General features: G+C 35.6%; 3 protein-coding genes across 4 annotated transcripts; 2 read left to right on the top strand and 1 right to left on the bottom strand.

Annotated features, from left to right (window-relative positions):
* The first annotated feature begins 12020 nt into the window (after positions 1–12020).
* LOC128983629 (BLOC-3 complex member HPS1) lies at positions 12021–86112 on the top strand. 2 transcript variants are annotated; one of them, XR_008489882.1, is made up of 13 exons: positions 12021–12222; positions 22681–22824; positions 33463–33575; positions 44073–44318; positions 50285–50460; positions 60873–60988; positions 64627–64859; positions 68560–68791; positions 73233–73376; positions 79936–80049; positions 82334–82419; positions 82895–83353; positions 83636–86112. XR_008489882.1 is itself a non-coding variant. In XM_054402992.1 (12 exons), the coding sequence occupies exons 1-12, from the start codon at positions 12100–12102 to the stop codon at positions 83067–83069; spliced, it is 1902 nt and encodes a 633-aa protein (XP_054258967.1). In that variant the 5' UTR covers positions 12021–12099; the 3' UTR covers positions 83070–86112. The 2 variants fall into 2 exon arrangements, 1 of the variants encoding a protein (XP_054258967.1); XM_054402992.1 differs by having other exon boundaries at positions 82895–86112.
* A 15724-nt stretch (positions 86113–101836) lies between these two features.
* LOC128982784 (BRCA1-A complex subunit Abraxas 1-like) lies at positions 101837–116064 on the bottom strand. Its single transcript, XM_054401783.1, has 6 exons — positions 115977–116064; positions 111370–111473; positions 110810–111009; positions 103637–103759; positions 102929–103077; positions 101837–102099 (listed from the first exon to the last, which is right to left on the bottom strand). Exons 1-6 carry the CDS (start codon positions 116005–116007, stop codon positions 102011–102013), a joined length of 696 nt encoding a protein of 231 aa, XP_054257758.1. The 5' UTR covers positions 116008–116064; the 3' UTR covers positions 101837–102010.
* An 11871-nt stretch (positions 116065–127935) lies between these two features.
* On the top strand, positions 127936–130500 carry LOC128998118 (uncharacterized). Its single transcript, XM_054424119.1, has one exon. It carries the CDS (start codon positions 127936–127938, stop codon positions 130498–130500), a length of 2565 nt encoding a protein of 854 aa, XP_054280094.1.
* The last annotated feature ends 331 nt before the right edge of the window (positions 130501–130831 follow it).

Raw genomic sequence — 130831 nt, 5'->3', positions numbered from 1 at the left:
CTGTGAAAATCTGCAAACTTAGTAATAAAACGACTGAATGTACAGCAGTAGACACTGCGTTCCTTACGGATCTACATACATACATTTCATACATAATGAAATTATCTTAGTGCATGATCATTATAAACTTGCTGTTGACCAAAATCAAAAAGTTAAATATTTTTCTATATATTACAAACTAAAGAAAGCCTACCGAGGAATCGAAGAAAGCCTGTAACGTAAACAAAATTTTGAAGGCATCCAACACCTGCAAGGCTGCGTGGGATGTTAATGAGCACAGGAGGTCCTGCCCTCTGGCCCTAAGATAACTACATCCCCTGATGTTTTTAATGACTACCATTTTATCAGGATAGCTGATGATATCATCAACTACCTTTCGTTGTTGCAGCATGAAGACCCGGTTGCTGCAGTCACTGATTATGCCACTAACCACACACTAACATGTTGGACTGGACTGAGGTGAGTGAACGATATATTATATAAGTTTAGCGAAGGGCTTAAAAAATTAGCTGACAGCGAAGATATAAATGGTATCTCCTTCTCAAATACTAAATACTGGTATTATAAATCAGATATGTACACCACTAACTAAGCTAATAAACTCCCTTTCCTGACGTCCTAAAAGTTGCTAAGACCATCCCCATTTTAAAAAAGGAGATCCCTCAGGTCCGTCTAACAACCACCCCATATCCATCTTGCATGTGTTTTCTAAGGTGCTCGAGACTATGATCATAGACAAATAGAATAAATTTATTTATATTTATATATATATAATTATAAATAAATATTTATTCTATTTGTCTATGCCATGATGAAGAGGCAGCTGATTGAATATTTTGAAGGAAACAATTAACTTGCTTTCGGATGACCAGCACGGCTTTCGAAGCGGGCGCAACAACTACACAACACCGGTATGGATCATAAACATAAACAAATGACGTTTTTGGCCCGAAAATAAACATAATTTAACTTTGCTTAAATGGAACTGCCAAATAGTATATTTCATTACTAGGACCGAAAGTGGCATTTTCCGTCGCGCGCCCAATTTTTTGTGTGAGGCGAAGCCGAACACAGGGAACCCCAATTTCACGTGCAAGGCGAAGCCGAGTATGTGAGAGCTATTTTCACGTACGAGGCGAAGCCGAGGACGGGAATAATGGAGCAAGTGCCGGATAATAACTTTCGGTACGAGTTGTGAACGATAATTTTCATCACGACGCAAAAATATACAAACACAGAATAGCAGACCTCAGTATATTAAAACAATTTTATTTCTCAATTAATTTGATTGAACATCAAAATAAAATAAAATCTTCTAAAAAGAAACCTACGTATATTTCTCAATAAATTTTGTGTAAACATCAAAATAAAAGAATAACACAACTTTTAAAAATACATACAGCTGATTAAAATCATTAAATTAAACCGTAACAAAACACTAGCGCGCGTAGTGAATAAATGGAGAACTAATTGAGAGCGAGGGAAAGTAAATTTAGAGCGAGGGAAAATCAGCTGATCGATTTTCCCTCGCCCTAAATTAGAGCTTGGGAAACGACTACTTTCATTGATGTCATCTGTTATCGAAAATGAAAATAGTTACTTTCGTTAAGGAGTGATGAAAACATATGTTCAATGCTATTATTATAGGATTCGGGCCAACAACGTCATTTGTTTATGTTTATGATCCATACCAGTATTTTTCTAGTATTCGTGCTACAGCCCTAATGGCACAATTTGTTTTTCAGGATTAATTTTGCCAACAGTGTCATTTAGAGGCTTCTGATTGACTATAACGAAGGTTTAGTAATTGAAAAATTATTTTTGTTCATAGAATAAAATTATAAAATGCCTCAAATTCAATTTTATATTTTTTATAATGAAATTAAACCGTCATAACCTAACCAAACCAACCAAATGTGCTGACAATGAAAAAATCTAATGAAGGTTTATTAATCGGTTTTATTTACAACAAAACTGTAGAGTTTTATTTAGTCAGTGACAGTGATAAGAGAGTGCTGGCCAGCCTTTACAGTTTTAACCAATTTTATCACTTTTTATTCAATTTTAATAATTTGATCAACATGACTAGTTTTTACTATTGTGAATCTGACAGTGTTTTAAAGAATCTTTTGACATACCACAATGTATTTATACATTGAAGATGTGGTTGCATACAATGACCTGACGATGTTCTAAGGAACGAAACTAGTTGTCATACTAGCAACTGAGGTTGGATAAGGTAATTCTTCCCTTTTATCAATTATATATTCCAACCAAGGGTCACAATGAATAACATAAAATTAAACTATCATAACCTAATTTAGGTTCCTAAACCAAACTAACCAGAATTGCTAATAATGAAAAATCAAATGAAGGTTTAACCGAAAAAAATATTTCTGTTCATAAAATAAAACTATAAATGGGTCAAATTCAATTTCATAATGTTTTAATTATAAAATTAAACCACCATAACCTAACCAAACCAACCAAACTTGTTGATAATGAAAAAAATCCAATACAAAAAAATAGTGGTATGGGTGAGATTCGAACCCGGGTCCTTCGGATCATCAGCCCAGCACTCTATCCACTAGAACACCGAGGCCGTTGACGTCAACCGTATCGTCGCGGTAATGATGTTCCCTCAGCCAATCAGAAGCCTCAAAATAATACTGTAGGCAACACTAATCCTGAAATAAAAATTCAGCGCCCTAATGAATCTGACTGACCTCATCACAGATGCCTTGAAGTTAAAATGACTCAGTCATGCTGAGGTTATGTGATCTGAGTAAGGAGTTTGATGTTGTTCCCCATAACATCTTTCTAGGGAAACTGAAAAAGTATGGTATTAATGGTCCAGTGGTGTGATCCCTGCAGAACTATTTGGAAAATCGTTGGCAAATTGTTTCAGTGAAGGAAATCTCCTCGAATGTCCAAGGTATCCCCCATAGCGTTCCTCAAGGTTCGGCGTTAGGTCCCCTATTATTTTGCATAATGACAAATGACCTTTGGATAAACGGCTGCAACCATCCTTTTTGCAGATAACACCACCTTTTTGGTGATTATAGGAAAGACACTACCCTGTTGAGAGAAACAGCTGACAAGCTACTTGTTGAGGCTAAGTCCTGGTTTGTTGCGAATCGCTTCAAAACAAACTATAAGAAAATACTCAATCATCGATGTGTACCCTCAAGTCGAGGGCTGATCAGGAGGAATAAGCCGTTTAAGCTGTTTGCGTGCTGGCTGGAGTGAGCATTTAAAAAGGTACATCTCCTGGTTTGAAAGTGTGGTGAGATATGGAATAGTACATTATGTGGGTACTTATCCTACCATATTACAACCTGTCATCATGAACCAAGACATGCACTGAGGAAAGTTTTTGGTTTTAAAAAATCTGATAGAGTATAAGCTATCTTTTTGAACAAGAAAAGCTTTAAACCTTCAATCAATTGCATGTACTTTTTGATTATGTTTGTTTTTAAATATCCATATATGTTTAATATGAAACCTATCAATAGAATACCTATCTCGATAAGCACAATTTTACTTGTTGGCAGAAAGCATTTTTAAAAAGGAAACTAGTAGAGGCATCAGTTTTGTTGTCTTGGTCCAAAACGTTTTGATGCGTTTGTAAAAATGTTCGGTAATGAAGTTTATAATGAAAAGGTCTGGGATAAAGTCATAAGCTTGTTGTTTTCTATCAATAATAATATAGCATAAATAATTTGTAACTTATTTTTGGCTTTGTTTTAAATAAATAACTATATTTATATTTGCATGTCTAATTATTTATTGTCTTTCTAAAAAAAGGATGAACGTTATCTCGTTTTTCTTATTATGATTCTAATTATTCTAATTTGTTTATTTATAACATAAGTATTATTTATATTGATTAAAACTGTTGCAATAGGAAATGTACTCACTGTTCTGTAAAAGTGATAAAGAGGGAAAAACGAACAGTTTGTTGCCAGAAACAAGAAAATGAAATGTATTAGTAAAAATATATGCTTTTCATCCCGCACGTGCTTTGCATAGCACATGGGACTTTATAATTGATTTAAGAATTGCATGAATAAAATTGTTTGAATTGAATTGAATTGAACACACGCACACAAACACACACACACACACACACACACACCTACCCCAACCTCAAGAATTGACAATTCCCTGGTCTTCCAGACTACGGAGAAGAGGAGGCTGTATGTATTTATGTATATATGCATGGCAAAAGTAATTTGTTTCAAAGCACCTAGATTAAAATTTTCCCATAAGGTCGACAGAACCGCGGCCACCTTTAACTCCCACATCACCGATAAATGTTCATAATAATTCAAATATAAATTATTTCTATTTTTCATACCTTGTACCGTACTTTTTGTGTGTCACTTAACCGGTACAAATTTAATCTTGGGAAATACGATTGAATAACATATCAAATGAATAATAAATTTATTGGAGTATCAAAACTACAGCTAAACATCCTGCAGAACAAGACTTTTCAATTTAATGTACCTTTTTACAATTTAAGAAAATATTTAATTAATTCTAACCCCATTGAATACTTGAAAATTAAGGATAGGATATTAAAAGGTATTTTTCGTCTTCATTACTCGGAAACATCAGCCCTAATAACAAAACATAGTCTTTGTTGTAGAGTTACATTTAAATTTACTTTATGTTTATAAAATTATACAATCGAATACCAAACAAAACTTACTATTGTTGTAAACAGATCCTGCAAATCAAATAAGAACATTTATGTAATTTTTATATATTAGGCAACTTTAACAAAATAGTACAGTACCTTCAAGTGAAGGGTGAATCGCTGACGAAGAGAGTAAAAGAACCGCTGACCGTATATACAGGGAGCCACCATAGGAATGGTCTCTGTCTCAGCAGTGGAAGGGTGTACCCCCACCACTTTACATTTTTGACTCATCACTCCTTACTTGTCCCTACAGGTTTCCTTCATACATGTAATCATAAATGTTATAATAAATGATTGGAAAATTATATAAAATGAATAATACAATATGGTACATTATTCCCCCCCCCACAAAATTGGACAATCATTTATGCATACTGGCATTTTAAAAGCTTCTAAAATTCCTTAAAACTACGAAATACAAGGTACAAATAGGTAAACTATAAACACTGAATTATATAAAAGTCATTCTGTAGCTTCAAAACACTTGGATGAGATAAAAAGTTCTTTTGCCAGGAACCAACTAAATATGCAGCGGGTAGTAGGCGGTTCACCAACACCGGCGATGACCTTGGCTCAGCTGGGCTGCGTCTTCTTCAAAGGGGATAAATTTCGGAATGGAAAAGGAAAAGGATATTTTTATTGCACCCCCCCACTAAATGAATCAGTTGTTCTACATTAAAAGAGCATTCTACTTTTTGTATTAGTCAATTTTTATTTAGTCTTGTTCTGAGTTTTAAATGGTAATCTAGTACGTAACTTTAATTTTATGAACTTGCTCTATTTACTTTTACCTTAGTTCAACTAACTTATTCAATCAACAGTTACAATCCAATATTGTTTTAAACCTATTTTATAATTAAATAATATAGTACCTTTGGTTATAAACAAAATTAAAGTTTTCCAGTGGATTTAGTGAACAGTGAAGTATACTGTGTGATCACACAACATACACGCAAACCTTATACTGGCCTTTTCTTTACAATGTTACCTTATAGATAGCTACAATATTATTAACTATAAAAAAAAGGAAGTCAAGTGGCACAATCAATAAAATAAACACTTCTCCTGACTAACTTAAATGTTCTACTTTACATAAACTCCTTATTTCTCCTTTATTATTTTATTTTTTTGACATAAATCTCTCTCCTCTATTTAATTTCACATTAGTGTTCTATGTAACTTCATGTTTACAACGCTACTTAACTGTCCTTTTGTTTCAGCATTCATGATCGGACTCATGATGTAATCTATATTAACACATGTTAATTAGCTCCAATTGGTGCTTTGTTGTCTTGTCCGGTATCTTTATTTGAACTAACATAAAGTTATTCAAGAACAATGTATTATAATTGCAATGTTTTCATTTACAATGAATATTACTTTTCGTTTTCTAGTTAACCTAAATATATACAAGAGTATCATTTTTGCCACATTTTCATATAAAATGAACATGCGTTTTCTCTTTTCTTAACCTAACTATTTACACATGATCGATTGCTTTTAATGTACAGAACGGCTTAAAATAACTATATTGCAGTTATTTACAATACTGGTCAATTTACCTACTACACCTTTCACAATCAGGTCTTATTATGTATTTTCAGTTGGCTAATGTGAGCGCGTCTTACAATTTCCGGATTTTCCTCTAATTGTATTATGACACTGACTGGAGACATGAAGTATATTATTTTATAAGGCCCTGTATATTTGAAATCCATCTTAGCTTGGTAATTATCTATCTTTTTACTTAGCATTTGATTTTCTAAATATACAGAACTCCCTATTTTAAATGGATGTTTTACCCTGTCATCTCGGTACCTTTGCCTATTTCTGTTGTGACCTACTGAACGTTTACAATTTCTAATTGCTTTAGAAAACTTATCTTTTATTTCATCCTGACTTAATGTTACATCTAACAATTCATTTAGTTTCCAAAGATTGCTTAAGCTATGATTTGGCTTGTGGTTAAACAAGAGTTCAAAAGCCGTGCATTTAGTAGTTTCACACAGTGAAGTATTTAAACTAATTTGAATATAGTTGAGCTCCACACACCAGCTGTTTTGAGTTTCGTGATGATAAGCTCTTATCTGTTGTTTAACATTCCTTAAGAACCTTTCTGAAATATTTGGGTTCGGTCTATAGGGTATTAACCTATGGTGTTCTATTGAATATTTAAACATAAGTTTTTTGAACAATAGACTTCGAAAACAAGAACCGTTGTCTGATACAAGTTTCTTACAAGAACTGAAATTATTAAATATTACATTTTCTAGCTTATTTGCAATGGTTTGCGCTGTAATGTCCCTTACTGGAATTAACCATACATACCTCGTGAAAGCATCTACAACAATTAATATATGTCGATTACCCAACTTACTTCTGACAAGGGGCCCAGCTGTGTCGATATACAAACAGTCAAGGGGTTGTTTGCTTAAACCTGACACTAATTCACCATTAAATCGTTGCTGAGGAGGTTTTGCCTTTATACAAATCTGACAATCTTTTACACGTTTCCGCATTTCAGAAACTAAATTTGGTCTGTAAAAGTACTCTAACACTTTATATACAGTGCGATTTTGACCTTGGTGACCCCCAAAATTTGACGTATGATAGTAATTGAATAACATATCTAACAAGCTATTTGGTACGTAAATCCTACCTGTCTTGTTACCGGGCTTACTATACATTAAAGTTCCATTCCTAATGTAAAAATTGTCCTTACATGTCTTATTTGTAACACTTTGTATAATTGCTGCACATTCTGGATCTAATCTTTGGTGTTCTGCAATGTTTACATAAGCTAATGGTATATTCGACATGCTGTTTATTACAGGTTTAATTTGCCTTTTGCTCACAGAACTGAATTTCTTTTTGTTTTTACATTTCACTAAACTTATTTGTCTAGGATCTGATTCTACTTCAATAACTTCAATTCCGCTCTCAGACATATTGAGACGTGACAAAGCGTCTGCCACAGGGTTTTCTTTACTTTTGACATGAAGAACTTTAAAAGGCAATGCGATAATTTGTTCTACCCACCTTGATAACTTTCCCAACTTGTTAAAATGTCCCAATACCCAGCTAAGAGCGCTATTGTCAGTTATTAAATAAAATGGCTGAATTTCTAAATACATGTAAAATTTCTTAATGGCTAGGAATACAGAGTAGGCCTCTTTTTCATACACAGACATATTCATTTCAGAAGGTGAGAATTTCTTACTATAGTACGCCACAGGTACCTTGTCACCATTGTCGTTACATTGCAATAATGTCGACCCTGCACCGTTTTGTGCAGCATCAGTAAACAGATAAAATTCCCGTTTAAAGTCCAGTATAGCAAGCACCGGAGGGTTTGTGATAGCTTCTTTTAATTTACAAAAACTTTCGTTACACTCTTTAGTCCATTCAAATTTTACTCTCTTTTTTCTAAGTTCGTTTAGTGGTGCTGCAATTTTACTGTAATCCTTTATATATTTTGAAAAGTAGTTAATCATACCAACAAAAGTTCCTACTTCTTTGCTATTTTTGGGAGTGTTGAATTTACGTACAGCATCTGTTCTACTTGGGTCTACTCTAATCTGATTTTTCGACACTAAGTTTCCTAAATAGCTTACTTCATTATAGAACAGTTTTACTTTCTTGGGGTTTACAGTTAGGTTGTGTCTACTTAACCTATCTAATACTTCAGTAACATGTTTCATGTGTTCCTCTTTGTTTTTTGAAAATACAAGTATGTCGTCTACAAAGTTAAGTACGTAATCAAACTTTACATCTCTAAAAACATTGTCTAAATAAGCACTAAGTAGCCCAGAGCCACAATGTAGTCCATAAGGGATTCTATTGAATTCAAAAAGGGACACTCCATTACTGAACGCAGTCAGATGCTTGGACTCTTCACTGAGGGGTATTTGCATAAAACTGTTGGACAAATCAATTACGGAAAATACATCGGCATTTTGTAAATATTGGTAAAATTCATCTAGGTTGCCTAATGGGTGATTTACTCGTACAATCTTTTCATTTAGTTTTGCATAGTTAATTACAAGTCTACTTGATTTATCTGGTTTTGCTACAAGGAATGAGGGACTACTGTAACTACTTATGCTAGGTCTTATAATTTTTTGCCTAAGTAGGTCGGATAGAATCTCCTTCATTTGGCCCATTTTTGTTGGATGAATCGGGTACGGACGCTGGTTGATAACCTCATTGTCCTTGAGTTGGATTTTAAATTCAAAATTCAATACCTTTCCTATGTCTGTAGTAAACACGTTAGAAAACCTCTCCTTTAAACTGTTTACAAAAGGTATCATGTCCTCACATCCTGTGTCTAACTGTTGCTCCTTGGACTCGTTATCACTTAACTTAGATAAGCACACAGACCTGCCTTCCTTACCATTTAGAAATACTTTAACATTTGGGTTAAATTTAAAATAACAACAATTTTTGCTTAAATCTAGTATCATTTCACTTTCTCTTAAAAAAGGACTACCTAAAATCATTTCACAACTCAGTTTCTTTATAACAGAGAACTTTACGTACCAGGCAAAGTTTATTATTTTAACTTTTACTACACATTCTCCCAAAATACTAATCGTACTGTTGTTTGCCGAAATACATGATTCTTCTTTATAATTCATACTGATAACTAACTTTTTTTTACATAAGCTATTGTACAAATTTTCACTTAATGCATTTAAACAGGCTCCAGAATCAATTAACGCGCTTACTTTTGGAACTTCATCAGACTTATATTTCCTTTCTAACTGGACGGCTATTGTAGGCAAATTAGACATTGTACATGATTTTGCTAAATTTATTTTATTCATAATTCTACGTTGAACCCTCTTAATTTTATACATTTCCTTCTTCGTAAATTTACTCAGATTATACTCATTATTTCCCTTAGCTTTATCTTTTACAGGGGAATGTTTTTGTTGCATAAAACTATTTACATGGCATGATCGTGGTTTATTTTGTACATGCACAAAACATCCCCTACTAACTAGTTTTTTTGATACTGATCCCTTCTAAAGCAATTTCTAGCTAAGTGTCCCTCACGGTTACACACATAACATTTTTTTGTGAATGGTACCTTCTGTTGAGTCGTTTGCTGACTTTCCCTTCTAACAGTTTCACTACGCTCTTCAGTAAGTCTTAAGTTATTTTTTACATCAATACTTAAACTATGTATACAAGCCTTTTCTAGGTCTGCAATGGTATTAAGATTTCTGACTAAAGACAGATTTACTCTACACCTTGGGTTTAAGCCAATTAGTATAAACTCTACCAGCTCAAATTCTGTATAAGAACAATTTAGTATTTTAGCATACTCTTTAACTCTATTTATGTACAATGGAAGGGGTTCATTGGTTTCCTGATGACGTGTGACATGTTGTTTGATTAGGTCCTCCCTAACGCTTATAGGTACAAACAATTTGACTATTTTCTCTTTAACAACCTCCAGACTATTTTCTAAGTTACTTAACATAACATCAAGAAGTGGAGATTGTGACTTAGCTACGAAAATTTCCAAAATCTGGGCATCTGACAACCTTGTTTCTTTTTGGACTTTGAATAAAATCTTAATGAACTCAATTAGCTCACTAGTCACTAATCCATTGCATGTTGTTATATCCTTTAGGTAAGTTTCTATTGGATTGGGTAACTTTCTATAAATTTGGGGATCAAAGGGTGCGGGGGTGGTTGAAGCACAGGCGTTCGAATCAAGGAGTGGAACTTTACACCTACTCAGTTCAGTTTTACGTTCCGGATGGGAAGGGGATGTGTCAGGATCATTTTCAAAAAATACATTTTCTAAATTCTCCTCCTCTACATTTGATTCACTTAGCTTACGGATCGACATTTCAACCGCGCTCTTATCGAATTCCAACGCTTCAAACTTATCTTTCATTACTTTACATTTTTCTAACAGTTCTTTACACTCACCCTTTTGTTTTTCTGTTAAACTACACAAACTTAACGCATTTAATCTATGCTTACAATGTTTGATTCGTGTATCTTGCCTTGCTAGCTCCATTGATCTACTGTCCTTAGTTAACTCTGCACATTTATTCTCTATTAAAACAATTTTCTCACTAATTAAATCTATTTCCTCATCCGGCACAATTTTTGTTTTAATTGAATCATAATTTACTTGGACCTTTTGAGATATAGCTTGTCTTAACATTTTTCTTAAGTCAACAACATTACTTGTTTCACTTAATTTTAAATTTCGTACTTCTAACTCAAAGATAAGTTCATCTTTTAACAATAAATCCACTTTAATCGTCATGTTTGCAAATTTGTATTAATTAACACAAGCTAAATACACAATTTAAAAGACAATTATTTTACACAAGATCCATGACTGATCCATAAAGCAGAGTTGCGCATTTTTTGTACCGTACTTTTTGTGTGTCACTTAACCGGTACAAATTTAATCTTGGGAAATACGATTGAATAACATATCAAATGAATAATAAATTTATTGGAGTATCAAAACTACAGCTAAACATCCTGCAGAACAAGACTTTTCAATTTAATGTACCTTTTTACAATTTAAGAAAATATTTAATTAATTCTAACCCCATTGAATAGGTACTTGAAAATTAAGGATAGGATATTAAAAGGTATTGTTCGTCTTCATTACTCGGAAACATCAGCCCTAATAACAAAACATAGTCTTTGTTGTAGAGTTACATTTAAATTTACTTTATGTTTATAAAATTATACAATCGAATACCAAACAAAACTTACTATTGTTGTAAACAGATCCTGCAAATCAAATAAGAACATTTATGTAATTTTTATATATTAGGCAACTTTAACAAAATAGTACAGTACCTTCAAGTGAAGGGTGAATCGCTGACGAAGAGAGTAAAAGAACCGCTGACCGTATAATACAGGGAGCCACCATAGGAATGGTCTCTGTCTCAGCAGTGGAAGGGTGTACCCCCACCACTTTACATTTTTGACTCATCACTCCTTACTTGTCCCTACAGGTTTCCTTCATACATGTAATCATAAATGTTATAATAAATGATTGGAAAATTATATAAAATGAATAATACAATATGGTACAACCTTTATTGATTTATTTTATTTGTGAGTTGCGAATGCAGGTAAAATACGAGCATTGACTGTAGAAACGTAACGTTTTCATATTCAATGATCTGAGACAAGAATAGTAATATTTTTCACTTCATTTCCATAGGCTATTTATTATATTGCTATGTTCAGAGAAAAGAAGAAAGGATGAACAAAAAGATTGTCTTTATCTAGAGCAGAAGCTTCCTCGAAGCTTGTCAACAAAGAACAAACTGGTAAATAAAAGCGCTCAAGAATCACGATAATTACGTATGGTTATGTAATTCAACTTCTAAATATCTACAATGCGGTGTATTTTAATCTTTTATAATCTTAATGATATCCTTTTCTCAAAATATGATAAGAAATTCTCTAAACATTTTCGAAAATTGGCCAAGAATCAAGGTTTGTTAGACGAGAATTCTAAGGTTAGTCGAATTTTTAATTTACTCCATTCAAACATAGTAGGCTATTTTGATTATAAGTTTAGTAACCAAACCTAACTAGGCTAAATGATTTTATTATGCCTGCTTTGTAGACTTTAATTATTTTGCACAGGTTCTAATTCCAAGGCTAAAATAGCCTAACTGAGATTCACTTAGCTTCTTCATTTGTATTAATGACCAGCTCTGAATTCTGAATAAATGCCATGTACAGTTCTACAGAGAACCTATGATATATTAATTAATTATACTTACACTTAGCAATATCATATTGTGGGAAAACTGTACTGCCTATTTTAATTGCAATACCGGTACCACAATGAATATCGAACCATTATTTACTCCGCTAATAACTTATGTATTAACTCATAAGGTTTTCTGCGTAACTGTAGTACCGGTCCTACCCAAAATGTCATCTAGGCCCTACTTGTATGCTAAAAGTGATAACTTACGCCTACTTTGTAAATGAAGCTAGGCCAATATGTGATAGTATCTCGTACAAAATTTATGTACTTGGCCTATTCTCCTTTATTTCCATCATTTTAGGCCAGACCTAGTGTTTTATCATTACTATTTTGTTGTTAGGAATAAATTGGGCCTGGTAATTATATTGATCACGGATGTCATGCTAAAATAATATTTTTTCACTAAGTTATTATTATGCAAAAAAATGCTGAACTAAAAAATGATTGTCATTTTTCCTGGAAAAGTCACATAAGTAAACACAGAAAGTCGGAAAATAACTGGATAACACTAATAACTGGATGCGAAGCAATTGTTGAAAATGTGAGGAACTGGGACTACTTCTCAATCTTATTCTATACGACAGTGCCGGGAATAATTACCTCAATTCCAGGGAATACTTCTGTTAACTGTCTGAGCCCGTTTACCTTTGGTAGGTTGTAGTTTTTCACAACTATTCAAATTTGTTTTCGAGGTTAATCAGAATAGTGTGAATTATATGTCTAGTTTGGTGATGAACGTAATCCCGTGAAAAGACTCAAATTGGCACAATCCCTCTCTAGCGGGCACTTTGACGTTTTAGAGCCACAGAAAACCCGTTTCTCATAATCGTCAGCCGATTCCGGAATTTTAACAAAATACGCGTAAACGGCGTAGCAGGTGCACAGACAAACAAAGGAAAAAGCAAGCAAAGAACGCAAGCAAAAGGTATAAACAAACTCATCCTGAAATACATTTGCCAAAGATTCAATGGATGGTGAAACATCTATCAACAATGACATATAATTCGAGAGTAGACTATGACCTATGACTATACCTTGGTGGCGAAAGATACCATGACGTTCAAATAATATAAGTACTGCGAAGCCTTAAAATGGAAAGAATAATCACCAGACATGTAATGCAATGGTGGTAAAGTGCAGCTACTACCTTTGCAGCACCTACCTAATCCTTTATGCGGTCTGGTCATGGGCAACCACTCTGAGCATAAACACTTTATGGACCCGGTGAGACATTATAATAGCTGCTTTAATATGACATCGATTGTAACGAAACAGGTTGTAGCTAAATTGTTGACTGAAGGCTGTAGGAAATTAAACAATAATTTATTAAAAATGTCAACCAATCTGAAAGTTCCCGTAGCGAAGCACGGGTATTCCGCTAGTCCATATATAACGCCCAAAGTACCCATGAACTTTTGAAAAAACTACAAGTCACCCCCCCATAAACCATATACTTAAAATGTTCGTCATGACAAGAAACCTTGTGCAAAACTATCCATTATTTCATAAATTGCCCTTTAAGGTCGTAATTCCTTTCTAAAGGCAACTATCCATATATCTTACCTTACCTTACCTCCTTGGCCATTCAAACCTAAGTTGGTTTTTGGCCTCGCCATCAAGTTGCCTCCAGTGTTTTCTGTCTGCTGCTTGGTCAAATTGATGTCCCCATGCGCTGAAGGTCTTTCCGCACCTGGTCTCCCCATCGTAGTTTGGGTCTTCCTAGTGGTCGGGTCCCTCGTGGTCGTCCATTTGTAGCTATCTTCAGGAGACTGTTTTCTTCTCTTCTCGCTATGTGTCCTGCCCACCTCAATCTTCGGCTCTTAACAATAGCTACTATATCTGGGTCTTCGTATAGTATAATTATATAGTATTTTTTATCCATATACCTAATGATAAAAATACCTCAGCTGTACTTATTTGTATGTTATTCTTTCAATTTATTACCTTATTAAAATCAGGTGTGATTATCTATATATTAATTACGTAAGCCAATTCTTTGTATCAAAATTTTGGGCGACTGGGAAGTTGCAGAACGACGGGAGAGGGCTCAAATTAAAGGTCTCGATCCCGTGACGGCGGGAAAAATAGTGAAATTCCCCAAATTTTAACACAAAATTAGATATAACGTAAAACGTTCTCCATAAGATTAGCATTGGAAGCCATTTACTGCTGATTTTTGTTTACTTCAATAGTTTAGTTAAATACAGCTGATCGTGATTTATCATTAGCCAGTAAGCAATCTTACATTTGGATTACTCATTTGCCAGTCCAATTCCGCAATGTACTGTATACTATATAAAACCAGGGATAACGTTACTTATAATAATTATGACTTTTAGTTATGTCCTACAAAGTTGAAATCAATTGTTTTACTGGGCATTTTTTTTATTTCAAAACATATGTTAAGGATTTATTCTAAAATTTTGTGTAAATCTACTAACATTTATATTTGAGATTAATTGTAATGTTTAATCAATATTTTAATTGGAGTGGAATAAAATCAACGGCCACTCTTAGAAAACAACCTGGGAATAAAGATGAAATAAGTTCGTACAAGTATTTGTGTTGATCAGAAACTAATCTAGGGATATGTTTGGTCAATAGGATGCCTTTACAATTCATGATGGTTTGCTGAATAAATGCTTCACTAAAATGCGTTATCGTTTTCTTAGCATAAACTAACATTTTGGAATTCAGACAGAAAAAGCAAAACTTATACAGTTAAGACATCAATTAAATTGAATACGCCTGTAATAAATAAGGTGCAACACCAACAATAGCTAATTTGTAAATTACAGTGATGTGTTGGTACGTAAAAATGATTCTTGCTGCTACCAACGGTTCAAAGGAAAAGAACCAGTACCAAAAACTAACGTTTACAGTTAAGAACTATAGTACATCCGACCAATTATATGCGTTAATCAAGGTTATTGATCTCTTGGTTTTGGATTTTCTCGTAAAAGTTATCGGCAATCAAAGTTATTTCCCATTAATTGCTTTATTTGTAAACAACTCTTAATGTAAACTTATCGGTGTCAGTTTGAAAAAAAAAAACATTAGAAGGAAATGTGACTAAAATCACACAACGTTGGGTTTTTGGACGTTTGTAATTTTTTTTATTAAGTAGGTAGGCCGTGTATTATAGGGAAAAGTACCAGTATCAAGGATCGTCGTCAACAAGGTTGTTATAAATAATTGGGTAGGCGTACGTACCCAAGAGATGGGCTATGGGCCTATTGGCTGTATGGTCCAGCGATTGCATCACACGGTGAGTAGGTGAGTAGATTGCATTGACTACATATAGTCAATGGAGGAACAGAAAGTGACACATTGGAAAATCAAGTTTAGCATCATCCGTAAACCTCTGTTACAATCACCCACTGCAGTTGTAATTTTTTACTTTACACTTTACAAAACAGCCATTGAAGCGCCGTCAATGAGTGGAACCTTGTTTCTAAGCTATTGGCGACAATCACTAATAAATTTAAGTTTCCCAGCCGTATACAACACTGATTCAATGTCTTCTTTCTGGTTATCAAAACTCCAGAACAATTTTATACACAAAGAATCTCTGGTTCCTGACCTGGATGATGCCTAGTTATTTAATTTAATTTACGGTTACACTATTTTATTCCACTTGCAATTAATTAAATCCTTTATGTAAGAAAAACGTTTTTAATCTCACTTGGATGGGATTTGCCTTCAAAACGTGATCGGAAATGGTTGTGGTATTTTTAAACAACATTTGTAAACATATCAGTGACAGCTAGAAAAAATAATCTTGATCCGAACAGCTGTTCGTTATTTCATAGATGATTATGTGATAAAAATTGGACGAAAACTTGACAAAAATCGCACAAAACTGCATTTTTGAACGCCCGTAATTTTATTTACAAAGTAGTGAGGCCATATTTTAATGGCTAAAGACACTCTCGCCAATCCAGTGAATACATTAAAATGACTCGGATCTTGATAGGTACTCTCGTCTTCCTGGAGAAGATTGCGTAAAATGCCATCTTGAGTGTTACAGACAGACAGAAAGACAGACAGAAATTTGGATGAGAATTGTTTCGGCTTCTTTAATGTATAAAACGTAAAAATAACCTAAAAATTTATGATTCTGAGCAATGTACAGACAAAACTCTAATTTTATTTATATAGATAAATAATTTTAATGACTACAGAGGTTTAACTCTGCTAGAGGCAGAAAACATGTTTGTGAATAAATATTGGTTTGCTAAGGTAGCTTTGGTCTTTTGGTTAGTGATAAAACTGCTTCCCTGATTGAAATATTGGAAATAGTCTTTGCTAAATTCAAATATGAAAAGACAAATAAAGGTGTGTTGAGATAAGCTTACAACCGCTAAATTAGCACCCTGACCTAGGTATTATTTCTAAGTTTATATTCCTTTTGTAAAGGGTTAACAAAATTATTGTAAAACAAAGGCATCCTATTGACCAAACATATCCCTAGATTAGTTTCTGATCAACACAAATACTTGTACGAACTTATTTCATCTTTATTCCCAGGTTGTTTTCTAAGAGTGGCCGTTGATTTTATTCCACTCCAATTAAAATATTGATTAAACATTACAATTAATCTCAAATATAAATGTTAGTAGATTTACACAAAATTTTAGAATAAATCTTTAACATATGTTTTGAAATAAAAAAAATGCCCAGTAAAACAATTGATTTCAACTTTGTAGGACATAACTAAAAGTCATAATTATTATAAGTAACGTTATCCCTGGTTTTATATAGTATACAGTACATTGCGGAATTGGACTGGCAAATGAGTAATCCAAATGTAAGATTGCTTACTGGCTAATGATAAATCACGATCAGCTGTATTTAACTAAACTATTGAAGTAAACAAAAATCAGCAGTAAATGGCTTCCAATGCTAATCTTATGGAGAACGTTTTACGTTATATCTAATTTTGTGTTAAAATTTGGGGAATTTCACTATTTTTCCCGCCGTCACGGGATCGAGACCTTTAATTTGAGCCCTCTCCCGTCGTTCTGCAACTTCCCAGTCGCCCAAAATTTTGATACAAAGAATTGGCTTACGTAATTAATATATAGATAATCACACCTGATTTTAATAAGGTAATAAATTGAAAGAATAACATACAAATAAGTACAGCTGAGGTATTTTTATCATTAGGTATATGGATAAAAAATACTATATAATTATACTATATGAAGACCCAGATATAGTAGCTATTGTTAAGAGCCGAAGATTGAGGTGGGCAGGACACATAGCGAGAAGAGAAGAAAACAGTCTCCTGAAGATAGCTACAAATGGACGACCACGAGGGACCCGACCACTAGGAAGACCCAAACTACGATGGGGAGACCAGGTGCGGAAAGACCTTCAGCGCATGGGGACATCAATTTGACCAAGCAGCAGACAGAAAACACTGGAGGCAACTTGATGGCGAGGCCAAAAACCAACTTAGGTTTGAATGGCCAAGGAGGTAAGGTAAGGTAAGATATATGGATAGTTGCCTTTAGAAAGGAATTACGACCTTAAAGGGCAATTTATGAAATAATGGATAGTTTTGCACAAGGTTTCTTGTCATGACGAACATTTTAAGTATATGGTTTATGGGGGGGTGACTTGTAGTTTTTTCAAAAGTTCATGGGTACTTTGGGCGTTATATATGGACTAGCGGAATACCCGTGCTTCGCTACGGGAACTTTCAGATTGGTTGACATTTTTAATAAATTATTGTTTAATTTCCTACAGCCTTCAGTCAACAATTTAGCTACAACCTGTTTCGTTACAATCGATGTCATATTAAAGCAGCTATTATAATGTCTCACCGGGTCCATAAAGTGTTTATGCTCAGAGTGGTTGCCCATGACCAGACCGCATAAAGGATTAGGTAGGTGCTGCAAAGGTAGTAGCTGCACTTTACCACCATTGCATTACATGTCTGGTGATTATTCTTTCCATTTTAAGGCTTCGCAGTACTTATATTATTTGAACGTCATGGTATCTTTCGCCACCAAGGTATAGTCATAGGTCATAGTCTACTCTCGAATTATATGTCATTGTTGATAGATGTTTCACCATCCATTGAATCTTTGGCAAATGTATTTCAGGATGAGTTTGTTTATACCTTTTGCTTGCGTTCTTTGCTTGCTTTTTCCTTTGTTTGTCTGTGCACCTGCTACGCCGTTTACGCGTATTTTGTTAAAATTCCGGAATCGGCTGACGATTATGAGAAACGGGTTTTCTGTGGCTCTAAAACGTCAAAGTGCCCGCTAGAGAGGGATTGTGCCAATTTGAGTCTTTTCACGGGATTACGTTCATCACCAAACTAGACATATAATTCACACTATTCTGATTAACCTCGAAAACAAATTTGAATAGTTGTGAAAAACTACAACCTACCAAAGGTAAACGGGCTCAGACAGTTAACAGAAGTATTCCCTGGAATTGAGGTAATTATTCCCGGCACTGTCGTATAGAATAAGATTGAGAAGTAGTCCCAGTTCCTCACATTTTCAACAATTGCTTCGCATCCAGTTATTAGTGTTATCCAGTTATTTTCCGACTTTCTGTGTTTACTTATGTGACTTTTCCAGGAAAAATGACAATCATTTTTTAGTTCAGCATTTTTTTGCATAATAATAACTTAGTGAAAAAATATTATTTTAGCATGACATCCGTGATCAATATAATTACCAGGCCCAATTTATTCCTAACAACAAAATAGTAATGATAAAACACTAGGTCTGGCCTAAAATTGGGTCTTCCTAGTGGTCGGGTCCCTCGTGGTCGTCCATTTGTAGCTATCTTCAGGAGACTGTTTTCTTCTCTTCTCGCTATGTGTCCTGCCCACCTCAATCTTCGGCTCTTAACAATAGCTACTATATCTGGGTCTTCATATAGTATAATTATATAGTATTTTTTATCCATATACCTAATGATAAAAATACCTCAGCTGTACTTATTTGTATGTTATTCTTTCAATTTATTACCTTATTAAAATCAGGTGTGATTATCTATATATTAATTACGTAAGCCAATTCTTTGTATCAAAATTTTGGGCGACTGGGAAGTTGCAGAACGACGGGAGAGGGCTCAAATTAAAGGTCTCGATCCCGTGACGGCGGGAAAAATAGTGAAATTCCCCAAATTTTAACACAAAATTAGATATAACGTAAAACGTTCTCCATAAGATTAGCATTGGAAGCCATTTACTGCTGATTTTTGTTTACTTCAATAGTTTAGTTAAATACAGCTGATCGTGATTTATCATTAGCCAGTAAGCAATCTTACATTTGGATTACTCATTTGCCAGTCCAATTCCGCAATGTACTGTATACTATATAAAACCAGGGATAACGTTACTTATAATAATTATGACTTTTAGTTATGTCCTACAAAGTTGAAATCAATTGTTTTACTGGGCATTTTTTTATTTCAAAACATATGTTAAAGATTTATTCTAAAATTTTGTGTAAATCTACTAACATTTATATTTGAGATTAATTGTAATGTTTAATCAATATTTTAATTGGAGTGGAATAAAATCAACGGCCACTCTTAGAAAACAACCTGGGAATAAAGATGAAATAAGTTCGTACAAGTATTTGTGTTGATCAGAAACTAATCTAGGGATATGTTTGGTCAATAGGATGCCTTTGTTTTACAATAATTTTGTTAACCCTTTACAAAAGGAATATAAACTTAGAAATAATACCTAGGTCAGGGTGCTAATTTAGCGGTTGTAAGCTTATCTCAACACACCTTTATTTGTCTTTTCATATTTGAATTTAGCAAAGACTATTTCCAATATTTCAATCAGGGAAGCAGTTTTATCACTAACCAAAAGACCAAAGCTACCTTAGCAAACCAATATTTATTCACAAACATGTTTTCTGCCTCTAGCAGAGTTAAACCTCTGTAGTCATTAAAATTATTTATCTATATAAATAAAATTAGAGTTTTGTCTGTACATTGCTCAGAATCATAAATTTTTAGGTTATTTTTACGTTTTACATTAAAGAAGCCGAAACAATTCTCATCCAAATTTCTGTCTGTCTTTCTGTCTGTCTGTAACACTCAAGATGGCATTTTACGCAATCTTCTCCAGGAAGACGAGAGTACCTATCAAGATCCGAGTCATTTTAATGTATTCACTGGATTGGCGAGAGTGTCTTTAGCCATTAAAATATGGCCTCACTACTTTGTGAATAAAATTACGGGCGTTCAAAAATGCAGTTTTGTGCGATTTTTGTCAAGTTTTCGTCCAATTTTTATCTCATAATCATCTATGAAATAACGAACAGCTGTTCGGATCAAGATTATTTTTTCTAGCTGTCACTGATATGTTTACAAATGTTGTTTAAAAATACCACAACCATTTCCGATCACGTTTTGAAGGCAAATCCCATCCAAGTGAGATTAAAAACGTTTTTCTTACATAAAGGATTTAATTAATTGCAAGTGGAATAAAATAGTGTAACCGTAAATTAAATTAAATAACTAGGCATCATCCAGGTCAGGAACCAGAGATTCTTTGTGTATAAAATTGTTCTGGAGTTTTGATAACCAGAAAGAAGACATTGAATCAGTGTTGTATACGGCTGGGAAACTTAAATTTATTAGTGATTGTCGCCAATAGCTTAGAAACAAGGTTCCACTCATTGACGGCGCTTCAATGGCTGTTTTGTAAAGTGTAAAGTAAAAAATTACAACTGCAGTGGGTGATTGTAACAGAGGTTTACGGATGATGCTAAACTTGATTTTCCAATGTGTCACTTTCTGTTCCTCCATTGACTATATGTAGTCAATGCAATCTACTCACCTACTCACCGTGTGATGCAATCGCTGGACCATACAGCCAATAGGCCCATAGCCCATCTCTTGGGTACGTACGCCTACCCAATTATTTATAACAACCTTGTTGACGACGATCCTTGATACTGGTACTTTTCCCTATAATACACGGCCTACCTACTTAATAAAAAAAATTACAAACGTCCAAAAACCCAACGTTGTGTGATTTTAGTCACATTTCCTTCTAATGTTTTTTTTTTTCAAACTGACACCGATAAGTTTACATTAAGAGTTGTTTACAAATAAAGCAATTAATGGGAAATAACTTTGATTGCCGATAACTTTTACGAGAAAATCCAAAACCAAGAGATCAATAACCTTGATTAACGCATATAATTGGTCGGATGTACTATAGTTCTTAACTGTAAACGTTAGTTTTTGGTACTGGTTCTTTTCCTTTGAACCGTTGGTAGCAGCAAGAATCATTTTTACGTACCAACACATCACTGTAATTTACAAATTAGCTATTGTTGGTGTTGCACCTTATTTATTACAGGCGTATTCAATTTAATTGATGTCTTAACTGTATAAGTTTTGCTTTTTCTGTCTGAATTCCAAAATGTTAGTTTATGCTAAGAAAACGATAACGCATTTTAGTGAAGCATTTATTCAGCAAACCATCATGAATTGTTCAAACACTTTAAACGTTGTTTATGTATCAATGGTTCGTGGCCTATTTTGGTAATTTTTATTATAAATTACCATTCTAAATCGTCTATAGTACTTCATTTCATATAGCAAGCTGATTCATTTAGCATTTCGAAAGAATTTCGGGTCATCTTATATCTATCTGAAAGTATGCAAACCAACTGCTGTGCTTAATACTGTATAAGGGTTTTAACTGACTACGATAAGATCCCCGTGCGTAGAACGGGCACACAGCTAGTTGTAAATAACATCAAGCAACAAAAGCAAACAAAGACAAACAACAAACTGTTTTTTACACAAAAGATATGGTGTACAGGGATATATATCCTGACACATAGATAATTTGATTCTAAGTTTGTTTAAATATTAGAATAATTTGTTTTACATTTGAGCTTTTTTTAGGGAATTATGTCCCTACAAGCCACTAGTTTGTTTGAATTACTGTATTCTGTTTTGTTTATCTCAGCTTAACTTAACCACTCAATCAATAGTTATGAAGTCAAACGAGGTGAAGCCCGTGGGTTACAACTAGTTTTTATAATAGGTGGTTTATCCAATCAAATCATTATCTTGCCAGGGGCTCGGATCCTGTTTTGGCGGGATATGACATATTTTACTGCAACAAGATTTAAGGGTTTGTAACCTTTTCCTACAAAAACACTGTCTTGATAGAAATGTCTATGTATTTCAGAATGAACAGAATGGTGTTAGTAACAACGTACTCATTCAGCTTTTTTCACCAATTGTTACTTCCCAGCAGATTATGACTTCTCAGTTTGGAAACTCCTACACTTCAATTCAGTGCTTCGATGGAACAAATATGGTTTTTGATGAAGTAAGTCCTGTCATGTATCATTATGCTTATTTATATTATATCATATATATAAAGGCCGAATTTCCTAGCTGCAGAAAAACGCTGCCGAATTTGGTTGCGGGGTTTTATATGTCTGGATACTCTTATCATATGTGTTTTTCGGGATGAGCATTTTCCTAGAACTGCAAAATTTAGTACGGAGTGGGGGGTGCGTCAGGGGTTTGGTGGTAGACAATATACCTGTACAAAGCAAATTTAAGAGAAGAAAGATTTGTGCCATCCTGTTATGTTCATTCATGGAAGACTTGAAACTTACTTTCTTATCTAAAAGCTAAATGTCCCACAGCCCGCTTGGACATAGAATTGATGCGTAATTTGGCAGCTAGGAAAACGACTGCACCCAATCCTGTGTATTCGAGTCAATGCCGAAAATTGCAGCATAAAATCATAGCCGTATTCGGTAGCTAGGAAATTGGGCATTTATGTACCTTAGCCATTATACCATTGTAAATCTGCATATAATAATTAAGGTCTATATATATTATAAATAATACCAGTCAATTGTAACATTAGGTTCAATCATTTTAGTTCAACTCTGTCCTTTGCTTTTCATAACTTACTGTAGTCTATCATTTAATAAGGCCTTGTCACACGTAGTCCTCGTCTTATCTCGACTTTCCTCGCCTCTACTAGAGTAGTACAATAATTATAGTAAGTTAACATGTTCAGTGTGGCATACCTTCAAACAGGCGCTCGCCAATGGCCTGAATCGGTGAACGCAATTGGCATTCAAATATTTCAGTCTGACGAATATAAAATAGAGCAGCGGTGGTTGTGCTGCGTTAGCCCGAGAGTGGACGTAGTTCACTGAAACACCCAAAGGTAGCAGCACTGCCTGGATCCGTAGCCAGTGTCTTTGTAAAGTGGCTCGAAAAGAGAAAATTGCCAGGACCGGGACAAAAGTATTGCCAGACAGGATTTTACGGGAAATTTTAGTACCAACGTACACCAGACTAAAGCTTATATTCTAAGCTACAGGCTGGCAACGATTAAAACGTTCCCCGGCAATGGCTGAGCTCACATTCAAGCAAGGTTGTTGGTATTGGAGAAGGATGACCTAGCACCAAACTTGTTAAATTGTATATATACATATATATATATATATTTATTTAATAGCCGAGTACTTACAGTTGATGTCCAAAATAGGAACGACTAAGTTTAACTATACCAATAAGTTGGCTAGACCAGAGCGGGTTTATTAGTTCAGAAGGGAGTAGAGAAGAGAGAGAAGTGACCAGCTACACGCCGGTCGATCGAATGAAGGTTGATCCTTGGTCTTGGAGATCTTTCGCTCTACCCCTCACTCATTATCTTAGTGTAGAATATATAACTGCAAACAATTATGACAACTTATTTATACATCAAGAGTTTATTTTTGATTATTTAATTATTGCTAAATAGAGAAGAGTAAATGCATGAAATAAGAAATTCTAAAATACTTTTAGTTTGTTCAAGTCAGAGAATACTTTGCCTACAAATAAATGTTATGTATGGTTAAATGTTTTGTTAAATTGATTGTCATTGAGTTTTGTTTCTATAGATTATTTATTTTCAAAAAACCTTAAATTGTTGGAATTATTATGCATTTGTTAGTGGAGCCGGGCAGGTGATTTGTTTTATTTTGCATAGGAATTAACTGTACTTTAATTTCAGTATGTATGTATGTGTAAATGTGTCTTCATTCAAAATTTAAATTCCGTCGATGAAATGGTTCATGAGCTAAATTCTTCTATAATAAATCTCTTTGACAAGCATTCAATTCAATTCAAATTCTCTTTATTTATTCACAGTAAAAATTTTTATACAATGAATAGCGTCAAATAAATATAAAGATGAATTATGCCTTAATTATCGCTAAAACAATCATTATCTTTACAAAACAAATGTTAAGCTTAAGAAGAATAATCAAAACAAAATTAAATGAAATCATCTTTCTAAACTATCATTTATGATTTCTCTTGAATTCCAAAATTCATCCAAAGAATACAAAAACAATTAAAGGAGATAATTTTTCAATCTTTTTTTAAAAACATCAAAGTTTTTTCCTCTATTATAATTTTAGGTAAATTAAATAAGAATTTTATGCCAATAAAACTACATTTCTTCTCAAAAAACTTTAATTTATGTCGTTCAACGTGCCTAGTATGCCTAATTTATCGTGTCAAATATTTGTACTATTAGTTTGGAGGTTCAATTTTTTTACATGTAATATAGTTTCATAAATGCAACATGCGTAACAATTTGGTTGAGCAGTATCAATATTTCAAATACAAAAACAATCACCTTCAAAACAAGCTTTAAACTTTTTTTCTAGCGTTTGCCGTTTTTGAGAAAAAGTTGATTTACAAATGTTACAACAAAAACATTTTGGGTAGAGTAAAAATTCTGAAACTACACAAATTAATTCATTATATATGTGTCCATATTGTATTAAAGTTTGATAAAGTTCTGCCGTTTAGTTTACATTGTGCGAATTTTCAAAGTCATAAGATGGTTTTTGGTACTCTAAAAACAGGGAGTTTTTACCTTCCGACTGTCATAAAAAATTTCCTAAACGAGCTAAAAATTTTTTGTTTTCACAGGAATACGTAGAATAAAACATCGAAAATTTATATATACTACGTGTTTTTCTAAGTTCGTTGGTTACGTTTCTGTAGAGCTCCAAACTCGAGTGTCTAAACTTTTTTCCCCGACAGTAGTATGTTCCATTTTGTTCAACTTTTTGTGACTTTCGTCTCTGTTTAAATTAAATTAAGGGTTTCCTTTCTATTATTTGTTTTTATATACGTTTTTGTCTCTTTTAGCGAATTTCCCATATAGGGCATAAAGCTATTACCGTAGTACTTATGGTAAGACCTGGATATTTTAATTTAGGTGTTCACGTAATAGGGCTGCTGATATTGAATTATTGTAGTAAATAAGTACAACTGAGCACCCTGAATATTATAATTTTTAATAGAAGTGACATGATTCAGACATAAGTCCATTTTCAAACTTCAAATACATTAAATACTTAACTGTCGTTTATATTTTTTGTTTGTATATATATATACTAGCAGAGTACCCGTCCTTCGTACGGGGTTGGCATATAAGTTTTAAATGCTTATTGCAGTTATACTAAACTTAAGCTTTGCTTTTGCAACGGGGGAGGAAAAATTTTGATGAAATTTGCTTCTTTAAATTGACGGTATACTATCGTATTACACATCTACCATAGCCATAATGTTCTACCACTTCACCTAAACAATAAAGAAAAATAAATTATTACAAATTAACAAAAAATTGCAAATTATTCATGACATTTAAAACATAAACATAACTGTGAACAATCCTACTTTGACAGTTCTAATTATTGCGTATCACAGTTTTTTGTTGCTGCTTAGTTCGAATTAGCTGTTTACAAAAATGCAAAAAAATAGTGCTGCACTCTGTTGGTAAATCTTATAACTTTTTAATGCTTTTGTATATCATAGAACCAACTTTTTTAGTTGAAACAGCTGACTAAATTCTTTAATCTATGTATTTAATACACTACATGAAACTTTGTGAACAATAAGGCTTTTTTGTTTTAAGATTTAACCCCACATATTATATACCAAAATGTTCGTTTAGGTGTGTAGATGTGCAAACTTGCTTTAGATTTTCAAAATATATCTTTTTAAGGGCGTGGGCTGCCCTCAAAGTTCCTTCCATAAGGATAACATTGTGATTGATTTGAATGTTATTATATTCTGAAACAGATGTAAATACATTAGTTAAAAAAACAAATTCCAGCTGTTTTGTTTGGTTTTGAAATGTAAACAGTTTTCATGTTTTGAAAAATAATTAGAAACCCGGCAAGGAAATGTTATCTATAGGACACGACAGGAGAAAAGTTTTACATTTTATTTTTGTTTAAACATGCAAAAGGACCTGACGACAAAGCTATTGCTGGTCCGAGCTATTGCGAGTCAACATACGGCAAGCAATGCAAAACGTAAGGAATCCAGACGAGGAGCTGGAACAGTTAGTGGCAACGTGTACTTACAAAATTACACTGAAAAATACAAGAACTCAGCAGCATTCACTTGGCGAGATGACATTCAAATGTGGTACGCTAAATTTTAAAGAAGAACAAAGAGGACGAGGCAAAGGATTTTCAGGAAAAGTGAATCTACCACCATACCGAGAGAGCTATTACATCCAGAGCCTACTAAATGGAGCAAATCATTTGAGCAGAAATTACAAAGAGAACATTAGATCGTACAACTCTGCGCTCGCAATGGTCAGCACTCGAGCTAAAATTGAAGAACATAACGGTGGAGGGCCTTTCATGTTTAAGGTCCACAACACAATTTATCACTCAATTGGCACCTTACAACCGTCAGAAGGGGAGCATCCCACATGTGCCCAAATTTATATCTACGACGTCGAAACCGCTGTTCAAGAAAGAATGCTAAACAAAGCTAATGGCTCTTGCAGCACTAAACTCATGCACATTTTGACTCAACATTTCGTTGATATTAATCCATACTCGCAAGTTTTCAGCATGATGAGCTCCGTTCTTCAAAATACTCCTACTGAACAGCAAAAAGAACTTAGAATGAATATAGCCAACAATTGAGCTCAAGACCAACGTCGATACAATGACGCAACTTCTAACGACGTTGCTATAATATCCAAATTTATTATTCGTGCGAATTCGCACCGGTTCACCTAGTTCCCTTTAAATGTGAATTATCATAAGGTTAACATGGGGAACTACAGAGCCACTGGGGCGGAGCCCGAAAGGATTTTTGAGATAAGAATATGCCTATATGTTAATCGGGAATGTGAGCTATCATCATGCCAAATTTCAGCCCAATCCGTCCAGTGGTTTATGCGTGATTGAACTTAAAACAAACAAACAAACACACAAACTTTCACATTTATATATACGAGGTGTTAGCCCGTCCTACGTACGGGACTTCAGTAGTCAGTTAAAACCGTGTATAATTCAGATCAGCTAGTTTACAATAAAACAGCAATTCTGCAATTTTTACGATGTGAAAAGCGTTGATCACGCATTAATTACTGGACGGATTGGGCTGAAATTTGGCATGATGATAGCTCACATTTCCGATTAACATATAGACATATTCTTATCTCAAATATCCTTTCGGGCTCCGCCCCAGTGGCTCTGAAGTTTCCCATTTAACCTTCTGAGTACTCATATTTTAATGGAATTAAGGAATTTAGTCAGCTGTTGCAACTAAAAAGGTTGGTTCTAAAAGCATTAAAAGTTATAAGATTTGCCAACAGGGTGCAGCACTTTTATTTTTGCTCATTTTTGAAAACAGCTAAAGCAGGAAACCGGTATAATACCGGTGCAAACTACGTATAATACTAGGGGTTTCGCCGCAATCAAATGCATAATACAGATTACCACTACAAAACCAATTCCAATTATAATGTTATAGGTCATTACAATATGATTATGTAACAGATTCTTATTAAATACAGTTATATGAAATAAAAAAATATAACTAGGCCTACAAAAGTAAAAAGCTTATAATAAAAAATACTGTAAATCCCTTCATTCTATCCATAACAATTAATTACACTGGTTGTTCATATTATTTGTTGAATTGAAATAGGTACCTAACTTTTGTAAGTTTGTGAAATTTTACTTTAAAATTGCCTAATCCACTAGTCACTAAAACAAACGTAAATAAAAACCAGCCACACACAATAAAAAAAAAAATATAAGCAACTTATAATAAAATGTATTGAAATTTAAAATATTTGAGTAACTATTAAAAGTTATAAAAGAAAGTTATTTGTATAAATAAAACACAATAAATGTCAGTAGGTAGTCTTAAACTATACAAAAATACTTTCACAACCCCGATATCACTGAGTTGGAAGGCAATGAACTTTGGGGGGATTAACAGTTTTGCTGATATCAGCAGCACTGCGCAGCAATTATGACGCAACCTATCGGACGAACCCCAAGGCGTTTGGAGGCGGTGTTTTACATTTTAAACCATATGTATTCGTAATAATATATTATTTCTTATAAGGAAATGCATCTAGTTAATATTTAGCCGAGTAATTAAGTAATTTACACAATTTTTTATCAACAACCCATATGATTTTTGAAGAAAATAGCTGTATAATGTAGATTTTGTTAAACTTATTATTGTTATAACTTTTGTATTAGTTAAGATACAACCTTTTACCCAATAACCTTTTCTATTGGCCATATCTTTTGGATTAAAACTATGTTTTAACCGATGTCCTATATCGTGCCGTTATCGAGCTACAGTCGTTGCAATGCATAGCGCGTTCCGCCATCTTTGCCCCCCTCCCCCCAAGTTCTCGACCACCTGAAAAGTGGGCGACATGCGTATTTTTTATCACCACTGTCCATATTACAACTATCAGCAAAGATATTTGATATTACTTCTTTGCGACACTCACAAATTAATTCTACTTTCGGTAAAAAAAACTACACGAAAAGTCCATTTTTACATATTTTATACAATAACTTGTTTATTTATAGAGATATGACCTCAGACTCAATAACCATTATTGTAGTCCACATTTTTAGAATTACAACGACGTTTTAACCGATGTTCTATCTTTTACCGTTTTCGAAATATCAGCGTTTTAACGCACAGCGCAAACCGCCATGTTTGCCCCCTCCCCCTCACCTTATCGACCACTTTTGAAATAGGCGACATACGTAATTTTGATCACCACAGTCCATATTACAATAATCAGCAATAACATTGCGTACTACTGGCATGCATGCTCAAACCCCCTCAGCTCCTGGACTAATAACATTTATGACGAACTCTGTTAGTATGAGAGATTACAATGGTCAAGGACCTTCCTAGGACCTTAATAATTCCGGTAACATTTACTGTACTACAGGGAAATTAGCAAAATAAACGTAAAGAAGAATACCCCCGTCGCAGCAAACCTGCTGACTAAGCAAATTTCTATTTACCTGAATTGATTTTCAAACAAGTGTATTTAATTAACATTAGGTTTTATGAGTACTTAGGATTGCTGCTACAGTGAGGGTAAAAAGTGTGGATTTAGTAAAGTATTAATAACGTAGTATAAAATAAAGAAATTTACCAAGTGTGATCAAAATACAGTAGAACGTCGATTATCCGAAGCTCGGTCATCCGAAACGTCGGTTAACCGAAAGGAAGACAGAAGCAAAAATCAATAAAATCGCGCGCCAATCACGACTGGCCGTAGCGCTACGCCACCGCACAGCTGCTAGGCGGGAGGCAGGGTGGGAGGCGGGGCGGGCCTACGTGACGAAATTGTCGTGCACTATGGCCGCGCGCGCCACTCCTACTGCCACTGACTCAGTATCCGTCTCAAGTCTCAGTCGCCTGTGAGCATTCGACAGCGACAGTTCGTACGGGTTTCTATTGTACTGTTTCATTCTACACTGACTATGTCGTCCAAACGTAAACGTGTAGTGCTTAGTGTTTCTGATAAACTTAAGATATTGGAGCAGTTAAAAAAAGGTGCTAGTGGATCGAGTTTAGCTCGGGAATATGGAGTTGGAAATGCGACGATATCTGACATTAAAAAGAAAAGTGAATCCATCACAAAATTTGCGTGTGTACTCGACAGTGAAGATGGGAGCCTACATAGAAAAACCATGAAAATGGCGGAAAACCAAGACTTGGACACCGCAGTGTACACTTGGTTTATGCAGGTACGTGGACAAGGACAACCAATAAGTGGCCCTTTGCTTTGTGAAAAAGCCCTAGAAATGAATGCGAAACTTGGCGGTAACGCTGACTTTAAGGCATCAACCGGCTGGTTGAAACGTTTTAAATCCAGGCATGGTATTAGGGAGTTGGATATTCAAGGGGAAAAGCTGTCTGCTGACACTGAAGCAGGAGAAAAATTCAAAGATTCGTTTGCAAGTTTGCTCAGTGAGGAAGGCTACGATGATAACAATGTCTATAATGCAGACGAAACAGGCCTATATTGGAAGAAAATGCCAACAAAGTCCTTAGTTTCTAAGAAAGAGATGTCAGCTCCTGGTTTTAAGGCAAGCAAGTCCCGCATCACTGCAATGGTGTGCGCTAATAAAACTGGAACTCATAGGCTACCTTTGCTTATCATTGGGAAATCTAGGAACCCGAGGTGCTTTAAGGGAATTGTAAAATTACCACTCACCTACAAAAGCCAAAAGAACTCGTGGATGGACACAAGCATTTTTGTCGAATGGTATGATACCGTATATATACCGGAAGTTAAAAAGCAACACATCGCAACTGGGAGCTCTGGAAATGTTTTGCTAATTATTGATAATGCTCCAAGTCATCCTTCCTCGATGGACCTCGACAGAGAAGATGGCAAGTTCAAGGTGGTTTTTTTGCCTCCAAATGTAACCTCAGTTCTCCAACCGATGGACCAAGGGGTAATTGAGAGCTTTAAACGTTATTACAGAAAAGCATTGTTACGGATGGTTCTGCTTGGGCAAGAAGAAGACAAACCCATTCTTCAGCTCTATAAAGCAATAAACATGAAGGATGCTGTTTATATGGCTGCAGAAGCTTGGGACTGCGTCAAGGAGACCACACTGAAGAAAGCTTGGAATAAGCTTTGCCCAACTGAGGCTGCTCCTACACCTGAAGAGCCCCCGACCCAATTTGTGTCAGAACTGGTTGGCCTTATAAACCAATCTCCAGAATTTGAAGATTGCGATCAAGACAATATTCAAGAGTGGCTTGAATGTGATGTAGATGACCCTGGATATGAAGTGATGACGGACGATGAAATCATAGCTCACGTCCAAGAGAACGGCGATGACGATGAAGAAGAGGATTATGACATCGACCTCCCTAATGAAAACGGCCCATCCCACGATGAAGCCTTTCACTGCCTAGAGACTGCAATGCTGTGGTTAGAGCAGCAAGAAGAATGTGGTTCTGTTCAATTGCTGTCTTTAAAACGACTGCGAGATTTAGCAGCAAAAAAACGAGTGTCTGGACTAAAGCAAAAATCTATTTTGGACTTTTTTTAAATTTCTTTCTGTACACATTCTGATTCTGTAGTCCAGTTCTAAGTACTGTTGTACATGTTTGTTGCTGTATCTGTATTGTAAAAATAAATCTGGATGTTAATTAATTAAATTTATATTATTGTACAGTATCCACAGACGTCACTGACGCAAAATCGGCAAATCGCCGCCGGCCGCTATCCCTTCCCGTTATTTCCCGTCAATGACCGATTATCCGAAAAATCAGTTATCCGAACACCCCCAATCCCCAATTAATTCGGATAATCGACGTTCTACTGTATATCCATCAGAAAGCAAACTTACAATATTTTATAATATTCTCCATAAGAATAACATGGTAATTTTAAAATAAAAATTCTTTGAATTTTCTCTGTAACCAATAGTTGTACAAAAACATCACACTCTTGTGATCACATGTTCTATATCCGTTCCACATATTGTGATCGCACTCAAAGCTATACAGTAAATCTAGGCCTGGTGCACGCAGAGTGGAGAAATGACGGATCCGACATCCGACAAGAATGCCCCAGAGAGCAATGTTGTCGTGACGTGCCGGATCGGAAGGTGTCGTGTCTGACTAGTGGGTTACAGTCCATTTAAAATGATGCAAAGTAATTTTGTCGGAAGGTGTCGGAGCCTTGACGGAAGGTGACGTGTCGGAGAGTGTCGGACCAGTGGGTTTCCTACTTAATTTGAATTAAGCAGCAACAAAAAACTGTGATACGCAATTAGAACCTGTTAACAGTTTAGTTTATGTTTTTAATTTCGTGAATAATTTGTGATATTTTGTGAATCTTTAATAATTTATTTTTTCTATTGTTTGGGTGAAGTGGTAGAACATTATGGCTATGGTAGATGTGTAAACTATAGTATACCGTAAATTTAAAGAAACAAATTGTATCATACTGTGTCCTCCCCATTGCAAACGCAAAGGTTGAGTATAACTGTACTAAGCATTTTATACTTATATGCAATTTCTTTTTAAACCGTTTTGTAAAGCTTAAAAAAAAAAAATAATTTAGTATATTGAAGCGCTGTTGTATGCCTAACGGTCACGGAGAAAATTCAAAAATAGTGTTATTTAAAATTCTAATATTATTCTTATGGATAAAATTTAAACTGTTGTAGTTTAATTGTTTATGGATGTATGTTGATAAAATTTAACAAATTTATTTTCCTATACTATTGACGTATTGTCAAAAAACACTTTTTACCTTCCCCGTAGCAGCAAACCTAAGCACTCGTTAAATCTAATGTTATTTAAATTGGGAATAAATATGTCATATTTATGGAAATATTTTAGTAATAATGTAATCTGACAAGTTGAAATTTGCTTAGTCTGCAGGTTTGCTGCGGCGGGGGTATTATAATTTTTAGTAGTTGCAGGTAATTGCATCGAACAAATTTTCAATACTTTGTTTCTAGCCTAACAATAATTTACAAGAACTCTTCCTCCGAACACAGATCGACAGTCTATCCGGGGGAATAATTCCATGTAATGTATTGTTCTATTGTACTGTTTAATTTTTGGAATAAAAGTATTGTGATTTGATTGATTTATTGTTGTTTTGTTACAGTATATGGGATTCCTGTTTGTACACATTGGGCTACAAGAGATAGCATGGATGAAGCGGATGTTAAGTGTATGCATTTGTCTGGCACAGCATCTATGTGGCCCAGATGTAACAGAGTGAGTATAGTGATTCACTGCTTGACAAGTTGCTAGCCCGAGTCCACCTACTGCAATACATGTTCTCTGTTCCTCACAGTTGAATATTTATCTCCCTAAATGTTTCTTCGCATATAAACTCAACTACCTATTAACTGGGATAAAGTAGGGTTGAGGCTTCCCAGATACGTAAAGTCACATATAATCCGCAAAATACTTGAATAGGAATGGGTATTAAAATACAAGACTGTATTAAATGATAATGATGGTAATTAACATATTTATATTGCATTAAAACATAACTGAATCTTGTATTTGAGAGGAATTACAATGAATAACCCAAATATGAACACAATGACACACATAAATACAAAGAAGATGTACGGTATTTAAGGTCAAATAAAATATTTACAAGACACAAACTATCAAGAATTCATTTATTTGAAAATAATCTAACATTTTTCTGTTCTTGAACAGAGAAATATCTCGTTTGAACTGTACCATCAATATACAAGATCTTTGTTTGTCATTAAGTAATACAAGTATTACAATAGACATCGTCAATGTATTCCTAAGTGGCATACATTTCATGTTTCGTAACAAAATTTTATCTGCAATTGGAGCATTGTATTCCAAACATGAGGTATAAGAGGGGAGGGTCTATGACCTTGAAAGGGCCTGGGGTGGCTGGAGACAGTGATTTATGGTTTGTTTACATCCTACTACCCTTCCTTCCTAGAAAAAGACCCTGCAGTTTAAAAAACATTGACTTGTGTTGTTAATTAAGGCCCTGTCTGCATTTAATTTTTCTTATTCTACCTGGAAAGTGTCCCAGTACCCCAATGTGTTAATCTAATTACGGTTAATCGGGAGTTGAGTGTAATAGCATTCCTAGAATCAAACCTTTTTTGCAAGCCAACAATTGAGAATGATCACTGTACTGTATTTAGTTGCTGGTATACATATATCATGTATCAAAGAAATGAATTATGATAGCCCACGGTCGACTAGTAGGCCAGCGAATGTCTTGCAGAAAGTCAACTGTGCCAAAAGTTCAAATAATTTATTCTTGTACCATTAGATCAAAAACAATATACTCTGCTGTAGCGTTAGGTCAACAGTACCATTTGGTCAACAAGTAAAGTCAGTACTAAAGTCAAAGTCAAAGTCATCTTTATTGTCACAAAACGTTTTTTTTTTATGCTCTGGCACAGCCAGACAAAACAGGTGACATTGTCAAACTATACTAAAATAAACTAGCTTATATTGGTAAAAATAAATACATAGTAGGTAACAAAACAAACAATTCACATTGATTTATCTTCAAGAAATTGACCAATACTATAATAATTCTTTTCCAATAAAAATTCAAAAATTTTTTCTTTAAAAGATACTAATCCTATTATAGATTTGTAGTACCCAGGCAAATTGTTAAAAAATCTTTTACCCATATAAGAAGGTGTCCTTTCCACAAGATTTAATCTGTGTATAGGATATTGAAAATCTGTATGAAATCTAGTGTTATAATTGTGCCGATTATTTTCACTGTGGAGTTTTTCAAAATTTGATTTCACATACAATAAACATTTAAGAATATACAAATTAGGGACGGTTAGAATCTTTAGTTCTTTAAAAAGTTGCTTGCAAGAATGTTTTACGGGTTTAAAAGTCATAATTCTAAGTATTCTTTTTTGAAGTTTAAAAAGTTGATACGTAAAGTTGGTACTAAAAACGTAGGCTGTGTATATGAGATGACTTAATGGGATTTTGACCTAGTGAACAGTTCCTACGAGAACAAATATTTGATCAAAAGATCTATTTCGTTGTTTAAATAGTACCGGTAGGTCTAAAAAATATTCTGTTCAAAACAACGATAGTCCTCTTGACGCATGTCATGAATAATTTTGTGTTTTGGCGTACTTAAAGTTGTGGTAAAATTTAAAAAAATTGCACATAGCTTCTTGGTTGGTACTCCTTGATAACTGTTTGGTTGTAATTTAAAAGTGTTTATTGACCTTATTAATAAAAATTTATATGTATGGTAAAAATCGTTTTAGATCGTAATTTGTAACATTACGATCTAACAAAAGTTAGCATGCAAGGATTTTTTTTATTTATTGGTTAGAGAGGTTTTGTCTGTGGCAAAGTTGTAACCAATAGTTTGATGTGTAAAATATATTGTTTTGAAATTTTTACAATCAGCAGCTCAGTAGATAACTTGGGTTGCAGAGGAAGGGAAATTTAGCATTTTGCAACACATGGAAACTATATCGTACGATGCGCCGGCCGAATGGGCTTATCTTTGCAGTTCTAAGGACAAGAAAAAGATGGATATACCATCACCAGTACATTCATATTATTTACTAGCTTTTGTACCCGTGCTTTGCAACGGGAAGAGGACACAAAATTGAAACATTTTAATCTTTACGTCTGTTGCATATAGTTACACATCCACCAACGCTTAAAAAAAAAAAATAAACTTTTATGGCCCTAATGGAAACGTTTAAGTTATGACTTTTAAATCTGTTAAGTAGTGGATATAACCATTTTGGTTTTGATTAATTTTAAATCTTGTGTACGCTGATATGAGAAAAACCAAATCTTCAAATAAAACTTTCACATACATGATTTACCTTCATCTCCCTTAATTACATATTTTTTTTCTTTATTTTTGGCATTTTCAATTTCAGTTTTGAAGTTGCAAAAATACTAATTATTAAATTTAAATGAACATTTTTAAAATTTCACTCTTCTTCATATTAAATCACAAATCCTTCCATCTTCAGTTTCTTCACTCATAATAAACCATTAGCAAAACTAAGTCAACTGTTATAAACTTTAGAAATATTGTTGTGCCTTATCAATAGTCTTTTGAAATATTAAAGAAACTATATCTATACTATAACAAAATTTTAACAAATAATTTAGCATTAAAGACAGCAGACAAAACCAATATAATTATCAAAGAATCAAGGACTAATAAATGTAATAGCAAATACAGTATCTATATATTTAATAAGCTAGGCATATTTTTGTCATAATTGTTTTGGAGCGGTGGTGCTACCGATCGCCATGTCCAAGGCGTCGTTAGAAAGGTCTTAGCATGTAGTTTTCCCATCAAACAAAATAACTTTGGAATTCCATCAGGGCTCTGCCCCAGTGGCCTTCAAAGTTCCCGTGTTATTCTTAGGGAGAAAATGTTTGTTTACATTTGAACAGATGAATACTTTGAAATTGACACTAATATTTGAAACAGCTGGTTATACTAAAATTTTGCACAAAACCAAAACATAACCAAAAAAACGTTCGACATAATGGAGACTATAAGACGTTGACCAGGACGGCCAATAGGAGGAGGCCGATGAACTTTAACTGGTAGATGCGAACAAAATACAAATAATACTATTGTCGTTGATAGCCTAACAGCAAGCACCCTTCCGTGTTGGGTTTAAGTGTGCTCTCCAACAGCCGCCTGAAGATTTCACATTCAATTTAGGACTGTTGGATAATCGCTGCATAAGCTGTTGATTTTGGAAGACAAGGAGGCGGGTATGACTACATCGGAAACAGAAGAGAGGAGATATTAGATGAGTGGCAAATGCGTTGGGAACAGAGTGTTTTATGTTAACGTTTTAAAGGTAAACGTTTGGATATACATACAAGGAATGTATGTATATCTAACATCAGAAAGAGACTGGAACAAGATTGGGAGATGGGCCATTATGCAACGCAGTTTGTAACAGGACATGGACAATTTCAAGGTGAATTTTTGAAGATTTCACATGGTGGAAGAGGAAGTATGTAGATGTGGAGAAATAAAACCCACGAGTCGCGTATTTATAAATTGTTCACTTCAGGAGACAAATAGGAGAGACCAGGAATAAGTCTTGGATAAGAGAGGTCTAGAGATGAGAAAATAAAATATGATGAGTGACAAGGAAACAATTGAGACGTTTAGAAAAGTAGCTAGGGAAATAGGAAAAACCAGGAATACATACAGGCGTTAAAATTTAAAAAAAAGAAACAAACAAAAACTAAGAAAGAAAAGGAATGTAAACTTGCCCATGAAGAGGAGAGGAAAGGTTAGAGCGAATCTCAAGGATCCTTATCGCTCAAGGCGGTATGGGGAAGAGAGTCGTGCTGTTAGGCTTTTGGACACATAATGTGTCTCGAAACCTAATGTGGCTATGAGTAAGGCTTTTTGTAGAAAACACTATACACAATAAATGTTGATTATATCGATCTGTTATGTACATCTTGAGTATTTCCATAATCTTTGAGTCAAATATTTTAAAGTCATCAAAAATTATGACTGTTATTCATTTTAAAATAACGCCTGTAATACTTAGCAATTGCTCGAATTCGAGCAACAGGTACACTAGTATGTTTAAATGCATCTCTGATTCTACTCTAAAAAAATATCAACAAACCAAACAACTTGATATACAAACCAGTTCTTTTAATCAATTCCATCGTCCATTGCCTTTTTTGCCATTTTCACACTTACCATGAAGTAAACATAGTAACAGATATTTCATTGAATTATAAAAAAAGAACATTGTGTACTGCTTAGTTTTATGGTTTTTCCTTGGTTTAATTTAATCAGTGGTGTGGCAAAACACAAATAATAAATTTATCAAATAAAGTAAATGTGAACTGAAAGCTATGTTAAGATAAAATAAGAGTATTTTGTATTACCATTTGATAATTAAATATAGTTACACAAATACAAAAGATTTTAGAACTCAAAAAACAACGACGTACAATTTAGTTATTGATGATATTCTTTAGTTTAATTTAAGCATAGGTTGAGCAAAACACAATAACTAAATTTACCTAAATATACATATATATATAAAAAAAAAAAAACAATGTGATGTGCAAGTTATGTTAAGTTAATCTTACACATTTTAAGCAGTTCGAATTTATTTAAAGTAGCCTCCAAATTCATACAAAACATCTATACATTGTAATTTTCTTACTGTTTCCATGACAATATATCAATACAATTTTTTCCACAACACTTAAGACACTTTAAAAATCGAAAGCAAAGCCTGAGTTGATACAGCAACGGTTTTAGAATATTTTTTTTATTTCTATAATCATTGACATAGTTTTTGAATAAATGATCTTCGATAAATTTTTAGATTAAATAAACTAACCACATAATTGTGAGAAATATTATATTTAATTTCTTTGGATCAGCTGTCTTAAATTGTGAAATATGCAATTTGGCAGTTCTTCTTGTTTACATTGAAATGTCAAAGCAAATGTAAGCATTGTGAGTATTCTCATGGCAGCCATGGAGACCAATCAATATTTACTTTTAAAATCCTCATCTCAGAGCTTTTAAAGCCAAAGGGGCAAAGCCTACAGTCAGTATCGAAATGTGAATAGTCCTATAATGGTCCTTGTATGGTAGCTATATTTTTGTAAAACTTAAGCCCAGTTGGTTCAGTAGTTTTTGCACCTATTAGTAATACACATACAGACAGACACCATTAGATTTTTATATAATAGTATGGATAAAACATCTTTCGGAATTACCAGCTTACATTTTTCACTACCATTAATAAGAATACTTCATATTTATATGAACGAATTTGTACATAGTGAAAATTATGGTATACATTGTTAATTTTAATGGAATGCGATTCTTTTTCATGTTTCCCTTATTCTTTTTAGTGTACCTAAATTTATTTATTTCTTATAAATTTTTATATGAGTTTTTACTCAAGCCAGACTTATATTTAGAACACCAGAGTCCTGCTAATGAGATCTTATTGGGACTGGACCCTGTTTGGACTGCCAGAATCTAACAAAACTGTCTATAAAATGGAACAATTTATTTTTTATTAGGGATGGGTCGTTTGTTGGTTTTTCCTAGCAAATATCCGAAAACCGAGAATTTACATAAAAAGTTTGTTTTGATTTATCGTTTAATGTGCAGTCATTTAGCCGCGATCGCTAGTTGATTAGGAGCACATAAAAGGTTTATCAGATGTTTGTTTACGACTTTCATAATTAATTACCAGGGCAATTATTATGAAATCCAAAACCTATTTATCATGGAAGTAATAGTTTTTCACCACAGTACTTTGTTAAGGGACTTTCCACACATGGATTTAGTCCGGAAACTAGCTGTTTGCCGCCTGCTTAATCAAATAGGGTTTCATTACGTACTACTTGGTAGCTTAAAAATTGAAAAGTGCTAAAAAAAAATCGAACCCCGTTAAATAGTAACGAGGTCTGTAGACGAACGGACACTTAAAATTTGAATGACGTCACGGAAAAAAGTGAAGAAGAATCAAATATAACCTTGCATAAAAAAATTGACAAAGATATTAGTTCGGGAGACACAGAAAATAAAGCTTATAGTTCCACTAGCCTGACTTTTGAAGAAAAAAGTTCGTCAAATCAACAGGATCAAATTCGAAATCATGATGGCAATGATACCAATTGCAAACAAGTTGGAAATGGAAATAGGAGGAAATGAAACTGGTCTATGTTTAATTAAGGACATCAACAGAATGTACCTAATGCAGAGATCGGTGCTATGAAGAAACTACAAAAAATTGGCGAGTTATGCGTCTGCTGTAAAGAATAGCGTGGATGCAACGATCAAGAGGAAGAATTTCATAAAAAAACATTGTCTGCACACAAGAATCAAGTATTGGTGGGCTCATCTGAGGGCAGCGGTCTAAGGGGAGCTAAAAATGCATGGTTTCATCTTGGAAAATTGGTTAAAGGCACAACTGAGAAGGATATCCGCAGTTTCGTTAACAAAGTCTTCCCTGGTGTTGAGTTTGTGATAGAAAAATTGACCGCTAAAGGGGCCAACGATGGTTTCAAATTGAGCTGTGATTTTGCCTATATGACCAAAGTAATGGACAGTGCCATGTGGCCGAAGAATATAAGCCCTCAAACGTTTTTTATTTTGGAGGGTGGGTCAAAACCCAGACTGTTGTTTGTCACCTCTTACCGCTGAGTACAATATTCTAAAAGTAGTGGGTTTAAGTGTACAGTGTATTAGGACTAAGTTAAATGTGCTATCTCTATTTATTAATGAAGTTAGGCCTGACATTTTTTGTGTTTCTGAGCATTGGCTGAATATTGACGAGAGCTTATTTTACTCAAAGCTAGAAAATATATGACGTGTGTTTCAATTTTTTTGCAGAAGTAACATAGGACACGGAGGTAGTGCAATTTACCTTGCGGAAAATCTGAACAAATCCGTAAAAACTATAAATTTGAATAGATCCTGTGTGGAACTATTCTTAGAGGTGTGCGGCATCAGTATTCCCGAGTTATCCTTGACTATTTTATCAGTTTACCGTTCCCCTGATGGGAATCTGGAAGTTTTTTTTAGACTTTGAGAATTGTCTTGTGTATCTGTCACTAACTGACTACAAAACTATACTGTGTGGTGACTTTAACATCCACCTGGAAGAACAATCTAAAGAAGAGTGGGTCTTCATTGAACTGCTGTTGCTCCCTGGAAAACAATATATTTGAGAATAAATCGATATTACCATGACATGGTTGTCAAAGCTAAAAGAAATTTCAATGCAAGGTCTATTGAGATGTCTCACAACCCCCCCCCCGAAGGCTGCCTGGGCACTAATTAATCAACATAGAAATTCTGCTAAGCCGAAGTCGAATGCTAGCCCCGACGAGTTTAACAAATTCTTTTTTTATAACATTAATGAAATTGTTGACAATATTAACCTCATTTGTCATACTCTCTTGATAGCGCATCCTATTAAGAGCTGGAAATTGGTTGTGACAAATTTCTACTATGTCAACCTGGAGGCTGGTACTCCTGAAAAAATCTGTCAAATAGTTAAGGGCTACAAAAACTCATAGTCCTGATGTTTATGGTGTGTCCTGCCACCTACTCAAGTCAGTCATTGATGTGATCTCTGTTCCTTTGGCTTGGCTCATAAATTCATGCTTAAGTGAGGGAGTATTCCCAGATGAGTTAAAGATAGCTAGGGCAGTGCCCATTTTTAAGAAAGACCATCCCCAACTTTTGACCAACGATAGGCCTGTTGCCTTGGTTTCAGCCTTTGGTAAGATCATTGAGTCAATTCTCAACGAACAACTGGTGACTCATTTTGAAGGGAACGATCTTCTACTAAATGCCCAGCATGGTTTCCGCAAGGGGCAATCAACCGTATCGGCTGTGTGATCAATAGTTAGTAAGGTTATGGAGGTCTTTGAAGCTGGCTATTCCCTGGGACTGATGTTGTGCAATTTGAGCAAAGCCTTTGACTGTGTTTCTCACGAGATACTTGTTAGTAAACTCGGACACCATGGAATAACAGGTACTGCTCTTAACCCCCTGCAGTTTTATCTGAGAAAAAGAAACAGGTGGTGGAGGTTGAAGGTGCTCACTCAGAAGAGCTTAATTTGCGGTATGGGGTTTCTCAAGGTAGTGATGTGACAACCGATTGATTTCACCAACCGATTATTCACCTGGTAGTTTTTGGATTCACCCAGTTCTTTTAGCCTCAATGATTCACCTGACAGATTCTTCTGGATTGACCTGAAGCTGTTGTGGGGTGAGCACGCAACTCAGGTACAATTGAACCTAAGCTTGAACATAAGCTTTCTAGAGTCCTCTTTTTGCTGAGGATCCTGAAAAATCAGTGCCAGTGGATTTTTTTGGTATCCGCCTATTATGCCCTGTTCCACAGTCACATCTCATATGGGCTTATATTATGGGGACACTCTTCCAAAAGTCAGAATATTCTGCGGCTTCAGAAGAAAGCGGGGAGACTTTTGACTTCGGCAGACCGCTGAGACCACATTAAGCCTCTCTGTTCTCTTAACATTCCCACCATCTTTAGTCAATATCTACTTGACTCCGTCTGCTACGTTAAGGAGAGCATTGGTGATTTTATACAGCGTGATGCAGTACATCAGCACAACACTAGAGGAGCTATCGATCTGTATGTACCAAGATGCAAACTAGCTAAGTCACTGAACAGCTTCCCAGTTCTGGCAGTGAGACTTTTCAATAAACTCCCAGTTGAAGTAAAGCAGGCGAACAATGCCCAGTTTAAAAGACTAGTAAGGGAGAGACTCCTGGCAGACCCCCTATTTGGTGTAGACGAGTTTATGAGGGAACCTTGGAGAGGAGCCAGTCGCAATCCAAGATAGCCTAGATAAGCAGGTGACACAGCCTATCCAGATCATCTGGTAATCAGCGACACAGTGGTAATTAAGGTAATTACTGTACAGTAATGAATTTTACCGGACAGCAGCTGATAATTGGTCATCTATTAACATAAACATAATTTCTCAGAGAAGTTATGAGTAGTGATTGTTAAGTCCTATAGTTGGTGGGAATATATATAAAAGATTTGTACAGTTTTCATTATAGTTAGGTTAGTTTAGAGTAGGTAGAATAATTACGAAGAAATATTGTTCATCACTCGTCCAAAAATAATGTGTTTACCATACTCTTATGGTAAGCCATGTGTAAATCTTATGTGTTTACCATACTGTATGGTTCTTGTACTCATACAGTAATTTTATCGTGGACAATTTTGGCCCCCACATGAAGCACAAGTTACAATTTTAAATATGTTCTACCTTTGCATGTGTAGAGAGAACACTTCTACTTAAATAAGTGATTTAAGGGGTGAAAACCAAAAAACTGGTAACTAACAACCTATTTAAAAATAAAACAACTAATAAATCAGCAACCGACCCATCACTAATTTCTTTGGCTGTTAATTAATGACTCCATAATCGTATCCTGCAATCGTAGTAACATTATTGATCATCAATTATTTAAGAGAGGGACGCGCCACTAGGTGTGTATTTTAACCCAAATATGAGTGTAGGATGAGTGGCGTGATCTTGTAATCTTGTTAGTGACTAAGGGTGACATGTTCATCTCCCGTTGTCGTTTTCTTTTCACTTCGTGATGACTTTAAAAGAGAATCAATGGAACACTGTTAATGAATTTGTTATTGGTTTATAAGCTATTGGCAATTTTATGCTGGAATTCCTAGTTCCACACAAAATTCTTGTACAATTTACAGACTTTTCCTGGTCATTAACATTCTTGAACAATTACCAGTTTTCCCAGTTTGATGGATGCCCAGGTTAGTATTTCAGAATCTGCATCTTGTGGCTTTTTAATAATTTAAAATAATAAAGTAAACTCCCCCCCCCCCCCCCCAACAGGTGGTTCAGCTAATTAGGGTTTAGTTTAGAAAGACTCTTGTGTACTAGCCATTCAACACTACACTATCAAATCTAGTTATTTTACTTGGGCAATTAATTTAGGCATATCTAATGTTTAAATATTCATTAAGAAATAAAGTACACACAAACTAATTGCATTCTTTTAATTTATGTGTTTATTTTTTAATATTTAACAACAACTCACTGATAAATTCTTGAACGCATTATCATTGTGTTATCATGGATCTATGAAAACCTGTGTTATAAATTTCATGGCAATGTACCATGACCTGTATCTAATGTGTGTACACTGTACAGGTTGAAGACTAACAGTGATCGTGGAGAGCTACTATCTCACCTGATAGACACATGGCACTACCTAGCAGACAACGACCAGGCATGTCTAGTGGAAGCGGTCGAGCAGCTCTCAGTCAATCCCGAGCTAAACATCACTGTTATCAAAGCACTACGTGAGGCAGCCAATAAAATGAAATCTTCAGTCGACCACTCCAAATGTCATGCTCTTATTTTTGTTGAAAACAAATTACTTTCATTATACTCTAGGTAGGTTCCACAAAACCTTTTTAATTTTGGGTGCTGCTTAGTTAATGTACCGTACTAGTTTTACCCTAAGTTCTTTTACCTTTCCGCATGGGCATGCCCAGCTGGCTAAAAGACTAGCTTGGTAGGCTACTTAAAGGTTTGATTTAGTTTTGGATAGGAATATTAGGCTTACCTGCACAGTGGGTGGGTCTTCTCAATAGTTAACACATAAATACACACAGAGAAAATGGAAATATTTCATTGTCACCGATCACTTTGTTAATCACAGTGGGCAGATTTTTTTCAGGATATCAAAAGCAATGCAAATTTTTAAGTTTTTTCCATTCAAACTAAAAAGTGGTTAATTGAGAAGCCAAATATGGATTTTTTAAATAGTGTTCTAACATAACAAATTGTTTTCTGTAAATCTATTCAAATGTATCGTTTTGTAGTGTAATTATCGAATCTGCATTGTATGTTTTATTTGAGTAGTGATAAAAAAATTAAAAAAAACCAAGCATTGGTCATGGAATACACTTGTGGTGCACTCCTGGCACCCATGGTACCATTTTCAAATCAACTCAAATCAATATTTTACTGTATACGTAACCAAATTAAATCCTATAGAATCATTTATGTTAAAATCAAATAATCAAAAAAAGTGTCTTTTACAAAAAAAAAAAGAGAGAAAAACCGACCAAGACTAAACTGCAAGCTCATTGAGCCTTCCACCATTTTCACCTTTACCTACAAATCAAAATACCCTAAAACGCAAAATAAAAAAGATCAATAAAAAGCCCTTCTTCTCCTGAGTCTAGATTGCGAACGATTCCGTGCGCCAGGTTTGCTAGTGTTGTTTAAAAAGGCAGGGGTGCCCACAAGGGGGGGGGGGGGGGCTGTGACGCAGACTGCATCATTGAAATTCTTGGGGGGGGGGGGGTTTCCTAAAAATTCAGGTTGGCTAAAGTTGATTGCAACAGGGTTTAACGTGATGACAATCAAAAATATATTACGAAGTCACCAGATAGAGAGTTGATTAATTAATGACAATAGTTATATTACTGAATTTCAATTAGTTAAAATGTTTGTCTCGTTAATACAATTAAGTAGCGTAGGCTACAATACTTTACACTATTGTGTAGATACTCGATTACCTGAGTTAATAGGAAGGGGGGGGGGGGTAATGAAAACTACGGTTAATCCAATAGTATAAAAACAGATGATAAACCCATTAAAACGCTGTAAACAGCCTTTAACGTCACAATTTGCATTTTTATCAACAAAATTCAATATTGCACAATCATTATTATTGTGCAATAATGACGTTTCAAATCATTTATCTTGGTTCAGTTGTACAAACGTTTAAAAGTATAGCTCACTCAATCTCAACTAATAACCAGCCAAACACTGCATTGCTTTAAATAACCTAAATAATAAAACATTAGAAAGTTTTGTAAGCTACTGCTCATGATAGACAGATAGGCTACCGGTAGGTGCTGTATAACAACTTAGGAATTGTTAGATAAGTTATAAAAAAGTGTAAAATTATAATTAGAGATAATAAACACACACTCTTAAAAACAATGTAACGAGAACAATCTTGTTATTCTTTTTCTTTGTTCTCCTGTTCTTTCTTAGGTTTCTCTTCAATTCATACACAAATTCAACAAGTCGCCATATTTACTCATTGCCCAATCACAGCCTACTAAAGTCACCATGGTTACTAATCACTCAATCACAGTTTACTAAGCATTATATCGTCATCATTCCCCTGCTGTTGTATCTGAAATCTGTTGTTACATAGCGCACAGCAGACAGAAGTGTAAAACGGAGCAGACGATTGTTGGCGCAAGCGTTGAAGTCATTTTTCCATTTCATTTTCACCAAAGGAGCTGTGATGTTTCCAAAACGATTATATAGGAGAAGGGGGCGTTATATCAAGAGAAAGACACTGACTGACAATTCGTTAAGCAGAGGTTACGAATGGATGTAGATATTCTGGCAATAAAAATTTCCTTAAATTGAGGTGACTTATAAAACTCTAATTTTATTTATATAGAAAAGTATGATAAGTTTCCCAGTCCTGTACAACACTGATTCACGGTCTTTTTCCTAGTAATCAAAATTCAAGTACAACTTGGTACACACAGAATCTCCGTTTCCCGACCTGGATGATGGCTAGTTATTTAATTTAATTTACAGTTACATATTAGTACCTGTGATAAATCAAACCCGTTATGTAAGCCACACGGTTATTAATCTCACTTGATTTTAGAATTTAAAGTCCCGTTTACACGACCCGATCCTGACCGCCCTTTCCCGTTCCAGGTCCCGACCGCCCTGTCATCTGGTCGACAGAGCGTTGTCACGACCCGTTCTCTGCGCCCGATCTGAGCTCAGTGCGTTGCTTTCCTTCGTTGGAGAACGTCTTCATTTTAGATTTTATAAAGTAGTCGGTTTCTTGCATCTTTATTAAAATACAAAGCTTGAGAAGTGTTCCACAACAGTTTGTAAGATTTGTACACTTCGATCATTTTCGTCAAAATATCTTTTACCTTCTGTGGAGTAGATTTCGTCATCTCAAAACTACGAACAAAACTTAAAAGACAATTCAGACACTCATATCAAGGTTGGACTGAGAGATTTGCCTGGTGTAGAGCTTCGGAATTCACATTCGTTCCCAGCGGAAGTGAGCTATCCCCACCCTTCCTCCCTAAATCCGATGGAAATCCTTCCCTACCTCCCTACCCGATCGCCAACCAAATCGTGACCAGGAGCACACGTTTACAAACGTGATCGGAAATGGTTAGGGCCTACACAGTAAACAACTTTTATGTAAACATGTCAGTGACAGCTAGAAAAAGGAATCTTTATCCAAACAGCTGTTTGTAATTTCATATATGACGTATTCTCTTAACAGATGATTAGTATTTCATAAATGAGGTATTTAGTAAACATGGAGAGAAAAAACCTCACAAAATTGGGTTTTTTATTGTCTTTTATTTTATTTCCAAAATAGTGAGGCCATACTTTAATGGCTAAGGACACTCTCGATAATCCTGTCAATACAATTAAACTATTAGAATCATAATCGGTACTTTAGTTTTCTTTAGAGTAGGCTGTGTAAATTGCCTTCTGGATTAACTGGGCTTGAATTTTCAAAATCTAAAAAAAAACCTATAAATCTTCTTTTAGTTTTACAAATAATGCTGGGCGGGGGAATAATGTTTCATATTTGTTGTATACCTCATTTATGATGCGGGGGCTGGGGCTTAATTGGAGGGAGGGGGGTGCGTCATGAGTCTAGGTGGGGGATGGGCTGAAAAAAATCGATTTTTTTTTTTCAAAGTTCTAATAGTGCGGAAAAGTTGCAAATCATACAGACAACAAAAAAGAAAGAAAAATTATCAAAATCGGTTAACATTTTCCAGTCGCGCATAGGCCCTGATGTTTGAAAAAAAAATAGAAAAATCACGGTCTTCTTTTTAATTCTATTTTTTTTAATTAATGTTTACGTAATGTAATAGTTTGTAACGTCTTCTGAATGAGCCTTAAAACATTGTGTTTTAGTTTGGTTTATATTAATTGATATCTTCCGGTCCCGCATAAATCCCACAGTTTACCAAAGTATTGGAAAATTTCACATTTTCACGCATTTATTGAATTTGATAAATAATATTGATAATTAGTTTTTTTATATGTAATGACCATAGTAGGCTAACTTTTTAAATGGAACTGATAGTGAGTCACTTGTGTAGCCGGGTTGAACGACCTCTCCCCTCCATTCCACCCCCCCTACATTCCTAAGATCTCGCCACGCGTCTCCCTCTCCTTATAGTTTTGTCAGTGTGCTTCTGTCAGTTGTGATTGCAGTGTCTCACTGTTTAGTTAAATATCAGTTTTTTGTTTTGCAACTGTTTTGGTGTTTTGTGTATCATATTGTTGTGTATTGCTGTTGACATGACTGTGTGAATATCGATGCAATTACGTCATGGCTCTGCCGAAGAAAGTGATAACAAGACAGAGATTCGACTGCCCCATTTTTGCTACTCCAAAAGATCTCCCAACAAACAAGCTACCTACTGGCGAGAAAATCATTCGGGGTTGTTCTCAAGAAAGGTTTAATCTAGCATTAAGAATTAATAATAAGAGCGTGAGTTTCAAACAGGTTACCAGTACAGTAACTAACAAAGTAATTAGCTTATATGAAAAAGCATCTATCCCTACAGTTACAGAGACAAGAATTACGCAGCTCATAACTACATTGCATGATAAGTATTGTCGCCAAGGAAATCATATACACGAGACAAAAACAAGGCTTCTTTTAAAAAACGTGTTGATGATTTTAAACAAAAGTGCTCACTTATTTTTGATGTAGCAGCCTGCAAATGCCCAATCGCTGTTGAATGCACTTGCAAAAAAGTCCTAGATCTGTGCCAGTGCAAAGTCACTATTGATTGTAGATGTGAAAAATCAAAGAAAATACCCCCAATTGAACTAAAATTTTTATACTTAATGCGAAAGTACGGATTAGGGAAAATTGGCCCGGTGGACATTAGTGAAACAAACAAGCGTAAGAAAGCATTGGAAAGGAAGTCAAGAGACAGACATGGAAGAAAAACAACCATCTTTGTTTGGTATAAACTCTAAAAATACAGGCTACATTTTCATAAGGTAAAACAAATGCAGTATTGAAATAACTTTTGACCATTCACCAACACACAAAGATTAAGTAAAATTTTTGGTAGAGACAAAAGTCTTATTTTATGCTAGCCTAATACTTCTTACTAGAGAACCTGTGCGGCTCAGTGAGTCGCATAGTATGAAGCATAACGCCAAGGAAAAGGTTATGCTTAAATTCGAGTAATTCTAGTTACATCTTCGAGTTGTTTAAACACTTCAACAATTGTTAGAAACTAATTTTAAATATCTCTATTTGCGTTGTCAAGGTTTAACTACATACATTATTTCTGCTCTCAGTTTTAACTGATAACTTCTCTTCTAATGAATGCTAAACGATCTTCTTCAATTCGAGTTAAGATTTGAATGGCAATTTTCATTATCTCTTTTTGAACAGCGTATATTATTTGCCTCTACTGAATCATAAAACTAAACTTGACCGTAACTACTCGATCGATGAATAAATAAACTCTAATTCTTTCACTTATGTTTGGTCTAATATTGGCACTAAAACTTTCAATAGCAAATGAGTTTTTGAAACTTCTTATTTTTGACTTGAAATTTCTGGATTGTGTTGGAGAATTCAGATCTGACATTAGGCAAGTTTACTTTACCACCATGACAACACTATGTGCTTCGTATATTTTTTTCACTTCCAAAGTAAGTTGAATAGCATAACTGTCAAATATTATTCATCTCACCAAGTGAATGTGTATCTGGATGGGTATGTGTCAGACCAGGCCTCTCTTTTTCTACTCTCCTCATACGCATAAGATATCTTATTATTAATTGTCTCCTCCTCCCGTTTTAATATTTCTTCTTTGAACTTGAGGCATTTTCTGTTCTTCCAACAAAACTGATTAACTGTTTAACTTGGTCTTAACCTACTGAATGTTACAAACATTAATATTTACTCCCAAAAAGCTAATGAGTTTCTTTTTATAAACAGCTGTTTTTATTTTTATATTTGTTCTACGTATTTCTTGTGGGGAAAACCCGGCCTTTTGAGAGGGTCTCACGCCCTTCAGAGTAGAAATTTTAAAATTCTAAAACCTTATTGCAAAACTTCATACTGAGACGAATCTTATGACACCTTAAACGTTGAAATTGGTCCACAAATAAGGGAGGAGTTGTGTTAACAAAAAAAAAAATCGGCTTCACGTATTATTTATATATATATATATAGATATAGATATAGATATAGATTTATTTCTGTATGACTTGTGCTTATTGAAAAACTAATATTGCAAATAGTGTTTCTTGTGTATAAAAAAGGAAAATGTATTAAGGATTGATTTGATGTGTAGCCGAGATGCGGACGACCTGGGAGCTGCTGATATCTTGTTTCTCAATATATTAAATGAAGGCTACCATCGACAACACGTGACTGAAGCAGAGGCTGAGAGTGACCTGGAGGGCAACTCTAGTGAAGAGTTCTACAGTCCACCTTCTAGTCCTGTCAGGATAACTACGAACAGTGGCAGTAAGTATCATGAGGAGCTGCTGATATCTTGTTTCTCAATATATTAAATAAATTAAGGCTACTGTCGACAACACCTGATTGAAGCAGAGGCTGAGAGTGACCTGGAGGGCAACTCTAGTGAAGAGCTCTACAGTCCACCTTCTAGTCCTGTCAGGATAACTACCAACAGTGGCAGTAAGTATCATGAGGAGCAATGGCCTCGGCAGAGTTCCCCCAAAGCCGCAGCAGGGCACTATCCAGTCGCCATCCGGCACTACTACGGCCAAAGAGATTTTCGCCGGATGATAGGGCAGCCAGGTCATTGCCGGCTAAGCTGACCCGGGCCCCTGTACTATCTGGCAGCCTGGGATGTGCAAGAAAGACCCAGTTTTTAAGCTGTACCCTCTACCTGAACGGACGTCCAACGCATCAGGAGACAGAAGGACACGGAGCCATACACAACAATAGACCAGAGTGATTTAGAAAAAAGATTGGTTTATTGATTTTAAGCGGGAAATGTTGGTATGCACAGGAGACGCTAAAAGAATTGGTGCGCTCCCCTCCCCCCCCCTTAAGTCAACTCTTACGACGAGCAGGGGATACTGCGGTCTATTCTAATGCCGGAGCCGCACAGCGGTGTTTCTCAATATATTAAATGAAGGCTACCGTCGACAACACGTGAAGCAGAGGCTGAGAGTGACCTGGAGGGCAACTCTAGTGAAGAGTTCTTCAGTCCACCTTCTAGTCCTGTCAAGATAACTACAAACAGTGGCAGTGAGTATCATGACATCGTGCTGACTCTCTCCACTGAATTTGATTTTTTTTTTTACTGTGGAAAAATGTAGATTGAGCTCAAAACTTATACTCAATTATTTTATTATATTGTATTAGAAGTTGGAGTAATGTAAAAGTGGGTCGTAAACATACAGAGAACGATTCTAGTAATCATTGTCTCTGCTCAAATTAATTTTGCTACACAAATCACAGAATTTCCAGCTACCACCCTTTATTGAGAGTAGGCCAGAGGATCTTACCTTACCTCCTTGGCCACTCAAAACTAAGAAGGTTTTTGGAATCCCCAACAAGGTGCCTCCACTGCTGCCAGTCTGCCCCCATTCTGTGTAGATCCTTCTGGACTTGGTCTTTCCACTGCAGCTTCGGTCTTCCTAGTGGGCGAGTGCCTCTTGGTTGTCCATTGCTGATCTTCTACAGTATACTTCCTTCTTCCCTTCTTTCTACATTGCCTTCCCATCTTAGTCGCCTACTCGTCACGATGCCTACAATATCCAGTTCCTTGTACAGTTCTCGGAGCTGTTGGTTTTTTTCTTATTCTCTAGAAGATACATGACTATAAATCAGAAAGCATTATTATTCAGCCCATTGTAAATTACCATGGATAAAACATACTCCCCCAAGTAGATTTCTCATCCTTATGGAATAGCTGAAGACAATTTTATTGTTAGTTCTGTACGGTTTATGTAGAGGTCGTGTTTTGTTTACAATTTGTTTCCCGTCATTACAGTAATTTAAAACCTCGTTTAACCAAATAATACAACCTAATCATAAAAAATAACTTGTCTCCTAGTTATATAACCAAACAGTAAAGCACAAATCAAGAAATTAACCCTAAAATATTAGAAACAAAATGTTGTCGACACTAGCGCCCAGTGTCACTGTACATGAACTAGACGCAAAAAACGTGCGTCAAAATTTACAATGGGATGAAAATTCTACTTGTGTTGGCTAGTCTATGAAATTACTCTCACTCTAAACTGTTATAGTTTGTTTTAACTAATAGAACTGAACAATGATGATTTTAAGTTCAGTAGATAATTTGTATTACAGCCTGCAAAAGATTACAGTAGGCTATGCATACATTAAGGAAGAAGTAATGAAGACACAACTCTAGGGTAGTTTTTAAGTATGGACCATATTATTTTGTATAACTTCTTAGTTTGCGTGTACTCACAGCATACTGGCATCATTTCTGAACAGAACAGAACTGCGCCATTTTGATTGTTACAGATACAAACATTGTGAGTTTTCTCATTGCAGCCATAGAGACCAATCAATATTTACTTTTAAAATCTTCACCTTAGAACTTTGAAAGCTATTGGGGTAAAGTCTTTGGTCAGTATCAAAGCTGACTAGTCCTAAACGGATCCTGGGTATAGTAGCTATATTTTTGTAAAATTTAAGCCCAGTTTTTATGTGATTGAGTAAAACACAGGCGGACACCATAAGATTTTTATATAATAGTAACATATATACACACATATATATATATATTAAAGTATTGTAGTAAATAAGTACAACTGAGCACCCTCAGTTAGAATATCATATTTTTAAAGAAGTGACATGTTTAGGACATAAGTCCATTTTCAAACTTCAAATTCATTAAATACTTAACTGTTGTTTACATTGTTTGTTTGTATATAAATAAACTCGCCTTTGGCTCGCTGGGGGCTCCGCCCCCAGGCCCCCTAGCTGTTAGTCGTCATTAGTAGATTAGAGTTAAGTTGTAACAAAGCAAGAAGTGAAACCGTCAATATTAAGTTATATAAGTTAACTTTGAGTAAGATAACTTCTAGCTTAAGGAACACCTCATAAAAAAATCATTTTTTAAGTTGCGGTAAGTGAGTATGTTAGTCAAGTATTTTTACAATTGAGTTTTTGGTCAAAGGAAGTAATAATATGAGGAGAGAAGGGTTCGTTATAGTAAAAATCGACATTAAAGTAATAACGATTTCATGAATTTATTAGAGGAGATTGATAAGTTAATAAGTTGATAATAGTAAAGTATTATATGAAGTAAATAGATTATAGTAGATATTCAAGTATATAATTACGAAAATAGATTAAGTAAGGTTTGTTTCCCTGTCGGTTAGCCATAAACTTTATGGCATATCCAGTTCCGCCACGAGGAGGCCAGGAAACGTCGGAACCATATTTGCAATTATTTGAATATGTACAAGTTAGTAAACTTTTGTACAAGATAAGTAAATTTATATTGATGTTCATTGATAGGTTAATAAGTTGATAATAGTAAAGTATTATATGATGTGAATAGATTATATTAGATATTCATGTATATATGATGTAAATAGAAAATAGATTATAGTAGATATTCATGACGTATATATTTATGAAAATAGATTAAGTAATGTTTGTTTCCCTGTCAGTTAGCCACAAACTGTATGGCATATCCAGTTCCGCCACGAGGAGGCCAGGAAACGTTGGAACCATATTTACAATTACTTACAAATGTACAAATTAGAGAACTGTTGTATAAGATGAGTAGATTGATTAGTATGTCGATTGATAAGTGAATAAGTTGATAATAGTAAAGTATCATATGAATTAAATAGATTATAGTAGATATTCATGTATATATTTATGAAAATAGATCAAGTAATGTTTGTTTCCCTGTCGGTTAGCCATACAATTTATGGCATATCCAGTTCCGCCACGGGGAGGCCAGGAAACGTCGGAACCATATTTACAATTATTTACAAATGTACAAGTTAGTAAACTTTACTAACTACTTTATACAACAACGGGGACTTTTGATAAGGCAGGCCCCCTATCGTACTGCCGATGTTGTCAAGTCACAACGGGGAGTTTTGATTAAGCAGATCCCCTAGCCTACTGCTAATGTCAAATCAGGTTTAGAGAAGGAGATCGCCATACACGATGTTCTTTGCGTATGCGATTCCATCTCGGACACGTTCGGGGTGTACGAGAACAACAATATGGTCTGGATGTCTGACCCTACTGAGCAAGACGTATAGTTGCCCGTGCGTGAAGCAATCGGTCCGTAAATCAACACCGACTGAATCTATTGTCTGACCTTGGCTCTTGTGTCCGGTCATGCAATAGGCCAACATCAGTGGGAACTGACGTCGACGAACACGTAACGGCGAACCCTCGACAAACGCAAAAGTAAAGGTAATCCGGGGAATTCCGATAGGTTGCGTCTGTCCGGGAAGTCTCACTGTAATCAGGCGGTTGGTGATGCCGATTACGATGACTTTAGTGCCGTTGACGAGTCCTTCAGCGATGTTGAGGTTCCTCATAATGAGGCAAACAGAACCGATCTTCAGCCGCAGAACATGGTCTGGTACGCCCTTGCCAGTAGCCGTGTTCAGGAGTTGAACGTCGACATCCAGGCCATCGTCGTTCTCTCTGTCGACTGTGTCGGCGCTCCTCAGCTCGTACAGATGACCGTCGAGGGAGTTCAAGATGTGGTCGTTGATCTCCTTGACGTTCACTATCAGAGTCGAGAGGATTGCGCGTCGCGAACACATATCAGAGTCGAGTAGGACGTTTGCGGGAAAGACGGAATCGACCAAATCAGTCAAAGACGTCACTTGTCTAATCCCGAGCAGCGGAATTAGACTTTGTTCGTTCTGTCCCTCCAAGAAAGTGGTCGAACTGACAGTTCCGTTGCCTACCCTAAGAAGGAATTCGGAATAGGCTGTGGAACTACTAGTCCGATGAGCTGTTGTCAGGGCAAAAATTTTGAAATGCTGCCACAGATGGGAAGCCCGAAGTGAGACACAAACAATGTCAGTTGGAGTACGAGCGTTTACAACGACAGGCGCGATCTGGCGAAAGTCGCCACAACAGAGGAATATTTTACCACCGAATAGCTCACTGGAACGCATGAGGTCTCGCAGGGATCTGTCAAGAACCTCGAAAACGAACCGATGTGCCATCGGGGCCTCATCAAAGACAATGAGCCTTGCGGCCCTGATGAGCTCTGCTCGCTGGGAGCCGTTGGTGATGTTCCAAAAGCCGGTGCCGTCACCGAAGTCGAGTGGCAACCGGAACATGCTGTGAGCTGTAGTTCCACCAGGCATGTTACCCGCGGCGATCCCAGAGCTAGCGACTGCCAGTGCAACCTGACGACAACCTCTCACGTATGCGAGAATGACACGAATCAGAGTGGTCTTCCCATAGCCTCCCGGGCCGTCAAGAAAAATGATTTTCGACGACGTTCCGCTGGCAGGGGCATTGAGAACGGAGGTAACGTACTCAAATACGCGGTTTTGATCTTCAGAGAGCTTTGGCACCCACTCCTCCACAAACACTCTCTGTTGATTTTCACCATGTAAGAGCAGTTCTCTGCCCAACTCTGTCGTGTCATCGTGTACATCGGGGAGGCCATGATCTGCGACGCAAGAACCCTGCCGACGAAGACTCCGATCAATATCGATGAGACCTAGCTTGTAGGCCAGTTCAACATCGAGAGGATTACGCTCTATGTGGTCCTCGCAGATGGAATCACGGAAAGCATCCCACAGGAGAGCTGCAGGAGCCCCCATGTTGCAGAGGATCACAAAGAAAGAACGAAGTCTCGGGCCAGTCATGAAAGTGGCGGCCTCGCGCAGTGCGTAGTGGTACTCCTGTTCGTCTTGCACCAAGCCAAGATGCCGCGCGACCCCTTGAAAAGTGCGGCAGTTTGGTCCACCGCGGGACAGGAGGTCGGCATAACCACGGCAAGATACAGTCATAAGCAGGATACGCAGGTAATACTGTTCTGTCCTGCTCGGTGAGACCCAAAACAGTCTGCACACCTTCTCGCCACGCTGTCGGGCAGTGATAAAATGGACGCCATCGGGGTGCTCGTATATCTCCGCAGTTTTCATACGTTTCATAGAACCCCTGATAAGTCAGGTCGTCAAACAGTGAAATACGAGGCCGGTCAAAGTAGATGGTGAGTTTGGAGCTGTTCCTAGCGGCTGCCTCTGCCAGTTGGCCAGGTCTAAACAGGACGGACTGCTTGCCCTCCAGATGGACGGGAAGACATTCAACAGCCGGCTCAGATTCTGATACTGGAAAGTTTAATAAACGCCAGCGCGCGTCACTGGCACCCACCATTCTCTTCGTCACGTAATGCTGTACCTCATCATCTTGCTTACTGAAGGGAGTAACTGTGACGTTCTGGAGAGATCCTCCCTTCATAAGATATTTGAAGAGGTACTTAATCACACGGCGAGTAGACGCCAGCTCCAAATTGATGTGAGCCTCGTATTTCAACATCAGTGCGGGATTATAAGGCACAACCCAACCGTCATGTACGATAATGTTCTTATTGCGTGATACAATTGTCCCCCGATTGGTATAATCTCGCTTGTACTGGACGAATCCCCTCTCGTCGACGTGGGTGGTTTCACAGCAGGGCTTGGGGAAGTATTTGGTGCAGTAACCCTTTGCAGAGTCCCAACAGAGAAAGTCAGTCCTATGATCATTACCACATGGACCGTGGATCATGTGTTTGAGGACCAACTTTCTCAGTCGGCCTCCGGCCTCTTCTTCCGAGGGAATATCCGCGCGGATGATGGAGTCAATTTCGGACGCCTGAACTGGTCCGTCACCGTCAATCTTGAATACAATGTGGGCGTGAGGAAGGCCCCTCATTTGCATCTCGATGACGTAGACGATATAGACAGAGCGTCCAAACATTGCTCCGCTGCGCAGGTCTCGGAGAAGTTCCAGAAGTTTGATCCTAAAAACTCTGCAAGCAGTGCTAGGGTCACTGCGAGTACCTCCACGAGGGCAAGCTTTCTTGTTTTCCTCCCAAGTCGCGTTGTAAGTAAACGTCAAAAAGAAAGTGGGGGAACCCAGGCGCGATACGATTGCCATAGCGTCTTCGTATTTTACTTTCATGTACCTGGGCCCCCCGGTGAACGAACTTGGGAGGTAGACTTTTCCTGCCTGCACCCCACCCTCGCCTTGGACGGTTTCATCACGAGCGATGTCGTTCAAGACCTGCTGTGCATTCCGAATCTCGTCAACCGGCCCCACCCGCAAGGCACTATCGGTGTTCTTCAGCTGCGTAAACTTAATGTAACGCAGTTTCTCCTCCTCGTACCTCGCGAACATCTCAACCTGCCAAGCTTGTGAGAGACGGCCTAGGTGAGAGAAGCGAGGTTCAGAAAGTAGGAGGCACCGCGAGTACTTAAATTGAGTCAGTTTGGCACCCTTGTTATCAAGGCGGCCAACGTGCCATCCCACAGTGCCTTGCGGGTAAAGTAGGGGATATTGGAAAGGTTCCATTAGGGGGTGTAAAAGATCAATAAATGTAGGTCTATCGGAACCGGATTTCCATATAGTCAGTCTCCGGGGCTCAGTGTCGTTTTCATCATTGCTGAGCACGGCGTGCACTTCGACGCCTGTTTGCCGATCACCGAGAACAGGGCCATGGGTAGACCTGCTTGTTACTTCAAAAGCCAAGTGAGCTGTTACGGAAGGCTCGTTGCTCAATCGACGGTAATGCTCAATGTAAGGATTTTCCCTAGACAGGAAATCAGCAATACCGTCGATGATCTCGGCATCAAGCGATCTACCCATCGCAATGTTACGGCGCTCTTCGCCATCGTCAATATACAGGCGGGACCGATTCACAAACTGAACGTTCCCAGAACGAGTGGTGAACTTTTGTCCTGGGGCGTCCAGATTGTAGACCTGGTGGTACATTCTTCCCTCGATCTTGAAAAAAGAAAGACCACTGGGATGACGATACCCGCCTGACACTTCGAGCGCGCAGAAAGCAAACAGGTCGTTGTACGCACGGGCTCTTTCCAGGAAGAGACGGTCGGAATAAAAGCGTTCTTGCAACGGAGGAATGTCGAGAACATTGAACGCTCCTTCCCCGCAGCACCATTGCTTTCTATTCTTCTCCTCCTCGAAGAGCCGTGCTTGGCAATGACGACATCTGTAAACGTCGTCAACCCAGAGACTGACTTTTTTTAATTTGTATGGTTGTATTTCATTGAGTGGCTCCCCATTCCAAACAGACATGGGGCCATTTTTGACTACGGACCGAGCAAGTGATGCGGGCATATAGCGAAGTTCAGACATTTTCGGATTTTTCAGGCGAAAAATCTGAACTCTCTCAGCAGAAGCACCGGGATTACGCAGGTCGTATTGCTGAACAGCCTTTCGGTGCACCTCAGGGTGGGTTTGAGTGTAACGTTGACTGTCATCCCGGAGTTTGTCAGCGTGCGTCTCCCTATACTTCTTCTTCGCCGCATCCACTTGCTCTTCTCGGGTCGTGTCTAAAAGCTTTGGACGACCACGCTTTATTGTTTTTGGTCTACCAGGACATTTGGTTTTCTGAACAACTGTCTCAGAGGCAGATTCTGATAACTGAGTTAAGTCATTGTCCGAACAGTCGACCGTGTGGACAGTTTGAGTTTCGTTGACGGAAAACTTTATTTTTGTGACGGAGTACTGCCCACCGACGAACGCAGAATTCACCAAAATGAGGGAAGCTAGAGAACGAAAACTATTACAGACGAACACCCTAGCCTTATTTCTCGCCTCATCAATGTCTCGACGACGGTTTTCGTTTACCGCGTGGGAATCAAAGAGGTACAGCCGCCCTTGGAAACGCCAAAAAGCGACTGTCACCAACTGTCCCGTAAACAAAAAACCGCTATCAACGGAGTCACCGGGCATAGCTGCTTCCAAAACCGAAGACAAGGAAGAGGTCACCTCATCTAGGCCATCGTTTCGTAACGGATACAACCCGTCCCAAACACAAGAAATTTCTTCGATGGTAACACGATGGTGTGCAACCACGAAGTGCCTGGCGAGGTCCTCAGGGAACAGATACCGGTTAGTGATGCTATGCTCACGGCGAGATAGTGTATACAAGCTATCGCCCGCCATGAGTATAGCGTCAATAGCGTTGGTACTGAATCCGCCGCAGAATGCTTGCCATGCGAGGGCACAGGTTGCATTTGCCATGCATTGAGCGTTGTTGCTCTCGGTAAATCTGGGATCTCCCTGGTGGAACGACCCAGCAGCAACGCAAGAGAATTCCATGCTTACAGAAAATTGCAGCAAAATCGCCAAAATAACAAGTCCAATAAATAGGAAGAAGTGACAGTGAAACTTAATCATGGGTAGCCAAATCCATTAGCAAAAATTAGAGCGAGAACCAAATGACTATACAGCGTTACTGACCTACGCGTTTTGGGGGTCAAGGAGTAAAGTTACGAAAAAACATGTGAAGGGTGAAATGTAAAGTAAACTAAGGAGAGTACGAAACATTAATAATATTTGAAGAAAAAATTTTTTATGTACGAAAAATTATCAAAAACCGTTAAAAATTTGAAGAAAATTTACCAAAATTTGAAAGTAGGGCGTTTTTTTTAGGTGAAGGAGTGCGATTTTCTAAAAACGCGTAATAGTGTCTTGTAGGAAATTTAATTCCTGTTCATGAAGATTCTTTCAAATTTTTGCTAGCTATTACCGTTTTTTAGTTATAGTCGGTATTAAAAACCGTGTTTTTTCGTTTTTATACGTCTACCATTTTGGATTTTTTTGGGGGTTAAAATTTTTAAAAGGCATTTTTGCAAATTCCACCATTAACGGATGATCCCATACTGCAATACTACAAAAATTTAAAGTCTTTAGAACGTTTCTAAACTAATCAGATGAGCATACCAAAGTATTAAAATTACATAGCTATTCTCCATAAGGATAACATGGGGCTGGTAAAACCGGTAAAAACCAATCAAATTTTCACATTAAAATTAAGTTTTTGGGGGTCAAGGAGTAAAGTTACGAAAATACATGTAAAGGGTGAAATGTAAAGTAAACTAAGGAGAATACGAAACATTAATAATATTTGCAAAAAATAATTATTTAGGTACGAAAACATAGCAAAAACCGATAAAAATTTGAAAAAAATTTACAAAATTTTGAAAGTAGGGCGTTTTTTGAAGCTTAAGGAGTGCGATTTTCTGAAAACGCCGAAGAGGGTTTTGTAGAAAATTTAATTCCTGTTCCTGGATATACTGTCAAATCCTTTCTAGCTCTTACCGTTTTCGAGCTACATCCGGTTGAAAAAAAAGTGTTTTTTCGTTTTCAGAGGTCCGCCGTTTTGGATTTTTGGGTGGGTTAAAATTTGAAAATGGGACTTTTGCATATTCCACCGGTAATGTAAGATCTTTTACTACAATACTACGCAAATTTGAAGTCTCTAGCACGTTTCTAAGTGGTTCAGATGGGAACACGAAAGTCGGCCATTTTTAATGTTATTCCCCATAAGAATAACATGGGGGGGGAATTCGAATTTTCGGGGGGGTTAAAATTTGAAAATGCGACTTTTTGGAATTTTATGGGTGGTTTGGGCACTAGACCTACAACCACCGAAAATTTCAAGTCTCTAGCTCATCTAGAAGTGGTCTAGAATTTGTATCCCCAGTCAGTTACACATCGGATTGTATAGTATTTAGATATAATTTAGATATACAGATGATTTATAGAATTAGACAGGATTTACTTACAATATTATACTTATTTACAACAATACTTTAGTATATCAGCAGCCCTATTACGTGAACACCTAAATTAATATGTATATATATATATATAAGAAATTACACCCTATGAATAAATTACTGTTTCTTCCACAGATCAAGACAGTGTCTACAGTGACCTTGTTATTCTATCTGGCAATGGTAACTTCAGTCCTCACATAGTGCATATGTCAACATTGTCTGAGGGAGTTTCACTGTTACTTCTTTATCAGGTAACTTAGAAATGCCATTTAGTTACCTGTATCATGAGTATTTACTCTGTAAATACCACATCAAAGAATGAAAACCGGGTCTTGTGTCCACGGTTTCTTGTTAGACGTGTCTGTTTTGCTCTGTATACTCTTTTTGATTTTCCTAAAATAATTCAATGATTTGAGTAAACTTTCATTGTTGTGTGTAGTCAATGGTATCCCACGTCTACTGTTGTGGTTTACTGAATATTACTCTGCGTAAGTTTTGAATGTGAGGAGTTTTAAATACTAACCTAGCTTTGTTCATTTAACATTTAGCCAAACAGTTAATCCACTCAACTTCCACCTCAACACTTGCTAAATAAAGCGCCACTGTACAGAGGCCAGACGCCACCTATACGGGATACGTGCAGCCACCCCTATCCTTAAGAACATCACAACGCTACCTATAAGCAATTCTGCAAGTTCGCTACGCCCGCAGCATTTTGTAATACTTCCGGTTTGATAGTAGAGTACTACGTGAATGTGTTTCAAGTATTGAAGGCGCTATTCAGAACAATAAACTGAACTAAACTAAAACTAAATAATACTAAACAAATAAAAATGAAAATAAGAAACGGAATGCGTTTTTTTAATGAAGAGACAAAAGAACTATTAAATGGCTTAAAAACGAATATTATCAATGAAGAAGTAATAGATATCGGCATAGATCTTCATGCTCAGTTAAGAATACTGGCAGAAAAATACGAAGAGGTAGCTATTGCTGAAATTTTACCAAATTTAGTGATACTCTTAAATAAATTTGACACTTGCTTAAATCAAAACCACGGCCTTGTTAGCAACATACAAAACCTAACAGAAGACTTCAAACAATTGGAAAAACCAAAGAGCTATAAGTGACAGAGTTTAAGAGTTTATTTTATTTGTTGTTTATTACTATTTTTACGATCAACGCAAAGCATTCATAATATTTTAGCATGTGGACAGATTCCAAAATTTCATAAACAACACTTTGTTAACCTTCCGTCGGGTGCATTGATTTTCAAGCACCAAAGGGCGCCAATAGAAGTTATCTCCGGGATTACAAAAAGACTTCTTGGTGGGACATTTGAATTGTTAGATATCTGATTAAAATTTTATCTTACAAGTTTTAGCTTGTAGGCCTAATGTTTTTTGTGCTGCTTCTGATATGTTTTAACACATTCGCTACGGCAATAGTACCAAATCTTTCATTCATATGTTCTTTACTTTGCCGCATCACTGTATTATGTATGCTGTGTGTATTCTGCATTATCCCATGTAGCTTTTATGTATGTTCTATTGTAAACTGATCTTGAAAAATATATTTTTTTTACTTACTTTCACCTAAAAACAAAAACAAAAATGAACTGTCGTATATATGCGACGTTTGGGCTATTTCAAGAAAAATATAATAATTTTCACTATTTTCTTCGCTGTAGACCGGGTGTCGCAAATATGCGACATTAAAAAGGGTTATCAAAAAAGTTGTAATGGTACCCTTCACAAGAAGGAGGAAACTGGAAGGGATTGGCCCACTAATACTGCAGGGCACTGAAATAGAGCTGCAGAATCAGGTGAAGTATCTAGGTGTAAATTTGGACAGACCACTTCACTGGGCACCACATCTTCAAAAAGTCATTGATCGTGGTAAGTGGTCCCTAATAGCATGTAGGGATGGTAGGTGAAATATGGGGGTTACAGCCTAAACTCTTGTATTGGCTGTATGTATCTGTTGTCCGACCCGCCCTGACTTACGGTTCGCTTGTGTGGTGGCCTAAGAGGGAATCTACTGCAGCTGTCAAAGCTTTAGCAGGAGTTCAGAGGCTTGCTCTTATAATGATAACTGGGGCAGTAAGTAGCTATCCTGGAGCAGCTCTAGATTGTCTGCTTGATATGCTACCCATCGACATTTTTATCAAGGTGGTAGCAAGAAAACAGCCCTACGCCTCAGATGCGAAAACTTATGGATAACCACAGGAAACAATAAAGGGTGCTCCAAAATTGTTTCGGTGGTACACAATGAAGAGTTGGACCTGCCTTCAGGTCACATGTCCAAAAAATACTCCTTTGGAAAGCCTTTCAAAGTACTAATACCAGATAGGAAGGATTGGTCTGGCGGAAAAGGGCCCATCCCCACAGGTGATTTAGAATGCTACACTGACGGTTCTAAGATCAAATATGGGGGCACTGGAGCAGGTGTGCATTGGATAAAAGAAGGCACTGGCATTTGTCTTCCCATCGGGGTGTACCCAACTGTTTTTCAAGCGGAGGTCACTGCCATATTGGTTTGTGCTCAAGAACATCTTAACAAAGAGATCAGAGACAAAACAATCAATATTTATACTGATAGTCAATCCACCTTAAAAGCACTAAACTCTTACAAATTCAACTCTAGGCTCGTGTGGGATTGCCTTGCTTCTGTGTCTGAGTTGGGTAGGAGAAATGATCTTACTATCTGCTGGATGCCTGGACACTCAGGCATGAAACTAAATGAAGCTGCTGACAGATTGGCAAACACTGCCTCTGCGACAACAATTATAGGCCCACAACCCTTCTGTGGCATTTCACGAAACAGCGCATGTTTGTCTTTGATTGTGTCATAGGCAAAAGAAAAGCACCGCAAATGATACTCCCCTTTTAGGGTCAGCAAGCTTACTCTGTTTAGGCCTTCTAAAAAGGTTGCCTCTGACCTCTTGAGACTAGACAGGCAAAGAATCAAATTAATTGTAGAACTGATAACTGGTCACGGGCGATTCAGTAAACATTTACAACGGATGGGCTTATTTGATGGTGAACCGGTCTGTAGGCACTGTGATAGGTCAGAGGAGACAGCCGATCACCTGCTCTTTGATTGTGGCGAGCTCTCTGATGCTAGAATGTAACTCTTGGTAATTTGGTTAGAGGAAGATATCTTCCCGAGGATGAACTAATTGGGAAGCTACATGCATTCATTGGACGCCTTATCTTGTAAGGTCATCAAGAAAACAATTGTCTGGGTTGCGTAATTTTCGGATGAAGTGCTTAAAGGTCTCGGCCACCCCTGTTAGATAAGATAAGATAAGGGTTATCAAAAATATAAAAAAAAACAAGAATATATTATTTACAAACAAGATTGCAGAGTATTACAAAGTAAATTATCACTGTTTAACAGGTTTTTTGTGGTATGCGTGTAATGTTAATTAAGTGACAGCCAGTCTATGTGCAAGATTAAATTGTATACCTCGATCCGTGGTACTCGATAGCGAACGTGTTAATCGACATAGAATTTGGTTAGGAATAATTGAGGGTCTTTTGCATCTTCTATTAATTTTAATGTTTAAGTCAGTGTACATTATTATCTGTCCACTGTGTGTAATTTAGTTTCTTTGTTAGTGAGGTTACTTATAATTTTCTGTTATTTCTATGATTAGTTCATGTTTGTATAATTAATAGCAGCATATTTCTAACTTATTGTTTTTAGTACCTAAATTATTATTTGTTTGGGATAAAAAATATAACTGGTAATAATAGTCAGATAAAGAGAGTCAATAGTTATCCCACAGACTATACTAAAACTTAGTGTTCTAGTCAATAAAGTATAATTTTTTAATGTAGGTAGTCACATGAATGTTTTAACAACTACTGCTGTTTTATTTCAGACAAGTCATGAAGCATTATGCACTGGATTGCATGATGCATTCTCGGCTCTTGTTTTAATACAAAATATACAGATGAGCGAAAATGGAGAAGAAGGTGTTCGAAAAGTACTTGAAATTCTTGATGGAGCTATGAAAAGAATATTTGACACACTAAAAAAGAATAAAAGTCACAACACACCTCATGTTGAAACCATTACCAAACAACTTCACTCCAAATGGGACCAGTTAAAGAAGTGAGTATCAACAATTGAGATAATTGATAAGTATAATCAATAATATTATATAAGTATAAGTATAATTGATAAGGAGACACAACCTAGATGCATCTTTTAACCAAAATACAAGTGAAAGATGACTGTAGCTTTGTTTCTGACTGAGATCAGCTGTTTTGTTTGCCAGATCATTTATCAGGGTCGGTGGCCGTTTTTTCGTATGGCTCCATGAATTGTGTGTATGCCGCAACGAGGCTCCTGGCTGCTTACTGGCATAATTTTTGAACAGAATGACACCATTTGTAGCTCTGTACCTAACGTGTACACAGGGTGTTCACCTACCGGGAAAACCGGGAACTATGCATGATTTTTGAACCGGGAAAAAATTGGGAGTTGTGCGTGAATTTTGTATTTTATCGGGAATTTTCTATTTTAAATTCGATTGCGCCTAAAGATGACATTTCCTTGACCGCGGGAGATGACGATGAAGTTTCTGTGACCGCGGGAGACGACGATGACGTTTCCATGACCGCGGGAGACGACGATGACTTTTCCGAGACCGCGGGAGACAACGATGACGTTTCTGTGACCATGGGAGACGATGATGATGTCCAAACGGCTGCGGGATATGTTAGTGATTTTGCTGTGATCGTGCATGTGAACGATGACGTTTCCATGACCGCGGGAAATGATGATGATGTCCAAAAACTATTGCTTGACGATGATGACTGCGGGAAATTATTAGAATTAAGCTATAATCGGGGAATATGAAGATAACTTTTTTGTGACTGCGGGAGACAATTATAATGTTTCCGTTACCCCTGAACAATATCAGGATTTTGTCACGACCACGGAAGACAGTGGTGATGTTTCCGTTACTGAGGGAGATATTCAGGATTTTGCAGTTTATTTATTTATTTATTTTATTTTCAATGCTACAAAACAGCACATGCCAATTACTTTGTAGCATTAATCAAATAACAGGAATGTTAACATGGTATTACAATTAATAATAAACACAACTAGGGAAAAATGTCGGTCTTCAATGGTGACAGTTTCACTCAAAATATAAATAAAAAAATATAAAATATAGTTATCGCGGAAAACGATGGTGTCTCTACAACAGTGGTAGGCAACTTAAATTGGTTATGTAAAATTTTTGTAATTTCTGCATTAATTATTTCTGTAGGCCTCTTGAAAAAAAACAACCCATAACTCCAAAATTACATACTATATGTAGGCTAAGTACATAAAGCCAGGGTCTAGTGTATTAATTCTTACAGAAAAAATTAAGTAAAATTAAAATAAACAGTAATAAGAATCTATTTTTCAGGTGTTGGTACGAAGATTCGAGAAATTTTTGTATCGACATATCACTATTTTAAGAAGTTATTGGTAAATTTCAGGTTTAATTTTTTGATTATTTAATCAGTAATATGTAAAAACTGCATACTTGTGTCAGGCAATATTACAGTAATCATACGGTTCGTTTCTTTAACTATGAAATGAAACTGGGTGGTAAGTGCTAAAACAGCATTGTGGGAGTTGATATAAACAACTCACGGATCGCTGGCTCAGTGATGGCCGCATGGTCTAGGTTCCCCACCATCTACTGGCAGCAGCCGACGCAGCCCATACACTCATAATTATAATACGCACATTTTTAGTTGCTGCTCAGTTGAAATATAGGCCTATAGGGATAAAATATTGCTAACGCATGTCAAACTCTTTTTAACATTTAAACCTTTATGTCTGTTTTGTTTCTTGCAGAAAATAACCCATCAGTTCATTAACACTACAAATTCACTAAACTCGATTTGTAGATGTTTTTAGACAACTAATATTGCTAGTTCCAAATTTTACATGGTAAAATAATAAGTAATTACAAAGGAGAAATAGAAAGTAAAATATTTGTAATTTAAAACCTATTTTATTACAAAAAAAATAGTACATATACATTTCTGAACAGAATAATTTAAGTTTTTGCCGCAGACCTATGTTTGACATAAACTCGATACTTTTTTCTTTCAATGTGTATTGACAATGTATTTTACAAAATTGGTCACAAAAAAGCAAAATAAAGAATAGGCCTATCGCGTTAACAGCAAACATCTGCAGTAAAAACTGCACAAATGTAGTCGGGGTTTATAGAGTTTAAATGTGTTATTTTCTGCAAGAAAAGAAACAGACATAAAGTTTAGAATAGTAAAAAGAGTTTGGCATGCATTAGCAATATTTTATATCCATATATTTCAACAGAGCAGCAACTTAAAAAGGTGGGTTTTATAATGGTGAGTGTATGGGCTGCGTCTGCTACTGCCAGTAGATGGTGGGGGGAGCTAGACCGAAAACAGCGCCCGCAGTGCTACTGAGAGCGCAATCCAGTAGTTCTTTACATCATTGACGAAAAGTACCACCTGAACTACCTGGAATTACTCATGATTTTTTTCTGGTTAGCCTGGTGGACACCCTGGTACACTTTGCTGTGTGTTTTTAGAATTATTGAATTTCCCACCCTTTGCGAGATTTGGTCAGTGATACGTTTTTGACAAAAAGAAACATATCTGATGCTGACATTCATCGCCAGATGACTGAGGTTTTTTTTATCACAATACAATGATAGAGGGTAGTGCATAAATGGGCTAGGGAGTTTTAAAATGGCCATGAAAATGTTCATTTCGAAAGGAACTGTGTTTTGGTGGGTTTCAGACTAACTTACAGGAGAGGAGACCTTAAAGGAAAAAAAGGTTTTCACAGCCATTTTTATTCAAAAAAATATTCATATATAATCATTAGTCAACAAACTTCCAAATCCTGTTCATTTAAAAAATCCTCTGTAAAGATATTTATTTCTATACAAAAACCAATCTAATATATAAAATTCTCGTGTCACAGTGTTTGTCTGCAAACTCCTCCGGAACGACTTCACCGATCGTTATGAAATTTGGTGTGTAAATTCTGTAGGTATGCGAATCGGACGTAAACTATTTCCCGTTTCGAAATTCTTAAAAGGGCTCCGCCCCAGTGGCTCTGGAGTTTCCCATGTTAACCTTATGAGAAATGGAATTAATGAATCTTAACAGCTGTTTCAATTAAACAAGTTGGTTCTGTTCTATGGTGTTCAATAGCATTAAAGTTACAAGGATTACCAACAGGGTGCAGCACTATTATTTCTTTTACATTTATGACAACAGCTAATTTGCAACCAAAAGGTGAGTGAGCGTAGCGAACGAACTTCAACCTGGAGGCGAGTGAGCGTAGCGAACGAGCTAACCTGAAGGCAAGTGAGCGCAGCGAACGAGCTCCAACCTAAAGGGGAGTGAGCGTAGCGAACGAGCTCCAACCCAAAGGTGAGTGAGCCTAGCGAACGAACTTCAACCAGGACGTGATTGAGCGATGCGAACAAGATCATCTTGAAAATTAAACGTAACGGTACTTTCTTTCCATCGGTCTGTCTTAGGGGAAACCTATAACTTAGGCGATACGAAGTTCGCCGGGTCAGCTAGTTATAATATAAAGATAATCAAAAGTTAGGTATTTACTATTTATTGAAATTTGAAAATGTACTTAGTTCTGAAACATGTCACATGTTACTTCAAGAAAAACATATTAATTTCAGCGTGCTCAGTTGTTTTTACTTTACTAGCACTCCCACCACTGCCACTCCTTACCCAACGTGTGTCCCCTGGAGAGTTAAGTTGGTTTACTATCGTTGTGTCAGGAAGCTACAAGAGGTGGTGAAGGAGCGTGAAGGGTCCCTTGAAGTGGACTCCCTGTCTACTGGTCTACATGTATTGCTGCAGTCCCTACTACGGCTCACATGTCTAGACAACACAGGCCTGACCCGAGGTGAAGATGCAGCTGAACTAGTCACCCATCAGGTGCGAGCTTCCCTCACCGACTTTACAGCCTTTTTGAAAGTCAAGGCCATCCGAAACTTTACTCTTGGATCATATCCTTTTAATCAGTGAAGACTATATGAATTTCAGAATATTTGGAGTGTATGGCAAAAAACTGATTATAGTACGCCAAGTACATACTTGGGAATAACGAATAGAAATTCTAACAAATAGCGATAAAATATAATAAATAAATAAATAAAAATATATATGATTTAGGTCAATAAAGTTACAGTGTTTTTAAGATTAAAGAAAAAACTTATCTTTAAACTTAACTAACTTAACTTAACTTTTATTAATATTTTATTATTAACTTCATCACATGGTACATTCACACGCCTGTGTGTATCGACGACCTTCTGATGAAGTGATTATTTTGACATCCACTGGACGCCTGAGGATGACTTCTACATGAAGTCAAAACTAGTTGTGTGACAGAAATTGTGACTATTGGATTACTAGAAGCAGGTATTTAAACCAATTTATATAACATATACATTAGAGTCCCGCAAACTCGGCACTCGATAACCCGGCAGTCTGGATAACTCGGCCATCACCTGGCTCAGAAAATTCGTGATTTTTTGAGTCCGAGTTAAACATGGGCTCAAGTAAAATCATTCAAAACTCGTACCAAGGATTTATTGTACGATATCTGATGACTTAATACTGACTTGTAATATAAATATAAATAAATAAGGTAGCTAAAATGATTAAAAAATGTATTGTTCTTATTTTTAACCCTAGTTCCCGAAACCCGGTATTTCACAAACTCGGCACCCTTCCAGTCCACATTACGCTGAGTTTGCGGGACTCTACTGTATATCAAATTAAGAGTTGGCAGGACCATCAACCATCTTGGATTTTCTGCCCATAACAGCAGTGTTAATGGTTGAAGCATATTACGGCATTGTTTAATAAGATAAAAAGTTGCAAAATATCTTGTTTTAAAGCTATTGAAACCGGGAATGTGAATTCAACTTCTAAAAAAAGTTTTAAAAATCCGAGAAGCAATTCACAAGGAAAATATATTTAAGAACCACATAACATTTTCTGCTCGCTAATCAAGCTTATTGTGCATGATTAATATGCTTCAACATGAACGCATGGTTTTGCTGATCGGCACGAGGACAATCATTGTTTAGCCTGGCATCTAATGGTCAACAACAATGAAAACTATTGACTCCTGCCGACTCTACATACTAAAAACAAAAATATTTGATGCAAGTATTTCGTATGATATATTTGCTTTCCGTATTAATTAATACTCCGTATTCCGCCTTAAAAATTTATCCTCATCCAGACCTGTCAACCTGGGAGGAATTACAGGCGGGAGTGATCCCCCAGCCGCAGGGCTCCTCCCCCAGAAAATGTTTGAAAATTTAAGCCTGGAAACGGGTTTCTAACCATTTTTACTAACCTTTAAATAGAGTTTTAAATATTAATTTTAATAATTTTTCCCATTTGATATCATCCAAAAACGTACAAAAGTTATTGAAAATAGCAAATTTGTAAGCACACCAGGAAAGTGAAATAAAACTACATTTGTTGTCATGAAATTTACATTATTTTCATTATTGAACAATAAAACAAAACACCAGAGTTATATACTGTAGAAAAATATATATATATATTAAAATATGAAAAAAATAAATTAATATGAATTTAAAATATCAAAAGGAGTTTCAAATTGAAAATTAATTATATTTCTTAAAACCAAACTGAACACATTTGTATAGGCTAAAAATAAACGCACAAAACACCATACATTTCCTTTTTTTGGGAAACTAACCTCCTCAGAAATTGTTTGGGTAAGCAAAAGGCAAAAAATACATTATTATTACTAACTGTATTTATGAAACTAGCAACTAAATTTGTGCCATCTTTGAAAAAAAAAACTTTGGTTAGGTAATTAGTTGTAAAACAAAAATAATAAAACGTACGTATACTTTAAAGAAATAAGTCTTTAGAGTTTGTTCTCAAAGCTAAACAAATAAAACAAAAAACATAGCCTATATTAACATATTTAATATTTTTTAACTACATGTCATGAGACTAGGATCTGAAATTGCAGTCTTGGTTCCAGTTTCTTACTAACTTACTACCGGTACTCTACTTCTTAACCGACAAAACAAAACTTAAATAAACACCAACAGACTACACACTTGGCTATTTTGCGCCTGAGTTCAACTTTTAAGGTTATGTTTACGTGACAGAACGACAAACGAGTGAGACGACAGTCCCGCCCAGGCAGACTCCGAGTCTCCCAGAGCTACCAACCTAACGTTAACGTGATGAAAAATTCCCGATTATCCAAAAATTACTCTATTGTGAGTATAGTATCAGATATGCAGGAGTTCTTCTACTGAAAGCGGGAGAGCGGGAGTGAACATCAGAATGCGGGAGACTCCCGCATAATGCGAGAGAGTTGGAAGGTCTGCCTCATCGTCCATCCTTTCCCAAAGAAACATCTTGAGGATTAGCTTTCCTTTTTTCTCTTACGATAAGACTTTCTCTTACTTTTAAAACGTCCAAATTCATCTGCTAAGCACAATCACAAACAAAACCTATGGCGTCAAGTAGCTCGATAGGGTCAATCAAACTGCCTTTCATATTAGAGTCCAGCCAGTGGCGGTTCCAAGGGGGGGAGCGAGCTGGTGTAGTGGCTAGAGCGCGGGACTTCGGTCCGTGAGGTCCCGGGTTCGATCCCCGCCAAGTCACCAATGGATTTTATCTAAGTGATAATGCCGCAACCCCTAGGTCTAGCCTGAAGTAATGTGAAAAACAATCCCAGGCTCGTGCCTAGGGTCCTAGGACAAAAAAAAGGGGGGGTACAGGGGCTAAAGCCCCCCCTTGGACCCTGAAAAAAATAAATTTAAACGCGCATTTCGTCCTTAAAACACGCAATGTCATACAGACATCAATGTAGTTTTTATTATACTTAATAAGCGATGGCAGGAGCAGTATTAAGTTCCTCATAGATAAACTTTGTGGACAATATAGTACAACGAATAAAACAACATTACGCTATGGAAAGTTGTATGCATGATCATATTTTTACAGCAGTCAGCTGTTGACATGCTAGGGCCAAGGCGGGAGCATCTACGAGCGAGGACGGGGAAACAGCTGATTTCCTGATGTTCCATAGTTAGTTGTCAAATTTTCTGCTAGCCACTAACTTTACACAGGCATCAATCAGCAATCAGCGGTAGCACCAGTAGCCAGTAGCCTATTACCATTGACTAAGCTAGTGTTAAAGTTTATATAGTCAATGCTATTACTGAATTCGATACTATACAATTGTGACAGATCCATGAAATGGAGAAAAACGTAAGGTTAAAAAACGTGTCTGCCAACTTGCTTTTTGTGACATATAACAGGTGAAATGGAAGGTTTTAGAACAATTGGGCACAGTTCTAGACGTTAGAAATGGCTTTATAAAGTCACCAAACGGCTTTTAGGAGATATGACTTTTTTAATCTACAGTAGGCCTATGTTTTGAAATTCGTGAAATTCGTCATAGTTTGATTTTTAAAATGTCTACTTGTTCTTGACAAAGACAAATAACGGGTGAAAAATGGGAGGTTTTTAAACAGATGTAGACATTAATAATGGCTTTAGAAAGTTAGTAAACAACTCTTAGGGGGATATGGCCGTAGCCTACAATATGTTTTGAGATTTATGAATGCAATTGTCATAGTTAGTTTTAAAAATGTCTACTTATTCATGACAAATAAATGGGAAAATGGGAGGTTTTGCACACAGTTCTAGACGTTAAAACTGGCTGTAGAAAGTCACCCAACGGCTTTTAGGAGGATATGACCGTAGTCTACAGTATGTTTTGAAATTTATGAATGCAATCGTCATATTTTAATTTTTATAATGTCTATTTGCTCATGACAAACAACAGGTGAAATGGGAGTTTATGGACAATTGGGCACGCTTCTAGGTGTTAAAAATGACTTTAGAAAGCCACCAAACGGCTTTGAAAATTCGAAATTTTCCCGGGGGGGACCCCTGGACCCTGCTGCTTTATTGTGGGGTGCTCCACACCCCCCAAGCCCCCCCCCCCTTGACTAGGTCCTAGAACCACCACTGAGTCCAGCATCAATGATGCGAGATGGATCGGTCCAATAGCAATTTTTTTTTTCTCTCGGCACAGTGATGCAGTTTTCAAAAGTTAAAGGGGGGGGGGGGTTAATTCCCTCTTTTACCTAGTAAGAACTAAATTTCCCCATTTCAGCTAATTCCAATTAAATTACTTACTCTTAAGAGCTAAAAACTATTATTTATCTCATAAAAACATCAACTAAGAAAATAAAGATATAGTAATTATGATAAAATACTGTACTGCATTAAAAGTTTTTGACTTATGATGCATGTTTGATTAATCTACATAATAATTTCTCTCTAACAATATGTTTGATTTTAATTATTTTATTCTTTTTAACTTTTGGTTTCATTCAAATGATTGGATATTTCCTTAATAATGTTTACAAGAACTTCATTGACAATCAATAAATACCTGGAAGAGTTTCCTGGATTGGTTCACTTCATGTACATTGACCGAGCAAATCACAGAGTAACTGCTCCAAGTCTAGACTTCTCATCAGAAGAGACAGTTAATCTTACCAAGAGAAAGGTTTGTTTGTACATAGTATAAATACAGAGTTTTAAAAATGCATAATGACGTTGGTTTTTAATATGTTAATATTATTTAATTGGATCTTCCCAACATGTCTTTAAAACACAAGACATTTGAAAACATCATATGAAGTTATACTGATGACGACCTTCATATGAAGTAATATCATCCTTGTACACACCTGATGATGACCTCCTAGCAGGTCGAAACTAGTTGTGAAGACAATCGGATTGTAAGAATAAGGTATTTAAACCACTATCACTAGTTATTATTCGCAATCCGGAGGCTACTCACACCACAATGAAACAAGACATTTGGGAAAGTCCAATTAAATAATATAACCATAGTATAAATATTCACTCTTAGGTTTTTGTTAGCAAAAATAAACATACTGAATGATTCCCTTTCAAAGTTTCACTTATTTAGTCAAGTAACATGATTATGTGTATGAGATTCTAAGTAAATTAGTTCTTTATATGACCATGAGCTAGCTGGGGGGTGTTTAATATAAGCACATACAATAGAAAGTATTAACCTCACTAATAAAGAGTTTTTAGCACACATTGTTTAAAAAAAACACATTGTTAATACATTTTAAGTATTTTTAAACTTTAATTGAATCTTCTCAGGTTAAAACTTGGTTAGATTATGTCAAAGCAAAGCAAACTCAACAAGCAACAAACTCATTAATGATAAATCACACTGTGTTTAGTGCAAAGTTATGTCTATAATATTGTGGTATAATTACCTCGTCAAGTAATCCAAATGTTGCTGATGTGAGTTAAAAACCTACATGTTTCACCGTTAATACATCATCGTCAGGATATAAATAACATTATAGTATATTACGTTACTAGTCCTGAAAATAAGTGTTTACCGTTTACCGTGTTTAGACGAGTGTGGTCGTTCCCGTGCGAGACGAAGTCGAGTACGGGATTACCATACGAGTCCGGTACACACATTTTGGACGAGTTACGTACGATAGTTTACGCCATACTACTTAATCCGTACAAATCCTTATATATTTCCACCAACTAAAGGACTAATAAACACTACTCATAACCTCTGAGAGAGGTTATGTTTTTGTTTATAACCACTAATTGCCACGAAAATACAGTATAATCAGCTGATAGGTGTCCGGTAAAACTCATTGCAGAACAGTATTACGCAATGAAACCCCATTTGAATAAGCTGGCGGCAAACAGCTGTTTTCTGGACTAAATCCTTGCGTGGAAAGTTCATCAAAATAATGTAGTGTGGCGTAAAAGACATTACTGTCACACGCACACATCATAATCAATAAATAACACAAAACGAACACTTAGCTATCACATGATGTGGACGGTCCCAGTGCAGGTAGTAGACTGCAGTGTCAGACTCCTTCCTTGTTCAGTTTGACAAAGGTCAGGTGGTCGGTTACTTTGGTTTATTAAAACATTGAAGATAGAGTGTGTACAGAACTGCAGTTTTTCATTGAGGATATGTCCACTTGTGGTGTTGTCGTGGTATAATTTGTAGATTTCAAATTCCGCAAGTGTGTTTAATTTACTACCTTTTCTGCATACATGTAGCACCTCTAGACCGTCAGCAATCCCACTCATATTATGGTTTAGGTCAATTAAATATTGGGCGAACGCTGACTTCTGTTTGAATGAACGTGGTTTGGGCCTGTGTTCATTGTAACGAGTAACGAACCCATGACATGTTTGCCCTACATATTGGCTTGGACAGTCTAGGTATTTAACTTTATAAACACCTGTCATTTCAATTTTGTCTCTTCATTGGTCAGTTTGTGACAAGGTGTTACAAGTACGGTTTGTGGTTTTAATAAAAGTTAATTTGATTCCCTGCCTACGAAGCTCTTTTGATAGGCAATTTTATAGTGTGTGGGAATGTTCAACACAAACATACTTCTTACGCTTGTCCATTTGTTTGACCTTCCCATTGTGGTGTTTGGTTATAAGTTTCTCTACGAGCCCGCTGTTGTAGCCATTGGATGGGGCTATCTGCTTAATAATTTGTTGTAATTTGTAGGACTTAAAGGGACTGTTTAAAGTCTATGTACCATTGAATTGAATGCTGCATTTTTTTTTAGAGTGTGGGTGGTATGAGGTCGCATGAATGGTCTGGACTGAAAAAGTGGGTTTCCTGTAAATTTTTAATAAAAACGATTGTTAATTTTAGTTACAGTTAAATTCAAGAAATAGATTTTGTTGTCTTCTTCCGTTTCAGATACAATACCAGAAAATGGGGATTTAATTTTTTTTTTGTAATTTTTTGAAGGGTCTTTCTTTAGCTCAATGACTTTGTTGGCAGTAATAAACTCATCAACTTTAGCGACGTAATCCTTTTAGCGAATTTCCCTATAGGGAAGTAGCTATTACCGTAGGTCTCATGGTAAGACCTGGGCCCGGGACCGATTTACTTTTTCATTTTGATGTTCCCAGAGGTCAAAAACACTATTTTTCAAATGTTTATAAATGTATCTATGGTCAATCAAAAAATTCAAAATATCATAAATTTAAAATTACCATGCTATTCTTATGGAGAGTAAGTAATCTGTTGTAGTTTGCTTGTTTACTGATATATTTTTATCAAACTTGGCAAATTAACTTATTTTATACTAAGCTATTGATTGATATTCTACTAAAACACCCACCTTATTACCGTCCCTGTAGCAGCAAACCTAGGTTTTTTTAACATAATGTTATTTAAATAGATTTATTTGAAAATCCAATCGGGCAAATGGAAATTCGCTTAGTCTGCAGGTTTGCTGCGGCAGAGGTATTTGTACATTATAACCGTGGTATTTCCCTTATCGGCTATGCAAAGCATAGCATCGTGTTCAGACAATTTGTTTTGATAATTTTGAGAAAATTGATTTCATGCTTTTGCATCCTCGTTAGATTATTAGAATTAGGGCTTTGTTTGTACTTTGATTTTAATTTACGTAATAAACATAACCTGGCTTCATTCCTGCAGTTGTTGTCAGAGATTGGTTTTATAGCTACTTCAGCTTTAATTAGTTCAATGAACATGCCTCGCGTACCAGTCATGGGAGGTTATGTTTGAGGCCTTTTGTGTTGTATGTGATAGTTCTGAGATGCTAAATCCAAATTTTTGACCTCGGCGACCTTCCGGATCACCGCCAAAAAGCCTAAAAAGCGGCGGAATTTTGCACTTATTTTATGTTTGTATTTTAAATTTTGACCCTGAAGTATCACTTTTGTATGAAAAACAAATATAGTCAATTTAAATGTAGACAAAATTACCTATAATTTAAGACCAAAATGGTTATTGCAGGCCTAATAGTTTCCAAGATTTGGCTCCGCAAATAATGATTAAATTTGCCAAATTAAATTATTTTTAAAGTTTGGCCATGTTTTACTCTGAAGCATCAATTTTTCACTGTAAAATAGCCAACCCAAAAAATAGCCATGACTATTTTAAAATCACATTTAACTACCTACAATGTAAGACCAAATTTGTTTTGTAAGCCTAACAGTTTGCGATATATGGTTCTTCAAAGCTCATAAAATCTACCATCAATGCTAGTATTTTAAGTTTCAAGCTATTCAGTTTGGCCAAATCTTATAAAAGAACCATAATAAGAATATAAAAGAATTCATTTAATTTCAACAACAGATTGTAAGTTTTATTCTAAAATAAAATTGTTAAAATGGAAAGAAGTTTCTGATCAAATGTTCATACTATCAAGAGAAATAGAGTGAAAGGGAAACAGTGAAAACAGGTTTTTTAATATCGCTTAAACCCCTTTAAAGGCCTATTTTGAAGATACTCTCCTGCTTCCGTGTTCATGATCTCCCGTTTGTCAGTGTTTACAAGCATGCCATTTCCTTCAACACCATCTAGTAGGTCATCGGGCTCTGGAGTGTCCACATCAACGATATCTGGGCGATTCTCAAAAGACTGTCCCCACTGCATGGCAGCATATAATAGAGTACTTCAAAACTGCTTTCCAGCAGAAACAAGCATCGCCACATATCTTCTTAAAATTGCAGGAGATCATCTGTATAAGGTGTGAAGGAACCGCATCCTTTGACATTATACTTGGGGAAAGGCCGTGTGACGTTAAAAGATACCACCATTCAAGAGGGTCAATATAAATACCAAGCCACCTCTGTAACTGGTGATAGGTTCTAAGTGAGTGGAAACTGGCAGCATCTTGAGTAGGAGGGGGTCTGGCCAGATTGAAATTTATCTTAGTTGCAGCCTTCACAAAGACCTGATGAAATTAATTAAAAGCTTGTCATTCAGGCTTTTAATTACGCTACTTTCTCCATACAGGTCAAAACGGATAAGCTTCCCGCATCGGCTATGTCGTTAGGTGAGATGTGCAAGTTGGAAAAAAACTGCTGCTTTCTCCTTGAGGTCTGGATTTTTTTGAATTGCTGCGAGAAGCTTAGCTTTTCCCTGACAAAAAAGCATGTAGTAGTAGAATCACATCCACTGAAGGCATTTGCCCTCAGAATACGCATGTGGGGACGGTCAGAAGACATTGAGGCGATTGAGTACAGGGTATCTGGCGTTTTACCTCTTCCACACTTTTAAACGTAGGCGTTACTGTGGGATTAGTGAGGCCACTGAGGAGTACCAGTATCTATGTCCTCACCTACAATGACCAATTCTTCAAAATTAGAGGCCTTTTCAATAGCTGTAGTAATGATCAATCTATCGGCATCTTCAGCCTGAACAACCTGAATGTTCTCAGTTTCCATCTTTGACTTCATTGTTTTTATCGTTAAATAAAACCTTTCTTGTGAAAGCTGAGGCACGGTTCTCTCCTCAAATATAATCTTAGTAGAATAATGTGACCGAGCTCGGTGAATAGGTTCAGCACTTGTACTCTTTTCAGCTCTCTTATCAACCTTTGATTCAGCTGTTGTTTGTGATTCATCATCACAAGCCCTTCCTTGTTTGGATTACGAAGATTTTAAAAGTTTACTAATGTAAACGAACACTCTATCTTCAATGTTTTATAAACCAAAGTAACCGACCACCTGACCTTTGTCCAACTGATAACGAGGAAGGAGCCTGACACTGCAGTCTACTACAACCTGCACCGGGACCGTCCACATCGTGTGATAGGCCTATCTAAATGTTTGTTTTGTGATATTTATATATTAAAATATGACAGGGTTTTTTTATTTTACAATTTTGAATCAACTACTTGACGGATTTTCACGATTTTTGTGTTGAAAGAAAGATAATTTTGAGAACAACGGAATGTCGAAGCCATAATTTTAGTTTAGGGTTTTAGTTTTTTAGAAATTAAGTTTGAATTTTTAAAAAGTCTAGCAGCCGACACTAAAATTCTAGATCAGCTTTTGGTATAACACCATTTGCTTAACGTAACAGCTGTAAATATTCAGCATTCGCAACACAAATTCAGCATTTGGAAGGAAATGAAATTACATACGTAAGGTTGACTTATTTATACTATGTGTAATGCTATAATCATTGATACGTTCATTTATTCGGTTAGAGGATGCCAGAGTATTTAAATATACATAGTAAAATACTAGATGATCTAATTTATTTTTTTGAGCAGTCTTTAAAGTCTTTAGTTTGTTTTAGTGCAATATAATTTGTTATAACTAACAGCTAGTTGAATATAAAAATATTCCATATTCTATAGAACTTATGACGTTAGTTTATTTACTCTGTGATTTTGTCATTGATTATAGGAAATAAGTAAGATTCTGGTAATTATTGCTGTATACGAATCGAAGCTCACAAGCTTTCAAAAGAAAGCTTATGAAATTTTTTTTGCTACCGGTACTCAAATTTATGAGGAAAGGTTTGGAAATAACAATGATCACATGTTTTAATTCATATTGGCAGCGTTTTCTTTACAATAAATTTTGAACTGCTTAAACTATGCTTCAATTAGGAATAGAAATATTGATATACAGTAACTAAATACAGTTTTAATGGACTACTCGATTCCCGTACGTAGGACGGGCCGACAGCTCGTTATTTATTATGACGTGTGCGTGTGACAGTAATGTCTTTTATGTTATTTGTACCCTGACGATGACGTATTAACGGTGAAACATGTAGGTTTTTAACCTCACATCAGCAACATTTGGATTACTTGACGAGGTAATTATACCACAATATTATAGTCATTTATAGTAATCCAGGGGCCATCAACATGGAATTCAAAATTATGTATTTGGATTTTATTGAGTACAGCCTACCATGGGAAAGTTTTCTGTTTTATTTTGTCTATTGAAATCTCTTAATCTCAATTCAGTGGGAACAGAACCACAAAAAATGTACTCTTTGCAAATGACACTCAAGTTTTACTTAATATAGTACCTTATCTATAACTAAGTTGTCTAGGCACTTAAACTTTGTACTTAACCCAATGTGAAAATGTATGTAAGAAAGTGCATTGTAGATATTATTTTTAATTTTTTACTTCATGATTAAGTTTGACAATACAATTAGAAAGATAAAACCTTTTCCAAGTAACAAGCTATAATACTGGTACTGTTGTTGTTAGTGGTCTTTGATGTTTGTTGATTAGATATGGTCCATGGTGGAGTTGAGCCGCAACCACTTACAAGATGGCCACATGGCAGTCATGTGGAAAGACACAACCTTCAACTATGCGTATTACCTGTGGTTTGAGGATAATACTGTAAGTTTGATCAGTACAACAAACCCCTTCTAACCAAAACCCATGTTAACTTAAGGGATAATAATAAATTTGGAAAATTAGTTAGGCAAAGGGAATCGCCTACCATGGCATTGTTAGTTGCCCTTGCTTGTCCAACAAAATGTAACAAAGCAGACAATAGCACGGTTCTCACACCGCGATAAAAATAAAAGTTCAGTGAACAATTGTTGATTATTTTAAGAAATAAATTTGGTGTACACAGTTGTGGATTTTAAGATGACATTAATTAAAATAACCTAATAAACTATTGTAGATCTCGTGGAATGGGAATAGAAAAAACCTTTAAATTCCATCCACTGATTAACTGGTAAAATAGTTTATCTGTAATGGTCTTGCCCCATTTATTTCTGTTAATCGGGGTTTTACTGTGGTATAAGATGGAATAAAATATTTACTTTCTTTTCTTTTAGACTTTAAAAGCTTTTATGTGGTTTTTCACAGAATTATTCAACTAGGTATATAAAAGTTTATTTTCACTTTTAGACCAGCTAAAGCTTTTATGTGATTTTTCACATAATTATTTAACTAGGTGTATGCAAGTCCGTAAAGATTGTAGTATCTTATCTTTAACAAAACACTTCAGCTATTATAAGATAGCTTGTTGTCATTTCTTGCCTTATTTTATACTGCTCTCATTTGTAACTTAAGGTACTGGCAAACACTGTTTCTGAAGAACTTGATTAATCATATTTTTAATTTACTGTGATCAGATAAATAATAATGGTGTTGTAAAGCCCTGTACACACCGGAGCGATACTTTATCGCTGGAGTGGCGCGATACTATTCCTAGAATTTGATCTGCGATACTTCGGCAATAATATCGCAGCGAAAACAGATGCTTCCACACCAGAGCGGGAAAGGGAAGCGCGGAAAAGCCAGTACACCTCAGAGGAGCGTAGGTTGGGTGTGGTGGTTGTGAGACTCTCCAGTTGTAAAAGTGTTGTGTTATAGGTAGTGTTTGTATACTGTACTGTGTGTAAACTTAAAACTATGACATAGTCTGATGAAGAAGAATCTTTGCTGTTACTAGCCATGCTAGAAGATGAAAGAGCAAGGAAAATGTGGGTACGCGACATTAATAAAGAATGGCTGCAATTTGGCGAGTACCATACGCTCATGTCCCAGTTAAGAAAAGATGACAAAAGATTCTACATACATTTTAGAATGAATCGGGAATGTTTTGACGAGTTGCTGAGTTTGATTGCTGGCATTATCGAATAGGAAAGTAGGTACCCACTACCGTGAAGCGATTAGTGCCGAAGAACGGCTAGCAATCACTTTAAGGTGAGACTGGTAGATATATTTTTTTAATGAATTTACGGATCAACTCATTACCTACCATCTCTCTAGTTCGTCTAGTCTGACTAGCAAAACCTCTACAATAATTCTGTGCTATAGCTAATACAATATTGTATGAACTATTAAAGAGTAATTTGAATCATCATCAAACCAGTATTAAATACTTTATTCTGTCAGCAACCACCCAACATTGGATTGACAGCAGCACTGGAAAAAACTATTGATAATTCAAATCAAATGTTTAAGTGTTAAAATAATTAATAAATCCAAGATGTCTGAATGTTTGGGAATTCTATTGTAAATTCTTCAGAAAAACGTAGTTCAATAACAAATAATGAAGACGAACCCTATTCAAATTTCTAGTTGCTAAAACGTGATACAAATCATAGAGCATCGGTTATGTATAAACAACTTCAAGTAAAGGTTCGGTTATACACAACATGTTGTTGTTGTTTTTACACGTACAGAGAAAATACAAAACTGAGTATTTCATAGTTTGGCCACATTGGTATCGCCGTGATACAGTGCTGCAAACAGTGCATGCAGCGTTACCGCGATACTATCGCTACGGTATCGCATTCACCTCGGTATCGCGTATCGCAGTTAGCTCTGGTGTGTGCGGCTCCATAAGCCGCCATGGTATCGCACTGACCACTAGTATCGCAAGAGAATTTCCAAGAAAAAGTATCGCGCCCGCTCCAGTATCGCACGGAGTATCGCTCTGGTGTGTGCAGGGCTTAATAATATAGTTGGTATAGTGAGCATTTTTATTGTTATAATTTTTATGGTTCTGTTATTTGCTCATTAGGGGTTTGTTTGACAAATCATATGGTCTTCTTTGATATTTTGTACAGCTTAACAGTTTTGATTTGAAGATGAAAGTTCAAGTGTTATAATAATTTTGTTGTATAAAAATTGACATATTTCTTGTATTTCTTTGTGCCAGGGATCGCCCATCAAGCCTAAAGTATGTCCTACAACTACTGTCAAAACACTACCCGTTCCAGGAATTATGTGTGGGGATTTTTACAGGTAATTTATATAATTGTAATTGATTAAACTTTGCATATTAACTATGTTTTCATTTGTAAACAGTGTCTCATTACCACAGACTAATTGGTACAGGTCTCTTGGGTTCACAAATTCAGAATAACCATATTTCATCATTATTATTTAATATTTATATTAATATTTCAATGCAGAAGTCTCCAAACTTTTTCCTCGAAGGCCACATTGTCATTTTTGTAGGGAATTCAGGTCAGTCATATTTCAGTGCAGAAAGCTTACCCCCACCCAACATTAACCTGCCAAGCCGTTAGCTAATTAAAAGTTAATTGGTGGTTTTGAGATTTTCTTTCTTATTTACTTAGTGAACTTATAACTGTAATGTATGACATATAAATAACTAAATTATAACTTCAAATAGTCGTTAAGGAACTAAGCAACTGGTAATTTATGTCTTAGTATTTTTTTTTTCAATTGTTACAAAAGTGTTGATGTGTTTTAGAAGGTTGACAGAAGTGTGTTTCCCCAAGTCGGTGGCCAGCAAAGTGCGCTGTTACGAGCTATATTGCATTCATCTTGGTCTGGCTACGTCCTCCTGTGTGTTGGAACACTCTCGTCGTCTTGCTGCCACCATCTTCGAGGTTACTGGTCAGCCCAACCCTCTAGACATACTCTAACAACAACCACCATCTTGTAGTCTACACATTCAACCATATAAAACAACCAGTTAAATTCTCATCAAGTCCAGACTTTACGTTTACAAGCAATGTATCAGCTAAAATATCATAATTAAAATTTAATATGTGGAAAAGTCAATGGTTGAAACATGCTGAACCCCCCTAAATTCAACTTTATAAAATTTTAATTTGTTGTGAAATGTTGTTAGGTCTGTAATGGCAAATGTCCACTGACAGTTCAACCAATTTATCACCACACTGTGAGGGTTGAATATTTACAGGATGTAAGTATGCTCTTTTAGGATTACAGTACTAGTTATACCAACTGCTCTGCAAGGAAAGTCCTCTTGCGTAGTATGTCTGTTAATCTTGAACTTTTAAGTTTTTTAACATTTTTATATCTTTTTTATCAAAATATTTTAGTCTTTGTTATTGTTGTGTGGTTGAGTTTGTTTGCAACTTTTTTATGTATTTATTTAAGATATTAGAAGAATCTTAGGCATAAAGATAGTAGTAAATGCTAGAAATATATAGGTTTTTGTTTTTGACGTTTATTGATATTGCAGGATGAATGAAATGGAATTTAAAAGGAAGATAAAAATAACACCAGTGGTAGTGTATAAAAACTATGTGCAATATTAAAAATAATGTATTATAGCTTAGTTTACAAAACAATAGGTTAAGTTTCTACAATTGTATTTTTCACTATCATTTGTCGTTAAAATTAGTAATTCCATTTGAGGTAGAATTTTTTCCCCATTTTTCAGCGAGTATAGTTTGCCATTCCAGTAGTCGGGAAAATGGTGCCCGGCGACTTATACTCGCCATTTGACCGCAAAAATCAACTTTTTCGATTTTTGATAGTATTTTTTTTTTAGTATAGGTATAGCCATTTTTTAGCAGTCGGGAAAATGGCGGGCAGCGACCTATACTCGCCATTCGACCTCAAAGGGTAATTTTATATTTATATTTTACATTCATAGTGTAATTTTATTTAGCATTGCATTGTTTCATTGTTGCATTGTTTTGGTATTTTTCTTTTGTTTATTTCTGAGGAAGTATTTAAAAACAGCAATGTAATGATTTTATTTCCTTAAAGCATTCCTTAACATTTTTTGTTATATGTGTGTATGTGTTTTTACAAATAAAACTAAAATGTTATACTTATACAGGATTAGTCTTAAAGTGTCCAGTATTGATTTCAGACATACCATTGACTCTGCAAACACTTATCATGTGTTTTATGGGGGGCCCATATTCAGTGCCGGATTTAGGGTACTTGTGGCCCTAGGCCGAATTACTTGAGCGGCCCTCTCCTTGTGGTGGAAATTCCTTGAGATCGCGGAAGTAATCATGAATACCTCCTATGCATCTAAGAGACATCATCATCGACACCCGTGATCGTTGATGAAATAGTGGACATCTCTCCTAAACCAAGTCAAAGCCATCATAGGTATCCGTGACCGTGGCCGCGACAAAATCATGAACATCCTCCGCGGGCTGCAACAAAGGGACATCATCCTAGACACTCGGGACCGCGGCAAAATCGTGATCATATCCAGTGAGCTGTGACCTTGAGGACATCATCGACACTTGCGATCGCGGCAAAGTCGTGTTAAAACATCTTCCGTGGACTGCGATCATGAGGACATCATCATTGTCAAGCCGCGGCAAAATCGTTAATATCTCCTGTGAGCCGCTATCACGGGGAAATCATCATCAACAATCGCGGTGAAATCATGAACATCTTGACAAACTGGTGGTTTTAAAAAATTAATTAATTTTTGATCTAAAAAATGTTTCTCTCAATACTCTGCAGCCCTAGGCCGCGGCCTAATCGACCTAGTGGTAAATCCGGCACTGCCCATATTATTAGTCGATAACTAACTCATAAACTTAAGAATAAAGGTAAATTTAAAATTTGAAGGTTGCTTGGAATCAAAATACCTTTAAAATTATATGCAATTTGACATATGACGCTGTTTGAACTTTTTAAATTTTGGATATGTTCCTATTTTTTAAATATAAATTGAAATTTTAATTATTATAGTCTCTATTTTCAAGATAACTACATGGTATTAAACAAATACAAAACTTTCCACAAAAAGCATTTTGAAACAAATGAAAATCGGCAAATTCTGATTCCACCAAAATATTTGTATTCAAATATTATTTTAAAGTGACCTATAATGTGAGATAAAATAACTGTATTTGAAAACTGATTTTGAGATTCAAAGTTGTGAACCTCAGTTTTTGGAACATTCTGTTAATTTCATTCATAAAAAATTAAGAAATTATTACAGTATTCCTTGTGATTGGTTTAAAGGAAAAAATCTAGTTTCATCGTTTTAGGACCAATGGTTTGTCTGAAATCAACACTGGACACCTTCGGAGATTTACCCTTTGTATTTGAATTAAGTGGCAGCCAAATAAATATTTATTTATTATTAGTTTGATACAAGTAGTGGTGTGTCAGTACCTTGAGACATATCTCGGTACCGCTTGTTTTTGGAAAAGTACCGGTACCTTGAACCGGCGGTACTGGTACTTCAGTTCCAACAGAGCAATGTCCTTTTGACATTCTGACGACAGGGCAACATTGTATGCATCCAGTACGATTGCAGCAACAACCGCGAACAACAGTTCTGATCACAATCAACTCCCGTTATCTCAAGTTTCCTAATTAACATACAATGCAACAGATCAAACCACCCTAGATGATAATAATAAGTACAGTGAATATGTTTTATTCAAAATTCTTTGATTTGAATTTTTATCTCGGTCTCTAGAACTACAAAAAAAGACAACTCTCAGTAGTTTACCAAAACATGCCAAGGTTTTCTTAATATGGATGACATTTTATTATTTTGTGTCACTGTCATATGAAAAAATGTCATTATTTGCAACCTACATAGTTCCGTACTATTTAGTTAATAATTATATTAATATTAATATTAAATATTAACAATTATTAGTGGAAGAGGAGAACCGAGAATAAGTTTTGCTTAAGAACCAGTATTAGTAGTCTATTAAGGTTCACACGAGCGACACCAGGGTGTCTCAGACCACCCGGCCGGCTTGTATAGCTCCAATATGAAAGCAAATGGAAACCTAATTTCAACTGGAACCCCCTATTTTGACCCCAAGGAATTCAGCTAAATTATTTTCAACCCCAAAAAAGTACCCTAAAGGGCAAATTTTGGGGGGTGGGGGTGGTTTTTGGGAAATTTTCAAATGTAAAGGGGGGTCGTGTTATACCTCTTTTTAAAGGTCCTTTAGTCCTGAGTATTTTAGTGGAAAAAGATTTAAATTATCTTCATCCCTATTTACAGGGTGTTCAAAAACGTACAAAAAATATACCTTTGAACTACTTTTCACTGTAAAGAGGTGGAATTTTGTGGGGGGTTCAAAATTTGATAACACTTTAATTGATAAATGAGCTTTCAAAAGACTCTGGTTTCAACCCTTTTGCTATCTTTTTACTTATGTTACGCATTTTCAAACTTTTTGAAGTTTCAAAAGCTGTTATCTCAAAAATTTCAAATGGCAACATGGGTTTCATTACAAACCACATTGTAGCCCTTAAAATTTGCTATAATTTTTGTATTTAATGTTTTTTGGTATCTTCATTGGTTAAAGAGATATAACGAAATTAGTGTATTTTAATGTTTTTATTTAAAGTGTTTGCTGTTGCAAATGTACACCTCTAGGTCTCAATTAAAACAAATCTTGTCTAAAAAAATAAAATAGTATCCAGATTGTTGATCTTGGAAGATTGATAAAGGTAAGAACACAACTGCAAATATTCTTAGTTATTTTACAATTACATGGCTCTAATAGTGCTTTGAATGAATAATTTGTTTGAATCAGCATTAATAGCCTACATACCGATGGACTTTTACAAATGCTTAAATTGCCTTCCATTTTGCTCCATGCAAACCCCAACTCTGTTTATGCACGTAGTACTTCTTTTCCACTATTATGGTACTGTATATGGTGTGCACTTTTTTATGCGGCGCTCCATAGCTGATCCGTTACCGCACTCGTGCATGATGTTTCTACCCATTATTGTATTTTTCTCATTTATTTAAATTTTAATACACCAAAAAACAATAGGAAAGCAGTTGATTTAGTTCATACTGTAATTCAACTTCCAAACAAATTATAATTAGTTTTAATTGAGACCTAGACGTGTACATTTACAACAGCAAACACTTTGAATACCATTTAATAAAACATTAAAATACACTAATTTTGCTATATCTCTTTAACCAATGAAGACACCAAAAAACATTAAAATTATTTTACCACCACAGGTGCATTCACCTCTCGTACAGATCCGGTAAGTTCCTTATAATTTGTTTTATCTGATCAAACGTGACCAGTTTCACGCACACGCTCATTGATTTCATGATGATTTTTTTTTTTATTTACCAGTAGCATTTATAGACAGTATTCATTCAAAGCACTATTAGAATTTTGTAAATTGTAAAATAACTAAGAATATTTGCAGTTGTGTTTTTTCCTTTATTAATCCAACAATCTGGGTAGTATTTAAATGTTGTAACATAATTAGTTTTAATTGAGACCTAGACGTGTACATTTACAACAGCAAACACTTTGAATACCATTTAATAAAACATTAAAATACACTAATTTTGCTATATCTCTTTAACCAATGAAGACACCAAAAAACATTAAATACAAAAATTATAGCAAATTTCAAGGGCTACAATGCGGTTTGTAATGAAACCCATGTTGCCATTTGAAATTTTTGAGATAACAGCTTTTGAAACTTTAAAAAGTTTGAAAATGCGTAACATAAGTAAAAAGATAGCAAAAGGGTTAAAACCAGAGTTTTTTGAAAGCTCATTTATTAATTAAAGTGTTGTCAAAATTTGAACCCCCCACGAAATTCCACCTCTTTACAGTGAAAAGTAGTTCAAAGGTATATTTTTTGTACATTTTTGAACACCCTGTAAATAGGGATGAAGATAATTTAAATCTTTTTCCACTAAAATACTCAGGACTAAAGGACCTTTAAAAAGAGGTATAACACGACCCCCCTTTACATTTGAAAATTTCCCAAAAACCACCCCCACCCCCCAAAATCTGCCCTTTGGGGTACTTTTTTGGGGTTGAAAATAATTTAGCTGAATTCCTTGGGGTCAAAATAGGGGGTTCCAGTTGAAATTAGGTTTCCATTTGCTTTCATATTGGAGCTATACAAGCCGGCCGGGTGGTCTGAGACACCCTGTATATGAAGCTAGGCTGTGACTAGGTCGCAGGAGCAACTTGGAGGACCACAGGATCAAATTCACAAGAGCGTATGGCAGAGGCGATCGAGCTTGTTGTCGCCAACTACTGCTTCCTAGCTGAGTGTCACGACTTGCCACAGCTATTCACTAGCTCTGCTGTTTAGCAGTACAAATGAGCCATAGGAGATCGTTCAGGCAGTCACCTCACTGCTGCTGCTCGCATACATGCCTTTATCGATGCTCATTCGTTTACGTCAAGCCTGCGATCTAGTTGATAGATTATCACTTGTGTGAACTGTTATGTCGCCGGGCCATGGCAAATTCTAGTCACAGCCTGTCAGCTAGATGTGTCGCTTGTGTGAACCTGACCTAAATTACCAAACATAAAATTCAGTGGCGGCCTCAGGATTTTATTTTGAATAGGGAGGAGGTGGATGCCTTAAAAAATGTAAAATTTAAAGCCTAAAATATTTTAGGCCTAAAAGGTGGTCCATCACCTCAATCCCTCCTCTGGGACTGCCACAGTTTAAATTAATGGTACCGATACATCACTAGTTGCAAGCAAAGTCAGCTTGTGATAGATCCACACTTGTTTATAATAGTTGGGCTATATACTGTAGGCCTAGTCATTGTGGATAATAAACACATAAAAAATGCTAATCAAGGCATATGACTGTTATTGCAGATAAGTCCCAGAAATGTTTTGACTAGAATCAAATGCTGAATATGTTTTATTACATTAAAGCTACGAATAGGACAAAATTCAATGTTTAGTAAGGCTAAGATTATACTAGGATGCTGGTGTCTGTGATGCTAGAAACCCACTTTGAGTCGAAAATGGCGTTATTTGTGTTAGGATGCTACTGCTACATATTTTTCAATACTATTAAAATTTTCCCCTTTCTTTGTCTTCTTAAATTCTTGTTCTTTTTGCTTGGTTTTAGGGCTACTTTTCAGTTTTCAATATTGAGCTCAGCTCAGTCCCCGGCTCTTCCAGAATCAAGCCTTCTAAATGAGCATCTCATATGTCATCCAAAACACTTTCACTCACTTCATCTAACATTTCATTTTCCATCACAAAACATACTAGGCCTAAAGATATACTAGAAGCAATAATCACTCGAGGCAACACAATGTGTAGACAACAGGGAAGCACAATAGACAGCCGACTCAGACCATAATATGTGGTCAAACTGCGTGCGCACGCACATGTCGAAAGAGAGCGTTTCCGATGCTAGCACTAGCAGCCTAGTATAATGCGCCACATTTGAACCAATGGCCCCACAACCGATTTTTGTGCATCCCAAGAGGCAAAAAGCGACCGGCTCCTGGGATTTTTCCCAGGTGGGATGCACAAAATCGAGCGCCCGGGGGCTTTTTTAGCATTTGACCATGGCATCCCTAATTTGATTTAATGCCCACTAACCTCCCAAATGCCAGCAACCTATTATAATCGTAGCCTTAAGAGTTTACTTTTCAGGGAAGTGTAGCTGTTAAACCATTTTAATTTTCATACCAGAACAATATAATATTTTATACATTACCATTAGATATTTTTCATCAAAGGTTTTTAATGATACATAGAAAAATGTTAATATAAAAACTGTCTTTTCAAAAATATTTAATAATGTCCATAAAACTAAGATAGAGTGATTCTGACTTTTAAAAACATCTGACTCATTAGTCTTTACACAGAGTTATTGTATGATTCTGAAACCACAAAACCCTTGTTTAGCCTAGTTGTGTTTGTATGTGATGAACACTGTAACCATTATAAATCTTTTGGCCTTTTTTATTACCCATTAAAGTACAACTTTATTGCTACAATGTGTGAATCTTAAACAGCCATTTTGCTGTATTGTGGTCAAAATATTTTTTAATCCTTATACTTACTGGTATTATTACTGTGCTCAACTTAATATTCAAGATTTTCACCAGTGAGTGGTTGTTACCCATCAGTATTAAATTTTGTTTAACAATATTGTCTTTCATATGTTTATTTTCCTTACTTTTCAAAAGATGCGGCAATAACTATTCACGTTGAAATAGTGAAAACATCCTGAAGTATTGAGGGAACATCAAAATTGTCTCCCGTGGTCGCATCAAAATCGTGGACATCTTCCACAATCACAGAGGAATAGTAACTATTCGTTTTTGGTTTACGATTTGCTGCCATTCTGCGAGCCAATAATGATGTTCAAAATATAATGACGTCACCGTAATTAAGAATGGCAGCAAATCGTAAACCAAAAACAAAATTGTAAATTATCGAAATCGTCTTGTTACGGTGGAATCTAGAACGTAGCCTAAAGTTGTGGTGAAATCTTGGGACATTTTATGTGACTGCAGAGTATTCGTGAAAACGTCTTTTGCTATTGCAAAGACTTCATTATCTTCTCCAGCGATTGTGGCAATCATAATTTTCGATCGCCCAATTTTCACAGATGCTTTTGTAGCTGCAAGTTAGTGTGGAAACACTAGAACCTGACTATGGAGGATAACTTGAGAGGAAATGGTGGTACCTACACAGGCCATTGGGGAAGTATTTCTTGTTCCCCTAAATCAAAGTATTATAAAGTGAAGCTGGTCATTCTGACCAAGACTGGGTCAACTTAAATTTTTCTCACATTACCGTTGCTTGTTCTGTAGATTAGTAGTAACCGGAAAATGCAGGAATTTTTCGCCAGAAAGCAAGTAAACGAAGGTTAGGTTAGCTAGCTTATGTTAGGTTAGTTTAGTCTGTTATTTAATTTGACGGGCAATAAATTTTGTGTTTAAGTACTGTTATATGCATTATATACATTACATACTGTTATACATATATATTTGTATATATACATATATGACATTATAAATACCATTACTCTGTTTGAAATCATTTTTAGCGAATTTCCCATATAGGGAATAAGCTATTACCGTAGTACTCATGGTAAGACCTGGACCCGGGACCGATTTAATTTTTCGTTTTGAAGTCCCTAGAGGCCAAAAACACCATCAGTTCAAATTCATATATGTATATTATTTATATACTAGCTGACACAAAATAGAAACATTTTAATCTTTACAACCGTTGCATATATATTTTTTTTATCAGAATTTATTTTACAATCTGTTCAAACAAATATGAGAACAATAAGTCAAATCGGTAACATAAAAAATGGCAGGAAGCAAGCACCTGTTCATCAACAAGTCTTGCAAAAAATTGAATCAATCATTTAAATATTTACAGAAATCTGTAGCTTAGGCCCAGCACATGTACAACACTTTTTAATCTGGTAATGCACTGACTATTGTCCAGCAGATTAACAGCAAGACTGTTTGGATGATATTCTAATTTTTCTTGATACTTTTTGCTAAGGTCTGTAATTTCTTCTTTCACTGATTTAATTTTGAAGTCATTCCTAATTGTATTGTTGGATACAAACCAGGGTAGGCCAATAATTCTTCTCAGCGTCTTAGCCTGAAATCGTTCAAGAATGTCGATGTTGGATTTGCTCGAGGTCCCCCAAAGTTGAATTCCGTATGTCCAAATTGGTTTGATCATAACTTTATACAGTAAAATTTTGTTAGCCAATGATAATTTTGAATTCGTACCTAGTAACCGAGTTTACAAATTTTTAATTCCATTTGCTGTCTCTTGCACCAGATATGAGATTTCCAATTTAATTTTTTGTCAAGAGTTAGACCTAAATATTTTACACTGTCTGCCTCCGTTAAAGCTACATTATTAATGGTTACTGGAGGATTGTACTCTGTTCTCAGAGTAAAAACAATATGTTTGGACTTGTTTTCGTTGACTTTCATCCTCTACTTTTTAAGCCAATATTGGAGCTCAGTCAAGGGAGCTTGTAGATTAGTGGAAGCGACTTGAGGGTCCACATGACTCGACAACAGTGCGGTGTCATCAGCAAACGTAGCAACTGTGACGTTGGGGACCATAGGGATGTCTGCTGTATATATCAAATATAGCAAGGGACCAAGTACACTCCCCTGAGGTGAAATGAAAATGAAATGAAATGAAATGAAAAAGTGCTTTTATTTACAAACTAGCTGTACCCGCGGGCTTCGCCCCGTTTAACTTCATAAGTATTCGCATGGCTCATTCACGTCCTGGTTGAAGTTCGTTCGCTACGCTCACTCACCTTTAGGTTGGAGCTCGTTCGCTGCGCTCACTTGCCTTCAGGTTAGCTCGTTCGCTACGCTAACTCGCCTCAAGGTTGAAGTTCGTTCGCTACGCTCACTCACCTTTTGGTTGGAAATTAGCTGTTGTCATAAATAAAAAAGAAATTAATAGTGCTGCACCCTGTTGGTAATCCTTGTAACTTTTATGCTGTTGAACATCATAGAACAGAACCAACTTGTTTAATTGAGACAGCTGTTAAGATTCATTAATTCCTTTTAAATATGAAAAATCATAAGATTAACATGGGGAACTACAGAGCCACTGGGGCGGAGGCCGAAAGGGTTTTTGAGATAAGAATATGCTTTAATGTTAATCGGGAATGTGAGCTATCAGCATGCCAAATTTCAGCCCAATCCGTTCAGTAGTTTATGCGTGATTGAGCAACACACACACAAACATACACACAAACATACACACAAACTTACACACAAACTCACAAACTTTCAGATTTATAATATTAGTAAGATAAGATAAGTGAACAAAAAATAACTTCTTAGCACTAAATACAACTATGGACAAAAAGCCCGTCTGTTGCGGCTGGCGTACCTGGTTAGCAAAACAATTTAACAATTTAATGAAACTAATAAATAATAATAAAAAAGATTTTAAAAGTAATGACATTTGGGAAAATGATTCTCACAGATTGAATTCTTGAATTAACCCCCATCTTTTAGACCAAGCATCTTTTAAATAATTGCTTAAGACCCGCCAATCCCACCCATTCAATATCTCTATATATTGTTCCTGTGTCAAAATTGGACAGCCAAAATAAAATTTCCTTATTGACTTCAAAATGGGACAAACAGATAAAAAATGAAAAACATCTTCTTTCTCTTGTAAATTACAAAGAGTGCACAAATAATAGTTGTCTACAAGCCACGGTTTGAAGTTGAGGTTGATAAGCTCAGCTCTTGCCTTGATCGCCCAGGACATCACAGTTATGTCATATCTGTCAGCGAGGTATGTCTTATCTTTTAGGTCGAAGTTAATAGATAAGAGTTGTTGGTGATACAGAGATGTGCGCGCTCGACCCTCACAATCACTTTTCCATGCTGCCCTTTCCCCTTCCACTACACTCATCAGCTGTGATTGTAGAACAGGGATGCCAACCTCGTCTACGTCAAAATTTATTTCCCTGCCATGCTTGTTTCCCAGACGCTTCCAATGTTTACACCAGTAAATATTCTTGTTTACTATATTTCTGGCTAATTTAAAAGGTAAACGACTTTCAGACATTGATAACACGTTTAATAGATAGGTAGTTAATATTTAACACGCTTGAATAAAAGTATATCTTATTTGTTAATGATTCAATATAAATTAAATAATTTGGTGTGTTTTTCGGAAGATGAAATAATCTCTTGATGAAAAACTTATTAACAGACTCCACAGAATCACTGTCAATGAAACCCCACACTTGCGCGCCGTAACAAATAATTGATCGTATGACAGAGTTAAAACACAATTGTTTGGCACTGAGTGGGACTTCGTTGCTATTTATAAGATTTCCCCAAAGTGAATTAATAGCTAATTTAGACACTTTTTCTTTTGCTTTAAAATATTTTATCCAAGATAATGAGGGAGTTAAAGTAATACCAAGGTAAGTATATTCATTCACCACTTCAATACGCTCGCCTCTGTACCACCAACGATCAGCAGACCCCAGTTTGCCTCCTTTACGAAACACCATAACTTTGGATTTACTTAGATTTACACGAAGATTCCAACGTGCACAATAATCATCTAATCGATTGATCATATGCTGGAGGACAGTAGCTGTTGGAGAAATTAAAATTATATCATCAGCATACATTAAAATATTCACTTTGACTCCCTCAAACAAAACTCCTCCACCAATCTCCTCCGGCATGTCGTCACTCCCCTGAGGTACTCCAGACTTTATCGGCTTCAGATCAGATAACAAATTTTTGAATTTTATTTGAAAAGATCGATTGGTCAGATATGGTTTTAGAAGGTTGTACAAAGAGTGAGGGAGAGACGTTTTGAGTTTAAACAGAAGTCCGTCATGCCACACCTTGTCAAACACCTGTTGGACATCCAAAAATGCAGCAGAACAGTACTGTTTTTTCTCAAACGTGTTTTTTATATGTATCCACTAATCGGTGAGTTTGTTGAATGGTGGAATGTTTTTTGCGGAAACCAAACTGATGATCTGGTATTTAGTTCAATTCATCAACAGTGGGGGTTAACCTTTTGAGTATTACCTTTTCAAACAACTTTAATACTATAGAAAGCAAGCTTATGGGTCTGTAAGATGATGCGTCATTAGGTGGTTTGCCTGGTTTTGGGATAACAACTATTTGTGCAATTTTCAGTTGAACAGAAAAATATTCCAATCGTAACATAGCATTAAATATTAATGCCTTTACGGGGTAGTATATTAAAATTTTTCCAGTGATGAGATCGTACCCAGGACTTTTCACGGGGTTAATTTCCTTAAAAATTATTCTTGAAACCTCTGAAGGAGTGCAAGATTTTATAGGCAGAGACAACTGATTTGGTGCATCGAAAAATTTGTAAATTTCACTTTTGTCATTGGTGGGATTCAGAGTAATATGCTTAAATACATCAGAAAAGTAATCTTCAAAAACCTTCGCTTTTTCTTTAGGGGTTTTAGCCCAGGACCCGTCAAGTTTCCGAATTGGAGGTACATGTTGAACTGGACGTTTAATATATTTAGTAGACTTCCAAAGAGAATACTCGGTTGCTTCAGTTGGGGTTAGATTTTTCGTAAAATCGTCAAACCATGAATTTTTCAGTTCCACTAAATATCGTTTCAATTTCTGAGCTGCACGATTTAAACGAGTTTAGTCAAGAGGGTTGCGTAAATTTTGCCAAATTCTCCGTAGTCTACGTTTTTTCTGCTACTTTCTTCTTAATATAAATTGGGTAATTATTTGATTTTGAGACACAGATTTTAGATTTTGGAGTTTCTTCCCAGGCTGATTTCTGTATGGTAGTGTTAAAGTAATTTATTGATTCTTCCACATCATGTTCATTCCGTAACGGGATTTTAAGATCAATACTGTTATTTACAAGGGTCCTAAAGTAATCCCAGTTAGTATTCTTATTCCACAACGACGGGGATTTTTCCTTCAAGCATATACTAGTACTGTAAGTTATGATTATAGGGTAGTGGTCTGAAGAAAGATCAAGGGATGATTCGATATTCGTGTAGTTCAATTGTATACCTTTAGCTACAAAAAAGTCCAGTAGATCCGGTATTTTATTTCGGTCAGTTGGCCAGTAAGTAGGTAAACCTGAAGATACAAAATCCAAATCCATTTCTGTTATAGCTCTGTAAAGAGTTCTACCTCTTGGAGTTACTAGTCTCGAGCCCCAGTGTGTGTGTTTAGCATTATAGACCCCACCCGCAATGTTGGACCAAGTGTTGAGAAAAAGTCTCTAAATTGATCTTTAGTTTTAAATTTAAATTTTGAAGTTGCAAAAATACTAATTAAATTTAATGAACATTTTTTAAATTTCACTCTTCTTCATATTAAATCACAAATCCTTCCATATTCAGTTTCCTCACTCACAATAAATCATTAGCAAAACTAAGTCAGCTGTTATAAACTTTAGAAATATTGTTGTGCCTTATCAATAGTCTTTTGAAATATTAAATTAAACAAATAATTTAGCATTAAAGACAGCAGACAAAACGAATATGAATAATGATTATCAAAGCATCAAGGATTAAAAAATGTAATAGCAAATACAGTATGTTTCATTGCATCTCTGATTCTACTCTACTAAAAAATCAACAAACAACTTAATATACAAACCAGTAATTTTAATCATTTCCATCGTCCATTGCCTTTACACTTTCACACTTACCATTAATTAAACATAGTAACATATTCTTTGTTTGAAGTTCATTGTTGGTGATGGTGAGTTAATGTTTTGCAAAAGGTTTATTGCGGACATTTTCCATCACGGTGGTAAAAAACAATACACAACGTTTCGGGATCTGGAATCTGATCCTGTCCTCAGGTGAAAAAACTTAACTAACACATTGCAACTAACAATACACAAACGCCCAACCTAAGTTGGAATACACTAGGGAGGAATGTGTTAGTTAAGTTAATTGTTTCACATGAGGACGGGATCAGATTCCAGATCCCAAAACGTTGTGTATTGTTTTTTACCATCTTGATGGAAAATGTCCGCAATAAACCTTTGCACAATAGTAACAGATATTTTATTGATTTTAGAAACCAAAGACCACTGTATGTATACTGCTTAGTATTATGATATTTTCCTTGGTTTAATTTAATCAGTGGTGTGGCAAAAGAAAACACAAATAACAAATTTATCAAATAAAGTAAATGTGAACTGAAAGCTATGTTAAGATAAAATATGAGTCTTTTGTATTACCATTTGATAATTAAATATAGTTACACATATACAACAGATTTTTGAACACAAAAATTAAGTACAATTTAGTTATTGATGATATACTTTAGTTTGATTTAACCATAGGTTTAGCAAAACACAATAACTAAATTTACCTTAATATACATATAAAAAAAAAACAGTGTGATGTGCAAGTTTTTTGTGTAACACCCTGTATAATTGTATTTTAAATATTTTTTGCTATCTGTTGCATTTTCCCAGAACTCGATACCATAGCCAATGTTTGAGTGCTTGTATGCAAAGCATACCATTATCTGAGTTTTTCATCTATTATTTTAGAAAGCACTAAAGTAACGTGAAATGCTGCATTAAGCTTTGATTCCAATTGATTTATATGATCAATGTTAGATTTGGGTCTAATTTTGTTCCTAAAAGGTTGCAAGATTGAATTTGACTTAATTCAATCTGTCAATCAATCTATTCAATCAATCAATTCAATTTGTTTGTTAATTCGTTCTGCCTTCTAACGGGTTGTAGTCAATCTGTCTACTTTTGATGCTGTTAGAATGGAAGTTCACACAATGTGTTTTATTTCTGTTAAGTTTAAGATTATTGGCCAGAAACCATTCAGTCATAAGAAAGATCAAGATCATTTTTAATTTCAATTTAATAAGTTTAAATAGGACTCAACCAAATCATAAGCTTTTTGTCTAATTCCATAAAACTTAAGTTTGTACAATAAAATGTAATTTAAACAGTCAAATGCCCTTGAAAAATCACAGAAGATGCCAATGGCATAGGCTACTGTAACGTCTGTGATCCATCAACGGCACTTGCTATGTAATTTGAGACCTCAAAGAGAGCATCTGAAGTATTACAACCCCTTTTAAATCCAAACTGATTACTATAAGGAATGTTAATGGTTTCAAAATATGATACTAGTCTATTAAAGGTTAATTTTTCATAAACCTCTGAGAAAACTAGCAAAAAGGATATTGGTTTGAAATCCTCAAGCATTGTTTTATCTCCTTTTTGTGAGTTGGACGAACAATACTATATTTCAGAAAATCTGGAAATAAACCTTTCTTAATAGAAAGTTGATGATGTATGACAAAGGTTGCTGTCTTTACAAAATTTTTAAATAAAAGAGGGAATGCCATCCCATCCTGAGGAACTGGAATTTTCCAATCCACTGATTATGGATCTAATCTCACTTGAGGTTGTTATTAAAACAATCTAAGAAGTCAGTACAATTTGTACCAGCATTAATTAAATATTTATTAGCTTTACCCATATTTCCCATCAGATTAAGCTGCAACTGGTGTGCAAGAAAAAATCATTAAAAAGGTCTGCAATTTTTTTTTTTGAGGCCTTTTATTATATTTGATTTGATTTCTGGATTCTGTTTAAATTTAAATTAAAATCCTGCTACCTGTTGCCAGTTTCCTCCTTGACAATAGACCAAGCAACTGTATTTTTGTTATCTGCACAACTAATTCTTTTATTATTGAACTTAATTTAAGCCCACTGTACAGCCTTTTTAAAAATTTGTGTATAAGGTCTAACATATTGGTTGACATAATTTGATAATTTTCTTAACTTATGTAGTTCCCTCTTTTTCCTACTAGCTATTATAGTTATCATCCGAGATTGCGGAGCAATCGTAAACATTTCCTATGTTCATGGTGGAATAGTGAACATCTTTCATGGTCGGGGGGTATATTCTACATCTCCTCTTCCTGCCTTTAAGACGAAATCGTTAACATCTCCCACGAGTGCGGGGACAACATTATCGTCCCCCGTGATCGCAGCGAAATCGGTAACATGAAACAGAATAGAAAATTAAATAAATCAGCCTTGTTCATGACAAATTTATAGTCCCCTGAAGTCGTGGTGAAAGTAAAATCGTGGGAATCTTCTGCGATTGTAAAGGAATTGTGGATGTATTCTACGTCCATGGTGAAAGAACATCTTGCGCCATCGCGAGGACATTACCGTCTATTATGATAGTGGTGAAATCCTGAACAACTTCCGTATTTGCAAGGACATCATCATCGTCTCCCAATATTGCTGCAAAATCATGAACGTCTCTGTGGTCTCGGAGCAATCGTTAACATCTTTCGATTGTCGTGATTTTCAATCGTGCAATCTTTGGAGACGCTTCCTGCGATTGTGAGGATATAAGTTCGTTTTGAAAAGTTGTGTCTCATATATCTTATTGTATCTGTAACAGATTATTATATTCTAACAGCAAAATTTATTTTCCAAGATAAATAACATTTTTTTGAGACCCAAGTGAGGCCTTTCCTAGGCTGAGGCCCTCAGCGGTCGCTGTGTCCGCCATTAGGGGAATACAGCCCTGATTTGAGGACCTATGTTGGTGTGGGGCCTAGGGCGGACTCTCCCCATCTTGGTACGCCACTATCTATACTGTTGGCTTGTTGGCTATTTCAGCGGGTTAAATTACAAATTAAATTATTTGTATACAATTCATAATTGTATTACTGCATTTTGCAAAGTTCATTTTTCCGAGGAATGGAAAAGGATGCCTTGATCATTTTGTCACTCTAGGTATGACTACGGTATCCAAACATCAGGAGGCAACCCAATTTTAAGTAGTTTGTGTTTAAAATAGTATGTTCAAATTACCAGTCTATTAGCATGACCATGGTTTTTCCAGCGAGCAAGGAATACCAATGACGCATGAATTTCACTATGCAATGTGACAGCAATTAATGGTTATTATAAATCATTTAAAGCATATTTGCTATATAAGTGGAAGCTTTTGCTAATACAGTATTTGACACTTTCATCTTAACTCCGCAACATAGAAATAAGGATTTTAATTTTTAAATATTTATTAAGTTTTTTCTTTGTTAATGGTTTTATCTTTTACGATAAAACTTAAGTAGAATTTCATACGATACCCAATGTTAATATATTATTCTTATTGTAAATTTTGAACGCTACATGAAACTTTGTCGGTTGAACTCCTCCGCCATTTCTTAACCGATTTTATCCATTGACGTCTCATTGGAAAGAGCGTGTCACGTAGAATTGCAAACTGGCCTTACATTTTTGAAAAAGTCCCTTGGGCTCTGCCCCAGTGGCTTTAAAAGTTCCCATGTTATCCTTATGAAGAACATAATTGTTTACATTTTGATCAGCTTTATAATTTAATTGCTGTTATTTATTTTTCAATTCAATGAAATGAAACGCATTGAGTACATTTATTTACTATTTGAGTTTGTGTAAACATAACCCCCAAGACGGGTCGTGTTAGTATGGTTGTATAAGGGAGTTTGTTTTATCTATGGTTGTATCTTAAATTTGTGTATTTATCGTTGTTTTGTGTCGCTATGACAGATTGTGTTAGCATGATTGTAACTTAAATTTGTACATTTATCGTTATTTTGTGTAGCTATAATTTGTTTATTTGTGGTTTATTTCTTTTAAATGGACGCGACAAAAACGAAACATATACAGGAGGTGTAATCGTGATAATGACCACAGCTACAGATCAGTGGCGCGTAATAGGCTTAACTCATCACAGTCAGCACCTGACCCAGGACAAACTCAACTATGAGGTTACAAATGCGCCCTAACACTACCCCAAAACGACTTTTCGTTCTCAATTGGCCCTCTATCAATGACCAGTGTTGCCTGTACAGCGAGGCATTTTGAGAAGGATGAAACCGGCCGGAATGCTTTAGGTTTATCAATAACAAAGATAAACATGGTCTAAGTTACACACCGGTAATCTTTGAGTTGACTCTTTTAAACTCATTGTAAATATGACTGTTATTAGTTTTTAAATAACTCCTGTAATAATTTGCAATTGCTCGAGTTTGAGCAACATGTACTCTAGTTATGAATATTAAGTGTGTGAAATAGTACAAAAACTCACTGCGCCAAGTATCAAATACTTTGATTTTTTGTATATAATATACTTACTACCATGGCCACTTGCACCCAAGCTGGTACTTGGCCTTGAATAATAAAAAAATAACTAAAAATAACTCGCCCTACGTCAAATTTACGTGCGATGCCCATCTAGGGTTAATTGAAAATCAATTCAAGCAAATGGAAATTCGCTTAGTTGGCAGGTTTCCTGCAGCAGGGGTATATATAGATTTATATATGTATATATATATATATATGATATGCTCCTTTAGTTTTATTTTTAAGAATGTTGCTTTTTAATTTACTTTAATTTAATTTAAATTAATTGTTTATGACAAAAGATTGCATGTAAAATAGAACTTTGTATTGATGTACGCTGGATAAATAAAGACGTTACGATAACTTGAGTAATTTTTTTCCGATTTTGATGAAATTTGGTTTAAAGGTGTAAGGCGGGATGAACTTGAATGAGTTCGCGAACCAGCATGATCCAACCATGGGAACAGGGTTTTACGGGGGGTTTTATGGGGTAAAAATTGGGTTTTCTCATTTTTGACCCCTCAAAACAAAAATTTCCCAATTTCTCTCTAGAGTAACGGAGAAAATTCAAAAGATTGTAAATTTAAAATTCCCATGTTAATCTAATGGAGAATATTGTAAAATGTTGTAGTTTGCTTGTTTATAGATATATTTTGATCAAACTTGGCAAATTTATTTATTTTATACTAAGCTATTAAGGTTTTACAAAAAAAATAAACTTTATTAGTTTCCTTGCAGCAGCAAACCTATGTACTCGTTAAACCTAATGTTATTTAAAAATATTTAATTGAAAATAAATTCAGACAAATTGAAACTCGCTTAGTCGGCAGGTTCGCTGCGGCGGAGGTATTTGTAGCCATTTTGCCCAATTTAAATTTGTTAGATGGAGCACTATTGTGGGAAATGGCAGATGAGAAAAAATACTACATTAAAAAAAAAGTTACTACATTACCAAAATAAAGGACAAAATGTGACAAAATAATGAACAAAATAAAGGACTAAAACAAAATATTTCAACTAAGTATAATTTTAAAGGCCACAATGTTAATAAATATACACTGTTGTAACATATTTGGGTCACTTATATTATTAATGTTTTCGTTTTCATAACAAAGGTCCACTGTACAAAATGAATGAGTGTAACACTGCTGAGGTAACAGATGAATGTAGAGGAGCCAAGGTCAGTATTCCACAGAGAGCTCATCCGCAGACAACTTGGCTGACGTTGAAGGAATGTTATGATCTCTTCTTAAGCTTTTCTGTTCCACTACTGTAAATAAAAGAATCCACACATAAACAAGCTAGTATGTTGTGTTTAAAAAAATACTAACTAATGTACCAAATGTGTAATAAAACTGGATAAAAACAAGAAAACTTTAGTTTCATAAGTACACAGACACAGGCTATTTTTATTGTAACTTACCATTACATGCATTGAATTTAAATTGAATTTTTACTAGCACACCAAAAGGTTAAGTTCGGAATACTTCCAGGATTTGTTAAAAAAAAAAGTGATGAGGGGTGCAGAAAATTAAAGACATATTTACAGTTTATATAATTTAAGAAAGTAAATTTTTAAATTGATATTTAACATTAGTATAAAGATATTGCGATGCCATTGCTTGCACATAAAGATTACTTTTAGGTTATTTATATAAACACTTAAGAGGTTTTTAAGAAATATGGCAAATCTTTGTTTGACATTCAGGATATCAGAGAATAGACATCATCATTGTCATGTACTGCCAGACAAAAGGTAAACATTCCTCCATTTGAGACAATATTTTCAGAGGAAATGCATGCAGTCTGGGATGTAATTTTTTAAAGATATAGTTGACTTAATCAACTATTGTCAGGACCACGTAAGTTTGCAGTTGAGGGAGGAGCCTATTTACCATATGGTTTTGAATGAACCAATGAGAACCGTGCGGTGTTGCCAAATCTGTTAATACCAGCTGATTTTAATATATTGCTTAGTATATTTTAATTAGTGTTGTCAACGGGCGATATGGCAACGTCGCACTAGCCTTGTCTTGCGATTGGCTGCCACCAACTGCAAACTTATGTGGTCCCGACAATAAATAAAGTGATCAACTTACCACTCAAGCTATGATTTGAAGTAGTAATTCTGTGTATGTAGGAGTCTACTTCAGCCTGCAATCTGGACACATTCTGTTCCAAAACATCTACATGTTTATTCATTTCAACATGTAATGTGTCCATAGCATTTTTTGAGCTACTTAATCCACTGAAACAAAAAAATACTTGGTAAGCTTGAAAATTAACCTTTAGGTTTGAAATCTTGGTTGCTGAATTTCTGAATAAAAAGGATCATTGACAGAAGACAGAAGTATTTAACCTTTTTAACTGTGAACAATCTAATCATGAGGCCTAAAATGCTTATGGTAGTCTTTCTTAAAACCAAGTAGACAAAAAGAATGCATAGGTCTATAAAAAACATAATGATGTAGTTCCAAATTTTAATTTTCTAGAATTATTCAAAATAATAAACATTGGATTTAACGTTTTCAATAATTTAACGTTTGGGAACTGGTATCCAATAAAAAAACTCAAATCTTCAACCCCCAAAACTTTGACCAAAGTTTTAGTTTCAAGGTTCCAATCGGTTGAGTAAACAAACTTTACTCATCACAAACCATCAGTTTTATGATAGACAATAAATATAGTGTTGTATGATATTTTGAACGGCACATACAATTATTATTATGTTTTGATTCTGAACATTTTGGATTGCAAAATTAACTAAATATTTTTGTTGAGAAGTTAGTAACTGGTTGTTGACATACTTGAGGGAGTGAAGCACTTGCTGTAGATGTGTAAAGGAGGAGTCTACAACAGTGTTTCTGCTGTAGTTGATGTCCTCAGCCTCTCCAAGATTAGTCTGCACCACGGACACAGGGATGAACCTCCTGACACATAGGCGAGATTATCAACAAGTCCTCACAGTTAGAGGAGTACAATAATTCACTCTCCGCTGAAGTTACTACATAAAAAAATACTTAAGCTTAAGTAGGCCTACTATAATGGTTAATAATGCTTAATAACAGCCAAAAGGTTTGTTCCTAAAAAGGGTAGTTGCGTTTTGATGGTTTAAATAAAAATGAAAAACTATCCTTGATTATTTATTATATCAAGTTGCTTTTCTACTTCAACCCAAAAAGTTACAAAAACAAATTCTCTATGCTTTTGAAAAAAAAGGAACCTCAGTAGAACCTCTTTAATCCGAACTAATTGGGACCGGGGGTAGTTCGGACTATTGAATAGTTCGGATTACAGAACATATTGTTGTTTTTACATAGCAATTGCTAGGGAAAATTAAAAAATACTTTATAAGGTGAAATACAGTGTTTTTATTTAATACAGTAGTAGTAAACATAGCGAATAAACAGTACGGTACATTACAATAGAAACAATTACAGTGCGTATACCAAAAAATACAGTATCCAATGAAGAACTACTGTTCTGTGTAGGCCAATAGAGTACAGCAATGAGGCGTTCGGATTAGTGGACGTTCGGATTACGGGGGTTCGGATTAAAGAGGTTCTACTGTACTTATTTTTAAAGTTGAACAATAAAGAACTTTCTTAAATATTTTATTTTTACTTTCTCCCCCTACACAATGGTGATATACAGTGTGATTGAAAAGTCACGGAACGGTGTTGTATATTTTTTACCTTTGTAGATAAAGTAATAAAACTTGCTAGTACATCAACAAATGTCTACTCTTTGAAGCTATTATTAGATTTTTACCTCTTAAGGGCCCATGAGGAGTAAGACCAAATTCTCAAATAGCAGCATAGGTCAAGTTTGGTATTCAAATTAAAGGTCTGATTTAGTAAAACACAATGCTGCAAACCAAAACTCAAACAGACAACCAATTAAAAAATGGCAGCAGTTCAAATATATCTGCCACTTTGAATATTTTAACGGCTGCCATATTTGGGTTCAAGATTCAAGATCTTTATTTGTCATTAAGTAATAAATAGCCTACAAGTATTACAATATATATCATCAAGGTTTTCTTAAGTCTTAAATACAACTAATTTTCTGTTAGAGTAACAGAAAGAATGCACCAAGTGAGTAGCAATCACTCTTTAAAATTAAACTGTTAACATAATTATTAACTCTAAAATAAATAAACTAACAATTTACATGTAAATTATCAAAAATATAATAATCTATTATATTATTAAAGTGATACAATCAAATTTTATGTAAACGGTTAAGGTCATTTACCAAATAAAAATATTGGCTTAAGGCACATCAAAATAAAGCTTAGAGTGTGTAGATTTGCCGAAAAGTATTGATATGGACGAATTCCCTAGGGCTTAGCCCCACAGGCTGATTTCCATAGGGCTACGCCTGGCATGCTTCCAATGTTTATATGATTTAATTTAATTTAGTTACCGTAATGAAACAGCTGGTCAGTACAATGAACTGGTGTTTGTTTATTTACTCGAATAAGATGTTTGTGTGATGCTTTATGTAGATTGAAGAGGGTTATGTTTGGTTTTAAAGTGAGGTTAATTTTTGTAAAGTATTGCTCAAAGTTTAATTTTTTTTATTTATATAGTAATCTACATGTGAAGAGGCTTGAATAAAATTGAAGAAAATGGTAAAACATGTCATTCATAAAGCATCAATATGAAGCAATAATTTATGCTATTGCTACACTAAGGTATGTTATAATATTCTTAGGGATCTATTAACATCAAAAGTAGGGGTTTGAAAGTAAGCAGGTTTACGCTTTTAAATCAGTTTATATTTTCAAACTAAATCATAGAGTTGCTGTATTTTAAAACACACATCAGCACCACTTTAATAGATCTCTAGGTCACATTTTCTTCCCGTTGCAAAGCACGGGTATAGCAGCTTGTAAATCTTTATTTCTCCACAAGTAATACAATAAAATTACAATGATCTAAGAAACAAATTGTTTATAACTTACAATGTAATCAAAACTTATTTTTAATTAATTACAAAAAAAAGTTTGCTTTAACTTGCGAAGAAATATACACACCCAAAAGAAGATAAAAACTTCTGTGTGTGGACGAGAGTCTCAACTAATACTTAACAACAACAAAAACATTTCTCTGATAAGGATAACAAAATGAATTATAAATTAAATTTACCTTTAGTCCAATAATTTTTGTGGAAAAGACAACAAAGAAAAACAAAATTCACCAATATCTAGGAAGTAAAACTAAATGTATGTAACTATAATAATGAGAACATTTTAAGAAGTTGAAGGAAACAATGAAAACACAGACTCTGAAATAAAATCTGTAAACATAATAACAATAAAATCTTTAATAGTATATTTCGTACCTAGGGCCGAAAATGAGGTTTTGCAGGCTCGAGATAGTTTTTAAGTTCGAGACGAAGTCGAGAACTTAACCCTCCGAGTGTCCATAGTTTAGGCCTTAATGTCCACCTATTTTTGGCCCCTTTGCAAGGTTTTATTAAAACGGATCTGAGAAGCTTAAAACAATGTTAATTCTAATGTTCTATATACCATTTTGTTTGGAAAATCATGGGCTTCAATATTATATATAAAACATAAGGAACATTTTTTCAAAAAAAAATTTTTAGGTAAAAAAAAATATAATTTCAAAAATTTTCAAAAAAAAAATAAGTTCGCGCTCAATGAAATTGTATAAATTATAGGCCTATAAATATTTGAAAATAGCCACTTTGTTCTAAATTTAATGAGGATTACAAATATATAATCATATAGCGAGGTAAGTTATCAAATAAATAAGTTATGAGCGAAAAACGGATTTCAGTACATAGCGTTTAGCTAAGAATGCATAGCCTAACCATAGCTAGGAATCTGGCTGATAATTTACATCAATATCACTACCTACTTCTTCAGGATCATCAACCAGCACTTCAAAACCACTTAAATCTTCTTATAATGCACCACGTATATCACTACTGTCCATTTTTACCACTAAAAACGAAGATAAACGTACTAAAACACACAAGGCACCGACGTAAAATAACCAAGATGGCTGAAACACGAACGTCAGCTGTCTGCATCAATTATGATCGGCTAGGAGAAAAATACAGCGCTGAGACAGACATCTGGAGACAGCTTGGAATGTAACGGAAAGAACGATACCTAACTCGATCCAGTTCAATCCGATTCAGTCAGTTATAGAGCCTTCGCCGTAAACGATGTCTGCTTGTCGAAAAATCGGCAAGTAACACTATACAAAGTGTGGTGCTTGCCAAATTTTCGTCAAGTAACACTGGGAGGGTTAAATCAATCGAGAGCTTCAAAACCATTTCGGTCCGTGGTACGAACGCTATTTTTCACCACACTATACCCTATTACCACTATTCACCACTATAATAATGCACACTGATAGTCAACACAACTACAACTTTAAGGTTATGTGAAGAAATAATTTGAGGAATCAGCAAAAATAAAAATAAATAGTTGCTAGGCAACGGTGACAATAACACAATTCTATTGAAATGCTATGGATTTTCATTGTGTATTTAAAATGCATTCATATTTTAAGTAAGTAAGCGGACAGCTGATTTTGCGGCCCCGGCCTGTAAAAACCTGCTCGGTCCCCAAATTACGATGACAGCTGGCATGGCCAGCAAAACGTAACTTTCAGCCACCAATTAACGTATGTAATACAGCCAAAAACATCATAGTGTGGTGAAAATATATTAACATTGATGTTCTAAAAACAGAGGGAACTAATATCACAGGCCAGATAATCGTCTATGGAATAAAACAAATTTTCCTTAAACCATTATTTAATGGAAACAAATTGTTTAAAGGGTACAATCCATGCCTTTTTTGGCAATTTATTTAATAGTTTTATCTTCATACATGTGTGGCTGCTCCTTGTTTGTTCTAATCTTACATAAGCTAAATCTAATTTATAGTTATTCCTAGTATAATACTGATGATTTTAGTTTCTAGTTGTAAAATTTTTCAAAGACTCCTTAACATCTGTTAGACAACAGTATATACATTTATATACATTAGGGAAAGTCATTATTTGTAATTCTTTGAATATAATTGTAAGTCTTTGGTTTAAAAGACTGTCTTTGTGGTATATTCTTGATTGCTCTCAGTGCCTTTTTTGCCATCCGAGAGCAGTCTGTGCACTGCAAGAGTTGACCCATAAGGTTATACCATATCGTAGATGAGAATGAAAAAAAAGCATAATATGCAGTAATCAGCATATCTACAGTAACACAGCGTCTTACACATAATTCACAAGAGCAACATATCTAGCTGACTAGGCTGTGACCAGGTAAGCAGGACTAGGTAGCAAACCACAGGATCAAATGGAGCTGTTCACAACGAGCGTACCGCAAAGGCGATCAAGCTGCAATGAAGCTTGGCGTTGCAAACCATCGCCAGGCCCCGTTTTCCAGCCAAGTGTTGCAGCTAGCTAGTCAATAACTCTAGCGGTGTAGCAGTACACGTAGCCATATAAGAGCGTTCACACGGGCTTTGGTCGTCGCGCTGCAGCGATCTGTCGATATTTTCAATCAAAATCAATATTTTTGGGTATGTTTTTTCATCAACCCAAGGCCAGTCGCTGTCTTCAAACTTCCGTTTCTTAGCCTTCAGTGGTTTGGTACCGGTACTAGATTTGTTAGGCCTAGGTGTTTTTACAGGCTTAGTTTTGCGGGCTGGTCTACCTACTTTATGAAACTTAGACAAAGGCCTAGTTACAGGCTTAGTTTTTGGGGTGGATTACATATTTTAGTAACCTTAGGCTTAGGCCTAGTTGGCTTGGGTTTGCAAACTTTACTTGTAGGAATTCCTTAGGCTTGGAACTTGAAATTTCAGAAAATTTGCTCTTTACTGTGGTTGATTCAGGTTGTACATAAAAACTAATACTCGGGACAGGATCAATGGATTGGCCATAAAAGTAGTATTAGGGACAGGTTCAATAGATTGGCCTTCATCAATAACATTTTGGGAGGCAGAGTCAACTGCTTTGTTTTCATTTTCAGTATCTAGGTCAAGAACAGCCTAGCTCATTTTCATTCTCGGTCATGTTACATTCTATATCTTGTTCATTCTGAAGACTACCTAACTCTAATTCATTACCTGAATTAGGAAAATAATCGTCGTAAAAAGTTATAACATACCACGGGCGATTTCCTTCCGTGAGACGTATCCAAAAGATAATCCACCGGTGTTTCATAATTATGTCCGTGCTGGATGATTTCATCATCAAATCCATCATCACTAACAACCATCTGAACTTAGAACATTGTCACTGTCTAATAACTTATCTAATTCAGAAGTACGTAAACTTTTATGATCCATTTTACACAAGAAACATAACCACAAACACATACAGAACATTCAAAACGAGCACGACAGATTACTCGTCGATGACAGTCAGGCGACCGGGCACTAAAAATAAATATTTTCCAAGACACAAAGACAACCAACCGGGCAAAACTAAATATCCTAATACAGCTAAAAGACAGTCAAAGAACATGCCAGAGCGATCTATCGGAAAAGCAACGAACTACGTTGTCAAATTATTGTGCAATCTGAACAACGAGTCAGACTCATGTGTCGGCATTCAGTCCTGATCGGGCGCATCGAGTCAGACCCATGTGTCTACCCCAATGGATTAAAGTGGTTTGGCCTGATATTGGTGATTTGTGGGTACCATTCATGATATCTCTGAGCGTTTTTGTTCTTTTGATTTCTTAATGGCAATTTTCCCATAAAATAACGGAAAAATCTCATTTTTACAAAAACTGCTCAGAAAAATTTTTATTACAATTCAGTACATTAGCCTACAATCCTTTTCACCATGAACAGAATTGCTCAATGCTGTAGGCCTACATTTTACAATTTAAAGGTAACTAGTTGCTCTGCCCGTGCTTTGCTACGGGGTGAGAATGCAGAAAATAATAATTTTGTTTTACTATAATATACTACAAGAAACAGTTACAACACACTTACCAGGAAACATATAGGCAAAGGCTCAATTGTGCTTATTGATTATTTAAATGAAGATCTCTTAATGCATTACTATCACTTTATATATTTCCCATGTTAATCTTATGGAGAAATACTAAACTTTAAAGGGCCCTAAGGCCTCACTCTCTAATTATTTCCCTAAAAATAAAGTTTCCTGCACAACTTCACGTTACACTCTTTCCAATGACACCAAAAACATGTCAATCGGTTCAGTAGTTTCGGAGGAGCAATTGTCACAAAAAACCTGCTTGCGTATTAAATAAGTATAGATTTCAATTTTTGAATATTTCTCAATAAAAAACCGTACTTTTCCCCCCATTGCCCATTATAATTGTTTTCCTTATAGCAGTAGAATTAGTAGGATGTTAGTTCAATTTCCATGTCAGACTAATGGGAGAAAGTTTTTGTCAGTTTGGTGGTTTTTTTAGGGAACGGTCCAAACCCTTGTCTTCTAACTATGATATAACACTGTTTTGTTAGGTAGCATCATCAACTGACAGCGTAATGACAATGTATCTGGGACCAGACAACAATCTCGCATGGAATCAAACCAGAGACCATCAGATTTGAAGACGAGCAAGCACGACGACTACCCAACTGCAACCACTCGGCAAGACAAACACCAATATGCTGTAAGTAACATATTTTTTAATGTAACTAGGCCTACCTAATTGTTTTGCCCAAGTACTACATACTCTACCTGAATAGTTTACTACTACTAATACTACCTACGTAGTCTTTTACGCACACAATTTAAAGGTCAGAACACTTAATCAACAACGACCCATAAGGCTCCTTTCTATAGCCTGAAGTTATATATAAGGGGTACGATTTACAATATATATATATTGTTAATCTATATGTTAACATTTTATGGTATAACTTTGCGGCAGTTGGTATTTTATTTTATTTTAGTAGGCTAGTTGATTTATTTTACGTTATAGAAAGGTATGTTTTTTTTTTTATTATTTACCTTCGGTTGAACGTTGAAAATGTAAACTTATGAGAGTAAGTGGCGTTTCCATCATTATCTGATGTTGTGATTACACAAAACAAAAAGCACTGAGGAATAATGTGAGTGAATGTCTTGCACAGTTCTTTGTGAAGTATGGTTTCGCGCATTGTAGGTCGATGGTTTGAATTTCTTCTAAAACTGTACCACCCCAACACATCCTGCAAAGAGACCCAACATAAATTACAAACAAATTACCAAAAGTCTTTTCTTTTTTGCTTGATTAAAGCAAATATAAATGCAAATATTATAAATAAATAAATAATTATAGTTAGAGGTGATGTTTTATATATATATATATATTAGTTTATATTTTTTACAAAGAATTTGAAGACAATCAATTTAAAAAACACAACATTCTGGTAAATTTAAGGGTTAAAACTCAGTTAATTCAGTGTTAAAAGGGCTAGAATAACCCTTGTTAAATGAATGATTACTAGCCTATATCACAGTGTTGAAATGTTCTGCAACATTTTGCAACATGTAACTAGATGACTTAACTAAAAACATTATAACCACACCTTTTCACAGCTCTCGAGCATCTCTTTCAATGAGACTTCATCAATTCTGCCTAGAGGACTACAAAGTAGTACTGGGAGTCCCACAGGAAAAGTTCCATTAACGTCTGAAATAATAACAAATAAGTTACATATGAACTAAACTGTATTATGTTTTATATAAAGTTTTAAACTCAGCCCTTATGAAGACATTTGTATCACTCTCTACTGCTAACTAATTGTCATGTAGCAAATGTCGTTCTATTATTCAATACAGCTATCAAACCAAAGGTTTTAACTAAATTATACAAATTATTTTCTTATTTCTAAATCATTTTAGTTCATTTTACTAAGGGACATATTATGTTAATGGGGCAAAACTCAATGGGGAATGTTTTTACAGAAACTTGTAACTTTTTCTTTGGACAACCTCTTACAAATCAACTAGGCCTAAGTTTGAGATTATAAAGGTCCTAACAGTAGCGGCTGGTGGGCATAGGTGGTGGGAGGGCTCTGCATATTTTTATATATAAACTAGCAGAGTACCCGCCCTTCGTACGGGGTTGGCATATAAGCATAAAATTGTTATTGCAGTTATACTCGTACTTTGCGTATGCAATGGGAGAGGATATACGGTTTAAGAAAATTTTGCTCTTTAAATTTACGGTATACTATAGTATAGCTCATCTATCATAGCTACCACAAATCATAGCTGGTTGTGGTGTTCTACCAGTGCACCTAAAATTTAGCTGTTGCCATTAATAAAAAAAATAATAATAGTGCTGCATCCTGTTGGTAAACTCTATAACTTTATAATGCTATTGAATGTCATAGAACCAACTTTTGTAGTTGAAACAGCTGATTTAAGTCTTTAAACCCTTTTAATTATGAACTAGTGGCTTGTAGGGACATAAGTCCCTAAAATGCTCAATAATAAAAAAAAAGTTATTCAAATATTTAAACAAACAAAGAAATATATTATCTATGTGTCAGAATAGATATCCCTGTATATATGCCATATCTTTTGTGTAAAAAACAGTTTGTTGTTTGTCTTTGTTGATGTTATTTTCAATAAATCATTCAAATCACTACATAGATTTAACTCTGCTAAAGCAAGGCCACACTATAAAGGCAGCAAACATATAATTGGTTGTGAATAAATACTGGTTTAGCTCGTTAATTATTTATTCAATGTGGTTATTTCTTGTTAAACACAAGTTTGAAAAGTTTCACAGTAAAATAATATATTTCCATATTCTATATAACGTAACTAAAAAGTCTTAATTATTATAGGTAACGTTATCCCTGGTTTTATATAGTATATTGCTGAACTTACTGGCAAATAAGTATAATCCAAATGTTAACATTGCGTACTGGCTTGATGATAAATCACAATCAGCTGTATGAAGTAAACAAAAATTAGCAGAAAATGGCTTTTAATGCTATTCTTATGGAGAACATTTTACGTTATATCTCGTTTTCTGGTAACTTTATGGAAATTCTGCTATTTTTCCCGAGTCCCTGGGGTCAAGACCTTTAATTTAAGACCCCTCCCACTTCTCTGCGACTTACCAGACGTCCAAAATTTTCTGGTAAAGATTTTGTCTTACAGAATTATATATAAGGATACTCATAAGGTTAACATGGGCAACTTCATAGCCACTGGGGCAGAAGAGCCCTAACGGAGTTTTGAGATAAGAATATAAGTCTATACGTTAATCGGGAACCCAATCCGACCAGTATTTAATGCGTGATTGAACTTTAAACAAACAAACAAACACACAAACTTTCACATTTATAATATTAGCAAGATGAAAGCCTAACATCATTCCTTGTTTGTCAAAGAATTGAAAACAAACTGTCCCAAATTGGTTATACCAACACACATAGGCCTATCCTATGATATATATATTCATTTAAACATGTTTTCAAGGCTGTTAATTGTATTTAAATATTAAGTTCCCAACCAGAGACTTTGGTTGGGGCCCCTAATTTAAACACGCCTAAAACAGAACATATCGTAGAAATAATTGAACAATGCAAAAGTACGTGTCTTACTGGTAGGCGTCAAGAAATGATTTAGTTTGCTACATTATTTCGGAAAAGCTCACTTTACAGTGTGTGGTTGACATCTACATACTCATAGAGGGCACCCGCCTACTGTACATAAAGAGATAACCAAAGCAGTATGAGAGCGTATATATATATATAGATATTGAAGATTACTATTAAAAACTTTTACAGCATAATATATTTCATATTCCTATGAATAGTCATAGAAATTACTTTAGTACTCCTTGATTGAGGTCTTGCTGTTTATGTTTTTGTTCTTTATTCTTTTATTACAAGTTACAGTTTTGCTCGATTTAGAGCAACGGGTTATCTAGTTGCATTTAAATTATACCGGTATCCTAAAAACCTATTGTACTTCAATAATATCAATTAACCAGAAATCCAGGGCCCTCCTTTAACTAAACTGGGTGTGAAATCAATTTAATAAAGTAAACAGTTAGTATTTTACTTAAACATACACACAAACAGTAGGCCTACTCTTACATCACTATTCATTAATCACTTAACAACAACACCAAACCAAAATGACAATTAGAAATTAGATGGCTTGAGTTATGACAAACAAATGCGCCAACATCAGTTCTACCCATCATCATAACGGTAACTTGCCATACAGAATATCCAGATTGTGGTGGCTGCCCTGATTTAAGAGTGTGCGCGCAACTTTGGACTCTGCCCCAAAGCGCCCATACTAAAGCATTGGAATGACGTCATGGCATCCTAAGCGCTGTTCGGTTGTTCTGCCATAAGAATACATGTATTGGGATTGGGACGGTCTGGCCACCGTCCGCGCCCCGTCCTTACTAAGCAAGCGACGATAAAAAATACTGAATTGATGTATCCAATTATTTGATATATTTATATTGTACTAGCTGTTGTACCCGTGCTTCACAACGGAGAGGACACTGAAGCAAAAAAATTTGATCATGAATCCCGTTGTATAAAATAGTTACACATTTCCCCTTGGTTTCAGGAACATAACTCAATTGAAACTCTTAGTTTGAAAAATATCTTTCTTTAAGGCTAGACTACCTCATAAGACCACCTAGTACGAATTATATGAGGCGCTGATGCATTTTTGTAAATAATGAACCATAGAAAAAAAAAAAAAAAAAAGTAGAAAAAAAAACAGTTGATATTGATTTCACACACAATTAATATGTTTTTTACTGTAACTACTGTGCTTATTTTCAAAGTTCAATCTTTACCTGCAGATCAGTGTGTATATCACAATTCAAAAATAAACTAATGGAAAACTTGTATTACCTTGTGTTAGATAGCCTACCACTACTATTGTTAATCAGGGCACAAATTTCATTAATTTAAATATAAATCAACAACATAATACATAACAGTTATTATTTTAAATCCTTACATAGTTCAAAACGTGTATGTATTTGCATTAATTTACATAATTATTTAAAACATAGAATAAGTTAAAGAAATATAGTTACGTTATTTAGATATTTAATTGATTTTAGAAACAAAAGTGGATTGCGTGCAGCTTAGTTTTGTGATATTTTCCATAGTCAAATTAAAGCAGTGTTGTAAAAACACAACTGCTAAGGAGACTTCTGTAAATGTAAAAAAAGCGAATGTGAAATATAAGTAGTAGTTACCTCTGGACAGAATAAAAGTAGGTATAGTTGAAATTTCGTTTGTAAATTGAATTAAAACACAAATAAAAGTGTAAACATTGAGTGAGTTAAATTTTTAAAACTGTACCAGAACTGTAAATATATCTTTCAGTTTTTAAAACCTATTAATCCTGACCCAAACATTTGTTTATTAGGCTAGTTCAAATTTTAAAACAAAAAGCTACCAATAAAAATTATTCCAAAAAATTTATGCATTGTAATGATCCTTCTGTTTCCATGAAAATAAGTATATTTTCATAAATCAAACTATTCTCATAATCATAAAATATTAGAATCTTGGGAGCAGAACCTGTACCTCTTAACCTCTGCTGTTTGAACTGTCAAATTATATTATTTACAGCTGACTTCAATTAATATTTAGTACTATTTACATTCTTCCAAAATGTAAACATCGAAACTTTGGAAGCCCATGGGGCGTAGCTCAAGGGAAATATAATAACAGAAATAGGCCTATATGTTAACCAGGCATATAAGCTACCTTCATACGAAATTTTATTTTAATCCTTGCGTTATTAGGTAACAGACAGGCACACACACAAACACACACCATCTCATTTTTATATATTAGTATAGATATTGTTTAAAGTACTCGTTGAAGTACTATTAATTTAATTTAACTGAAGAATATTAAAAAGTAATTTATCTCTGTATTGTTGGGGGGGGCGGCGTCCGAGAGTCCTTATGGTCTAGCCGCCACTGGGTCCTAATAAATCTGGGTTTATTATATTTCACAGTCAACTCATTATGAATGAAATCCTAAAATCAGTCAAAATGTGAACTAATTATTTTTTTTTTTTTGATAATTTTTTATAGATTGGATTTTATATTGTTTAACACTACAAGTGACATTAACGGTTTCATTTATATAAACAAAATGTTTTAAAAGCCTATATAACTTACTTATGGTGGTTTCAATTTTTTCTTCTTCCATTTCTGCATCACTCACAGTTTGCGTAGTTACACTGTGCTTTTCTCCAATTAAAAATCCTATCTGTAAAATGAAACACGGCATTTAAATGTCAAAATAAATATTACATCAATTGCATACAACATATGGTTACAGCACCACCTTTAGCTTCATAACAATGAAATATGTCCGACTTTTCAGCACCCAAAAATCAATGAGCCATATTAGCTAAAATTTGTCACAGAGATAATCTAAGAACTTATCTAAGAACTATAGGGGCCTACACCCAGAGTGCTCAACAGATCTGAGGTAAGGCTTTGGGAAAGTAAGTATTGGGTAAGCTGAAACCATTGACAACGCAGGGTGATTGCAAAGTCTCGGAACGGTATGATATATTTCTTACCATTAGCCTATAGATAAAATAATGATACTTAGTATATCAATAATAAGCATAAATGTCTTCTCTTTTAAGCTATTATTACTTTTATATCCCTTTAAGGGGACGGCCCATGACAAAACTCCTAAGTGGCAGCAAAATTTCTAAGTGGTCGATAAAATGACAGCTGTTCAAAGGTATTTCTACTGGACATCTACTGGTAAGTTACATGTGCAAACTGTTTCTTTCATAAAAACCACCGCCGCAGCAAACCTGCAGTCTAAGCAAATTTCCATTTGCCTGATTTGGTTTCCAATAATTTTTTTTTTTTTTTTTTGTTTTAACTAGTACCTAGGTTTGCTGCTATAGGGAGGATAATAAAGTATGTTTTAGTAGAATACTAATAATAGCTTAGTATAAAATAAATAAATTTACCAAGTTTAATCAAAATATATCCATTAACAAGCAATCTGCAGTTACAATATTCACAGTTTACAATATTTTTTGTTTAACCAATAAGCGTAAAAAAAAGTAAACGTAGGCTAAGGCCTACCAAAAAAATTTTTCAAAACTTGTGAAAGCTAGCTTGACCGTACTACTGGACCGACTAACACGCGGTTGGTACCAAATGAAAGATATTTTCCTTTAGATGTGCAGAATCCCTTTATAAATTAAAATAGGCTCAAAAATAAGAACAATACCCCCGCCGCAGCAAACCTGCAGACTAAGCGAATTTCCATTTGCCTGATTGGATTTACACTAAAATGTCTCCTTAAAAATATATCATTTATTCCCTATTTAAATAGCATTAGTTTAATGAGTACTTAGGTTTGCTGCAACAGGGAGAGTAAAAAGGTTTTTTTTTGTAAAATGTTAATAGTTTAGTATAAAATGAATGCATTTCCAAATTTGACTACATCAGTTTATTAATTCTCCATAAGAATAACATGGGAATTTTAAATTTACAGTTTTTTGGAATTTTCTCCATTAGGCGCATAATAACGCTTCAATATACAGAAATTGCTAAATTTTAAGTTTTTAGGGTCAAAAATGGGAAAAACCAATTTTTACCCCATAAAACCCCCCATAGACCTCCCATAGTCCGATCATGCTGGTTCGCGAACTCGTTCGAATAGACGTAGGTTTACACGTTTGTACAAAATTTCATCAAAATTGGCTGATTTTTGCTCGAGTTATCGCGCTAACAAACACATATATAAATATATATATACAGGGTGTTTGTGAACTCTCTCGAAAAAATTCACAGGGTTATTCCTTGGGTTAATACATGAATATTTTACATTATAAACATGGGTCGCCGGAGCCTCGTTTTCTGTCTGTCTGTCTGTATGTGTTTTTTATAAATAACTTTATAACTCGAGTTTGAATCGAGGTACAAGCTTTAAATTTTACACACTTGTGTATTTTAACGTGTTACACAAACATGCAAAATTTCATTTCGTTGACTATAGCCGTTTCAAAATGGCGGCCATCTAAAATCTTTGACCTCAAATTACATGAAAACCACTAGAGTTACAAAAAAAACACAAGAATAACAAAATTTAGAAAATTTTATGCCAAATCAAATGACACCTAGATCTTAAAGATCGGACAACAAACAGCTGAGTTATAAACTTTTTAAATAATTAATAATTTCTTTACTGGCTTTTAATTGTTATTGTTTATTCTTTAAAATCATCTGATACAGAGTACATTATGTAACCTTAAACAGATCTCAATAGTTAAGGTAAAAATAGGACACTTAATACATTTACCATCTAGTAAAAAAACTAAATGTAGTTGTTAGGGCAAACCAGCTGTCTTACATTGTTGTAACAATTTAGAAAGGATCAGATGATTTTAAAGAATAGACAATAACAATTAAAATCCAGTAAAGAAATTATTAATTATAAAAAAATTAATAAATCAAAATAATCATGTGATCATCATCTCAAAATCATATGTCCAACCAGCTGTCTTACATTGTTGTGACAATTTAGAAAGGATCAGATGATTTTAAAGAATAAACAATAACAATTAAAAGCCAGTAAAGAAATTATTAATTATTTAAAAAGTTTATAACTCAGCTGTTTGTTGTCCGATCTTTAAGATCTAGGTGTCATTAGATTTGGCATAAAATTTTCTAAATTTTGTTTTTCTTGTGTTTTTTTTGTAACTCTAGTGGTTTTCATGTAATTTGAGGTCAAAGATTTTAGATGGCCGCCATTTTGAAACGGCTATAGTCAACAAAATGAAATTTTGCATGTTTGTGTAACACGTTAAAATACACAAGTGTGTAAAATTTTAAGTTTGTACCTCGATTCAAACTCGAGTTATAAAGTTATTTATAAAAAACACATACAGACAGACAGACAGAAAACGAGGCTCCGGCGACCCATGTTTATAATGTAAAATATTCATGTATTAACCCAAGGAATAATCCTGTGAATTTTTTCGAGAGAGTTCACAAACACCCTGTATACTAGCTGTACCCGCGGGCTTTGCCCCGTTTAACTTCATAAGTGAGCTCGTTTGCATGGCTCAATCACGTCCTGGTTGAACCCGCAGGCTTTGCCCCGTTTAACTTCATAAGTGAGCTCGTTCGCATGGCTCATTCACGTCCTGGTTGAAGTTCGTTCGCTATGCTCACTCACTTTAGGTTAGAGCTCGTTTGCTGCGCTCACTTGCCTTCAGGTTAGCTCGTTCACTACGCTAACTCGCCTCCAGGTTGAAGTTTGTTCGCTACGCTCACTCACCTTTTGGTTGCAAATTAGCTGTTGTCATAAATGTAAAAGAAATAATAGTGCTGCACCCTGAATCCTTGTAACTTTAATGCTATTGAACATAATAGAACAGAACCAACTAGTTTAATTGAAACAGCTGTTAAGATTCATTAATTCGATTTAAATATCAGTACTCATAAGGTTAACATGGGAAACTCCAGAGCCACTGGGGCGGAGCCCAGAGGTTGGAGGGTAAAATCCTTTCTTAGTGAGTGTCTACTACCCAAAAGGAAGATGCCTGCCAAGTTTCAGGTTCCTAGGTCTTATGGTTTCTGAGATTTTGTGATGAGTGAGTGAGTCAGTGGTATTTGAGCTTTTTATATATATATATATATATATATATATATATATATATATATATATATATATATATGAATATACAGGGTGTTTTTTTAAAAACTTGCATCTTTATTTATGTAAAAACCGCAATAGATAGAAACATGCAGTTGGCGGTAATCATCTATTGACTTAGGGGGCACAATTTTTTTGAATTCAACGTTACATTTACATTCCCCCCCTTTCCCCCCCTGCCCCCAACTTAATTTTTTTAAATAGCAAGGTACCCACTGTGACATATCAAATAAAAGAGCATAAAAAAAGAAAATGTTTGATGAAAAAAATTGAAAATTGGTTCATAAATGTGAGAGATATTCCCCCCTCCCCCCCCCCGGAACTTAATTTTTTTTTAATAGCAAGGTACCCCTTGTGACATAATTAAATGAAAGAGCATGAAAAAAGAAAATGTTTGGTGAAAAAAAAATTAAAATCGGCTCATGAATTTGTGAGATAATCCCCCCCCTTTCCCCCTACCCATAACTTGTTTTTTAATAGCAAGGTACCCGCCCTTGTGACATATCAAATGAAAAATAAATTTCACCAAACATTTTCTTTTGTAATGCTCTTTCATTTGATATGTCACAAGGGGTACCTTGCTATTAAAAAAAAATTAAGTTCCGTGGGGGGGGGAGGGGGGAATATCTCTCACATTTATGAACCGATTTTCAATTTTTTTTCATCAAACATTTTCTTTTTTTATGCTCTTTTATTTGATATGTCACAAGGGGTACCTTGCTATTTAAAAAAAATAAGTTGGGGGCAGGGGGGGAAAGGGGGGGAATGTGAATGTAACGTTGAATTCAAAACAATTGGGCCCTCTACGTCAATAGATGATTCCCGCAAACTGCATATTTCTATCTATTGCGGTTTTTACATAAATAAAGATGCAAGTTTTTAAAAAAACACCCTGTATATATATATATATATATATATGAATTTGAACAGATGGTGTTTTTGGTCTCTAGGGACCTCAAAACGAAAAAGTAAATCGGTCCCGGGTCCAGGTCTTACCATGAGTACTACGGTAATAGCTTATTCCCTATATGGGAAATTCGCTAAAAATGTATTATTTCTTCAATTTTTTTATTTTTTTGGTATATTACAGTAACGTAGGCCTACAAAGTCTAATGTTTAGAATAGAATAGAATAGAAACGTCTTTTATTTTAAGCGGTTTTCAGTACAAAAATACACTGCTTTTCAAAACAACTTAAGTCAAGTACAAACTCTGCAATGCAATAATAAAAGAGAACAAATAATTTAACTAAAACTAATACAACTAACCTATATTTTACAAATACAGTTTTTTTGTTTCTTGTCTGAAAGCCTTATAGGCCTAACTTAAATTTTTAATTCTTTCAGGTAAGGAATTGTATTCCTGAGGGCCGAAAAAAGAAAACCCCTTCTTACTACATTCAAAGTTTACACGAGGCAAATGCAGTAGGCTATCCTGTCTTGTGCACCTATCTCGTATTTCTTTTCGAGTGGTTAGTTTATCTTTGAGGTAGGAGGGTCTGTTGGTTTTGACCACTTTATGTACTATGGCAACAGTTTCAAGGACGCAAACAACCTGCACTGGTAACATTTCACTTTCCTTTCTCGTATGTGATATGTGATCAAATTTTTTTAGATCATATACAAATCTTAGAGCATTATTTTGCAAGCGGTCCAAGATATTCAAATTTTCAGCTGACAAAGAAAACCCAAAGGCTTTATTTTATTCATCAGTTATTAGTTATCAGTTATAGTTATCAGTGTATTAATCAGAGTTTATTAATCAATCTTGTATATTTAAAAAAATTGATTTTTCTTTTCGAATTTTGAATTTTTCTCTTCTACCCGACAGATTTTCATGATTGAGGTCTCAAATTTAAGGTATGAAAACACAAATTTGCCATCAAGCTTCGGCATATATTTTTCTATAATCCCACTCGGCTTATACGTTTAAACAAAATTTGCTCTCCATGTATTTCTTATAGGAGTTAAATTTAGTTTCTCATAAAAGTTCGTTTGACTCTTCTACCCGACCGAGTTTCATGATTGAGGTCTCAAATTGACGTCATGCACGCAAAGATTTCACATGCAGCATCGGCATAATTTGATTTATTTTAGCGAATTTCCCATATAGGGAATAAGCTATTACCGTAGTACTCATGGTAAGCCCTGGACCCGGGACCGATTTACTTTTTCGTTTTGAGGTGCCTAGAGGCAAAAAACACCATCCGTTCAAATTCATATATATATCTATATAGGCTATATATATATATATACCGTATTTATATATATACTAGTGGCTTGTAGGGACATAAGTCCCTAAAAAGCTCAAATGGAAAAGAAATTATTGTAATATTCAAACGAACTCAGAATCAAATTATCTATGTGTCAGGATAGATATCCCAGTACAACATATCTTTTGTGTAAAAAAAAACAGTTTGTCTTTGTTTGCTTTTGTTGATGTTATTTTCAATAAAGAATTTGAATGATTCCAGAGGTTTGCTAAAGGCAGCAAACATGTTTATGAATAAATATTAGTTTATTAAGGTACCTAGCTTTGGTTTTTTGGTTAATGTTGATAAACCTTCTTTAATGTGTGGTTGAGCTCCTCAATCACACATTAAAGAAGGAAATGGCAAAAAATAATGTCACAGTTTCATTTAGAGCAAACAACAAACTGAGCTCAATGGAAGGAAAATAATAATAAACAAACAACCAGGAAGGAGGACAAAACTGGGGTTTACAAGCTTCAGTGCGATGACTGTGAAAAATATTACATAGGCCAAACATCTCGTTCATTTCATATAAGATATAAAGAACACATCCCGTCCAGTAAAAAATCTGATTCGAAACCAACATTCGCCAGCCATCTAATAAATGAAAACCATAATTTACACAAGTTTTGAGAAGAATTTAAAAATACTACATCTCTGTCCAAGAAAAGGAAGTTTGTTAAACAGTATGGAAGAGTTTGAAATCTATAAAGCCATCAAGTCAGAACCCCAAAAAGTTTTAAATGAACAAACATCATTTAAATCGAACATAATATACGACGCAGCGATTCGCATCTACAATAATGAGAGGCAAAAATACCATCGGCATTGTTCTGATAACGGGAGGGGGCAGCAAGGTCAGCCACAACCCCAGTCATGGCAAAACGTTTGCCCGTGCCGCGTCTTGGGGAACAAGTTCCAGATTTTTTATGTTAAATAGTATTCGTATCGTATCGTATCCGTCAATGTCTTGTATTTTATTTATTTAAATGTCAGTGTTTTGTGTGTTTGTAAAACTCGACGACCTCGCAAGAGTGACAAGAGCCTGATGATGAGGTTATAACCTCGAAACCGGTAGCTCATACTACAAATTAGGATCACAGACAGAAACAGGTAATCTTATACCATACTAAACTTTACTACTTCCTACGTCGTGGACCAGTTTTCATCTCTTTCCATAGCATTTTAGTATTTTAGATAAATTTATATAATTGCCACAAGATTCCCCAGACTCCGAACTGCTAGCCTTTACTACTTCTTTCACCATTTCCTATGTCATGGAAACGTTTCCTTCCCTTCTATAGCATTTCAGTATTGCAGATACATTAACCTAACTGCTACAAACGGTTTCCAGTTCCAACTCTCCACACTGCTTTCCTTTACTACTTCCTTCACTACTTCCTACGTCTCGGACCTGTTTTCCTCCCTTCCCATAGCATTTTAGGATTACAGATACCTTAATCTAATCGTCATAAACAGTTTCCACACACCGGAGTGCTCGTCTTTACTACTTCCTTCATCACTTCCTACGTCACGGACCTGTTTCCCTCCCTTCCCATAGCATTTTAGGATTGCAGATAGCTTAATCTAATCGTCATAAACAGTTCCCACACTCCGGACTGCTTGTCTTTACTACTTCCTTCATCACTTCCTACGTCACGGACCTGTTTCCCTCCCTTCCCATAACATTTTAGGATAGCAGATACCTTAATCTAATCGTCATAAACAGTTCCCACACTCCGGACTGCTCGTCTTTACTACTTCCTTCATCACTTCCTACGTCGCGGACCTGTTTCCTTCCCTTCCCATAGCATTTAAGGATTGCAGATACCTTAATCTAATCGTCATAAACAGTTCCCACACTCCGGACTACTTGCCTTTACTACTTCTTTCATCACTTCCTACGTCTCGGACCTATTTCCTCCCTTCCCATAGCATTTTAGGATTGAAGATACCTTAATCTAATCGTCATAAACAGTTCCCACACTCCGGACTGCTCGCCTTTACTTCTTCCTTTATCACTTCCTACGTCTCGGACCTGTTTTACTCCCTTCCCATAGCATTTTAGGATTACAGATACCTTAATCTAATCGTCATAAACAGTTTCCACACACCGGAGTGCTCGTCTTTACTACTTCCTTCATCACTTCCTACGTCACGGACCTGTTTCCCTCCCTTCCCATAGCATTTTAGGATTGCAGATAGCTTAATCTAATCGTCATAAACAGTTCCCACACTCCGGACTGCTTGTCTTTACTACTTCCTTCATCACTTCCTACGTCACGGACCTGTTTCCCTCCCTTCCCATAACATTTTAGGATAGCAGATACCTTAATCTAATCGTCATAAACAGTTCCCACACTCCAGACTGTTCGTCTTTACTACTTCCTTCATCACTTCCTACGTCGCGGACCTGTTTCCTTCCCTTCCCATAGCATTTAAGGATTGCAGATACCTTAATCTAATCGTCATAAACAGTTCCCACACTCCGGACTACTTGCCTTTACTACTTCTTTTATCACTTCCTACGTCACGGACCTGTTTCCCTCCCTTCCCATAACATTTTAGGATAGCAGATACCTTAATCTAATCGTCATAAACAGTTCCCACACTCCGGACTGCTCGCCTTTACTTCTTCCTTTATCACTTCCTACGTCTCGGACCTGTTTTACTCCCTTCCCATAGCATTTTAGGATTGCAGATACCTTAATCTAATCGTCATAAACAGTTCCCACACTCCGGACTGCTCGCCTTTACTTCTTCCTTCATCACTTCCTACGTCTCGGACCTGTTTTACTCCCTTCCCATAGCATTTTAGGATTGCAGATACCTTAATCTAATCGTCATAAACAGATCCCACACTCCTCACTGCTACCCTTGACTACAATGCATCGAGTAATCTTCAGTATAATCTTTGCTCAATAGTAACAACTGATGTTTTTCCTTTTGTACTGTATTTGTAATTTGCTAGAATACTGTGGATAGACAACTAACTTAAAAGTCTTTTGTTTACTTTTTCCTTGTTATTTAATCCAGCCAAAATGGTTACTTAGCAACTCATAAGACTAATGTAAAAAAAATGTGACTTTCAGTTTCATTTTTCTACGTAATTAGATATTTGTTGGCAGTTCTAACTGCAGTAAACTCGTTTTTAGGCCAGGAATAAACAATTTACAACATTTGAAGAAAATCGGCGGAGCCGTTTTCGAGATCTTGGTGCAAGCATACATACATACATACATACATACATACATACATACATACATACAAGCAAACATTGCTCATATTAGAATATAGGATATTTTGATAAAATTTGGAAAATACATTAATTTATTACTAAACTATTGACATTTGACAACAAAAAACACTTTTTTACCCTCCCTGTTGCAGCAAACCTAAGTACTCGTTAAACTAATTCTATTTTAATAGGGAACAAATGTGAAGGAGGATTTTTAGTGCAAATCCAATCAAACAAATGGAAATTCACTTAGTCTGCAGGTTTGCTGCGGCGGGGGTATTTTTATTTAAGATGTATTTCACCAGTTATAATTATATACTTCATGTTGTTAGCCTCCGGATCACTGGTAAAGTAATAAATTTAATAATTATATAGGCCTAATCCTATACATTTTGGTCTAAGAACCTTCAGTGAAATACCGGCTTTCTTTTAAGCTAAGTTTATACCTATTCAAATCGGACGAGTTTGAAGCAAACGCAAGGTTAACAACCGACATAATTTTTTTTTTTTATAAAGGGTTTTCTAAGGTTACAAATCAATAGCTCCAGTATTGTTCATGTTTTTTATATGTTTTAGACTCAAAATAATCAGTAAATTATAGGCTTTAATTTGAGCTATTGATCGTTTAAATCAGTTGAGCTCAAGATACTGTATTATGTTGGAATTTATTTGTAATCTTGTTCCTCATTGCCTTCTTGGTACTAAGTTAGAAGCAGCTGTCATGTGTTAATTATATGCCATGTGTTTGCTATGTTTATTTTTTGTTGTAAATAAACATCACTTCCACTATGGACTTTAGAAACCATACTGTGTAGTCATTTTACTCCTAATTATTATAAAGGAAAACCAATTATAAACAAGTGGTTATGGGCCCAGTTTCACTTTTATTGTAACATATTCTCTGTGGCCTATTTTGAACAATTTTTGAGGAAAGTGTTTAAGAAATATCTATCTATATATATAATTCCGTAAGTCAAATTTTTGTAAAGAAATTGTGAGTGACTGGATGGCCGTAGAAGGATGGGAGGGGTCTTATTTTAAAGGTCTTGACGTGAATTTTGAGGGAAAACTATTCATTTTTCTTATTTTTTTACCATAAATTCGCAACAGAATAAAACTTTTCCCATTAGACATCATGGGGTTTAATTTGTTTACATCTTTTGAAATTAAAATAGCTGTGCCACAGATTTGAAAACAGTGATCAATACACACATTTGGTTTACTTTTAGCCAGTCAACTATGAAATGTATACTATAATAAAACTGAAATATTGAAGATTAGTCGGAAAAACATCTGCATTCTTTGTTTATATTTAAATCATATACTCAAGTTTCATTTTTTCATGCTTTTACGTTATTGTCGTGTTAAAGGAATAAACGACATAGAATAAATATATTCTGTATAAATAATCAAAGAGTCAAAATTAAATCTAACTTCTGTTTTGTTTTTATTTTTAAATCATATGATCAAGTTTATTTTAAATGATGTTGTTTTCTTTATATTTCTACACATTTTAAGGTTAAGGTTGTGTAAATATATACAACTAAAATAACCTATAAATGTTATTGGTTCTAAAATGGTGTATTTGCATTCCTTCGTAAGTAAATTGTTTTAGTGCAGTGAATATACAACGTAGAGTAATCATATTCGATCATACTTTTATAAAATCACCAGGGATTCAAGATGTTTTGGTATGTAGGCTGCTGGATATATATTATTTTCATTATAAGTGTAGCTGTGAACTAGCATCAGCTGACTAGTGTCCTTTATGTTTACGATTTTGGATATTTCGGTTGTCATGGTGACTAATGGGTGTTGAGTTGAATATAATGTTTAGAGAAGGTTCGTTTTGTTGTCCTGTTTTTTTAAAGTGTAAAATATAACTAAGTTGTAGAAAGTTCTGAAGAGTTTTATTTTCCCACAAGCTATTTCGGCATGTCTGGAAACGGTACAAGATTTTCGGATTTGGTAAAGTTGTATGATGGCGAAGGAGACTTCTCGGAATGGCTGAAAAAGTTAGAGCTTGTATGTAAACTTCAGAAGGTTAAAGAACTACAATCAGTGCTTCCCTTGTTTTTGTCTGGAGGAGCATTTGCCGTCTACGATGGGCTTACCGACGCAGTTAAGAGTGATTACTCCGCCCTGACCCAAGCTTTGCAGCAGGCTTTCTCTGCTAACTGTTTCCAAGCGTATGAGGAGTTCATATCCAGACGTTTGCTTCCAGGAGAATCTGTTGATGTCTACGCATCTGATTTGAAAAGGTTGGCTAAATTAATAGATTCTTCAGTTTCTGACGAGTGGATAAAGAGTTCTTTTGTTCACGGACTACCCAGAGAAATTCAAAATCAGTTAAAGGCGGCATGTTGTTTGCAAGACATGGAGCTGTCAAAAGTGTTAGAAAGGGCGAGAAGTTTAGTGAATGGAAGTGAATCCAATGTTGGAGCCGCCGCTCAGATGGAAGTGTCCGTAAATAAAAGACAGTATAGTAAAAAATGTTTTATCTGTAACTCGGAAGGACATCTAGCAAGATCATGCCCACAAAGAAAGCCGAGTAGCACCTCGAATGTAATTTGTTTCCGCTGTGGAGAAGCAGTACATTATGCTCCAAAGTGTTCACAGGCTCAAAAAAATGAGTAAAAGGGGCCACCCTTTGTTGCGCGGGTGGCTATCCTTGTTTGACTGCGCAACCACAACTGCCGACGTTGATGGTAACTGTTGCTGGAACTAAGTGTTGTGCATTATTAGATACGGGGTGTTCAAGAACTATTATCTCACCGAGTCTTGTCAGGTCTAAGAAACTAATAAGGCCCACAAGTCAACGAGTGGTAATGATGAACGGGGACGTAGTAGACTGTAACTTAATGTGTGAGACAGAGGTGTCCGTTAGTGGGATTAACCTATCATTAAACTGTTTAGTTGCTCGATTATTGCCAAACTATCAGGTGCTATTAGGAATGGATGCGATTTCTGCAATGGGTGGAGTTACGATTCAGGGGGATGGTGGCGTAGAATTTAAAAAGGGTTTGTGTACTGGAGCAGTGGCTGAATCTGAGCAAAAGGGTGACGGTGACCAGAAAATCATCAGGGAGATCGAATCCAAGCAAGAAATTAATATTGATAAGAAATCTGCAGAGAAAATCATTATTGAAGACTGTGATTTTAAGGCAGAATTTTTAGATGGAAAATGGACAGTGGAATGGAATTGGAAGGATGTGAACAGACTGCCTATGTTGGAAAATCAAGTAAAAATGTACAGAATTCCTGAGAATGCTACCGAAGCCTTCGAAACTGAAGTTGAAGAATGGATAAAAAGTGGTTGGCTGCAGCCCTATCATGGAGAGTTTGAAGGTGTGATTCCTTTGATGGCTGTCATACAGCAAAATAAGGATAAAGTGCGGCCTGTAATGGACTATAGAGAACTTAACCAATTCGTTTCAAGCCATACAGCTGGAAGTGAGGTTTGTAGTGAAAAGTTAAGATTGTGGAGACGATTGGGTGAACATGTGAGTACAGTTGATCTTCGTAAAGCGTACTTGCAAATTCATATTGCTCCACATTTGTGGAAATTTCAAGTTGTCAAATTTAAGGGTGAAAACTATTGTTTAACTCGACTTGGGTTTGGGTTAAACGTTGCCCCAAAGATTATGAGCAGTATTGTTAACAAGGTTTTATCGATGGATCCGATAGTTAGGAGTGCCACAGATTCATATGTCGATGACATCGTCGTTAATGAAGAAATCGTCAGTAGTGATGTTGTGATTAGATTGTTGGAAACATATGGTTTGACAGCAAAGCCGGCAGAAACGCTTGATGGAGGCAGAGTATTAGGACTAAGGCTGAGAAGAGCAGGATGTAAGCTAATGTGGTACAGAGATAACAAATTAAAACCTTTGGACCAAGTTAAAACAAAGAAAGATGTTTTCTCGTTGTGTGGGCAATTGATTGGACACTATCCAGTAGCAAGCTGGCTTCGACCTGCATGTAGTTTCGTTAAGAGACATTTGTCGGATCTGAAGTGGGATGATTTGATCAGTGAACGTGCGCAAACTATGTTAACAAATATTATGGATCGAATCGATGAAAGAGACCCAGCCACTGGCAAATGGGCTGTGTCCCCTGGAGAAGAAGGAAAAGTGTGGTGTGACGCAAGCAGTCTAGCGATCGGAGTTTGTCTAGAAATTGAAGGTGAGATAGTCGAAGATGCTTCGTGGCTGAGGAAGCAGCATGATTCAGCACATATCAATTTAGCAGAATTGGAAGCTATCCTAAAAGGAGTAAATTTGGCCCTGCGTTGGGGGTTAAAGAAGATCGTATTAATCACAGATTCAGCAACAGTTCATGCTTGGGTGTCATCTATACTGACGGGGGACCGTCCTATCAAAACACATGGGTTAAGTGAAGTTTTGGTTAGAAGACGATTAAGCCTATTTAAAGACATTATTTTGGAATGTGGTCTCAATGTACAAATAGAACTCATTAAGTCACAGTTCAACAAAGCAGATCTTCTTACAAGAGTGCCAAAAAAATGGTTAGCAAGAAACGAAGAGACTAGCATTGCACTTGTGTGTGAGAATGAGAGTGTGGACCAAAAGACATTGGTGAAACAGGTTCATGACTTGCATCATTTTGGTGTTAACCGTACTTTATTCACCGCCAGACGGTGTCACCCAGACATTAACTTTACCACAAAAGTTGTTGAAGAAGTTGTGAAAAGTTGTAAAGAGTGTCTGTCAATTGATCCATCCAGCATCAAATGGGAGCCTGGGTATTTGGATTGCCAGAACAATTGGTATAGGCTTGCCATTGACGTAACACACTATGGTCAAAGCAAGTTCATGACCATTGTGGACTGTGGTCCAAGTAGGTTCTGCATTTGGCGCCGGATCCCAAAAGAGACGAAAGATCAGATTTCTAAAGTGTTGTTGGAATTGTTTACTGATCGAGGGCCACCACATGAGATTTTGATGGACAATAGTGCAACATTTCGATGCGAAGAGATTACTCAGCTCTGTGATAAATGGGGTATTAAAGTTGTGTTTAGGTGTGTCAACCGGCCAAGTGGAAACGGGATAGTTGAGCGAAACCACAGAACAATCAAGCGTATGGCCGCAAGAACTAAAGGGAGTATCCAAGAAATGGTCTATTGGTACAATTTGACACCTAAAGAAGGATTAGGTGGCGATTCATCGCCGAGTTCCCAGATTTTTTCGTACCAATGGCGATGTAAAGGTGAACCTGTAAAAGGTGAAGTGTATGAGGGGTCACATTTTACAGTAGGTGAACGTGTGTATGTCAAGCCGCCAAACCCATCCTGTACTTCGAGATGGAAGGAAGGAGTGGTTACTGGACAGTTTTTACCCAGAAGTGTTGAAGTAAATGGCAGGCCTCATCACATAGCAGATGTGCGAAAAGTAGTTGAAAGTAAAAATGAAAGTGTAAGTTGTGTCGGCACCTCGAGGGCGTGTGGTGGTGTTGACACCACGGGGGCGTGTAGCTGTGAACTAGCATCAGCTGACTAGTGTCCTTTATGTTTACGATTTTGGATATTTCGGTTGTCATGGTGACTAATGGGTGTTGAGTTGAATATAATGTTTAGAGAAGGTTCGTTTTGTTGTCCTGTTTTTTTAAAGTGTAAAATATAACTAAGTTGTAGAAAGTTCTGAAGAGTTTTATTTTCCCACAATAAGTACTGTAATTAATATGAACGCCAGGGGAATACCACAAAGGCGGGGAACTGTTCATAGGAATGACAGTGCGCGTAGGAGAGCAAGAGTAGATAATGACGAACTTAATAAAGATATGTTACAACCCCTTTTTAGGAGACCCATGGTAGACGAGAGAACTGTAAAG

The sequence above is a fragment of the Macrosteles quadrilineatus genome, unplaced genomic scaffold (assembly GCF_028750875.1).
Source record: "Macrosteles quadrilineatus isolate MER2022 unplaced genomic scaffold, UCM_ALF_1.0 Scaffold_1__1_contigs__length_201487025, whole genome shotgun sequence".
NCBI classification, from domain to species: domain Eukaryota; kingdom Metazoa; phylum Arthropoda; class Insecta; order Hemiptera; family Cicadellidae; genus Macrosteles; species Macrosteles quadrilineatus.
The sequence above is the reverse complement of the archived record's forward strand: the minus strand, read 5'-3'. Positions and strand labels throughout refer to the sequence as shown.

Bases quoted from the DNA above. Each gene is read 5' to 3' on its own strand.
- LOC128983629 (XM_054402992.1), top strand. From the start codon at position 12,100: ATGCGGTGTATTTTAATCTTTTATAATCTTAATGATATCCTTTTCTCA. The intron at 33,576-44,072 runs GTGAGTATAGTG...TACACTGTACAG, and splicing joins TGTGGCCCAGATGTAACAGA to GTTGAAGACTAACAGTGATC. The intron at 80,050-82,333 runs GTAAGTTTGATC...TCTTTGTGCCAG, and splicing joins TGTGGTTTGAGGATAATACT to GGATCGCCCATCAAGCCTAA.
- LOC128982784 (XM_054401783.1), bottom strand. From the start codon at position 116,007: ATGGAAGAAGAAAAAATTGAAACCACCATAA. The intron at 111,474-115,976 runs GTAAGTTATATA...TTATTATTTCAG, and splicing joins AAAAATTGAAACCACCATAA to ACGTTAATGGAACTTTTCCT. The intron at 103,760-110,809 runs GTAAATAATAAA...CCTATGTGTCAG, and splicing joins TTTTCAACGTTCAACCGAAG to GAGGTTCATCCCTGTGTCCG.
- LOC128998118 (XM_054424119.1), top strand. From the start codon at position 127,936: ATGGATGCGATTTCTGCAATGGGTGGAGTTACGATTCAGGGGGATGGT.